General features: G+C 39.9%; 1 protein-coding gene across 1 annotated transcript; it reads right to left on the minus strand.

The window, feature by feature from the left end:
- Positions 1-2,302: 2,302 nt before the first annotated feature.
- Positions 2,303-116,210, minus strand: SCN11A (sodium voltage-gated channel alpha subunit 11). The gene is made up of 27 exons (XM_036737969.1): positions 116,004-116,210; positions 113,904-114,022; positions 106,298-106,387; positions 86,874-87,002; positions 85,812-85,906; positions 79,821-79,982; positions 78,945-78,998; positions 78,197-78,266; positions 73,907-74,048; positions 69,820-70,017; positions 67,712-67,885; positions 66,200-66,326; positions 65,736-65,974; positions 63,137-63,316; positions 59,354-59,710; positions 55,920-56,393; positions 51,190-51,285; positions 48,304-48,418; positions 44,203-44,357; positions 39,400-39,573; positions 38,184-38,300; positions 35,872-36,147; positions 20,615-20,672; positions 15,341-15,478; positions 12,909-13,009; positions 6,653-6,932; positions 2,303-3,399 (listed from the first exon to the last, which is right to left on the minus strand). The coding sequence occupies exons 1-27, from the start codon at positions 116,193-116,195 to the stop codon at positions 2,303-2,305; spliced, it is 5,409 nt and encodes a 1,802-aa protein (XP_036593864.1). The 5' UTR covers positions 116,196-116,210.
- Between the last annotated feature and the right edge of the window lie 27,969 nt (positions 116,211-144,179).

Consider the following 144,179-nt stretch of genomic DNA (forward strand, 5'->3'; position numbering starts at 1 on the left):
GCTTGATAAATGATTATGTCTTTCCTTCCTTTCCTCATATCTATGTTTTAAATAAATATAACTAATGGAAATACCACTAGATTAAGCCTTTTAGAGACAATGTTCCACTTTTGTTGACTAAGAGTGGCAACCTCCAGCTAGAAGACTGATGGCTTCCTGGTGACTCAGTTTTGTGTTGCTTAGTCATAGGTTTCCACTAAAAATGTCAAAATGTTACAGTTTATTTTGGGGCTTCAGCGATCTGACAAAGTCATTTCTGGTGTCATGGTTTCTCTAGTCATTTAATCAACAGGGCATTTTGTTTGTTGCATGACCTTAGGCTACTCTTGAATGGTTTGGGGATCATTTGCTTTTCTCCCTAGCTCTGGAGCTCCTGCAGTGTGGAGCCATCTCTTGCATTCTTGCCGGTTGTTGGATATAGCTATTCACTTCATTTTGTTGGCAAGGAAGTTTGAAGAAGAGCTCCCACTTTTGGGGACACATCCTCATACTAGTTATAGAAACCAGGGATTTTCCCTCCCATGGCAGTAACTCTATTCCCCTTATTTTATGCACGTAGGTCTTTTACCTTTCCTATACGAGACTTTGGGGACAAGTGTAACAGAGGGTGGTGAACGATAGGAATGATGGAGGAAGTCAAAAGTAAGGGGCAGATTTGAAAGGTGTGAGTTGGAATATGGGTAGTGAGACTGGGAAATCACAGCTTGATTACAGGAGCTACATTGATGGGACTATGAGAGCAAAGCAGAAACTTCCTTGGATTTGCCCAGGACTCAGACCTGAGGCATAAAATGAATGTGTACCTCATTTCGGGCTGGGAATCTGGAAGCAAAAGTGTGCCCATCTGAAAGCGAAGACACCCTGGATATGGACCTGCTTCCCCATCACATCTGCAGGAGGAAAAGAAAGTACCCCAAAATCCTGCATCACATCAACAAATGCTGATCTCTCTCCAGAAGTTGTGCCTTTAATGAAAGATCTCACCTTTACTTTGCTAGGAATAGCAAAGGAAAGAGAACTTCCTGGCTTTGGGACTGTCTGCCACAGGGAAGCCAATGTCGGGATGGATAAAAAAATGGCAGCCTGGGGAAGTGAGTGCTGGGTTCCTGGGTATTGACCAGCTTTAGTTCATTTCCACTATTAAAACCTCTATGCAAGTGTGTCTTTGTAAGTACCTTGAAAAAAACACAGAGCATAAAAGGACAATGTGAAGGTCTAGTAGGATGGAGGCCTAATGATCTAGGGCCACAACCAGGAGAGGTAAGAGCCATTGATTGACAACTGTGGCCCAGGGTCTTGAGTACTAATTAGGACTGGGCACTGATCATGGCACATAATTAGACTGGTTACCTTCATTCTTTAAGACTATGGTTTCTTGGGTATAGTGCATATATCAACCACCTCTGTGTTTTGCTGGTCCTCATATGTTGATGTATCCAAAAACATGCCCCCATTGATCAACTTGTCTCAATTTTGCTAGGCTCTCTACAGATCATGGACAGCCTGTTCACCAGCTCTGTAGGATCTACCAAAGACTGAGCTCTATCAATATAGCCTTAAGAACCAAAAGACACCTCCACATCATGATGAAGAATGGACCTTTGGGCTAAGGAAAGCACTAGATTCCAAGCTGCCATGTATTATTCCTAATCAAATGAGAAGACAAGAAAGTAAGCTCAAAGAGTGCCATCAAAAATTAATGACATCCACATGTAACAAGAATTAACAGTTAATTTTTCAAGTATTCATGACAAAGTCAATAAATGCTTTTGTAGGTAACATACACATTGGTAATTAATACGTTTTTATTGTTTTAAACAAGCTAAATCTCTTTTATGACAACACAAAGCATCTGTAGTGGCTAATTCACCAGCATTTCCTGGTTAGCATGCAAGGTCATTGTATATGATTATTCTTATAAGCAAAGTGTTATATCAGGGTACCATATCACATCTGTGGATGGAGAAATGGCACTTAAATATAATCCAGACATTAGTGGGCCTTCTCCAGCCCTTTATGAATTTCCTTTTGTGCATTAATACAGTATCTGATTTTTAAAGAAATTGAAACTTTGATGCATATCATTGTAATATAAGATTGCTTAAGTCATATTTTAAAGTCTTCCTTGTATATTTAAATAAACAATTATTTGTGTCTAACAATTTTTTAAAAACCAGAAAATTCAGCTACCAATTGGATATTCATCAAGCCACTGACTCCACCCTATGCTTCCATCGTAGTAAAAAGACAAAGTTGCAAGGATATAGCCTCTGATCAGTCTGTCGATTGACCTCAAGCAGTGTCAGTCAAAGTGTACTTTGCCATCAGGTACTTCTAAGTTACCAATGGCTCCATTGCAAACCGTCTGATGTGGTAAGGAAGTTGTTTTCTTGGCATTACTCTTCCGCAAGTACAGTCGATAGGCCTTCTGGATGATAGCAGCACACCTCTCTTCTTCCATGCGCTTTGTGGTGGTCACAATCGGTTCATATAATTTCTTGTTAGGATTGGCCTCCATGAATTTCTCTTCCATCTGGCTTTTGAGGCAATCCATGCCTTCTGAGTCCCCCAGCACTCTTGTGGTAAAAGCAAACAGTATATCCATGCAGTGGAGTCTATTGCCACTGACCATGGGCAGGTCCATCACTAGAAGCTGATTTCTGTTTGGCTTGGCCACACGTAAGGGATCTGGCAAGGCATCAGCAAAGTCTGAGAGTGCTGAGTATTCAATGAATTGTGTTGCTTCGGGATCAAATTTTTCCCAAGTTTCATAGAATATGTCAAAGTCATCCTCGCTTAAGGGATCCTCACTCTCTTCAGTGGCTGTGTTGAAGTTTTCCAAAATCACAGCAATGTACATGTTTACAACAATTAGGAAGGAGATAATGATGTAACTGACAAAGAATGTAATTGCCATGACAGAGTTGACACAATCACTACCTGGTTTGATGTCATTTCTGGGACAAGATGAACTTTCTGAGTTGCAAGATGAACTTTCAGAATTACAAGAATTCTCTGGGTTACAAGTTGAATGTCTTGGACTCAACATAGGACTTAAGAGGGCGTCCCAGCCCGCCGATGTAGTGATTTGGAAGAGACACAGCATGCTGCTGCCGAAGGTTCGAAAGTTGAACATGTCGTCAATCCCTGCCTCATATTTCACGTGGGAAAAATTAGTCATGCCAATAATGGCATAGATAAACATGACCAGAAAGAGCAGAAGTCCAATGTTGAATAGTGAAGGAAGTGACATCATTAGTGCGAAAAGAAGGGTCCTGATTCCTTTAGCTGCTCGAACAAGCCTGAGTATTCGGCCGATCCGAGCCAAGCGGATGACTCTGAAGAGCACAGGAGGGAATGGAATTGACTTACTTGATTCCAGTATAGAAACCAAAAGGCCTTTAGGAAAAAAAAAACTAATTAGTTTTCTAGAAAACATTCTGAATTCATGTGGCTATATAACTTTTTCTAGCTACAAATAGTGTTGATTACTTTCATGTTATCAGGGGAGTGGTGGGCCCTTTACCTAAAAGGCATTTTGAAGAAGTGAAATTATCAACAATTTGAAAGATAGCATTTGAAGTGAAAGTGTTTTTTCCCAATGTCCTTAAAAGTTAACAATTTTGGTTTGTGTTTGTGTGTCCCTAAGAAATGGGCCCTTTCTCAAAGTGTTGGATACAATTTGAAAGCTAGGAAGCAGGCGATTATTTATTAGCTCAGCTTTAAGTGGCCCTTCAAGGGTAGGTTGTAATCTAATTGCCTTCTCAAGGATCCCTTGGTTCCATGACGAACCCTTAGGGGTGAGAGCAAATACAAAGATTGGACTCCATTAGGGAAGAAAAGTTCCTTGCATCTTTTGGTGACACAAGCTAGGGATCATAGATTCTCTTCTGATTTGGATTCTTATTCTGGCTTTTTCAGTCAGCCAAGAGACATTTACTCAATGTCTACATGCACCAGGCATTGTGCTAAGCCCTGGAGATAGAAAGAAGGGCAAAGGACAGCCCTGGCCCTTGAGAAGCTCAGTTCAGTGTAATGGTGGAAACAACAGATGAATAATTATGGACAAACACTTCGTATTCAACATAAATTAGAAATAACCAATAGAGAGAAGGCACTAGGACTAAGAAAAATTGGAAAAGGCTTCCAATAGTCGATGGGATATGAGTGGGGACCCGAAGCAAGCTTAGTAAGGCAGGAGGCAGAGATGGGGAAGGAGAGGGTTCCATGTCCATGAGGCCAATGTCACTGAATCAAAGAGTTGGTTAGTAAGGCAAAAGAAGCCTAGAAAGTTATGAGGGGACTAGGTTGGGTAGGACTTTGAATGCTAAATAGCATTTTATATTTGATCCTGGAGGCAAAAGGAAGTAATTGGAGTTTAGTGAGTAGGGTGGGGTGACATGATTGGACCTGCACTTTAGGGAAATCACTTTGGTGGCTGAATAGAGGATGGATTGGAGTGGGGAGATCCTGAAGATAGGCAAACCCACAAAGAGCCTATTGCAATAATCCAGGCATGAGTGGGGTGGCAGCATCAGAGGGGAAAAGGAGAGTATTTGAGAGGTGCTCCAGAGGTGAAATCGACAGGAACTGATATTTGATTGGATGTGGAGGGGAGGGAGTGAAGTTTCAAGGATGACACCTTCTCCAAAAATATGTAGGAATAGTAAAAAAAACAGGGTTCGAACCCCAGATTTCTACTAGATTTGTGACTGAGGCACACTGTCATGATCAAACAACTAGATGATGGCTGAACCACTATGAGCTGTGTGATTATGGCATTTATCCTTTCAGCCTCGATGTCCTCGTTTTTGGAATTGGGATAAAAGGGGTACTATGGGAACAATGTTTGTAAGTACTAAGGCCAATATTAACGCGAGTTCTTATTCATATTAATAATAAATTATAATAATAATGATAATAACTTAGGGTATTTTATGGATCTTTTATAAATTCCCCATTACCCAACACAAGTATGATGGGGACAAACAGGGAAGCTCCTACAATCTGCAGACTTGGGGTCATTTCTGGTGTCCCACTTCAGTGCTGAAGGCCTTGGCCCTTTGGGGTGACACAGCAAACCCTAAGTGGCCCCTTGGTCCTCTCTCAGTCTAAAAGAAAAGACATCTGTTTTTTCTCTTTTCCTCCCTCTCTCTGGTACTTTCCATCCATGGGGGAATGGGAAGTCCAAGGGATCATCCAGGATTCGCTACCTTATCCCATAGCATCAAACCCTGGAATCTGAGCCAGAACACACAGGACCCATCAGAAGCGTGCAAGGCTCTCACAGATAGAGGGAAGGAAGGATTTCTCTCCCCTCCAAGAAAGAAAATAAAGATTTGTGTGATTAAAGCAATATTAGCAATGTGAAGTTACCAACTTAGACTTGTGAGAAACAGAATGAGCAAAACAATGAAGTCCCTTGAGTGTAAGACATTCATAATGGCCAAGAATTTGACTTTAATGAGCAGATAGAACTTAGGAGAAAGCTCATAGGAAGTCTGGGTTGGCTTATCCTGCTCTTGTCATGTCAGGGGCACTTATCCTAAAGGATACTAGATGTTTCTATTACATTTTGGAAGGCAGGAAGAGCCCACAGATGGATTGTTTCTTGCCCCTTGGCCAGCTCGGCTTCCTCATTTGGATGGTAACTGTGACTTTGAAGCCCAACACTCCACAACATGTGTTTATCCCTCTGCTTGCCCAGAACGTTTTTCTTTGTTTCATTTGATTTGAGGATCAGTTGTTGCTATGTCTTTATCATGTGACTATAGTGTCTCAGATCAAAAGCTCCCAGATGGTGGGGAGACCCATGTCTGTTGACCTTGACCTGGATTTTTTAATGCTATGTCTTCTCCCCTGCCCCAGCCCCACCCAAGTGTAAAGGAATTTTCTCATCTCAGTCTCACATAGTACTTTGGATCTTTCTGATGCATTCATCAACACTGGTTATTCAAAACCTTCTCCCACAGGTTGGACCGGATGTCAGAGGTGCTATTTCACTGATTCTGAAATTCCTAAAGCCCCCAATACCACTCCATATCCCCTTAGTTTTAACATATAATCTTGTCTCCTACTTTACTTGGAAGATTAGGGTTATCTAATTTGAGAAGTCTCAGCTTCACTGAAATCCTGGATCTTGTAGGATTGTTTGACCTTCAGCAAGTCACTTCATTTCTCCAGGCCTCGGTTTTCTCAAATGTAAAATGAGGAAGATGGAATGAGGAATGTAAAATTAGGAAGGTGCAGTGGAGTTCCTGCTCATAACCCAGACTTAATAACTACTTGTTGAATTGAGCTGTTTTGTATTATAGTTATTTCTGTATGTATCACCTCTCCCTATTGGACTTGAATTGTAAGGTCCATGAGGGTAAAGATTGGACCCTAGCTAAATTTTGATCTCACCCAGGACCTAGCCATCGTAGTGTTTTGTACACAGTAGGCACTTAATAAATGCTCACTGAATTGAAGTTTTTCACTTCATTTTGCCACCATGGACAAAACCAAATAGATGGAAATTAGGCCATAACCTCTCCCAACTTTATAGCATCAAGTGACATTAAAAAAGCTATCCAAGTTTTCAAACCATGTAGACTGACACCACATTTCTCAAATCATCTAGGTATAAACCCTGACCACCATCTTTACTTACTAACAACGGAGAGCACTACGACCACACAATCAAATAAGTTCCAACCATTAGCAAAATAGAATTGCCTCAGAGCAAAGATTTTCAGGAGACATTCAACTGTGAAGATGACAACAAAGACATAGTTGAGGGCTTCTAGAAGGAATTTCTTTTGTTCGTTGGGTCCTTCAGGAGGGTCTGTTTCTGCCATCATGGTGATCATATTAAGGCAAATGAGAGTTATGATGAAAATATCAAAGGCCTGGCTGGTGACTACATCAAACACAAAAGCTTGGCATTTGTTCTGAGGAAAGAAGACAAAGGAGAGAACCATATAAGTTATAGGAATCTTATCACACAGATAAAATAAATGAAACACCCAGTCTTTCCTCCAAACTACAGGGACGGAATTCAAAGGATAAAATGGTTTTGTCTTCCCAAAGGACACTTTGGAAATATTTAGGTGGATTTATAATCTGGATATTATGGAAAATCTAGTAACTGGTGTATGGTGATCCTTGAAACTTGAGGAATGAAATCTGGTCATTTTTTGAGGTTCAACCGTGATTGTCCAAATGTCATTCTGAGATCTCATTTTACAATACACAGTAGATCCAACAGGTTCAATGGTAGAGTTATCGCCATTCAGTCGCATCTTTTTCAGTAGTGTTAATAGGCCTTACCCCCAACAGTTATTGTGAAACAACCAGTTCCCTCTCATTGGGGTAAAGGTAAGTAATCCCAAAAACCAAGCATGCATTCCCTATTCCTCTATTATTGTTTTTTTGTTTTGTTTTGTTTTTACCAGAAACCTAGTCAGGCCATATGCCTTTAAATGCCTCTCCTTTCTGTCAGACTCCTTTTTATTATACCAAATGACTGAACTAGATGTTCTACAGACATTTCAAATCCAACATGCCCACAAGATGACCCATCTTTCCTTCCAGACTCCTCCATCTACCAATCTTCACTTTTTATGTCAAAGGCACCACCAATCCCTCCCATCTCTCAAGTTTGTAACCTTGGCATTGGCCTTGTCTCCTCACTTTCCCTTGCCCCACATAACCAGTCACCTGTAAACATTGCCATTTCTGCCTCCACACCATGTCCACCATCTCTCCCCTTCTTTCCATCATAGTTCAGGCCCTCATCAACTCTTTCCTGGACTATTGCAATTACCTCTTAATTGGTCTCTCTTCCCCAAGTCTATCTCCATTCCAGTCCTTCCTCCATGCAAATGCTCAAATAGTTTTCCTGAAGCACAAGTCTGACCAGGTCATTCCTCAACTCAGTCAGCTCCAATGGACTTCTACTGCCTCTAAGAATGTCAGCTTCTCTGTTTGGCTTTTAAAGCCTTTGACAGCCTGGCCCCCAACCTCCCTTCCAGTCTCACTGCATTACCCCCTCTCCTATTTTTTATTGCCTAGCCAAACTGGCTTTGTTGGTATTGCTCACACACCTCCAATTTCAGCATATTGGCACTCATCACCTCCTATGCCTGGAACATGCTCTCTCCTGGCTCAATTAGAGGCCTTTGCTGAGGATCAGCCTCCTTCTTCTACAGTGGAGGGGTAAACAGCTTTGCTTCCCCTATCATCATAAAGCAAACCACCTTTAAATAGCCACTCCTTCTTGGACGAGCTCTCCCAGAGAAATCACTCCTATCTTTGCCAAGAAAACCCCACATAGGATCAAGAAGAGTTGGGCCTGCCTGAACGACTGCAAAACAACAAGGATTTAAAAGTATCACTAACCACTGAATTGCTGCTAGGGATTATACTTCACCTGCTTGACTGCTGCTTTGGCTGCTTTAGCCTCTTCTGCTGCCCAGTACTTCTGGGGTCCACACTGATGTGCACAACTTTATCTGCCTTGCTTTCCTTCGGGCTAAACTTCCCCAAGTCCTTTATCCAATCCTTGTTTGACATAGGCTTAAGGTCCCTTGCCATCCTGGTTGCTTTCCTCTGGATGGTCTCCAGTTTATCAATGTCCCTCCAAAATCTGGAAGCCCCCCAGACCCCCAATTTTAACCCTACCATACTTCTAACTTATCAACCACTAATTCTAGCCCTACCATATGACTAGCCCATTGGCTGACTAACTCTAATCCTAATTTCTGTATCTAACCTCTTATTGCACCCCCACTGGACCTCAAACCCCTAAACCTAACTGTTGGATCTATAACACACTGGTCTGACCAGATCAAAGATACTACAGAAGATTGCGGCTTAAACTAAGAAGTTGGATAAAAATTTTGAACCACTCACTTAACTGAGAAGGGAAAGACATAGGTCGAAAGAGAGGGAAAGTAGATAAATGAATATATAAGAAGAAAGATAAAATATCAATTTAACTAAATTTGAGAAATTTACATATCTAACAATCAAAATTTTAAATGTTAATAGATTAAACAATCTAATTAATGAAAGAGAGTGGCATAATGGGTAAGGAAAAAACTCAACAATTTGTCATACAAAGAATCTAAAAATAAAAATATAAGTTGAAAACAAGAGGATTAAACAAAATCAATTTTTACAAAATGTGATTTGAAAAAAGGAGTTGCAACCATGATAACAGGCAAAGCAAACATAAATACTGACAATTTCAAGAGAGTTAACAAAGACACCACTTCATGCTCAAATGTGTTTTAGACACTGAAATACTATTAATACTAAAGATGTAAATGCACCATGGCATAAAATCCAAATTTATAAAGGTAAAATTAACTGAATTGAAAAAAGATATAGAAAGTAACACAATAGTTATAAAAGACTTTAATGTTCTTCTCTCAGAGCTGGATAAATTCAAAAGGAAGATTTTTTTTAAAAAAGGAAAATATAGAAATGAACAAAGTTTATAGAAGTTAGATCTGAAATAATTTTGTTCTTCTCAAATGGAGTATTAAAAAATTTTGTATATCTGAGCTCAATACCTTTACAAAAATTGACTGATGGAAGAAAAGTTTAAAAAGACAGCATTTTTGAGGAGAACTAAGGTGTGTAATGTCACAAAAACCCAGCTGGAAAAGAGTGTTTAGGAGGATAGGGTAGACAATAGTGTCAAATGCTGAAGGGTAACCAAGAAATGAAGAATGAGATCATTCAAATAGACTTGGCAATTAAGATATCATTGTTTACTTGAGATGTGAATCACCCTAGCCATGAGCATTTTGTGTGTGTATTACCTTTCTGGGTGTGTCCTCTGGCCATGCACATTCATGACATTTATGTCTGCTCTCCCAGGGCCAGTGTGGCAACAGAGGGGGAAACATACATTTATATGTACAGGTGAGATCTTTCTTGACTTTTATTTCATTGTACTGTTTGAATATATAGCTCTTCTTTGAACTAATGCACCCTCTGACCGATTTAATAAAAGAACTGCATTGTTGGATACTTCATGCATACTGTCCCCTAAAATGACTTAAACCTGAAGTCACTTTATGGAATCCCAAATGTGATCAAGTCTCCCTGGTGTTACATTAATAATAAAATTAATACTCTACCTGGAATTTGTTCAACAAATGTATGAATGGGTGATTAAAGAAATGAAGGTATTAAATAGTAAAAGTGAAGGCAAATAAGTTATAATTTAGAGCAACTTATATGAAAAGATCATAAATTTAATCCATCACTATTTCCTGAGCACCAATCAATCAAGTGACAAACATTTATTAAGTAACTATTATGTTCCACACACTGTGCTAAGCACTGGGGATACAAAAAGAGGCAAAAGACAGTATCTATAACTACCTGCTAGACCATCTTTGGAAAATAAATTGCTGTCTAGAAACTATTTAAGCTCAACTTTAATATTCAAAAGCTTTTATTTTAAAGATTATAGACAGATAATTATGAGAGCATAACACTTAGGAATTTTTCTCTGCCTGCAATCTCAAATAGATTATTTTACATTGCTGCTCCTTCTCTACCCCCACCAATTAGGCCTTGAGGTAAGATAACTATGGAGAGATAAATCAGAGAAAGAAAACTGTAGATCAATATCTCTAATGAATATAATACAAAAATATTGAATAAAATGTTAGCATAACCTGAAGGAATACCCAGCAAAAAAAAAAACTGAGGAGCAGTCCAACAAGACAGGAAGAGTACCAGAAGACATTAATGTCTTGAAAACCTAGAGAGGAGAGAGTATATAGGAGGAGAGAATGATCAACAGTGTCAAAGACTGTAGAGAGGTCAAGAAGAATATGAATTGAATAAAGACCCTCAAAGTTGGTAATTAAGAGATTACAAGTAACTTTAGAAAGAGGAGTTTTGCTTAAATGATGAGACCAGAAGCCAGACCGCAGAATGGTTAGAACTGAGTGAGAGGAGAGGACATGGAGTACAGATGGTACTAAGTGAGGCACTGGAGATACAAATAAAAAGAATGAAACAATTCCTTTTCCCCAGGAACTTATGTTCCATTAGAGTTGGCATGCATAAGTATATACAACATCAATATAAGGAGAACAAATACAAATACAAAGTAGGGAAATATAAGATAATTTGGGAGGGAATATACTGGAACCTGGGGTGATATGAAAAGGCTTCATGTAGAAGGAAATGCTTGAGCTGTTTCTTAAAAGAAGAGAGTGATTCTATGAGGCAGAGGTGAGGAGGGAGTACATTCCACGAATGAAGGAAGGCCCGATATAAAGGGAAATATCTAAAATATATGAGAACAAGAGTCAACAGATGAATGGTGAATGGATTCTCTATAAGAGAACATCAAGGGATCAACAACCACATGAAAGATGATTCAAATCACTCACAATAAGAGAAATGTTAGTTAACCAACCCAGATTCCATGTCATACATATAAGTTTGGCAAATATGACCAAAATGGAAAATAGTCATTAGCGAAGGGGAATGTACAAGGACAGGCACACTGATACACTGTTAATTGGGCTATAAATTGGTCCAAACACACAAATTGTGTTATAGGAAAATAACGAAGAACAATTTGGTGCTGTACCTCAAAAGTCACTAAATTGCTTCCTCCCGTTGACCCAGTGATAACATTTAACCCCAAAGAAATCAGGGAAAGAATCGATATACACAAAAGTGTTGATAGCAGCTCTCTTCGTTGTAGCAAAGAACTGGGAACAAAGTCCATCAATTGGGGAATGACTATGAATGTAAGAAAATTTTATCGATCTGTGATAAATAATGAAAGGAGATGGCTTTAGAGAAAGCAGGTTGGACTTATACACATTGATACAGACACATTGATATAGGCAGAATCAATGGAACAATTCATACAATAATGATGACATTATCAAGGAAAACAACTGTGAAAGACTTAAGAATGATGATGATGCGATGACCAATCACAACTCCAGAAGACTGATGATCAAGTGAGCTTTCTACCTCTTGGTAGGGGAGTGATGAACTAGAGGTGCATCACGACACACACGCACATTCTCAGGCATAGCTAACATGGAGATTTGGTTTGCTTGCATATATGTGTGTGTGTGTGTGTGTGTGTATATAAATTTTTGCTTGCACATATATACATATATAAAATATGATATATACATGTGTTTATATATTATATATTATAATAGTCTTGGGGAGAAGGAGCAATTTTAGGGGTATAAGAAGTTAGTAATAACAATATAAAAAAGAAGAAAAGAAAGTAAAGAGTATTAATGGAACATTTTTTAAAAAAATACAGAGAAGAAAGCAGAAGGAAGTTCCTAAGGGGATATAAAGAAGAAAGGCAGTGTTGGAACTCTCATTTTAAATTTAATGTATACTTAAAAAAGAAAAGCAAGCTGTATGTAAGAGAGATTTGTGGTTTCACATTTTTGTGTTTTGCTTTGTATTCAGGAAAAGTTCATGTTTGTTAAGTTCATAATAATAAAAAATAATTTTTAAAACGACATTCCTTCACCCTTGGCTAAAGTCCTCCTGTGATGCTTCACAGTGTGATGGAGGTGCCTTTGGCTTCTCCCAGGCGAGGTCAGCAGAATGATAGCTCAACCAGGCTCTAACAGGTATAGGCCCAGAACCAGACTGCACAACTGGCAGAAGTTAATACATATTGGCTTTAGATGATGAACTTTTCAGCCACAACAATTCTCAAAAACCACCCACCAAGTTGCATCAGGGTCATTATAATCTATGTCAGGGGAGGGAGGTTTCTTGTCTACCAACTTATGGATATTGAAGAAATGAAGGAGGTGTCTTACAAAGAAACCACAGCATTTCATAAACTTCATTTTGTCCTCTATCTATGGCCTGGATATTTACAACAACTCAGTTGATCTCACCAAAGGCCTTGGAATAGGTTTTTGGGGCTTCTTTGATCCCAGTTTTTTCATCGCATTGTAATATTTTTTCTGTTCCTCTGTCATGAAGATATCTTGGCCACCTAAGTACATCGGAAAGACATTGTTATTCCATTCTGTGTCCATTATGGGGACCATCAGAAATTTCAGAAATGAAACTTTGCACTTCTATAATTTTCTATCAACATCCCCAGAAAGCCATGTGGGAGAGACTAGAAGACTGTCCTGCAAACCTATGGAAGGTTATTCATTAATAGCTGATTTTCATCTTAAGTGAGGATAGAACGATAAAAATTACATCTATAATACTTAATAGATGTGATGATGACATTTCTGGTAGTCAGGCCTATCTTATGGGAAGAAAGCAATCTTTTTCAAATTCTTTACCATGCCTTTATTAAAATCTAAAGTAGATTATAATCTATTTTAATGGTTAAAAACCCTCATGAAAACAGGGAGATGGACTAGATGACTTTGTACGTGTTTACAAATAACTTGTTCCTTGACAATTAAGATAAATAAACATTCCAAGAGGCAAGTAAGGGAACCTTGGACTCTCCTACAACGACCATCTTTAGTAAGAGGAGAGTTCTGAGTCTCAAAAAATAGTCTTGGGACAGCTACATCAAGAGGCAGCTAGGTGGTGCAGTGGATAGAGTACCGGCCCTGGCATTCAGGAGGACCTGAGCTCAAATCCAGCCCCACACACTTACTAGGTGTGTGATCCTAGGAAAGTCACTTAGCCCCAATTGCCTAAAAAAACAAAAGAGGCTGTGGGAAGGTCTTGAAGTCATTCTTACTCTTGCATCCTGCTCTTTCTTAAGGCCCCTTCCATGATGGTATTGACAAAGGATGGAGAAGATTGGTGGGGAAGGTGTTGTGGTTCCACATTAGAGAAAGGATTTTGTATTCCAGGGAGTCCCTAGCAGAGGAAATGTGGAAGTAGTCTATCTGGAAGAGAACTCTCAGACACTCTCAGAGAGAAACATGAGTGGTGGGGAAAAATTCAAGCACTACGCTGTTTGCCTTGATGCTCCAAATGATTTCATTCAAGAGGCTCTTCTAGTCTGGCCTTAGGAACCTCAATTTTTTTAAATTTATTTTTTATTTTTAGTTTAAAACACTCAGTTCCACAAGTTTTTGAGTTCCAAATTTTCTCCCCCTCCCTCTCCTCCCTCCTCACCCCCAAGACAGCATGTAATCTGATATGTGTTCGACATATACCTTCTCATTAAACTTATTTACACAATGGTTAAGTTGTAAAGAAGAATTATAACCAGTGGAATGAACCATGAGAAAGAAGAAACAAAACCAAAAAAGAAGAAAAAAAAGAGAGAGCAAATAGTTTGCCTCGATCTGCATTCAGACTCCAGAATTCTGGAGAGGGGGAAATGGAGAGCATTTATAACAGCCCCAAGTCAAGTCTCTGAAGCTTGTTTGCATGGAAGGTCAGTTCGATTTCATTGCCTCATTTGCTCCTAAGTAACTAGGGAAACCTGAAAAACTATGAAAATGCAAACAAATAACATGAGTATACACCACGGGGAGGAAATCTTCAGTTACGAATTCTGCAATAAAGTGCTTTGGGACAAAAGGAAAGGAGGGGAAAGGAAGGGGATGAGAGGAGGGGAAAGGAGGGATAAAGGGACTGATATCACTCCCAAGAGGCATAAATTCCAAAGTCTCTTTCAGCATGTCGCCTCCTAATTAGTGGAAGGGAACAATGTGGAGCCTTTTCTAGGAGAGAAATGGTATGCTATAGGCTTAGCTCTCATTCTGATGGTGAATCCTTAATGCCCTCCACTTAAGGCAATCCATAGCAAGTGCCTAGGATGGTGCCACCGACATGATTGGTGATCTTTGGACGTGGTGATGAGCAGACTAGGAGAAGGTAAGGCAGGCAGCCACCTAGGGCACAACACTTAAGGGGATGCAACAAGGGGCACTTTCCAACATTATCAATGTAAATATTTTTAAGTCCATAAATTCTCTTCTCCACAGCATGGAAATATGGGTTCTATGACATCAAATCCCATGTGTTACAATGACAAGACTAACAGGCCCAGGAACTTGAACTTTGCTTACATTGTTACAGGGGACCTGTGCTATGAGGAAACTCCCTCTACCAAAGCAGGTCACCACCTTCTTTGTATTTTATAGTCTTAAAAGTTGCCAAGGGCATTGAGATACTAAGTGACTCACTCAGAGCCGTATAGCCAGTGTGTGTTAGAGGAGGGCCCTGAATCCCAGGCCTTTCTAGCTCAAAAGTTGGCTCTTGGTATGCCAAGCTCACAGTAACACAGTAGCACAATTTTCACATCCTAATTAAGGAATGCAAATGCCTTCCCCTGGCTCTAGGGATAAGGATCTTATCTCTGCAAAAGGTACAGAACAAGCCAGAACATTCAGGATACTTATCTTTTTCTGCTGTTGGTTAAAGTTGTCAATGATTACACCGATGAAAAGATTAAGTGTGAAGAATGAGCCAAAAATGATAAAAACAACAAAGAAGAGATAGGCATACATATTTGCCTCGAAGTCAGGCTGCTCCTCTAACTGTGGGAGTGAAAACACAGAAGAGAAAAATAACAAGAGAAAGATAAATTCTCATTCTAATTGTCCTATTCAAGGGCCATGATAATATTTCAGTTAAAACCACTTAGTCACATCATATAATATCAGAAAACATCCTAAACTATGGCTATGTTACATCAAGATTATTATGGTCTATTTAACCCCAGTAGAGAGCACTGGTCTACATTGCTCTCATAGCAATATTATTTTTAATTTTAAAAAATTGATTATTTATTCATTTTTTAACATTCTTTTCCTTTTAAATTTTGAGTTCCACATTCTCTCCTTCCTTCCTTCCTTCCCACTCCCTCCCATCCATTGACAAGACAAGAAGTGTGATAGTGATTACAGCATACTTGTGAAATCATGAAAAACACTTCCATATTAGCCATATCACAAAAAGCAAGAAAAATAAAGCAAGAAAATTATACTTCAATTTGCACCCAGAGTTCATCAGTTCTCTCTCTGAACTTGGATAGCATTTTTCATCATGACTCCTTTGGAATTGTCGTGCATCATTGTATCAATCAGAGTAGCCAAGTCTTTCACAGTTGATCATCATTACAACATTGCTGGTACTGTGCATGATGATCTCTGGGTTCTTGCATCAGTTCATATAAGTCTTATCATGTTTTTTTTTTCCTGAAACTATCCCTCATCGTTTCTTATTGTATAACAGCACTGCATCACAATCATAAGCTACAATTTGTTCAGCCATTCTCCAATTGATGAGTATCCTCTTAATTTCCAATTCTTTACCAACACAAAAAGAGCTGCTATAAGCACTTTTGCACATACAGGTCATTTTCCTTTCTCTTTGATTTCTTTGGGGTACAGACACAGTAGTGGTGTTGCTGGGTCAAAGGATATACACAGTTCTATCACTCTTTGGACATAGTTCCAAATAGTTCTGCAGAATGATTAGATCACTTCACAACTCCACCAAGTTTATTAGTCAACCTATTTTCCCTCACCTCCTCCAACATTTTTCATTTCTGATAGGTGTGAGGTGGTACCTCGGAGTTGTTTTAATTTGCATTTCTTTAATCAATAGCGATTTAGAGCATTTTTCATATGACTATAAACAGTTTTTATTTCTTTTTCTGAAAACTGTTGGTTCATATATTTTGATAATTTATCAATTGGGAATTGTTTCTTATTTTTATAAATTTGACTCAGTTCCCTATATGAGAAATAAAGCCTTTACCAGAGAAATTTGTTCTTGAAATTTTTTATATTATTTCATTGTTTGTGGTACCTTTTAGCAAAATGTAGCCTCCCTGCTTATCTCTTTTAATTAGGTCTATTTTGACTTTTTCTTTGTCTAAGATCATAACTGCTACCTTTGCCTTTTTTACTTCAGATGAAGCAAACTACATTCTCCAGCCCTTTAACTCTCTGTGTGTCTTTCTGTTTCAAGTGTCTCTTGTACACAACATATCGTTGGGTTCAGGTTTCTAATCCATTCTGCTATCTTCTGTTTCATGGGTGAGTTCATCCTATTTATATTCACAGTTATGATTACTGTGTATTTCCCTCATCCTATTTTCTTCTGTTTGTCCTTTCTCTCTCTCTCTCTCTCTCTCTCTCTCTCTCTCTCTCTCTCTCTCTCTCTCTCTCTCTCTTCTCTCTCTCTCTCCCCCCCTTTCTCCCCTCCTCCCCCTCCTCCAAAGTATGTTTTGCTTCCGATCACTGCCTCCTTTAATCTACTCTCCCTTTTATCACGCACACCTCTTCATATCCCTTATTCCCTTCCCCTCCTGTTTCCCTATTGGGTAAGATAGATTTCTATATCCAACTGAGTGTGTATACGTATTCTTTCCTTTTTGAACCAATTCCAATGAGAGTGCTGTTCAATCATTGCCCACTGCATCATTTTCCCCTTTACTATTAAAGTTCTTCCTTGTGTGTTTCTTTTATGTGAGGAAATTTTCCCCATTCTACCTCTCCCTTCCCCCTTCTTCCCATGCATCCCTCTTTCTTACTCCTTCATTTTTTAAAAGAGGTGGACTCACACTCTTGCCCTCTGTCTATATAGACTCCTTCTAACTTCCCAAATAATGATAAAATTCTTGGGAGTTACATGTATCATCTTCCCACATAAGAATGTAAGCAGTTTAACTTTACTGAGTCTCTTATGACTATTCTTTCAAGTTTACCTTCATATGCTTCTCTTGAGTCTTCTCTTTGAATGTCAGTTTTTCTACTCAGCTCTGTTCTTTTCATGAGGAATACTTGAAAGTCCTCTATTTCATTAAATATCCATTTTCCCCTGAAAGATTATATTTCATTTTTCTGGGTAGATTATTTTTGGTTATAATCCTAGCTCCTTTCCCTTTGAGAATATCATATTCCAAGCCCTCCACTCCTTTAACGTGGAAACTGCTAAATCTTGTATGCTCCTGACTATGGTTTGTTTCTGGCTGACTTGTTTCTTTTGGGCTGCTTGAAGTATTTTCTCCTTGACCTGGGAACTCTGGAATTTGACTATAATATTCCTGGGAGTTTTCATTTTGGGATCTCTTTCAGGAGGTGATTGGTGGATTCTTTCCATTTCTATTTTACTCTCTGCATCTAGGATATCAGGGCAGTTTTCCTTGATAATTTCTTGAAATGTGATGTCTAGGGTCTTTTTTAATCATGACTTTCAGTTAGTCCATTAATTCTTAAACTATTTCTCCTTGATCTGTTTTCCAGGTCAGTTGTTTTTCCAATGAGATATTTCACATTTTCTTTTTTTTTAATTCTTTTGGGTTTGTTTTGTTGTTTCTTAATGTCTCATGGACAAGCTTCCACTTGCCAAATTCTAATTTTTAAGGAAATCTTTTCTTGGTGACCTTTCGTATCTCTTTTTCCATTTGTTCTATTCTGCTTTTTAAGGATTTCTTTTCTTCAATGAATTTTTGTGCCTCTTATCATTAGGCCAATTTTGTTTTTTAAGGTCTCTTTTGTTAAGCTGTTAATATTCTTTTCATGATTTTGTTGTATCTCTCTCATTTCTTTTCTCAACTTTTCCTCTACTTCTCATATCGTTCTTTAACTTTTACAAGAATTCTTGTTGGGCTTAGGGCCAATTAGCATTTTTCTTTGAGGCTTTGGCTATAGTTGTTTTATTATTATTGTGTTCTTATGAGTTTATGTTTTGGTCTTCTTTGCCACCATAGTAGATTTTTATTGTCAAGTTTTGTTGTTGTCATTGTTTGCTCATTTTTTTAGCGTATTTCTTAACTCTGAATGTTAGGTTGAAATTGAACTCTGCTCACCTGGAGGTGGGGAGGCACTGTCCCAAGCTTCTGACTTTTTTGTACTGCTGCTTTTAGCAATAGTTCTGAGGATTCATAAGTTTTACTGCTTCCAAGGTGGTTTGATCCAGGGAAAGGTGTAGTCACTGCTCTCCTGGTCTCCACACTGGTCTTTACCTTGCTGTCCTGCAGCCATGAGTACTGGTGCTTCTTTCCACCTTGGAACTAGAACTAGGGCATCTGCTCCCTTGTAATTGACTACCAGTGTTCTTCTCCACCCTGTAACTATGACCCAGAACTGCTTGTGGTCAATAGAATTGCCCATCAGTGCCAGTTGCATCCCTGTAATCTGTTTCTGATTAGTCATCCAACTCCCTTATGGTCTTGAGCTGAGAGCTCCTAAAGATGCTGTTGCTGCTGCTGCTGCTGCTACTGCTGCCTCATCCAAGGCCCACAGCTAGTGTTCCTGTCAGGTTCTGGACTGACACCCACCCCAGTATTACAGACTTCTGCTGACCTTCTACTTTGTCTTAGGCTGTAAAATGTCTCACTCTGATCTTTTGTTGGCTCTGCTGCTCCAAAATTTGATTTAAGGAGTTATTTTAAAGTTGTTTGGAGGGGAATGTTGGGAAAGTTCAGCTGGGTGGCTGCCTCTAATCTACCATCTTGGCTCTGCCCCCACATCCAGCTTTAAGAACCAATATGTGACAGAGTGATGAGCCCTGGAATTGGTATTAGGAGACTTTAGTTTAATTCCTAACTCTGACAATTGTCAGCCATGTGATCATGGATAAGTTGTTTCACCTGAGTCTGAATTTCTTTGTCTATAAAAAAAGGATAACCATCCGTGGACTACTTTTCTCACTGAATAGTTGTTACCAGCACCAGCAAGATGAAGCACACAAAAAAGTGAGATAATAATATTAATAACACTTTAGGCCTAACCGCTGTAGGAAGCTGAGACTGAACACATCTTGGTCAGACCTCACCTTTCTTTCCTCAAACTTCAGACATTGGTGTTAAAGGTCTTTTCTAGAAGGATTCAAAGATCAGAACAACTATACTTGAGTGGTATGAGTTCATTTCCCTAAAACTCTCTTCTTACAAGCCATCCTTAATCAGGCCCTTTGCTAGCAAAGGCAGTGGTGGTTCCGACATTAGATTCACTTGGAGAGTCCATTTTTAGACAACCACAGTGTCTGAAAACTTAGTGTATGTAAACTATGTCAGACTTGTCAGACCTCAAGGAGATTCTAAGGAAAACAAAATAGTCATGTATGTGTGTTTGCATGTGTGCATTTGGTGAGGCAGAGAGGAGGCAGATATAGCTTCTGGTCTCAACTCTGTCTGTGGCTTGCTATGTGGCCTAGGGTAACTCTTAACTTCTCTGGATCTGCATTTACTCTTCTAGAACATGAGGGTTAGACGTGGTCCTTTCCAGCTTTGGGTAAAGCAATAGTGGAATTTTTGTTGTTGCTCACAACTCTGACTTCTATCTGTCTGTCTTCCTGGGGGGTGAGCTCATTTAACTGAGCCCTCAGCATCTATGACTCTGTAGCTAAGCAGGAAGAAGGAGATTAAGGGGGAAATATTCCATCTTTCTGATTCCCAGCAGTGGAAATATTGGAAGCTCTCTTACTGACAGATCAAGTTTCCAAGCATTCTGCACCCAAATCAGATAGCCAAGTAAACACCTATGCTGGTCACTCGCCTCTGTTGGAGTAGATATCCTCCCTTATGGATATTTTTAGGCTGCCAAACAATGACCTTTGTGATCATAGCAATATGTCCCTTCCAATATGATCCAAAACACCCCATTGAGTTTCCGCATTTACTTTCAGATAACCCAGAAAGCTACCCAATGTCTCCAACTTACCCCTCTTGAATCTACAGCTGCATCCATAATATCCATCCAACCTTTAAACGTCGCCTGGAGCAAAAGAACAGAAGCAAACATTGTTATATGATATTTTTCCAGGAATGAAATATAAACAACATCAATAGACATTATTATACACTCATACACAAGGGCAGGCATGGGGAATGCGCTGACCTTAACCCTGCAGCTTCTGCAGGTTCCCCACTCCTGCAAAAGGGACTATGAGAAATTAATAGAGTACAGAAATCGTCTTAAGCCCTAAAGTGTTTACAATTCAAATTAAAGGAAAACTTCACGAATGAAAGCATAGAATTTGACAGTTGGACAAGACCTCAGTGGCCATCTATTTCAACCTACACATGAAAGAAATCATCTAGCCTTTGTTTGAAGATCTCCAAAGAGGGGACCCCATACCCTCCTCAAAGCATGTCAACATTATTTTGGATGGTCTGAAGTGTTAGGCAGCATCTTGCAATATCAAGCCTGTATTGACCTTTTACAGGTACTACTTATTGCTGCTGGTCCTACAGCCTAGAACCAAACAGTCCAAGCCCATTTCGTCTCAACATGGCAGCCCTTCAAATACTCAACCATAGCTGTTTGATCATTAACGATTTCTTTTCTCCCAACTAAACATTCCCTGTTTCTCCAACTGGCCCTCACATGGCATGGACTCAAGCCCTTGTAGGAGGCAAGGAATGAGGCAGGGGAAGAAATTTTAGAAATCAGGAGCAAGTTGGCAAAGGAGGAAGAGATCCTTGAAGAAAACAGACAAGTGGCTAGAAGTCTTCCCAGTTTCAGGGCTCAACATTCTAGAGACTGAGAAGGAAACTGAGAATGGTGAGGAAAAGGCAAATGAAAAACTAAAGCAGGATTATGAGGATGAGAGAAACTTCCAGGAGGCTCTACAGACTGCCTAGGACAAAGATAAAGAAAAAGCCTTTATACTCAGAAAAGAATTTGGTAACAGAGACACTCATTCCTGCTAAGGAAAAAAAAGGAAAGAAAAGAGCCCAGGAAGTGAAGACAAAGGATTAGGGGCAAGTCCAAGTACTGCTGGCCCACATGATGTACATAGGCTGTTGTGTCCTCATTGGTCCAGAACATAGGCTGGGACCTGACACCCCCTCAAAACCCACCCTCCATTAAGACAATTCACACCCAAAAAAATCCCTACCATTTCAATGTGTGAGTATTGCATGACCATCTAGTATGAAGTGCAATGGTATGGAGAGAATAGTTCTCCAAAGGGGGTTGGGATTTGGTATCATCTATTCACAGCATTGATACATTGCATGAAATGAGAACAATGCGCCATAGGGAGATAGACAGTTGAAACTCAAGGAATCCAGGAAGAGATTACACTTGAGATACATGCTCACCATTAGTAGTCACAATGGTGATATGTAATGAGGAAGAAGCATGTCAGTGTCACCCTTACAACATGGTAGTAGGTCCTACTGCCTGGCAGCCCTGGGACTCTGAAATGTCTAATCTGAGAAGGGAAGTATTACCTATCAGGTGAAAACTTCTACAGGAAGTAGAGTGGCGTTTCCATATTGACTGTTCTAGTTGAGGAAGACATTGGATTATTTGTATCTGGGTTATTCGTATCTGGTGCCAAAGGATGCCCAACTTATCTGAAGTGTTGTACTGCTCTAAGCCATATAACATTTTGGTCCTGGATTTTTGGAGATTGGATTGTTGGAATGCACTGAACATTGATCAAAGCATCTTAATTTCATCTGTCTTCGCACCAGACTCAGACTCACTAGGTAGGAGATCCTCAAACAGTAGAAAAGGAAACACTGACAGCCATATTGCCACTAACAATGGAACCCAGAAATAATGGCCAGGCACAACCTATCTATAGTAAGCTTACTTCTCTTTCATTTCTTAACCTTAAACTATATATGCCAACTTATTTTTTGTCCTTTCCTGTTCACACCTTACAGGGTCACCAACTACCACAGTATGTGTTCATGCAGCTTGGAAGTTCTTATCAATTTCTTCCTAGGCCTTCTCCACATTTTCAGCATTCTGCAGCAGGTGCCAACAAAGTAAGTATTCATGGGTGACAGTGGCCAAAGAACTTATCGGATTAGTGTTAAACCTTCTGTTGTTAATTCCCTGTGTATGTAACCAAACTGGTCCTCTGAAAAAAGACTCAATGTGTCTAGATGATGCTCATTTTTCTAGCTAGATTGAAATTGGCTGACCTCATATGTTGCTGGCACAACCTTCAAGAATCTTTCTTGCTATAAATATAGCAGGTACTCAAAAGTATTTTTAAAATAAATTTTATTCAAATGTTATTTTTTACATTGACAGAATTCCCTCCAATAACCTTTTTCTACCTATCTCCCTCTGAGAGAGCCATTCTATATAACAAATATTATTTTAAAAGGAGAAAGAGTAAATAATTTAGCAAAATCAATCTAAACATTGAAAAAGTATGAAAATATATGTAATGTTCCACACCTATGGACCTCCTACCTCAAAAAATAGTGGAGTGGGAGTGTCTTCTCGCATTCTTTGGGGCAATGCCTATTCTTTGTAATTTTTTTTTATCATTTTGCTATTATTTTTCCTATTTACACTGTAGAGTTATTGTATATATTCTTTTCTTCACTCTTCATCTATTCACATAGATTGCATGCTTATTTGTATTCATTATATCAGTCATTTCTTACCAGACAGCTATATTCCATTGCACTCATGTAACACTCCAATTTGTTTAGCAATTTTCCAGTTGATGGACATTTACTTTGTTTCCATTTTACTATCATGAAAAATGCTGCCATAAATATTGTAAATATCTTAGGTGTCAGTATAGATTTTCTTCTTATCAGTTCTCTTCTTGAAATATAAGCACAGTATTTGTTTGCTTAATTATAAATTGTATAAATTGCTTTCCAGAATGGATATACTCACTCACAGCTCCACCAATGTGTTTCCATAATCCTTCCATAATTGACTATTCATATCTTTTACCATCTTTGTCATTTTAAAGATTTGTTAGAATTCTCCTGTAAATCCATCAGGTTCAGGAGTTTCTTTGGTACTTCCTTTACAGCTAGACCTAGTTCCTTTTCTGAGATTTGCTTATTTAAAATCTATGTTTGGTCTTCTTTTAGTTTGGGTATTTTATATTTTAAGGTATTCTTTTTTTATGAACACACTTTATGCATAACTATGCATAGTAGTTCTAATAATTTTATTTTTCTGGTTTTATTGTGATTTTACCTTGATCATTTGAAATTTTGTTGATTGAACTAAAAGAGAATGTGAAATACCTCAATGGAAAAACAACCGACCTTGAAAATAGATCAAGGAGAGATAATATAAGAATTGTTGGACCACCCTAAAGTTGTGATTTAAGAAAAGTGTAGATGTTATATTTCAAAAAAAGAAAATTTTAAGGAAAATTGTCCTGAAGTTTTAGAACTAGAGGGTAAAATAGAATTTCTTTAAAAAAAAATCCACCAATCACACCTGAAAGAGATACCAAAATGAAAACTCACAGGTTTCAAAGCCCCTGAGTCAAAGGAAAAATATTACAAGCTGCTGCAAAGAAACAATTCAAATATTGTGGAGCTACAGTCAGAATAACACAAGATTTATCAACTTCTACATTAAAATACTAAAGGGTAGGGAGTATATTCCAAAGAGCAAAGGAATTGGATTTGCCACCAAGAATAACCAACCCAGCAAAGTTGAGTGTAATCTTACAAAGGAAAAAAATTGTTATCTAATGAAATAAAGGATTTTCAGACATTCTTGAGGGCAAGACCAGAACTAAACAGAAAATCTGACTTTCAAATACAAGATTTGGGAGAAACTGAAGAAGGTAGACATGAAAGACTAATTATAAAGGATTTAATAAGGTCAATCTATTTACTGTCTTATATGGGAAAAGGATATTTGTAATTCTTAAGAACATTATCATTATTAGGGTAGTATATATTGACAGAGGGCTTGAGCTTCAGTTGATTATAATGGGATGACCCTAAAAATAAAATTGGGTAGGGAGAGGTAAAATGGAACAAATTTTCTCATACAAAAGAGATGTGAGTATAAGAACTTTTACACGACAGAGGAATATAGAGTGGAGGGCAGGCAGCATGGGAACTTTATTCTCATCAGACCTGGGTTAAGGGGGAATAATATATACATCTAATTGGGAATAAAAGTCTTCTTAACTTACAGAGCAACAGGAGGGCAAGGGGATAGGATAAGGGAGAGATTCTTAGATGACTATGCTGATTAGAGAGGCAGTGGTCATAAGTAAACTAAACTTCCGAAAAGGGATAGGGTGAAAAAGAGAAAGAATCATGAACAATGGGGGGAAATAGGATGGAGGTAAATACATAGCTAGTAATTATAACTTTGAATGTGAATGGAATGAATTCACTCCACAGATAGCAGAATAGATCAAAAACCAGAAACTGACAATATATTGTTTACAAGAAACACATTCAAAAATGAGTGAAAATAAAGGGCTGGAATAGAATTTATTATGCTTCAACTGATATAAAAAAATCACAGGGGCAACTGTCATGATATCAGACAAAATTAAAGCTAAAATAGATTTAATTAAAAGAGATAAACAGGGAAACTACATTGTGTTAAAAAGTGCCATAGATAATGAAGTAATATGAAAATTTAACATATATGCACCAAATGTTATAGCATCCAAATTTGTAAAGGAAAAGGTAAATGAATTACAGGTGGAAATTGAAAAATCATAATAGTGGTAAATTTCAATTTTTCCTTCTCAGAACTAAATAAATCTAACCCAAAAATAAATAAGAAAGAAGTCAAGAAGATGAATAGAATTGTAGATAAGCCTGATGTGATAGACATATGGAGAGAACTGAATGGGGAATAGAAAGGAATATGCCTTTTCCCCAGTAGTACATGGCACCTTTACAAAAATTTACCATACATTAGGGTATAAAAATCTTATAGTCAAATGAAGAAAAGTAGAAATATTAAATCTATCTTTTTCAGATCATAATACAATAGAAATTGCATTTAGTAAATGGCCATGGAAACACAGATTAAAAATTAATTGCAAACTAATCTAATCTTGAAGAATAAATGGGTCAAAGAACAAATCATAAAAATAATAAATAACATAATTAAAGAGAATTATAATAATGAGATAATATACCAAAATTTATGGGATACAGGAAAAGTGGTAATCAGAGAAAATTTCATATCTTTAAATGCTTACATCAATAAAGAGAAAGATCAGATCAATGAATTGGATATGAAATTTTTTGAAAACTAGGAAAAGAACCAATTTAAAATCCACAATGAAGTATCAAATTAGAAATCCTGTGTATCATTATGTATAACCCTTCCACAATACTCATGTTGTGAAAGACTAACTACATTTTGCTCCTTCCCAACCCATCCCGCTTTATTGAATTTTCTCCCTTGACCCTGTCCCCTTTCCAAAGTGTTTGTTTTGATTACCTCCACCCCCATCTGCCCTCCCCTCCATCATCCCCCCCCTTTTATTTTTTATTTTTTTTATCTTCCTCCCTCTTCTTTCCTGTGGGGTAAGACACCCAACTGAGTATACACATGTGGCCTAGGTTGAATTGCTTGACTTCTTAGGGAGGGTGGGTGAGAAGGGAAGAGGGGAGAGAATTTGGAACCCAAAGTTTTAAAAATAGATGTTCAAAAACAAAAAAAAAAGCTTTTGCATGCAACTAAAAAATAAGATACACAGGCAACGGGGTGTAGAAATTTATCTTGCCCTACAAGACAGGAAGGGAAAAAGGGATGAGAGGGGAGAGGGGTGATAGAGGGGAGGGCTGACTGGGGAACAGGGCAACCAGAATATGTGCCATCTTGGAGTGGGGGGGAGGTTAGAAATGGGGAGAAAATTTGTAATTCAAACTCTTGTGAAAATCAATGCTGAAAACTAAATGTGTTAAATAAATAAATTTAAATAAAAAAATTAGAAATCCTGAAAATTAAAGGTGAGATTAATAAAATTGAATGTAAGAAAACTAGTGAATTAATAAATAAAATAGAAATTGAGTTTTATGAAAAAAACAATAAAATACATAAACCATTGGTTAATATGATTTTTAAAGAGAGAAGAAAACCAAATCACTAGTTTAAAAAATTAAAAGGGTGAATACATCACTAATAAAGATGAAATTAGAGCAATTATTAGGAGTTATTTTGCCCAATTATATGCTAATAAATTTAACAATCTAAGTGAAGTGGAAAAATACAAAAATATAAACTGCCATAAATGAGCTTCCTAAGAAAAAAACATCAGGACTAGATGGATTTACAAGTGAACTACCAAACATTTAAAGATCGACTAATTCCAATATTAAGTAAATTATTTGGAATGATAGGCAAAGATTACAGAACAATTTCACTAAGGAATATTGATTGAAAAATCCTAAATAAAGCATTACTTAGGAGACTACAGCAAATTTATCACAAAGATTATACAAAGAGACCAAGTGGGATTTATACCAGGAATGCAGGCCTGATTCAATATAAGGAAAACTATTAACATAATTGATTCATTTTCAAGGAGGACCAATGACAGACATCATGAGGTGATGGCTTAATGTGTTTGTGAGTTGAATTTAAGTGAGGCAGAGTTGCACAAAGTTGTCAGTCTCACTCTCTCTTCCAGAATCACTGAAGTCCAATGGCAAAACAAAAGTCAAGACAACTGGCTATGGCTCAGGATGTGGTGAATCTTTGGCATCTTTGACGTGTGACTAATCTCTAAGAGCTCCACAGTGCCTTCTTTAGCTATTTTCATGGATGTTTCAACAAATTGTTCTCATCCACCTATTCCACAAGCTTGGGGTAGACAACCCTCTACCTCGCCAATGGCTTTGAAGCCTGTCAATCAACCTGGTTTAGCTCATCTTCTGAGATGAGTTTACCATGGTGTGGCTACTGAACATGCCACAGCTTCTTGGAGCCACAGGTGAGAGTTGGGTGAGAGGTGGACACCAAAAGTGGATGAGCAGCCCCGAAAAGAATTCAGCAAGCCCTCACACCAGAGGTGCTAGTTCTCCCTGAACACCCCATATACTCCTATATCAATAACAAAATCTATGAAAATCACATGATTATATCAATAGATGCAGAAAAAACTTTTGACAAAATATAGCACTCATTCCCATTAGAAACATTAGAAATCTTAGGTGTAAATGGATTTTTCCTTAAAATGATAAGAAACATCTACCTGAAACCATTAATTGTAATGAGGATAAGCTAGAAGCCTTCCCAATAAGATCAGGAGTGAAGCAAGCATGCCCATTATCACCATTATTATTCAATATTGTACTAGAAATGCTAGCAATGGCAATAAAAGAGGAAAAAGAAATTTAAAGAATCAGAATGGTTAATGAGAAAATAAACTTTCATTTTGCAGATGATATGAAGGCATACTTGGAAAATCCTAGAGATTCAACTAAAACTTAGTTGAAACAATAATTTTAGCAAAGTAGCAGAATACAAACTAAACCCATGAAAATCATAAGCATTTCTATATATTACCCACAAAGCTCTCCAAGAAGAGATACAGCATTTAAAATAGCATAGACAATATAAGACACCTGAGAGTATACCTGCAAAGACAAACCCAGGAACTATATAAATATAAGTATAGTATATTATATAAGTATATAATATAAATATAAGTATATAATATAAATATATTATATAATATGTATTTTATATATAATATATTAAATATATTATAAATATAATTTAATAAAATATTTATAATGTATATATAATGTGTATAATTTATATATAACATATACAATTTATAATATAATATAAAATTTAATATAATAAATATATAAAATATATTATATAATATATATTTTATAATGTATATTATATAATATATTATATAAGTATATAATATAAATATAAGTATAATATATTATATGAGTATATAATATATAAGACATTTTATACAAATAAAGTCAGATGTAAATAATTATAGAAATATTTATTTTTAACAGGTAGACTAAGCAAATACAATAAAAATGCCAATTGTACCTAAACTAACCCGCTAATTCAGTGCCATCCCAATTAAGCACCAAAAAAAATTATTTTATTGAACTAGACAAAATAACAACAAATTCATTTGGAAGAACAAAAAGTCAAGAATATTAAAAGAATTAATAAAAATGTAAAGGAAAAAGGTCTAGTAGTACCATATTTTAGACTGTACTGTAATGTGGTAATTATGAAAACTAGCTGGTACTAAGAACTAGAATGGTGGATCAATGGAATAGAGCACGCATGCAATACACAGTAGTAAATTACTATGGTAACCTCATGTTTAATAAACACAAATATCTAACTTTGGGGATAAGAACTCACTATTTGGTAAAAACTTGCTGGAAAAACTGGAAAGCAGTCTGGCAGAACCTAGGTATAGACCAATGTCTTATGCTGTTTACCAAGATAAGGTCAAATAGATACAAAACCTAGACATAATGGGAGATATCATAAGTAAATTTGAAGAACACGGAATGTATTGCTTATCATATTTATGGAATAAGAGAAGAATTTATAAACATTGTGAGATGTAAAATGTACAATTTTGATTACATTAAATTAAAAGGATTTCATACAAATAAAACCAATGTAGCCAAAATTAAAAAGGAAAGCAGAAAATGGAGGGGGGTGTGTTTAGTGGGGATTTTATAGCTAGTTTCTCAGACAAAGGCCTCATATCTCAACTATATAAAGAACTGAGTCGAATTTATAAGAATATGAATCACTCTCCAATTTATAAATGGCCAACAGATATGAATAGGCAGTTTTTGGAAGAAGAAATCAAAAATATATGCATACAGTCATATAAAATGTTCTAAATCCCTGTTGATTAGAGAAATGTACATTAAAGCAACTCTGAGGTGCCATCTTATACTTACTAAATCAGCTGAAATGATAGGAGGGGAAAATGACAAATGCTGGAGGGGATATGAAAAAGATGGGAAACTAAATACACTATTGGTGGAATTGTGAATTGATCCAACCATTTTGGAGAGCAATTTGGAATTATGTCCAAAGAGTTAGAGAACTGTGTATACCCTTTGACTCAGGAAAACCACTATTAGGTTTGTTTCTCAAGGTGATCAGAGAAATAGTAAAAGAACCTATATTTCCTAAAATATTTATATCAGATCTCTTTGTGGAGGCAAAAAAAAGGAAATTAAGGTGATGTCCATTAACTGGTGAATGACTGAGTAAGTAGTGGTATATGACTGTGATAGAATACTACTGTGATTTAAGAAATGATGAGCAGGTTTGGTTTTAGAAAAGCATAGAAAGATTTGCTTGAAATGATGCAGAGTGAAACGAGCAGAACTAAGAGAACATTTTAACAGTAACAGTAATATTGTTCAATAAGTAAATGTGAATGACTAAGCTATTCTGAATAATACAATTATTCAAATCATTTATGAAGAACTTATGAAGGAAAATGTTATCCATCTTTAAAAAAAGAACTGATATATGGAAGTATGTATTGTATGATTCCAAATACATATCTATATCAAATATTGGCCTTCTTTAGTGTGGAATTGGGAAGGTGGGAAAGAGACAACTTGGAACTCAAAGTGTCACAAGTAAATAAATAAGAAAAGAAAAAATGACTGCTTTGTGTAACTAAATACATGTGTCCTACATCTTCTGTAGATTCACTGAAAGCAATCTTGCGAAAAGTCCAGTAGCAGATAGGACAACAGAGATGTATACTTTATTCTGTTCCCAAGTGGTTTTGATTTCTTCTACATCTCTATATTTTGAGATTTTTTTCCACATAGTTTGGAAGTTATAAATATTTGTTATATATAACATCTATTAAGATAATTTCTTATCCTTAAAAAAGATATCATAAGTCATATAGTTGTTTCTCCTTCAATTTGTTCAATTCTGTATTTCCCCTTTTGTTTATCTTTCTGTTACATTTGTCCCAAACTGAGAGGGATATTAAAGTCTCCTGCTGTTATTGAATTAGTATGTCCTCTTGTAGTTCAGTTGATTTTTCCTTTATGAGTTTAGATGCTAAGGCTTTTTAGAACATTTGAGTTTAAACTTAATATTTGTTATCTATGATTCCCTTCAGTGTAATCTAGCTTCCTTGTTGGTCTTTATTTATGTTGTGATTTTTTTTTCTTTGATAGTATGACTGCAAGTCCTAACTTTTTTTTATTTGTTTAATGCATAATAAATTTTGGTCCAGCCCCTCATGTTTATTCTGTGCACTTCTTGGCTTTTTAGTTATGTTTCTTGTGTGCAACGGATTATAGGGTTTTGTTTTCTGAAATGATGTAAGACTCATTTTATTGGTTTAAATTTTCCTCCATTAATCTCTAATACCAGTTTTTTCTGAATTAGGAATTTTCATTGTCATTCTGTGCCTTTTCTTCAATTATTTTTGTTTAAGGAAATCCTCTTTCTATAGGTTCTTTTCCCCTCACCCTGAAGCTTTGACCCCAACTGTTTTTCTCCTTTCCCTAATTATGAAGGGTTTATTTCATTTATTAATTCCATTTTCCTTCTTTTTTGTCTAGTAATCTATTTCTTAGCACATTTTGGTTTTCAACTAAGTAAAATTTCTTTTCCTTTGCCCTTAAACTTTAATTGGGTTAGTTTTTTCATTTTCCAGGCATTTTTCTTTTTAAAAGGGATGTCTTTATCTTTTGGCTTCATCAGTCTCTTCCAATTTTGTCTTTTCTAGACTTTTTTTCATTTATGTCTCTATACTCATGTATACCTTCTTTAGCTTCCATATTCCTAATGGAATTAAAGCTCCTAAAGTTTTTTTTTTATTTTTGAGTTGTTTTTAGTTCCCTTTACACAGTTCTTGAATTATTGCCTCATAGATCTTGTTTCCTAGCCCTTTTCTTTCTGTTGCGCTTCACTCCCAGAGGTATCAATTCCTAGAGAGAGACAATAGAAGTACTGTCCCATGGTAGAAATGTTCCTGCTTATATCATTCATTACTACCCCCTTCCCTCTCCATGATCATTTGTTTGTCCCTGGTTATCATGAAATCTTTCTGATTCATGCCTTCTCGCCCTTTTGGCTGTCAGTTGCCCCTGGAGCACTCTAACTCTCCTTCTGAGGCATGTCTATGAAGGCACAATACTCTTTCAGAGGTAGTGATCTCTCTAAGCAACAGATCCCTGAAGATTCTATGCATTGTCAGCTTTCCATCTCCCATTACAGAATATCTCTCTTCAACCATGGAATTATTGATTCACCTGTAGGAAGAGTGTTTGGAGGTTTATTCCATAGTGTTTCAAGCCTGTTTTCCACCATTATTTCTCTTTAAGTTCATTTTGATCATTATCACTTTGCGTATTTTTAGAAATAATCATCTTAATGCCTTCTGTTGCTTTTTTCTTGTTATTTAACCCCATCATAGTCTATCTAGATTTTCCCCCTTTTTTCTGGTGTAATTTTTTTATTACTTATGTCTTCCCTGATTGTGGTTTTAGTTTAGCTTTCTTGCATTTCTGATGTATGCTAATGCCTAGTTTTCTTAGTTGGAATTATTCAAATGCCTCTTTTAAATGAACATCCATCTTTCTGATTGATAGTTAAGGTCAGATTTGGAGAGTATGTCACCTTTGGTGGCACCTTTGCTCTTCAGAACACATTATTCCATTGCCTTTCTGTGATTTCCGGTGGGTACAGAATAATCTTGAGTTATTTTAATTTCCTTTCCTTTAAATTTGAAATCTTTTCCATGGTCACCTGCAGAATTTGTTTTCTGTCATTAGACTTGTTCAATTTAAATATTGTGTCTAAGAAATTGAAACAAATATTTGCTGTTTGCTGTTGTTTGCCCTGAAGAATGGTCTATGGATTCTTTCAACTGGCACTTGGGCTTCTGTGTTAAGAAGTCCTGAAAAGCATTCTTGCATTATTCCTAACATTATGCTTTCTAGGTTTTTTGAACTGATGCTTTGCTTCCACAGACATCATGTGTTCTTTTAACATTCTTGACGTTTTTCCCTTCTCTTCTTCTAGATTGTACTTTACTTGCATATTTGTATTCCCAATCAGGTGGTTCTCTCATTTCTTTGGAGCAATTTGCTACCACAAATTCAAGTTTTCCTATTCTGTTCATGATTTCTGCTGTGCACACTATAGATTCTCATTTCATGAATCTTATTTCCGTCTCGAACAATTTTAGGAATATTTTCCTGTGGTTCCATGCTCACCTGGAAATACACAGAATTCTTGGCTTCATCAAGCATTATTTACTTTCCCCTGTCTTGCAATAGTAATTTAGAGATTCTTGAACTTATTTAGATGTCCTGGAGGTCACCTTCCTTTTTGTCATTGTCTTCCCTGTCGATTTATCTGCTTGTGCTCTGGTTTTTTTTTTTACTAGACTTTTCTTCCTTCTGAGATCTTTGGTAAGTTCAGTCTTTTTCCTTATATTCCCTTTTGCTCATTTTCTTACTTCATCATTTGAAAGCAGTTGCCCCTGGGGGCTAGATCTCAAAGTTTTCTCAGTCTCCTCTCACACTAGGGAAATTCACTTTTCACTGGCCTCAGTCCCTGCCTTAAGTGACTTTTAAGGGAATAAAACTGACCCAGGTAGATGCCAGTCGCCTTTCCTTCAGGCCTTATGAAATCCCAAATATATGCTCCAGGAAGAGCATTGCTGACTTTTTACTACTCTATATTCTCCACATGAAGGTAAGGGAGCAGGTGGTAGAATTAAGTTCAGTTACTTGATGCCATAAAATAGTGGGGTGAGAGCAAGAGCAGGGTGTGCTGAGAGAGACTGCATCAGCTGCAAGGGAATTGCTGAGAGGATCTTGGAGCTTGGGTTCACTTGTGCCACCCTATCAGAAGATGGAGTCTGGGGTTGCTGAGTGAGTATACTGGGAATTAGGATTTAGATTTCTCGTTTTTTAATTCATCAGATTGTTACCCCATTAGGGACCTTAGGGTCTTAGCCTACAGAGGGAATTCTTTCCTAGGTTGGATCATAATCATTTCAAATCCTCCTTCTTCTGTGTGTATGAAGAATCTGCTGGTGTGTTTTTAGCTATAAAGGGGAGACTGCTTGTCCTGTCAGTTTGGCAAGTATATCCCTAGAGTAGAGCACATATCTCCCCAGGATATCCCTTAAGACCATCTGATTAATCCTTTTCATTAGATACTAGACTTACCAATCAATTTTTTCCTTGTGATTAATGTCTACTACTGTAAATAGAAATCATAAGCATTTGTCAAATTGATTTTATTGGTTCTCTCAGCAGGGGTGTGCTGGCAAATGTTTAACAATCCCCTCTCTAGAAAAAAAAATTACAAACAATACTTCCTTAAGACTACACAGTCATCAAAACAATGAATCAAGCCCTGATTTGTAGCATTTGCCAGTTTCCAAGGTATAAATGCTCATAATGAAAATGTGGCCCATAGGATCAGGTTCCAGCATACTGCTGCTTCTCAGATAGCTTGATATAGGGAAGGGGGGTATAGGGCAGCGCTGTGATTGGCAGACAAGAATATCCAGGTAACTTGGCAAATCTAACATAAAATTTAATAAATTAATACCCTGGTCAATTGCTAATGATAGTGCATAGTTGTGTATCTCTGGCCCCCAGAGAAGTAAGAGAGTTGGCCCTCTTACTGGATGGAGCACTTAGTTAGACTTTTGTTATTGTTCAGTCATTTCAGTCGTGTCTAACTCTTCATGACCCCATTTGGCATTTTCTTGGCAGAGATACTGGAGGGGTTTGCCAGCTCATTTTACAGATGAGGAAACTGAGGTAAACAGGGTTAAATGATTTGCCCACACTCACACAGCTACTTAAGTGTGTGAAGCTGGATTAGATCTGCTTCTTTTTAAGTGTTTGTAGAGTCCGTTCTAACAACCATAAAGAGTACAAAAGTATGAGAGATGGTCCCTAGGTGTAAAAGCCTCAGACTTATTAAGGAAAACCGTAAATGAGACACAAGCACTTTGTGAATGAAGATGAGGACATTGTTCCAGCACACAAACGTTTGACAGAAAGGAAACAGCTCCACAGTCCTTGCCATAAACTATGCCAACTTGTAAAACCTACTAGGGCTGAGCTAGCTCAAAGGCATGGGCATGCTCAGGAAGAAAACATCTTGTTACCCCCATACAGAAGCCTAACCCACAAAAACCAAGGCCAAGTGCATCTCTCCTGCTGGTAATCTGGTTCTAGCCACTTGTTTCACTTGGGCTGAGACAATTCATTGAAGTGTGAAGCCACGTGGCCTTCCTTCCCAGGAGGAAATTTCAAATGGTGCACTGGGACCAGGCAGCTAGCTGGCACTGAGCACTGAGGCTGGGGTCACAAACACCTGAGTTCAAATCCAGCCTCAGACCCTTAATGACTGCGTGATCCTGGGCAACCCATTTTTCCTCCACCTGCCCCATTTTCCTCAACTATTAAATGGGGGTCATCATAGCACCTAACTTGAAGGGTCATTGAAAAGATTAAATGAGATATTTGTAATGTGCTTTGCAAACCTTAAAGCTCTATATAAATGCTAGGAATTATTCTTATTCCAGGAACTTTCTGTCCATGATGCTTTGGAATCCCAACCCTTTCCAACTTAAGGCATGCATTTATGTCTCCTCCTCAAGATCTCTCCATTTGGGATTAGCCTGGGAATGTGTGTCCTATCTCTTACTCCCAGGCCAGTAGATCCACCTTCAGTGTGTGTTTATCCACAAGTAAGGGGAAGGCATTCTGATGCCGGCTTGAACTGACCAGATTGTTAGGGGCAGTAGCTTTCTGATAAGAGCTGTCCACTGGCTGGGCAAATTCAGCTCTCATCTAAGAAAGTGGCTAATGGCATTATCCTCACAAATAAGAAAATACATAAGTAAGTACAAAATACATGAAGTCAATGTTTTAAGTAGTCAGAGTAAGGAGGTACAGAAAGGAGGGACAGTTCTCTTAGAAGAAGATCTTTGAGCTGGCCTTCAAAACTGGATAAGATTTGGATAATTATAAGGTAGGAAAAAGGCATCTTAAGCAAAGGTTACAAGGAGAACCAAGAATAGCTTGTCTAGAGGACAGAGAGAACAAGCTTGATGGGAAAGAAGAGTCAGGGGAAAGTTTAGAGAAGTAGCTAGGATGCAGAAGGTTGGCATGATGATTTCACCCTTTTCCCTCTGTGCTCTGAGTGGTAGGGGATGGGAAGCAGTGGTTATGCCACTTACCACCTGTAGAAGAGCCAAGTAACCAATTCCAACATTATCAAAGTTGACTTTAGCATTACTCCAGCATGCATTAGGGTGGATCCCCATTTCGCACAATGTCCTGTTGTTAACGATGGTGTAGTTTATAGCTTCTTTTTCAACTTGAGTGATGCACTTTCCAAATCTCCCAGAAAAGAGGTTCACCCCTAACATACAGAAGATGAGCCAAAAAATGAGGCAGACGAACAGAACATTTAAGATGGCTGGGATGGCCCCAACAAGGGCATTGACAACAACCTGCAGAAAACAGGATCAGAGAAAGGCAGATCATTACTCTAAGTGTGTATTCTCTTCATCCTGTGGTCTCATTCCTTGTTGCACAAACTATGCTTCATTTCTCTTGGATGTACATTTACTCTTTGTAAAGATGATCCCCTCATAGCCAACAGAGATGGCCTTAGGGAAGAGGAGGCCCTCTCTGATGTCTTCCCCAATGTTGGGAGTCTCAGATTCTTCTGAGACTGTATGGTATAGTATAAAGAGGGATACATCTGAAGTCAAAGTTGTTTCTGTTCAGTCACTTCAGTTACCTCTGACTCTTCATGACCCCATTTGGGGTTTTCTTGGCAAAGATACTGGAGTGGTTTGCTATTTCCTTCTCTAGTTCCTTTTATAGATGAAACTGGGACAAATTGAGGAAACTGAGGCAAACAGGGTTAAGTGACTTGCCCCAGGTCAAATAGCTAGTAAGTATCTGAGGCCAGATTTGAACTCCAGAAGAGGAGTCTTCCAGACTCCAGGCCTGGTGCTCTATCTACTACCCCATCTAGCTGCCCTTCAAAGTCAAAGACATGCATTTCAATCCCAACTGCCATTTACAACCTGTGTGAAATTGGATCAGTCACTTAAGCTCTCTAGATCTGTAAAGGATGGGGTTAGATTAGATGACCTCTAGAGATACCTTCCACATCTAAACTATGACCCTACCCCCAAGTCACCCAATCCCCATGCCACATGCTGCAGTGGGAAGAGTGTTAGAGTTAGGGTTAGAAGACCAGGTTTGAACCCACCTCTGTCACATGACCTTGGGCAATTCACTTCATATCTAAGGCTCAGGTTCCTAATAATAAGTCATCTAGTGTGAGTATTTACATGTCAAAAGACCCCCAAAGAGAAATTCTTCAAGAAAGGGAAGCATTATTGGGCTCAATCTTGTCATGTCTAACTCCCAACATTTTTAGAATCCAACTATTATGTCTCTATTCACCCAGCTCCCACCCTTGTTCAGGCTTTCATCACTTCTGGCTCCAGTTATTACAAAAGTCTCCTGATTGGTCTCTCTCTCCCTCAAGTCTCCCACCACTCCAGGACAAGCCTCCATATTCTTGCCATCATTTTCTTTATGCACAGATATGACCATGTAATTCCCCTATTCAAACAACTCTCATGGCTTCCTATTTCCTCCAGGATAACATTTAAGCACTTCTGGTTATCTTCTCAATTCCCTCACAACCTAGCCTCAATTTGTCTTTTCAGCCTCATGAGACATCATTCTCCCCACCCCCAACACTCTATGATCCGGCCAAACTGGGCTTCTCTCTACTCTTTACCCATTACACCCCATCGGCCATCCCCTTGCCATCACACTGGCCATCCCCCATGCCTAGAAGACTCTCTCTCCTCACTTCAGCCTCAAGGTCCCTCTTCATCTCAAGAACCATCTTTGGTGTGAAGCTTTTCCTACCCACCATCACCACCACCCAATTGCTAATGCTCTCTTCTTTGTATTTAACTGCATTATGTATATTTGCATGTACTCTTTTTATATTCCGTGTGTATTTACTGTCTTCCCGTTTAGAATGTAAGTCCTTGGGAGAAGGGATTGCTTCTTTCTTTTACTTTTACCACCATCGTCCAGCATAATTCCCAGTACATAATAGTCACTTAAGAACTGATTATTGGTTAATCGATTAGGATGATGACTTTAGGGCATGATTTCATTTTACAAATGAGGAAACTGAGACTTAGAATTCAAAGGACTTGACCACATTACTCATGTGTAACACATTACTCCATGGTAACCCTAGGATTCAACCTAGGTCTTCTGGCTCCCAACTCAAAGCCCTCAGCACCACAACATACTTTCATATATTCTCACGTAGCATAAAAGCACAAGAGGGGCACAATCATGTGTATGGAGGGCTGAAGACATAATCATGGATCAAACAGACACAAGGAACAGAGTTTCTTTCTGCCTTTGCTGAAAAAAATATAAGCCAGTACTCCACTTATCTCCCTACTGGCTGACCTTCCCTGGGCTCCCCATGGCTTACCCTCATTCCCTCAAACTGGGACAGTGCTCGCAAGGGCCTCAGGGCTCTCAGTGTCCGAAGGGATTTAAAAGACAAGGATGATTTTGAATTATTAGCAATAAGGCTTACGATAGAGACCTAGGAGGAAAAACAAAGACCAATTAACAGCGTACATTTGCTCTTTAAGGAAATAGCATACATAGTCCTGTATTTGACAAATATGGATTTAGTACTTACTGCATTCATAGTATTGTGTTAGTACTAGGACAGACACAAAGTTTATCTATGATCAGGTCCCTGTTTCCATGCTTGGCATTTGGATCAGTGTCTTTATTTAATATAGAGATCAACCTAGCACAGATGCTCAATGAAAAACCTGCTTAGTCAAATGGTGTCTGAAGAGAGATCAATCTTCTTTAAGCCTCACCCTCTCACACTCTCAGACACATAATCTGACTAGGGGTCCTGACTTGCATAAAGAGCAGGGTCCACTGGATGCATCACCCCCAATAGATGTCCTATTGTTTGGCTTGGAGACAGTCTGAGTCTGAATTCTTTCAAGATGACACCATGGTGTACACACCCATTCCTCATCATTTCGTAATGATAATGACCAAACTTATCCAGAAAGAAGAGATAATAAATGCATTTCCTCCCTTCTTTGAAGAGATGGGAGGCTAGAAGTATAGAATACACCAGACTTGGTTGAAGCATTCATTAATTTTGCTGAATTGCTTCTTTCCTTTTTTGTTTTTATTCTTTGTCATAAGAATGGCTCTGTAGGTGGGAGAGGGGAAAATAATTGGAAATGAAGGTAATGTAAAACAAAAGATGTCACTGAATAGGATGAGATTGGACCTAATTTCACTGGTGTAGGGAATTCCTGATGATAAATTCCTGAACCTACCAATACAAATTGGCCCCTTCTCTGCAACATGTGGTCATAGTCACCTAGTTAAGTGACCCTTGCATAGGGTCATGGAGCCAGTGCATGCACAGGCAAGACTTGAAATCAGGTCTTTCCAATTTCAAGGCTGACTTCCTTTCCAAACACTATGTAGAAACAAAGGAAGCGGAACTGTTGTTTAGATTTTTTCAAAACAGATTCCTATATTCACCCTCTATATTAAGAGACAGCCTCCTTACACATTAGCCACTCTTACTCGAGCTCCTTACCACACCCATGCCCCAGCAACGTCTCCCACCTCAAATGAGAAAATATAGATGTTAAACTCACATTTACAATGACGAAGTCGAGAAAGCACCATGCATTCGTGAAATACTTCCTAAATCCATATGCTACCCACTTTAAAAACATCTCCAGGATGAAAATGTAGGTAAAAACCTTATCAGTAAAATTCAGCAATTCCTTAATGGCGGGTTTTGTTGGAAGGTAGCAATCTTCAAATACCTGAAATGACAAAGTATAACATTTAATATAACCATGGATTTTTACTCCTGCTAATTACATACAGAAGCTAATGGATAATGACATTATGGAAAAAGCAGGGGATTTGAAATCCAAGGACCTGGGCTCAAATCAAGATTCAGTCACTTACTACTGTGAGAGTTTCGGCCAGTCAGTTAACTTCTCTGGCATTCAGTTTCCTTGCCCAAAACCCAAGTCAGTAGCACTAGATGACAGCTGAAGAATCTTCCAACTTTCAATTTATTTCTCATGATCCTATACTAACTTGCTTATGAAAACAGATGACTTTTGTGGACAATATTTCGCACAAAAGACATAGTCACATTATCCCACAAAGCTCTCAAAAGTTGCCTATTTCTGGCTAAGTAGGTTACATTATTAGATAGAAATGAAGTGTGAAATATGCACCCCTTCTTTAATGACCCCCACAGTAAAGTCTCATTATCTATGTGAATAGTTTCCCTGACCCAGTCTTTACCAACCTCAGTATCTGTAGATGCAACTCACCTTGCCTGGAGTGGGCTCCCCCCTTTTCTGTCCTACTTGACTTTTAAGTTAAAATCTTGTCTTCTCTAATGGAATCCTCCTTTGTAATCCCAGCCAACAATAATCTCCTATTTATCCAAAATCCTGTATTGATCAAATTGTATAGCCATGCCATTTAGCATTTGAGACCTACTTTTTATCATTCTGTTTCATGAGAGTTAATTTTCTTAAACTCAAGCATTTCTGGAGCACTTTAAGGCTCGCAACATTATTTTGGCCTCCCAACCACCTGGGGGCAGGAGAGCACAGGGCAAGTGCTATTGTTACCCCATTTTTCATGTAGGGACTGAGACTCAGACAAATTAAGTGACTTGCCCAAGGTCACACAGCTAAAAAGTGTCTGAGGTTGGATTTGAACTCAGATCTTCATGGCTCTAGCCCCAGTGCTTTACACTGTGGTGCCACCTAACAGAAGAAAGGGTCCATGTTTCCCTCTTGTCTTACTCTACAACCTCCCATAGTTAGTAACTGTGGGTAAATTATGTCAGTATGTCAAGGATATGTGAACCTGTGAAATCTTTCCAACAATGAACACACAGTTTGTCTATGACATAGGTAGTGAAGCTTTAGACAATTGTCTGAGGCACAGAGAGTAGATGTGACCTATCCATGGTCACATAACTTGTGGCAATGCTTCCTGTCACCAAGTCCAATACTTTATGAATATATCAAATTGCCTCTGTGGTTGATTTTTTAAAAAAATATTTACTTCTTCTATACTGTTTTCTCATTTTAATTCCATTCAGTTCAGAGAATAAGGGTCCTAGCCCACAGCACTTTAGCAACGATAGGAGATTTTTGGTTCCTGATTGGGTATTTCTGTGCACATTTCTGGGACAGTGGTCTTTCACCACAATATATGGCTTATATTCTTGCTACTTTCTTCAAGATATGGAACGTTAATGCAGACAAACTCCAAAGGTTTGCCGATACTTACATTCTCCAAAAATGCAGAATGAGTTTGTAGTAGTTTTCTTGGTGTATAATAGACACACATCTCACACTTCTTGGGTATGTGTGCAACCACCTGGAGCCATCAGAATCTATTTCTTATGATTGCCAGGGTCTTTTCTTCTTTAGTGTTAAGTCGAAGTTGTCCACTTGTACCATCTGTCCCAGATGTACATACTGATAGACAAGCTGTCCTTCCATCTGTACATCATAATCTGAACAACAGCCAATCTTTATCTCCTTAGAGGGTAGGCCAAACTCTTTTCAGGGGTGACAATGGCTCTACAATGCTCTCTAAGGCTCTACAGTGTTCTAGGGCTTGATATAATTAGCACAAGGTTGTTCAGAAGATCATCTAGAAGACCCAGGATAGTGGCAATACCTTTATATCACAATATTTTGTATCTTATCTAATGTTTATGATCAAATATCTATTGAACAAGGTTATCTCTGTTGTCTTTCAAGATAGAATGGATGATTTTTATATTCAAGGGAAACAGATGGGGAAGGGGGGAATGGAAGATCTGCTGAAAGAGAGCAATAGCTTGCTCTACAGCACCAAATGCTTCAACATCAACAAACAAACCACACAATGACATCTTATATCCTTCAGTCAATTCTATACAAGTAAAACTGTCATTTGTTGTTGAATATCTCTCGTGAAAGCCTCGCTATACCTTACTAATACCATGCTCATTGAGAATACCCTTAATACATAAGTAGATGAATTTGAGAACAATTTTTTGGATGGGAAAGTAGGCATATAGGTCAATAATGACTGATGTTCTCTTTTTTCCAGGATTAATAAGGTCTGAGAATTTTTCAGTGCCTTTGAGTTCCTCCCCTCCTTTGGATCCTTTGTGATTTGATCCCCTACTGTCTGTATAACCATGTTGTCTTGAGTGGATCTCTGCTATGTACACTGGGTCCAATGTTGTCTTTGTTCCTTTTCATGATGTTCCTATAAGCTCATGCAGGACTATGATATTAGAGTCCAAGGCTGGTAATTCCACCATCCTTGATAGTGAAAATAATTTGATACAAAAATCCTGCAGCTTTTGCTTTTTTCATTCTTCTTCTATTTGTTTTCCTCTTTTTAAGCTCATCCTTGAGCATCTCCAGAGTTACTTTGCTCAGTTATGTTTCTTGATAAGCTCTATTTAAACTGCTCACTCTCCTGCACTTCTCTTTGCCTATGAGGTGATATTGTACATAATTACTCTTCACCCTTCTCTAGCATTTTACAGATAAGTTAATATTTTAAAACCCACATCTGTTCATTACCTCAACTCGGCAAATAGCCAGTTGTTTTCTGACTAAGACAATTTTTCGATTCTTTTGGTCTTTTTGTTTTGGCAATTGCTTTAGATTGGTTATATTTTCCTAAGAAATTGTCATAATTGATATTGACATCATTTCTGCCATTTCTTCTGTCCATTACCCACTTTAAATATCAATTACTTGCAATATAGTATCAATAATAATGACTTATATTTAAATACCACTTTAGCTTTTAGAAAGCACTTTATACACATGCCTCCGTTTGAGTGCATACAGTTCATGGTTTGCCAAAACCAAAGAAGACATCCTTCAATGGCCAGCCAATCAGTGATCAATGTCTCTGTGGTTAACTGGGTAGGCATTTGGGCAGGCAACTCAGTATGTCCTGGGACCACTATTAAAGCCTTTCCAGGGTGATACAAACTTCAAAAACCAAGGTTAACTCCAGCCATAATGAAGGACTGGAGTAAAATTGTCACACAGATCCCAGAGCTGGGGTGAGCAAGTGCTAAATGATAAGGACTAGGCTTACTTAAAAGATTTACAAAGTTCACATATGGTTCATGGATGAGTTCTTGGTCCATGCATGAACAATAACTCCGATACAGGATACGGACAAGACTCCCTATGTCCTCTCCCCCATTCACTATCTATGACATAGGCAATGTTGTACAATGGAGTCTTTACCCAAAGACCAGGATCACATAAGTGCCATCCGCATCACTCCATCCCCAAGTGACTTTGGGTAAGTCATAGATGCCCCTGAGCATTAGTATCATTATCTGTAAAATACAGATCACTAAATAGTCACCATATCATCCACAGTGCAAATATTCAATTCTTCTATTGAAAAGGAGTTCATCCACCATGCTTCATTGTCAGAAAACGTGTTTTTACAACCCTATAATTTCAAGTAGAACTAAAAAACTTCACATCCAAATGTATTTATAACTATACTGTTCGGAGCCAGATTGGACTTGTCATAGTCTGCAACAGGACAGGCACCATCGTTGAGGTTAACGTCTTCCCAGTTTATGGGAATAGAGCTTTGCAAATGATAGTACCTTTGATCAGATCACATATCCCAGTTTGCAGGCCCAAAATATGGTAGCCATACTACAGGAGTTCCCTTCCACTCCACAATTGAAGTAATTGCTCTTTGCTTCTCAATTTAGAATATTAGGAGAATAATCAACTAGAAAGCTTAGTTTCTATGTGCAAATATAGTGTTAGCATATTACTGGTGTCTAGAAGAATCTCATTTATTCCTCCTTCATCCCTCTACTAAAGACATTGAGAAGGTTAGGAGAATCCATGCTCCTGGCTCCAATTTGAGAACTTAGAATGCATTCTTTGATAGAATCAATGCTATAAAATGTCATTCTTTTTCACTCATTCCAACAATTAACCACAGAGCACATTTTAGGTAGTGGAAAGATGTTGCTGCCCTTGACTCATGAAACTTATAACATAACAGAGACTTTATGACATAAAAATAACTCTAACATCAAAGCCTGGGCAGGCATGGATATGTTGTGACCTGCATTGATGAAAAGAATGTCCACATTGATAAGATCACAGATATATTTGAATATTTTAGCATTTCAAAAATAGCTGACATTTCAAGAGTCCCCACCCCTGGGGATTGGCCACCCTTTTATCTTGCCAAGCACCAAGCTGCCCACCCCTGCTTGCCTCTTGCTTCCCAACTCAAGTTCACCCATATGTGTTATCTTTATAAATTCCCAATTGCATGCTATTGTCTCCAGCACCAGTGTTCTAGCCACTGCACCACTGAGCTGAATTGCTAGGTCAATTCAAACAGCCATTTACCAGAGCTCCACTGCTCAGGAGAATCATGAAGATAATGAAGCTCTCAAACCAGTCGTGCTTGACAATTCTGTAGCAGGTTACCCTCAGGTTCAGCCAAAGGATTCCAGGAGACTTTCTTACATTCAGTGCAAAGCAGGGGAAGCATTTGATGCAGACTAAAAGGAAAAGGAAGTAGGACTCTCAGTACCAGATGGTGGTGCCCGCGGCCCTAGTGAGCCTAAGGGGAAGAAGTCAAGTTGTCCAATTGTGCCAATCATCCAGGCTAAAGATCAAAACATTCAGTCAATCACCTCCACATTTCTGTACATCTCAGTGTTTGACATCACTTCCCATAACCTCCCTTAGTTTCAATGATTATCTCTATGCAGATGATCTGCCCAACTTCCCCAGATCTGGAGAAAGGACACGGAGGTAGAATCACATAATAAGTTACAGCTGGAAGGGGCCCAGGTCACACAGGTATGATGTGGCAAATTTGAAATGATATTGCTGATTCCAAAACCAGTGATCTTTCTACTATGCCACTTTGTGGGATGGAGGAGGTGTGGCTCTCTTTGCTCTGGGACATCTCACCATCCCTGCTCACCCTGGAATATTTCTCCTTATCTTAGAGCCTCCATTTTGTAAAAGGGCTCTTGTCATCCTGCCTTCATTCCTTTCCTGGACTCATTTCTGAGTTTTTGGACTTCAAATTTTTTTGTATGCATGACTTCAGAGTGGTGGAGAGAATCCTGAGGGTAACATGACATTAAAGGAATAGCTTTGGTTGAGGAGCCAGATTCCCATACATGTTTGCCACTTCCGTAGTCTTTTTCTCTCTCCACATGACTCTCCCTGAAGAGAGCCTATAATCATGTGTGTCTCTCTGATAGAAGAAATAAAAAAGAATGTCTCTTCTCTCCCAAAGTTTCTGTGCCAACTCCACCCCTTATGCATCATATCACACTCAGCAATCATGATCTCAGACAAAGCAATGAAAAGATAATTAAAGAGATAAAAAGAGATATTACATATGCTAAACTATTCCACTAACAATGAATCAATACCACCGATTAATATATGCGCATTAAATATCATAGCATCTAAATGCTTTAAAGAAAGAGATAGTTTACAGGGAGAAATTGACAGTAAAACTGCAATTAGGGAAGACTCAATGTTCCCCCTTTATTTCTACACAATTCTGACTCCCCCTCCAAAAAAGGTAGTGATGAAAGTAGAAGGACTACAATTTTAGAAAAGTTAGATATAATAGACCTCTGGCAATTATTGAGTGAGAATGGAAGGGAATATGGGGTATTTGGGGAGGACTAGCAGCTCTGGTGTGAAAGCTTGCTGAGCCCTATTCAGGGTTGCTCATCCATCTTTCGTGTCTACCTGTCACCCAGCTCTCACCTGTGGCTTGAAGAAGTTGTACTTTGGCACCTTTACAAAAACTGACCATGTATTAGGACATAAAACTCTGGCAAAGAAATGCAAAGAAACTGAAATATTAAACATATCTTTTATTGATTGCAATGCAAAAAAATTATATTCAATAAAGAGACACTGGAGAAATGATTGAAAATTAATTGGAGGCAAAATAACAACGCTTGAGAATGGGTGAGTAAAAGAAAAACAAATCATAAAAACAATAGATGATTTTAGTAAAGATAATGACAATAAGACACCATCCTAAAATAACGGGGATGCAATCAAAGCCATAGTTAAAGGGAAATTTACATCTCTAAACATTTTAATTAACAAATGGACCTTTCCTTTAAAAGAACTACTATCTAAATTAATTAATTATATTAGCAAAGAATTACTTTATAGAGTTAGAAAATAATAATAACAAAATACATCTGGAAGAACCAAAGGCGAATCATCTCAAAGGAAATTTCTCAGTATCTCAAATATCTCGAGGGGAAAAGAATGAGAAAGAAGAGGGCCTGGAAGTACCAAATTGCAAATTGTACTACAAAGCAGTAATCATCAGAATGAGTAAGTACTGGTTAAAAAACAGAGAGGTTTATCAGTGAAACATATTAGATAAACAACAGATAGGAATAAACAAACATAGTAGTTTAGTGTTTGATAAACTCAAAGACTCTAGAAATAAAAGCTAAGAGACCAGAGGGGGCAAAGCCAAGATGGTCAAGAAAATGCTGGACTCACCTGAGCTCTTCCAAATTCACCTCCAAACAACTTTAAATAATGCATCAAAATAAATTCTGGGGCAGCAGAACTGCAAAAGGACAGAGTGAATCAATTTTCCAGCCCACAACAGTGTAGAAGGTTGGCAGGAAAGGTCTCGCACACCAGGGAGAGAGTAGAGTGCACTTCAGTGTAGGCTATGCCAGTACAGGCCACTACCCAGAAAACAAAGCAGGCCTCAGGAGCAACTGAATTAGTGGTGACAGTAGCTGCTTCTGGAGCTTTCGGCCCACAGACAAAAACCTGAAGCTGAGGACAGTGCCCACTCCACCCCAAGAGCACAGCCCAACTTTAACATGAAGTTATAAGTCAAGAAATAGCCTGGGAAAATGGGCAAACAACAACAATAAAAAGAACCTGACCATCTAAAGTTATTACAGTGACATGAAAGATCCAAACACAAGCTCAGAAGAAGACAGGAAAATTGAAATATCCGTAGCCAAAGCCTCAAAGAAATGTGTGAATTGGTTTCAAGCCCAAAAAGAATTCCTGAAAGAGCTCAAAAAGGATTTTTAAAAATAAAATAAGAGAGGTAGAGGGAAAAAATGGGAAAGGAAATGACAGTGGTCATGAAATCATGAAAAAATAGTCAATAGCATGGTAAAGGAGGCACAACAATATACTGAAGAAAATGACAGCTTAAAAAACAGAATAGGCCAAATGGTAAAGTGAGACAAAAATCCAGTGAAGAGAAGAACACCTTAAAGAGCAGAATTTACCAAATGGAAAAGTTCACTGAAGAAAAGCACTCTTTTAAAAGTAGAATTGGTCAAATGAAAAAGGAGGTACAAATGCTCACTGAAGAAAATAATTCTTTAAAAATTAGATTTGGACAAGTGGAAGCTAATGACTCTATGAGACATCAAGAAGCAATAAAACAAAATCAAAAAAATGAAAAAAGAAAAATGGATAGTTTCGGAGACACCAAGGAAGAAGTGTATGAATTGGTGCAAAAGGAATGAACAGAACTAAGAAAATAGTTTATACAATAACAACTCTGTAAAGGCAAACACTTTTGAAAGACATAAGAACTTTGATCAATGTAATGATGAACCAAGATTCCAGAGGACCAATGAAGCATTCTACCCAATTCCTGACAGACAGGTGATGAACTCAATATTAAGAATGAGACATAAAGTTTTTGAACTTGAGCAATGTAGGAATTTGTTTTGTAAGATCAGGTATATTTGTTCTAAAATTTTTGTTTTTTCTTCCAATGAAGGAAGCAGGAAGTAGAACAGAGAGAAAATATATTTTTGTTAATTGAAAAAATAAAATTAAAGTCTAAAAAACATCTAGGTTAAAGGTGATGAAGGTTTGAACTAAGATGATAGTTGTGTGAGTAGAAAAAAAATAGGTCAGATGTGGGAGGTGTTGTGAAGGCCATAGAGATAGAAGCACTAAGCTTTGACAACTGACTAGACATGTTAGGTGAGAGAAGGTGATGAGGTGAGGATAACATCAAAGTTGAAAACCTTGGAGACTAGAAGGATGGTGGGACCTTCAACAGAAATAAGCAAGTTTGGAAGAGGGGAGGGTTTGGGGGAAAGATACTAAGTTTTGTTTTGAACTTGAGTTTACAATGTGTCTTGGACATCCAATTTGAAATGCCCAGTAGGCATGAGGCCACAGCTCAGAGGAGTGACAGGAGGTATATATAGAAATCTGGGAGTCATCTGCGCAGAGATGATAGTTAAACCCATGGGAGCTGATGAGATTACAGAGACAGACAGACAGAGACAGAAAGAGAAAGAGGGAAAGAGAGAGTGAGAAAGAGAGGAGGAGAAAAAGGAGAAGGAGGAGGAGGAGGAGAAAGAGGAAGAGAGTCAGGACAAAACCTTGAGGAAGTCCCTCACTTAGGGGCTCACATACAGACTTCAGAGGGAACTCCATAAAGCAACCCCTTACCTTTGGGCAAACATCTCTCGGGCCTCTTTTCAAGAATCAGTTCAGGAATCAACACATTGAGATCCTTCAGATCAATGGTGCTGCAATTAGATACATAGCTGATTGCGTCAAACTTCTATAAAGGAGAAGCACAAAAAAGGGGGAAAAACCATTAAGTAACAGCCTCATCCCAGCTTCAGCTGATTAGATAACCAGCTGGCTCCAGTGGTCAGGTACGAGGCAAGATAAGTGTTCAGTTTCCTGGAAGGCTTTCTGAGGGCCTAGAAGTATCAGGTGAGAACCAAGAACTCTCTAATTTTTTCCCAGGGCAAAGAACAGCCCAAACTCCCAGAAAGAACTCATGAGCTTCTCTCTGGGAATAAAAGATACAAATCTTTTAAAAGTATAATTCTCCCACCCTGGTACCCCCACCACCATGAGCTGTATAGCCTAAAAGGACTTGATGAGAAACAGTGTGATCAGTGAATAGAATGCTAGACTGGAAGCCAGGATGACCTGAGTTCAAATTCTATTTTTCTTACTAGCTATGAGACCATGGACAAGTCTTTCAGCCTTTCTGAGCCCAGCTTCCTCATCTGTGAACAGAAATAAATAATATTTGTTGGTTGGCTGTTATCCTTCATGCTCAAAGAGGACCAAAATGAGATCACTGTGTTGGAGTGAATGTACAGTATGTCTGACTGTAGCTCATCAGACCAATACAAGCTTGGAAGGCTCTACCACAGGTTGGGCACAAATAGTCCATGTGAACATTTGGAGCGGAGATGGCTCTAAATTTATGCATCTATGTTTCTTTTGAGCTACTGTAATTCCTCTTTGCTCATAGAGCACAGTGCCTTCTTTGATGCGGGCATGCCATGCTAGGTTGTTCTTTGTCAGGGTCTCCCACGTCTCAGATTGATTCTAAAGTTCTTCAGAGAGATCTCAAGAGTGCCCTTGCACCATTTCTTCTGACTACCATGTGAACGTTTGCCTTGTGTAAGTTCTCTATAAGATAGCCTTTTAGGCAAGTGTACATTTGGCATTCAAATAAGGCCAGCCCATTGGAGTTGAGCTCTCTACAGAAGAGTTTGAATTCTTTACAATTCAGCTTGAGAAAAGACCTCAGTGTCTGGTATTTTATCTTGCCAAGTGATGTTCTGAATCTTCCTAAGACAATTCAAATGGAAGTGGTTCCATTTCCTGGCATGGCGCTGGTAGACTGTCCAGGGTTCACAGGCATACAGTAATGAGGTCAGCACCATGGCTCTGCAGACCTTCAATTTGGTGGGCAGCCTCTTTTCTCACACTCTCCTTCAGAGCCTCCCAAACACTGAGCTAGTTTGGCAATGTGTGCATCAACTTCAGCATCAGTGTGTACACCCCTGGAAAGTACACTGCCAAGGTAAATGAACATGTCCACAGCATTCAAAACGTCTCCATTTGCTATGGTGCAGAGCTGGCTGGGGGAGAGCATCCATTTTTTTCTTGGTGTCAATTGTCAGACCAAAATAAACACAAGCAGCAGAGAATTGATCCGTGCTCTGTTGCATTTCAGCTTCAAAGGCTGCATCGAGTGCACAATCATCTGCAAACAAACAGCTGTGCACCAACTCTCTCTCCACTCTAAGGCCCAGTGGTTTATCCACCGAGCCACTGCTGTCCAAATAATTGTGCAGAAACAAGCTATATACAGGCTAAAGTGGAAATCATCCAAAGAGGGAAGACGCTAGAATTAAGAAGCATTAGCAAAGGCTTCCTCTGGAAGGTTGGATTTTAGCTGCGATGAAGGAAGCCAGGATAGCCAGGATATGGGGATAAAAAGAAACAGCACTGCAGGCATGGAGGACAGCCAGGGCAAATGCCCAGAGTCTAGAGATGGATGATCTTGTTCAAGGAACACAAGGAGGCCAGTGCCACTGGATCATAGAGTGTGTGGTGGGGTGTAAGGTGTAAAAAGACTGGAAAGGTGGGGGAGGAGGCAGGTTATGAAAGAATTCAAGTTGGTACTTGGTGAGTTTAAGGTATCTACAGAACGTCCAGCCTGAGATGTCTAATAGGCAGCTGGCGATGTGAGTCTGGAGGTTAAGAGAGAGTTAGGGCCAGATAAGTAGATCTGGGAAACCTCAGAATAAAGATGATGCTGAATCCATGGGCACTAACGGCATCATCAAGGGTTTTTGTAAGACCCAAAGGAGATAATGAATGAAAAGCACTTTGGCCAATGTCACAATATAAATGTCCTTTATTATTGCTACATACTGTGGAAGGGGAAACCTCACCTTCTCATCCCAACAAAGAGCCCAGATCACTATAAACCATACAAGCTTTAACACTGTGCCTCCTTTTGCCCGTTCTCCTCACCTCCCTCTGTTCTAGGTCGGGCATTAAAGGGAGAGATGTCCTTCCCATAAACTCATGGACTGTTAGGGCTGGAAGGAATCTTAGAGATGATTTAATCCATCCCCTCATTTGACAGATAAAGAAATTGAAGCCCTGAGAAGGCGACAGACTTACCCAAGGCCATATAGCTGATAAATTGCAGGATTTGAACTCAGGTGTTCAGAATCCAAACCCACTACTCTTTTCATTATGTCATGCTACCCTTAAGTAACAGAGCTACCTGTTAGGGGGTACTGCTCCTGCCCCTTGAGAACACAGAAAGAAAAGCTACTCTGATGGCCTAGGCAGGGAAAGGTCAGCCACAAAAGTCTGGTGCTTCAGTCATGAAAGAAACATAAATTTAGATTCTTCAAAATGTTTTCCTCTTCCTGTCATCCCTGCTGGCCTGAATTATAGAACACTCTATAGTGTTCCCATTCTGGCTTCAGGGGGTGATCTAAGCAAAGTCAGTACATGGGGCTGTCCACAGACTTTACCTCTGGGTTGCTCAGCTGATAGAATTACCTCTTTCAATTTCTGTGCTACCCATTCAGTGTCTTCTTCAGAAAATACATCAAGCTCTCCACTCCTGGCTCCCGGGCTCATACGGTCTTTTTCCTCCTGCCACAAAAATTCCCCAAAAAGTCAAAATTATTTTGGATATCTTATTTATCATGAAGTAAGTTAAGAGGCAATGTGAAACAGAAGAGAGATGAGATGAAGAGGAAATCCAGGGTTTGTTGCTCTGTGTGGGGTGTGTGTATGTGTGTGTGTGTGTGTGTGTGTCTGTGTGTGTCTGTGTGTGTCTGTGCGTACTCTTGGGCAGGTGCCTTTTCCTTTCCTGAGTGTCAGTTTCCTCATCTGTAGAACGCAAGGCTTAGACCAGCCTGTTTCTAAAGCCCCTCCCAGAACTGAATCTCTGAACACAGAGATAATCCTGGAAGACGTGTTTATTCTGTCTGAAATTGGATTCTGTAACTTCAGAAACCTTTCTATGTGTAATCTAAATCAGTAACTGAAAAAAAAAGTGATCTAACTAAAAGAGTGGGCTTCTGGGTCGTATGACCAACAAGATGGAAAACAAGATATTTTCTCTGATCCTCATGACCCTTTGAACCACTCCATAGTGGAATTTATATGCCAAAGACGAAGCAACTCCAGCTTTCTCCATGGGCCATGACACCCCGAATCCAAAAAAAAAAGGGTAAAAAAAAACCCAACGAATTGATGCCTATTCTGAGCTCACTCCGTATTCCTCCCCCACAGCCCACTGCACCATGGGCAGCAAGGCTGTACAAAGGACCTGACACATGAGCTTGCCACAAAACCAAACCCATGCCCCACCCCTTTCTAGTTCCTTGGAGATCCCAGCCCCAGGATATCAACTCCCTGCCAACCATTTTTCTTTGCCTCTGCCTCCCTTTCCCCCTCTGTAACAGCAGCTTCCAACCAGAACTCCAAAGACCACACTCCCCTCCCAAAGGGAAGTGATTTACTCAGCTTTGAAACTCCAACCCTAGATCTGAGCTGTCCTGATTGATGAATGCAAACTCAGCTGATTCACTACATGGAGCTGGCCCCGGCCATGCTTCACATTCATCCACTATGGACAACTGGCCATCAGCCCTGCCACCAACTGCATAACCCCCTCCTCTCCAGTCCTACTTTCACCTCCTGCTCTGGAATCAGTAATCAACTCCATGCTGGCCATTGCTATGACTCCTCCAGCCCAAATTCCCTTCCCAGGTCACTGCTCGTGTGTTGTCTCTCCCTACTCGTTGAGGGCTCATTGAAGGCAGGGCTGATCTTGTGTTTGAATTTGGATCTGCACCACCTAGCCCAATGCCTGGCACATAATAGGCATTTCAATGCTTTTTCATTCATTAATTTTGTTCTGTCATTTCCAGTGCAAAGCTCAAAGAATGCAAAGAGAAGCAAATTCCCAGGAGGCTCTCCCTCCTCCCCTTAGACTCTCCAAATCCCTGGCTACCTCTAAGCCCTAGCTCCAACCACACCTTCTACAGACCTTTCCTGGTGCCCCCAGTGGCTAGAGCAGAGCTTCTTAACCTTTTGAGGGTCATAGACACTTTTGGTATCTGGTAAAGATAGGAAACCAACTGTATTGACATATAAAAATATTAACAAGCATACGATCCCAGCATCCTGGACCCTTGGCCCAGGTTCATGGATGCCAGGTTAAGAACCCCTGTGCTGGAGTCCTGCTAAGGCCTTTTGGGATCTTTATTTTGTCATCTTGTGTGTTAGCCATCCCTCCCAGCTCTGTGTCATGTGCAAATTTAACAAGCATTTTCTCTATGCTTTTATTCAAACCACTGATTTCTTAAAAACTATTAAAGAGACCAGAGCCAAGCATGGATAATCTCTGAAACACTTCCTGCCAAGCTGACACTGAAGCATTAGTGCCCACTCTTTGGGTGTAGACATCCAACCAGTTCTGAATTTGTCTATGTGATAACAGACATTTGACTGTCAGAAAAACAAACATTGCGTATAATATTGTACTCAATGCAAGCCGTAACAGATTTCCTCGTGTTCTTTATCCTGGTTGAAATTTTCAATCTTGTTTTTGTTTGACTACTTTTGGGTATTTATACCTCATCTCTGAGCTCCTCTGTTAAACCCTTTATAATCAATTCTCACTTTTTAATAACTTGATATCTCTCTACTTCCTTTCCTTGGTCTCAAAACTCCACAGCACATTCCCTTCACATCACTAATAAAAGAAGAAACCTAAATTTAAAACACTCTGAGGTTGAATCTCATACCCTGTAAATTGGCAAAGATGACAAAAATGGGAGCCCTCAGTGTTAAAGAGGCTGCGGGAAGGCAGGTGCCTTACTGGACTTTTGACAGAGCAGGACATTTTGGACGTCAGTTTGGAATTACACAAGAAAAATGACTAAGCTGCTAGTCACTCACCCTTTCCCCAATGATCCCACTATTTGGCGTTTAAACATAGGAACAAAGGTCCAAGAGATGCCAGAATATTTACAGAAACCATCTTCATGGAGTAAAAAACTAAAAATGGGGGGGTGCAGTGTTCATCAATAGAGGAAAAGCTGAAAAGACTCTGATATGAGAATATGATGGAATGTTATTGTTTAGTAAGAAATTATTAACATGAGAAATCTGGAAAGAGTTATATCAACCAACAGCAAAATAATCAAAATTAAGAGAATAATATACACAAAGAATGCAAATGTGACTAAGATGAAATCAAGCTCTGAATATGTGGCAAACCAGTGAAGATTCCAGAGAATGTGAAATGAGACCAAACTGCCCCCCTCAGGGTGGGAGCCATGGGGGAGGGAGCAATGAGGAGTGGAGAGTAGGTGCTAGGGTAGATTATTATGTACATTTTCAAATGCAATCTTAATAGGGGATGTTTTTGCTAAATTATTCCCCTCTTTCACAACGGAAGATTCAATTTGGAGGGACAGGGGAGGGTGAAATGATTATAATGTGAAAATATAAAAGATACAAATTTTTAAAATTCTTAAAAAGTAAAGAAGATGATGGCCCCACAGTGGCTAGGAGGAACTAACAGCAGCATAATATCAAAAAGACCCGAGTGGCATCCAGAGCAGTTTGTCTATAGAAAAGAACCCAATGCAAAGGTGATTCTGCACAAGTTAAATCAGGACATCACTCCCAGATGAGCTCATCTACACTCTGTATGCCCAGGCACAGAAATGAATGCATGTGTATGCTGGATCCACACAAATGTTAGATCAACAAAACTTTTTAACTACAAACTCTTGGAATGTGATTGGTGCCTGGATCTATGAACTCTACCAGGATAGATCAGTGCCTGCTCTAGGATTTCAGATCTGAGAGAGAGGCCTGAGACACAAGGGAGATGAGAAGATGGGCCCATGGTCACACATGGAGTTTGTGTCTAAAGTGGGAAATGTCTAATAAATCTTAGGAAATCTGATCTCCACATTTGTTGTTTAAGCTCTGAAATAGTTCCTTTCACAAAATAGATATTTATTAAATGAAATAACTTTTAGTATTTTGAATAAGAAGCTTCTAGGGTCAAATATTTGGTTGTGTTTTCAATGGGACTGTTTGGCAGTGATCATGGTCACCACCACAAGAGAAAGAAAGAAAGAAAGAAAGAAAGAAAGAAAGAAAGAAAGAAAGAAAGAAAGAAAGAAAGAAAGAAAGAAAGAAAGAAAGAAAGAAAGAAAGGAAGGGAAGGAAGAAGGAAGGGAAGGAAGGAAGGAAGGAAGGAAGAAAGAAAGAAAGAAAGAAAGAAAGAAAGAAAGAAAGAAAGAAAGAGAGAAAAGAAAGAGAGAGAGAATGACAAGGAAGGAAGGAAGGAAAGAAGGAAGGAAGGAAGGAAGGAAGAAAGAAAGAAAGAAAGAAAGAAAGAAAGAAAGAAAGAAAGAAAGAAAGGAAGGAAGGAAGAAAGGAAGAAACAAAGAAAGAAACAAAGAAAGAAAGAATTACAAGGAAGGAAGGAAGGAAAGAAGGAAGGAAGGAAGGAAGGAAGGAAGGAAGGAAAGAAGGAAAGAAAGAAAGAAAGAAAGAAAGAAAGAAAGAAAGAAAGGAGAAAGGAAAGAAGGAAGGAAGGAAAGAAGGGAGGAAGGAAGAAAGAAAGAAGAAAAAGAGGCCTTGGGGCAGCTGGCAGCCTTGGAGTCAGGAGGACCTAAGCTGAAATCTGACCCCAAACACTTACTAGCTATGTGACTCTGACCAAGTCGCTTAACCTCAATAGCTTCAAAAAAAAAAGAGGCCTCATCATTTATCACATGACCTGAAGTCCCTTCAGATTCTGAGATTCTAGGATCCCCTAATCTTGTATGTTTGGAAGCATTCCCAAAATTTCAGACTCCACAGGTATCTTGTGTATTGTTAACTGAGTCATGAGCTCTTTGAAGGGGAAGGATCATGTAATATACGATCGAGCACAGAGCTGGACACACGGTTAATAATTGACTCTTTTACTTAAGGTATTTGATTACTGGGATGACCAGTCATGATTCCAAAGGACTGGTGATAATCTATATTACCTAAACCATGACAGAGAAGTGACAGATCCAAGGTACAGAATTTTATTTTTAACCATACATAAAAATCTGTTAAGAGAATTTTGCTTTTGTTTTTTTATTGGGGTGTGGGAAGAAAAGAAAAATGATTACTAATTGAAAAAAATAGTTAAAATGATTAAATCAACAACAGAAAAGACAACTTTTAATTGTCACTATGCCAAATTCAAGCTTTCATACCTGTTTACAAAATTCTGTTTCCATGAAATCCTGGGGCTCATCTTCATCCAGAGATCCAATATCTTCATCTTCTTCTTCTTCTTCAGCAAGTGGGGCTTTAATAAATGAAGGATGCCTGGTATTCAAATTCTCCTGCACACAGCCCAGGCCTGTGAACTCAGGGGGACTGGTCTCGTCCTGAGAGCAAAGTTTTTCCTGGTTTGCTTGCTCTAGGTTTATTCCTGACTCCAGTGGAATAATGTCTTTATTCTGAGCCTTATGCTTTTTGGACACATCTTTTGGCTTTCTAAGCCTTTGCTTCCTGAAAGGACTGCTACAAAATTGCCAAATGGCTTGTTTCACAAAATGAAACGCCCAGCGGAACCGATCGAAAGCAAGCTGCAGCTTGGTCTTCCTCACCTCTCCAGCCCCATTCCCTTCTCTTTCCTCTCTGCTGAAGGAGTTGAGCAGCAGGGCGATGAAAAGATTGAGTACCTGAGGAATAATGAGAGAAAGGTCACCTGGCTGGAGCTCCAGGTGGCTGAGGAACAACCCGGAGGGCTCTTCAGGGCTATCTTCCCCAAGTGTCACAAAGGCAGCAAACAGATGGCTCTCTATCCCTTCCTAAGCACTCTTTTCTCTAAAAATACTTCCCTTTATATGCCATGGGGAAAATAAGCAGGGTCACAACAAAAATCAGGCAAACTGGGTCTATTTGTCCCCATATCAAAGAAGTGAGAAAACAGAGGCCTAGAAAGGTCACACAGTAAACGCTAGAGAGAAACACTGAAGCCAGGCCTCCTAACTCTTGGTACCATGCTCTTTCCACAAGTCCATGAATAATGTTTCTGGCATCACATCCAAAGAAAAGCAGGAGGTGTCATCAACTTCGTTCCTGGCCAAGATGTCGATCTGCCCCTCTGTAGTTACAGGCAAATTCTCAGCTCAGGGGAAAACCCACTGCATTTACTGTACCCCACCGCCTATTAAACAGAAATATAGTAACCCCTTAATCATCTGTTCTCTTATACCTTGGCCAGGGTATATTTGCTGGAAAATGCTATCAAATTTTAAAGAAGATTACCAATACTATTATACAAATTCTCAGAAAATGAAAAAGAAAGCATTCTATTGGAACTCCTTCTTTGGGAAAAAAAATATCATTTTAATACTCAAAGCTGGAAAAATAAAACAAATAAAAAGAACTATAGACCAGCATCATTACTGAATAGCAATTCTAATTATGAAAATGCTAGCGAGAGCAATAAAAGCTGAGAAAAAAGTTAAAGGTATAAAGATTGGCAAACTGTTCTCCAATGAAATCAAAGAGGAAAAGGGTCCCTTTGTTCAAAAATGTTCATAGTAGGTCATTTTGTGATGGGAAAGAACTGGACTTCCAGAGGATATTCATCATTTGGGAAATGACTAAACAAACTATGGCATAGTCATGGGATTTCCTATTATAGTGCCATCATAAATGATGACATTGACAGTTCCAAGAAAATGGGCATAGCATCCATGAACTAACACAGAATGAAGTAGGCTGAACCAGATGAACAAAAACATTAGAAAAAATGACTGAAATATTGACCACTCAGATCAATGCAATGATAGATCCCAGTCCCAGAGGCCTAATGATGAGTCATGCTGCTCACCTCCTTACGGAGAGGTAAGGGACTCAGGGCACAGAATAAGACATACATTTTTTGGACCTGACCCATGGGAGAATCATTTTGCTTGACTATGAATATCTGTTGCAAAGGCTTTCTTCCTTTTACAGTGGGACTAAAGGGAGATGAAGCAGAGAGAAAATGCTTGTAAACTGAAAAAAGTAATAAAAATGAATGTATGAAAATGCAGATAGACAAAGAAGAGACAAAACTATCCCATGTGCTGACTGCATGATGGTTTACTAGAAAATCTTATAGAATTAGAAAAGAAACTGGGACAATGGCTTCAGCAAAGTAGCAGCGTACAAACTAAGCCCACAAAACCCTACATTTCTGCGTGGCAGTCATAAAATGCAGGTAGAAACAATCAAAGGGGGATTTTTATTCAAAATAACCACAAAATGCATTAAAAATCTTGACATCAAGCTACCAGGCTCCACTCATCATCAATATGGACACCATTAGAAAACGCTCCTACAAAAGAACTGAAATCTCTAGAGGGATATCAAATGACCAGGGCTAGCCTGTGCCAATAAATAAAAATAATACTTCCTAAATAATTTACAGATTCAATGCTATGCCAGTCTAACAAGGGCATATTTTATATTTTTTCAGTCATTTTCAATCGTGTCTGACTCTTCATGGCCCCTTTAGAAGTTTTCTTGGCAAAGATGTTGGAGTGATTTCCTTCTCCAGGTCATTTTACAGACGAAGAAAGTGAGGCAAATAGGGTTAAGTGATTTGCCCAGGGCCACACAGCTAGTAGGTGTCAGAGGTTAAATTTGAACTCATGAAGATGAGTGGGGTTGGGAGAGAGCCGGAGATGATGATCAAGGCCTGAAATTTAGTGCCTCCCTACCCCCACCCCCAATCAACTCCCTCGGGGCGGGGCGGGGGAGTGGGTAGCTAGAATTCTTTCTCTTCACCACTTGCTAGAATCTGTCCTGAATTCTCCCTCATTTTATGTAAGTCCTACAGGACATTACCAAGTTTCCTCAGTCAATCTAAGCACTCTTCCCAGGTAACTTGATTCTCAATCACTCGAGACCTTCATACTTAGTCTAAACTGCACCATCAATTGCTTCTAAGTTGGTTAAGAAAGAAAGTTAAAGGGCAGCTCTTTATTGCTCCTTTAAATGGAGTAGGGTGACGATGAATTTACTCAATCAGCCTCAACCCTGTAGAAGCAAAGCACTCAATAACTTTAAAGTAATATATAAAAATGAGTTCTGATCCAAATGGGTTCTATTTTTGACTGTGTTGGGAGGAAAAAATAAATCGTTTATTATTGAAAAAATAAAGTAGGGATTTTTTGAAATAAAAAAATTCCAAGCAAAATGTAGCTGTAGCTTTTGTATTGTTTCTCTTACTATTAGAGAAACAACTTTGATGAGCAGCAGCATGATAGAGCATCATTGATCCCTAGGTCTGGATACCACCTCCCATACCTGTTAGCTCTGTGAACACAGGCAATTCCCTTAACTTCCCAAAGCCTCTGTTTCTTCTTCTGTACTTACCCCATAGTACAAGCACAAAGATCAGATGTGTTTTGCAATCTATAAAGTTCCAAAATATTTCAGTTATCACTTTTCCAATGTTGACACATGATTGGAAAACAAATTCATTAGTAAAATTAATCAGATTTGTAGTATTTGGATTTGACTGGGGAGTTAACATTTTAGAGCTGAAATTAATTCCAACTTCTATATACTTATTCCTTTAACCTAATATTAAAAAAAAACCATTGCCCACTTGATAGTAAGTAGAAAAACTGAACAAACTTACCACCAAGTTTCCTATCACTAAGATCAGCAAGAAGACCAGAATGCACAGCACATGGTGAGACTCACGCATACACTCCCACATGTTGTCAATCCATTCACCACAGAGAATGCGGAATACAACTAGGAAAGAGTGGAAGAAGTCTCCCATATGCCAACGCCGGTCCGAAGTTTTCACGGAGTTAAGACTACGAGTTTTATTGAAGGAAGTCCCAAAAAGCTGCATGCCAACGACTGAGAAGATGAAAACAATGATGGCCAGGACCAGAGTGAGGTTACCCAGAGCACCAACCGAGTGGCCAATAATCTTAATAAGAGTATTCAATGTTGGCCAGGATTTGGCTAGCTTGAAAACTCTCAGCTGAAAATAGAACAGGAAAGCAAAAGAAAAAAAGAAAAGAAAGACCCATAAGTTCTATGATTTGTATCATCATAGCTGGAATTCATCGAGATACATGGCACAAAATGCATCTAAATCCATTTCCTTCCAAACTGCTAGCCAATTTTGCCTGGCACATTTGGTAGATAAATGAAAGGTAACATGATGTGGGGTACAGAGGATCGGACTCAGAATCAGGAAGCCCTGAGTTTGAATCTTTGCTCTACCACTAACTAGCTGTATGACCCTGGGTAAAGTTATTTAACTTCTCTAAGTCCCAGATTCCTCATGTCTCAGATGAGGATAATAGTAACACCTACCTCCCAGGGTTGGTATGAGGGTCAAATGAGACCAGGTATGCAAAGGTCATTAGGAAGTCAATAGGCACTTAAGTGCTTACTAAATGCTAGAGATACAGAGATGGACAAAAACAATCACTGTTGTCCAGAAGGTCACATCCGAGAGGAGGAAATGATATGGAAACAGTTGGGACACACAAAACATGTACAGAGTAGATGAGGCCATCTCAGAGGGCAAAGCCCCGGAGAGCAGGACAGGCCTCCTGCAGAAGGGGACCAGTGAGCTCAGTCTTGAAATAGATGGGGGACACTAGGAGGCAGAAATGAGGGAGAAAGAATGCCAGGCAGAGGGGACAGTCAGGACAAAGGCATGGACACTCTGTTCAAGGATGGGCAAGTGGTCATTGCTGCTGGATTGGAGAGTGGATGGAGGAGACCAGAAAAGTAAGAAGGGGTCAATATCAAGGTCACTAAAAGCCAAACAGAAGACTTTTTGCTTGATCCTATTGGTAATAGGCAGCTACTGAAGGTCATTGAAATCAAAGAGGGGGAGCGTGACATAGTCATACCAATCTTTAGAAACATCACCTTGACCGCTGACTAGAGGAGGGATTAGAGTGGAGAGAGCATAGAGGCAAGGAAGTTAATTAGAAAGCTTCTGTGATCCTCCAGTGAAGAGATATCAAGGGCCTGAATGAGGATGATGGCTCTGTAAGTGGAGCAAAGGTGGGAGGCGGGGCATATGAAGGATGCTGTGAATGTACAAACAATAAGGTTTGGCATTAGACTGGGTATATGGGGTGACTTCCAGGGACGAGTAAAGGAAGACACCCAGCTTGAAGGCCTGGGGCCTGGGAGAATGGTAGTGCCCTTGATGATAATAAGGGAACTCCAAAGACACGAGGATTTGGAAGGAAAGACAGTGAGTTTTGTGTTTAAGAGGCCGATAGAATGTCCAGTGTAAGGTGTCCAAAAGGCAACTGGAATGTACTTTACAAATCATAATGAATTTTTCCCACTTTTATCCACCGCAAATCTGTGAATGTAATCAGATAGATGTCTGTTTTAACCATTCTGTCTTTAGCGAGAATAGTTCTGATGATAACCACTTTGTGATAAAGACTTGGTTGTGTTGTCTGGTAGTATGACCTCAGCTTTTTTCCCCAGCGTGACCCTGGATATTTTCACTCGTTTATTTTTCTGACATATTCTATTGACTTTACATCTTTTTATGAAGTGTTTGGTACTTTGATTGTTGGGATATTAAATGCTTAATTGAGTGGGAGGGGGAGCTGTAACAGTGGAGTTCTGAACACGCTGCCTGAGGAAATAGAAATGGACTAAAGAGAACCAAGAAGAGAAAAGCAGCTGGACCAGAATGAGTCCATGGACCAGAGAGGAGGTCAGATCAGGAGATGACATGGAGGGAGTTAGAAAAGGGGAAGATACAAAATAATGAGGAAATAGGTTGGAAATTATTCATACTTTTTAAAAAAAAGGTGAATGAGAAAATACTAGTAACCCAAATACCAACTTTACTATCTATAAAAAATATTTAGGGGAGTAAGTCTATTCATGCATAAAGGACACAGGGTCACAGATCTAGAACAAAAGGGCATTTCAGTGCCATCTGGTCCAACTACATCATTTTACCAATGAAGAAACCGAGGCCTAGAGAAGTTAATAACAATGGCTGCCATTTGTATAGTGTTTTAAGATTTACAAAGCACTTAACAAATATTATCTCATTTGATCCTCACAACAACACTGTGAGATAAATATTATTATCCCCATTTTTATAGATGGGGAAACTGAGGCAGGCAGATGTTAAATATGTCACGCAGGACTAGTAAATGTTTGAGGTGAGATTGAACTCAGTTCTTCCTTACTCCAAGTGCAACACTCTTCCCACTTTTGACCTAGCTTCATCTTAGCAAATTAAGTGACTTGCCAAGGTTATCACGACATCAGGTGGCAGAGGCAGGATTCAAGCCCAGGTCATCTGACTCCAGAGACAGTACTTGGTCCACTGGACCAGGAGTGGGGAACCTGCTGCCTTGAGGCCACATGTGGCCTTCTAGATCCTTAAGTACAGCCTTTTGAATGAATCCAAATTTTACAGAATGAAGATTTGCCAAAAGGCCACACCTAAGAATCTAGAAGGCTACATGTGGTCTCAAGGCCATGTGTTCCCCACCCTTGCACTGGACCATGACCAGGGCACTGGAAGAATGGGCAGGTGATGTTCTAGAGCAGACCATATCTTTATAATCACACAAGTCATCAGCCCTGAAGGTAAGTGGAAGAGTCGTATGCCTGTTTTCTGATGAAATTGGGCCCCAGATGGACTATATGGCCTATCCCAATCAATGTAGAAACAAGATCAGGCCATGGAGTAGATCCACAGGGAGAGCAATAGAGAAGAAAACTTGAATAACACTAATATTTTGAGCCTGTGTGACTGAGAAGATGGTAGTTCTCTTGGCATCAGGAAGGAAGTTCAGAAGAAGGGATGGTTTAGGGGAAGGGTAATAAGTTCTACTTTGGATATATTGAGTCAGGGGTATCTACTAGACATCTGGTGTGAAATGTCCTACTGGTCATTGGTGATGAGGGACTGGAGCTATGGCATAGCTTAGGGATCAGGAAGGCCTGGGATCAAATCCTCCCACCAGCATAGAGTTGTATCATTATGAGCAAATAATTTAGTATGTCTGAACCACAGCTTCCTTACTTATAAAATAAGGGTCATAATATCTGCTGTTGTGAAAATCAAATGAATTTAGGTGTGCAAAGCACTATGCAAATGCCAGCAATTAGGGTTATTTTTCTCTTTTGTTCGCATGTCATTAATTAACTTCTATGTTTTTTACTCTGACAGTGTAATGCTTTATAATGAGTGTGGGGGTCCATGTGAGGAGGTGGGAGTCAGATTCTAACATTCCCTGGGTAGAATTCTGGGTAGGGACAAAAAGTCATAGAGATTATTATTTGGAGAGAATCCCGCCAGATTGAACCAAGTCCATCTGTCCAAGGAGAGGAGTCTAACTAGTTTAGATTTTCAGACAACAGACAAATTTTAATGCAACAAAACCAAATGGAGCCTTACCAGTCTTAAGGAACGTAATAGTGACAAATTTGAGTTCGCAACATTTGTAATGATTATTTCTACCAGACTCAGAACAACAATGATGCTATCAAAAATGTTCCAGGGACGGAGAAAATAATAGTATGGATCCAGGGCGATGATTTTGAAGAACATTTCTGCGACAAAAATTCCAGTAAAAACCTACAGAAAGAGAGTAGAAGGAAAGGCATGAGGGTGGTCTCTATTTTGAGGATGTAGAATGACCTGGAGAAACTGAAACCAGTGCACAGCTCAACAAAATTCATGCTGAAGTTCATGTGATACCCTCAAGGTCCAAAGACAGGGGCATTCTTCATTAAAGTAGATGGTCTGATGTACAAAATACAATCTAATCCTTGACTCAGTGGATTAAGTGCTGGGCCTGGAGTCAGGAAGACCTGAGTTCAAATGTGGCCTCAGACACTTACTAGCTATGTGATTTTGTCTGTTTATTAACAGCTCTTCTAATTTGCTATAATATTCTTGCTATAAACATGCTTCTTACTACCAATATTTTCCCTGAAGAGTCCTATTTGCTGTATCTCTCCCTTAACACTTGCTGACTATACTCTGTTATCCCAGACCACTGAGGTTGGAACGGGATTCTCCCCACTTTCCAGCAAGACTGTAAAAGAGTTATAGCTTTGAAAAAATTTTCAGTGCTTAAAACTGGAGTATCTTAGAGAAACTGAGAGATTGCCTCACCAAGATGGCTTCAGACTGTGGTAAAGGCAGGGTGATACCAGGGGAAACAGCAGGCTGATGGTCTTTAATTAATTTTTTCCTGCCAATTAATTTGTAGTGGTTTCTTTCCATTCTTCTATCCATCATTGCTGATTTTGTTGCATTTGGGGGCTTTTAATTTATTACTTTCTGTAGTATGGAGAAGAGCTGTGCCCCAGGGAGTCTGCCACCTTCCTCCAGCTCTGAAGTTTCTTTCTTGAACTGGTGTCCAATTTTGCATTTATACTCACTACATCTCATTTTACTAGCGGTGACCCATCATTCTGGCCTAGTGTGCTCTTTTCAGATCCTGAGTATCATCCAGGATCATTCCCAATCCCTCCCAAATTCACATCATCTGCAGATCTGACAAATTCTATGCTATCATTCAAGTCATTAATAAGACATTTAAACAGCGCAGAAACAAAAATAGAACTGGACAGGGAAGGGGAGGCAAAGTGGTTAACGAAACACCGCTCTCCAAATAGTATGGACCCATTAATTACTACTATAGTCTAGTGACTCTGAGTTTTCAAAGGGTATGCCAGCAGAGTTAAGCTGGAATCCTTTGAGCACAGGCCCAGTTATGGGCTAGATGTCAATTTTGTGAAGACAAGCCTCGCCAAGCGCAGAGAAGCTTATCACCAGAGCTAGTTATCAAATGACGTTTTTATTTGTGGTTTCAGATCAATTCACAAACACTGCTATGGCATAGAGAGATTGCAAGGCTGTACAACGGAGAGAATTCTGGAGTCTGGAAGACCAAAGTCAAATCCTGCTCCAGACACTTACTAGCTGTGTGACCCTGGACCAGTCACTTAGCATCTCTGGGGCTCAGTTTCCTCATGGAAATAATGATAGCACCCACTTCACAGGGTTGTCATGAAGGTCAAATGAGATTACATGTGTCAAGAGTTTTGCAAACCTTCCAGCACCACAGAATGCTTGCTATCATTAATGCTACTATGGAATTATCATTGCTATCTTTATTACTATCAGTGGAAGGATAAAATCATGGGACCTGAGACAACACACCATAAAATGTTTGCAATTTTTATAATTATTGTAATTATCATTATTATATTTATTACTACTAGTGGAAGGAATGATAAAATCATGGGACCTGAGACTATCGAAGTATATAAGGCTAATAAAATTGGGTCTCTTCTACCTTATCAGCTGTAACTTAGTACAAATGGATCTAGCTTATCTTGAGGCACACTGGGACTCCTTCGCCTTCCAGTATTAAGTCTCCTTTTCTATTTCTATTTCTTCTGGGGCCCTGACACCTAACTCTTCCCAGTGATTGCAAACCTGTCTTTAGCTATCTCTTTTTTATGGTTTACCCATAAAAGGGATACCATTCTAGGTTTCAGATGATAGCTCCCAGTACTTCTAAGGTAATGAAGAATAGTGGAACGACCAGAGAATTTTGATGTCACTTCTGCCACTTCCTAGTTGAGAAAAACTAAAATTATGCTGTATCACTTAAAAAAAAAACAGCCCTACTTTGCAACTGATCCTATTCCTCATTTTGTCAAACCCCTTTTCTCACTTTAGCTCAAAATGTAGCCTCTCCCTGGGTCCCTGGCTTTGTTGAGGTGGCCAGTGACCCACTTTATTAACAGTTATACGAATCACTGTTGATAAATAGTTAAGTTGTCTGGAAAGAAAACATTCCTCAGTTTGCCTCAGTTTCATTTTACTCACCACACTTCTGATTCTCAGTTTCCCCACCTATAAAATGAAGATCATACACCTTATACTACCTGTGTCTCAGGGTGGTTGTTACCAAAGTACTCGAGAAACCTCAGTGCCAGATAAATAGAAGCCATAAAAAGACCATGTCCACACTCACATAATTTCCTACGTTGAGCATATGATCAAAGGCTTGCTCCTTTTTATAGTGCTCCATTGCCATGAATACAGTGTTGACAATGATGCAAATGGTGATAACCAGGTCAGCAAAGGGATCCATGATAATTAGCTCCACAATCCTTTTAATGCGCAGCCACAGGGGACAACACTCCCAAATGCAGTATTTGGAGACAAAGTTATTCTGACAGGGAAGGCATTTCTTCTGTGACTTTTCATACTCTAAAAAGATGGGGAAAATATCAGTTAAGTAACTGACAACAAAACTAAACAGAAGGTCAGGCTGGGGCATATTTGGAACATGGTTCCAGACTTTGAAGACAATATGAGAGATGGGGGGAGGAGGCAGACCTGGCAGAAATGGAGGGAAGACAAGTCAAAAGCATGTAGCATCTCCACTGTTGCTTGATATGGAAGGGGACAGAAACACGTGGAAAAACCACTCACCTTGCATGGTGATGGTGACGATGCTGACGGCGCTCAGGGCGCGTTGCCTCTGAAAGATATCGCCGTGGTCATCCCAATAATCCACCGATAGGTTCTGGGATAGGCGCTTGGTTTGGTTCAGTAGCTGCTGCTGTATCACAATGACACAAAACTATGAGCTTGCTGAGAACAAAGGTCACGTCTAGTCAATATGTCCACCTGATCTACAGGAGCCTCCTGAGACAGGTGCTCAGTATGTTCTGCAAGCCAGCCATGGTGTCATGTCATTTGTGACAGTTTTGCCTTCATACATTTAATAAATTAGATGAAGGATTGGGTTTAAGCAGCTTGGCTTCTTACATACTTATTTCACTAGAGGGAGAGGACAGAGATATAAGACATCCAGATGTCTAAGCCCAATTATATATATATATATATATATATATATATACACACACACATACACACACATATATGATGTGTTTATTATACACATATGGGTGTATATATATATACATATATATATATATATATACATATATACATGGGGAAGCTAGATAGCTGAATGGATAGAGCACTGGGCCTAAAGTCAGGAAGACCTGAGTTCAAATCCAGCCTCAGACACTCACTAGCTGCATGATGCTGAGCAAAGCAGTTAACCTCTGTTGTCCTTAATCCACTGGAGAAGGAAATGGCAAACCAGTATCTTTGCCAAGAAAACCCCATGGACAGTATGGTCCATGGGGTAACAAAGACTTGGACTTGACAATGACCGAACAACAATATATATGTATTTGTAATATATGTGTATGTGTATGCATATGCATGTAGGCAAGTATATATACATACACCTACATATGTATATATCTCCATCTATCTATCTGCTGCACCACCTAACTGACTCCTGTCCCATCAACTCAATAAACTCCAAGGGCTCCCTAGTACCTCCAGGATCAAATCTAAAATCCTTTGGCTTTTAGAACCCTTCACAACCTGGCCTCTTCCTACCTTTCCATTCTTCTTATACTTGGCTCCCTATACATATTCTCTGATGAAGCTACACTGGCATTTTTACTAGTCCTCACATGCTGCTTTCTATCTAGCAACTCCATGTCTTTGCCTTGGATGTCCTTCATGCCTCCATGGTTCTTCCTCCTCACTTCTGCCTCTTGGCTCCTTTAGACTCCTTCAAGGTGCTGCTCAGATCTCACCATGTACACAAGACCATTCTCTGTTCACCTTTCTCTCCATTCACTCTGCCCTGCTGCTAGTGCCAGGCCTCTCTGGTTCCCTTCCATTTACACTATTCAATAAATCGTCACTTGTATGTTGTCTCCTCCCATTAGAATGGGAGTTCCTTGAGGGCAGGGACCATGTTTTTGCTTACTCTGTATCCCCAGTGCTTAACAAAGTGCCTGTCATATACCGCTTAATAATTGCTTTGGGACTGACTAAATTCCTCCTCCTCTGACTGGGGCATCTCCTGGTTCGCAGCTGATCCAGTGTCCTCAGTTTCGTGGACTGTGGCCTTACCTTTGTTTGGATACCTTCATCAGGATCAGAGACTGGAGCTTGATCTTGCCCAGAATTTCCCACAAGGAAGGATTTCCTTCTCTTGTTGCTAAACAGGCTTCTCTTTTGACAAGAAATGGATGATGTTTCAAGGGAATTGAGTGAACTCCTATCAATTCCCATAGCAACTAGAGTCTGAAACCATAAAAAAATCCAATGATCAGTCATGGCCCATTCCTCCCACCAACGTCCCCAACCCAGCTGACTCCCAATGGCCTCACCTCCCTCTGAATTCTCAGAGGAGCATGTACCTACCTGATATCCTTGATGTCAACATCTGCCCTCTGACATTATGATTTATCTTCTTTTATCATAATCAAATGCGTCTGTGGTCTCAATGAATTAGATGTTCTCTTCAATAATGCAGATCACAACCTAGCCATGCTTTGTCCATTTTCTACACCTAGTCTTATGTTCACTAAGGACATAATTTTCTATTTATTTTTATGTAAAATGTACCTCATTGTAGTGTATAAAGGTGACTCTGCATGTTCAAAGGCTATGCTGAGTGAGAATGAGCTCTTAAAGGTCCTCCAAAAACTGGAAATGTTTCAAGGACTGGCCCCATAAAAGCTGATGTGTTAGGTCCAGCCTTGGTTAGTGAGGAGAGACTCATTCCCAGAGGGCTGGCCAATACATGAGAAACTTTTTAGGCCACAATGATTCCAGGAAACATCTACTAGAATGTGGATACATTTGGATTTGCCTTAGCAGAAGAGGCATTTACACAAAAGAAACAAAAGACCCTTCAAATATCAGAGAGAGAGGTCCTGCAGCTCTTCCAGGCCCTGTCTCCAGCTAGGTAGAGTTTATGCCCCCATTAGTTAGCACAGTAATTGCACACAGCAAGCCCTGATGATTACAGAGAACCAAAATGGTGCGGGGAGCTTTAGGGAATACACCAAAGGACAAGATATGTTTCCATCCCTAAAGGAGCACAAAATCATTGCAGAGAGAAGTCCTAGCAACATGAAACATTTTTTTTTTCCAAAAAGGAATTGGTTGCTGAAGCACTGTATGTACTGCCCATATGGACAAAAGGGTATATCCTCCCTCTATCAATACAACAGCAGTCCAAGAAGGGATAGAGAGAGTTGGCACCACTGGTTTTCTCTACCAAGTCCAATTACACAAGTCCCTTGAATACCAATGAATCATGGCTGCTGATCTGAACCTGGATTTTATAGCCACTGATCACAGAAAAACTACTGAGCCCATTCTTCACCTTACAGGAGAGAAGATAAGACCAAGCCACATGACTAGCACTGAGAGATAAAATTCCTCAGGACTTTGTTTCTTCCTTGGAGAAGGCAGAAATGTGCTCAGATGTCACCTCCCTGGTGGACCCCCAATTGCACACGGGTCCTACCCTGCTCCCCGGCCACCTTCGTCCACAGTGGTGTAAGAATAAGGAGAGCTCCACTTTGCAGTGACTTGCAGGGACTATTTCCACACAGGGTTTTTCAACTGCAATTTACTAAATCTCATTTTCCACTGAGGTAAGTAGCAAAGCTCTGGTTCTCTTTATTTTCAGAAAAGAAATCCCAGCAAACTTCTTCCTCACATCTTCCATTAGAATCGCAGAGCTTCCTTCAAAGCTTGGCTCTGACACTATGTCCTACTGGAAACTTCTCTCAGCTCTCTCAGCGAGTGTCACCCCCCCCATCCCCATTACTGTGGATTTTGTCTACATTTTGTATTTCTTTATATGTGGACCTCTTATTGCCTTTAAAGGATGTAAACTCCATCAGGATGAGGACAGTTCTTTCTGTTTTGTTCTTGGACCCCCCCCCAATGCCCAGCACAGTGTCTGACCCACTTTCAGCACTAAATTCTTACTTATTGATAACATACATTGAAATGATCTACAGAGTGATGAGAACTAGGTAGGCAGTAATAAAAACAAGAGTGTAAAGCAGCTTACTTCTCCCGGCCCTAAGCTCTACCCACAATGCCCTGACACTGGCCCCTGGAGCCTCCTGGGAGGCACACCTCCAGGATGTGAACAGCATCCCAGGGGCTGCCTCCTCCTTGTTCACCCTCACCTGGGGGGCAGGGGGAGCACCTACCTCCTGTTCCTGCTTCAGCAGCTCCACAGCCTCTCTGAACATTTTCTCTTTGGCTTCTGTCTCAGCTGCCACATTTTTGTTCTGCTCCTCATACGACATGGTGACGACAGCCAAGGTCAGGTTGATCAGGTAAAAAGAGCCCAGGAAGATGACGACCACAAAAAACACTACAGCAAGTGGCCCAGCAGCTCGGAGGGTCTGCACGGAGCACAGAAGGCAAGGTCTTTGAACTGATCCTTAAAGGCATTCAAGTCAATACAAGTCTATGCAGAGTGCTGTTCTTGGTGCTGACTGGATCTTGTCTTCAGTGAGCATATTGTCTATTGTCTAGTGCTTGCACCTACACAGAACAATTACAGTGCCAGCTAAACAACATCTAGATGTGTCAGAAAGATAATAATAAAGACAAAAATAAAAATCAGATGATGATGATAGCCCACATTTATATAGTGCTTACTGTGTACTTATAGAGATATTTTAAAAAACAGAGAAAGGTCATTACTCACTGAAGGAATGAGGAAGTCTTCATGGAAGAGGAAGTTGCTGAATAGGAGTTGAAAGAATAATCTATTTCAAAAACCAATAGGGAAGAAGGGGGCATTCCAAATACAAGTAGATGGATATGAAAAGGCAATAAAACTTGAGGGCTCATAACACATGACATAACAAGCAGTTTGGCCAGTGAGACTAGAAGCACATGGTACATGCAGGGAAATGGTATGAAATCAGACTGGAAAGGTGAAATGATGCCATGGCATGGGGCGTGGGGGGGGCAATTGCATTGCCAAGCAATGCAATTTAGACTTTATAGAGTTGGCAAGATGGAGGCATTTAAAGATTCCAGACAAATAAGTGACTTGATCAAATGTGTGAAGAAGAAAAACTCAAATAACAGAAATGTGATGAGACAAACAAAAAGAAATGTGATGGAGACTATTTAGGCAGGTAGCAATGGGGGGTGGGGGCAGGGATACTACTAGGTAATGGGAATAAAGAGAAGTGGATGGATAAAAGCCATTATGAAGGTAGAGTCAGGGGGCTTATTAAGTGGATGTAGTGAAGGGAATGAAGGAGAGTAGAGTCAAAGTTGACACCAAAGTTTGAAACACAGGAAGTGGCTGAATGATGGGTGCTCATGACAGAAACAGTGAAGTGAGAAGGAAGAAAAGCAGATTTAAGAGAGAAAAAAATAAGTTCATTGTGAAACAGATTAGATTGAATGATCTAACAAAGGCATATAGTAATCACTGTAATTCTGACTTCCAAAAGGGCAGATGGAGGAGAAAGAGGAGGAGAAAGAGGAGGAGAAGGAGGAGGAGGAGGAGAAAGAGGAAGAGAAGAAGAAGGAGGAGGAGGAGGAGGAGAAGGAGAAGGAGGAGGAGGAGGAGGAGAAGGAGGAGGAGGAGGAGAAGGAAAAGGAGGAGGAGGAGGAGGACGAGAACAAGGACGAGGAGGAGGAGAAGGAAAAGGAGGAGGAGGAGGAGAAGGAGGAGGTGGAGGAGGAGGTAGAGGAGGAGGATGAGAACAAGGACGAGGAGGAGGAGGAGGAGGAGGAGAAGGAGGAGGTGGAGGAGGAGGTAGAGGAGGAGGATGAGAACAAGGACGAGGAGGAGGAGGAGGAGGAGGAGGAGGAAGAGGAGGAGGAAGAGGAGGAGGAGGAGAAGGAGGAGGAGGAGAAGGAGGAGAAGAAGGAGGAGGAGTGGGGAGGGGAAGGGGGAGGAGTGGGGAGGAGGGGGCAGGAGGAGGAGGAAGAGGAATTGTGTAGGTCTAATTAGGAAGCTTGGGAGTTCGTCAGACCAGTCACTGAGAGTGCTCCACTGAAAGGAGGGCTAGACAAGAGGAAGAGTACTCCAGCAGAAAGATCTGAGGGTGTTGCCTAGAAGGGGAAAGAAAGGAGGAGGATAAATAGAAATATCAACTAGGTTAGGAGAAGAAAATTGAGGAAGACAATGGGAAGGGGTAGAAAAGACTAGATAATTAAGTAAAAGAAGATGAAAAGGAGAAAAAAGATAAGAAAAAGAAGACAAACTTCAAGGAAGAGGAGAAGAAATCCTAATAAAAGGAGGGCCAGAATACCAAACCATGTGTTGGCACTGTGGATGTCCTGCCCATTCAGAAGCCCTTTTCCATCAATGGCACTCCAAAAGAACCTTCCCATCTGTCCCTAATGAAGGCTGGAGGTAAGCAAGGACTTGAAGCAGGACATTAAAGTCAGTCAATCAACCTTAGCTCAAGAAGGGACATTAGAGGCAGTTTTACAGAAAGCTAAAGGTTGTGAAGGCTGAGTACCCTGCTCAAGGTCCCCAAAGTCGTTAAGCACAGAGGCAGAAGCTGAACCTGGGTCTTCAAGGACAAGTGGATATCCAGCCTCTGAAGGAATTTAATTCAATTAAGCACCTAAACACCTAAGACATGCAGGGCACTAGGTGAATGATGTTTTTCATATTGTGATATTTTAACAGGTATCATTAAACCAGAATGCAAGAATTGTTTCTCTTCTAAAAAAAATTTATATTGACATTCATTTTTAAATTTTATTTTTAATTTTGAACTTAAACACCAAAAAAGTAATTATCAAGTAATTATCTGCAGATACATGACAGAACACAAAAAGTGAGTTACATATGAAATCATTTCGTACAACCTTATTCTACACATTATTTCCTTTAAAAGAAATTTTTCAATTCACAAAAAATTCATTTTCTTTCCCTCTAACTCACCCTTTGAAAAATCATTTTCAAGAGCTTCTTATAGTAAACCTCAAATTTATCTTCTGGAAATTTATAAGGAGCAAGATTAAAAAAGAAATCTCTCCTTTGCGTCCCAAAAGCTGAGCTAAGTCTTCAGATGAGATCATGGCAGCTGATCTAGCTACCTTCTTGTTGCTTGGGAAAAGAGAAGTTTAAAACCAGCCTAGTCAATCAACAAGTGTTTTTATTAAGTGTTTACTATATACCAGGCACTGTGCTAAGCAATCCAAGCAAAAAAGAATCCTGTCCTCAAGGTGCTTACTTTCTAACAGAGCACATAAAAGAGGAGCTGAAAAAAGGCCAAGGACCAATCTGGGAACATGGTGAAGTCTAGAAAATGAGAGATGGCTGTTCTGGGTCCTTACTCAAAGTGGATCTGTGGGAAGAACTCACCAATGGGAGAAGGGCCCCACAGGAATCTAGTGAGGCAAAAGCTAAGGTATAGTGATGCAGTCTAAGGCATCATTAAATCCTGGTCCAAGCTTCTTGACTTGGAGTAAAAGCTAAAAATAGGCCAGAAACTCTACAACTAGAAGGGCTCTAGTTAGGACACCAAGAGATAAAAACAAAATTCTTCTGAAAGAATTTTGAAATCTTTAGAAAATATGGATGGATCATTTTAGGAGAGGCCATAGGTGAGGTGACCAATGAAAAGGAAGTAAATTGAGAGTCAGTTTAAAAGAGGGATTCTTAATCTCCAAGCTCCCTTATCCACAAGGTGCCCTCCTTAATGCTTTCAAATGTAGTCCAGTCTTCCCAGCCTTTAAAAAGCAGCCTTTACTAGAGAATACCTTCAAAGCACCTCAGTGCACACAGTAGGTATTTAATAAATACTTATTGATTGATTGACTAAATGTGGTGTCTGTAGGTAAGAAAGTAGAAAGTATCCAGAAGTAAGAGATTCTCAGTGTTGTGAAATGCCTTAGAGATAAATTCTGACTGGTTAACAACAGTTTACTAGTTCTTCCCAAGGGTAATTTGGATTTTAGAAGAACAATGGAAATTCCCCAATCTTTAGCCTGAAAGACTGAATAAAGTAGGTGTCGCCTAACCTCCAGGTATGGTGGCTTTTTTTGTTTTGGGGAGGAGTTTGGAGAGGTTTGGGGGGGGGGCATAGTAGAGACAGACATGTTTGAGGCCAAGGGCAACTTTGACACCCTCCAAGAAAGCCACTCATTCTAAGTAGCCTCCCCTTGCCTGCCTAGCTCTAGGGGGCAATCCTAAATAACAAATTTAAAGTCAATTAAGGTAGATAAAAATGTCATTTTAAGCTTGGCATGAAGAAACTAGGTTAAGCCCAGAGATTTCTGACCCAAGGTCAACAGGACACCTGATACCTGCTGATAAAGGCGTTCCCAGGAATCCTGAGTCATCACACGGAACATGCTGAGAAAGGCCCAACCAAAATGGTCAAAGTTCGTAAAATTAGAATCAGGACTGATCTTAGTTTTACAGCAAACATACTCAGGGCAACATGATCTACAGAGGAGACAAAAGGGAAGAGAGAAACATCATGCACAGTTTTCCTGGCAACAGTTTTTTTTTTCATCATCACACTGGCTGCATGGGCAGTGAATAAACGAGTTCGTGAAAATACCAGAGTGATGGCTCCTTCTAGCCCTCTTTGTTCCAGTGGGCCCGATCCCCTGAGGGGTCTGGGAGTAGGCAGGCCCTGCTCATCCTTCATGCCTGGACTTCTCCTTCTGTTTCTCATCTCCTCACCAACAGGGTCTCCGCCATTCAGACCAACCTGCACACCAATGCAATCAATGAAGCAGACGAATTTCCCTAAAATCCTCTTGGTTTTGTCAGCCCTTCCACAGAAGAATCTCTGATGGGATACAGCTGAAGGCCTTCCTTCCCTCTCCTTGGAATCTACATGAGGGCTTTCTGGAGCCAATGATCCACCTTTGCCATCAAAACCAGGGGAGTAACTCTAAAGTTGGGCTTTTCATGATAGGCCACACAGGACAACAGCACCTTGACAGAAGGGCGCAGTATTTGGGGGGAAACAGGACGTTAAATTCTAAGCCATAGGCCAACCTTGCCAAGAGTTCAGCGTGGAGGAGAGAGAACACAAGTCTCCCAGGGCTCCTTCCACAGCCCCACACTGTCCTCTTGCAATGCAATCAATGAATGTAAGAACAGTTGGCTGAGACCGTTAGCAGGCCGAATCACTTGGGAGAGCCACAGGTAACTGCAGGCTTCTATTTCAGCAGAGGGAAAGGATGAGGGAACTGTTTTAGTGACTTAAAGAGATCCATCATGTTTATGTCTCTAACAGACGAATAATAGTCCAGTGTGCATCAATCTGCAAGTACTTCTCCCTGCTAGAAGAGAAGGTGGTTGGGTAGCAGTGCAGCCCACCTCCTTTCTCTCTAGTTTAAGAGCTAGAATTCCTCAGCAGGATGAGTGGTAAGGGCCGTTTGAGCAAACAAGAGAAAATTACTCCAGGGAGATAGAAGAGATGGCAACTCTGAGGCAGGAGGGTCTCTGAGCAACTCTAGACAACAAACAGGTCTTTCTAACAGTCTGCACCTTCTGAGGAAGAAGCAGTCAGCCTCTTACGCTCCATGGGAGAATGAGAATAATGATAACCAGCATTTATATGACTTTAAGTTTTGCAAAGTACTTTACATAGGTTATTTCATTTAATCATCATAACAGCCCTGAGAGCCAGGTGTGGTTAGCATCCCTAGTTTACAGCTGAAGAAACCAAGGCCCAGGACGTGAAGGGACATGCCCAGAACTTATACAGCTGTTGAGTGTCTGAGGATTCACACTCAGGTTGCCTGACTCCAAGTCTGATGCATGCCTATGCTGCCTGACTGCCTAAATAAAGGGGAATCCATGGATGATACCAACTCCAAGAACATTTTGCCAGGGAAAAAGACACGTCAAGGTATCCAATGGAATGCACATTCCCTAAGGGGGAAGGGAGGTATCCTGCCTTTGGCACCATCTCCCAGCACCAAGCCTAGAGGCCAGAGAGGTGACAAGCAGGGTCTGGGCCCAGTGAGGGAGACCCACTGACCACTGCCTTGATCTGCATGCTAGCATATCATGCGCCACCCTCACCTTCTTCTCAGAGGCAGGGAGGAGGCAAGCCAAGCCTAGCACCCTCACTTTATGCCTTGCCCACACTCTTACCCCATTGTCGGCTCCTGGAGATCAAGGATTGTCTTTTGCCTCTTTTTGTATCTCCAGAACTCAGGACAGTGCCCGGCACATAGTAGGTGCTTAATAAATGTTGACTGACTGAATGTTCTAATCTATTTACCTCCTTCTGCTACCCCTACTTGTTATTCTCACCATCCCTGTTACTTAACTCCAAGCTGCCTAAATGACCCACCCAATCCCAACTCTAACCTGAGAGAACACCTGTCCTTTCCTAACGTTTCCCCTCTGGCCCCATGTCTCGCTCTGAGTCTACTCACCCTGGGGGAATCTATAGTGAAATTTTAAAAAGGTGTCAATACAAAAAAATAAAGAGAAAGAAGGCAAAATAATGAAATAGCAAATCGTTTTTACATCTTTGAGTCTGATGAGTTGGTCAGTTGTTCCACAGTCCCTGCCCTCAATGAGCATATATTCTATCAGGAGAAATAACTTGTGCATACATAAGTGCACACTTCTACATACATGTACACATACATATGTATATATATATGTGTGTGTGTGTATGTGAATATGTGTCTAAATGTATGTGTCCACATACACAGAGTGCCCTCAGCCCCCAGCCATCATCCCGGGGGGGCAAACTCAATGGAAATGCAGCCTGAACTTGCTTCTACAGGGTCTGCAGCCACAGCTACTGAAGACTCAGAAAAGAGATAATATCTCCAAGTCCTTGGCCATGTCAAATGGTGTGACATCAGGAACTGCTATCCATTTACCAGTGGAGATGGCAATAAAGAAGGGTCATTAACATATGCTTTTCCCCTTCACCCTAAAGACCTTGAGACCTTTCCATCTGACCTCAGTTGAACCCTTCCCTGTATGTTGCCTCCTCCAATCCTTGATTCATTCATTCATGTGCATATTATAAGTGTCTGTATACATACATACACATACAATGCATGCATATATATACATATATACTTACATACATACATACATATAAAAATGTAAAAGGTAACTTGGGAGTGAAGCCCCCAGCAGCTGCAGAAGACAGAAAAGGCCTCCTGTAGGAAGCAACCTAAGCAGAGCCCTGCAGAAAACCAGGGATTCTAGTTCAACAGGTCTAGGAGGCAGTGGATGATGGTGCCCTAGAACTCAAGAAAGGCCAGAGATGGATAGGTAGGTGTGAAATCCAACAACACGGAGATAATGAAACCCAAGGGAGTTAATGAAGTCACTGAGACAGCAGAGAACTAAAACACCAGAATTATCTAGATGAGCTGAAGAGATTAAATTTAATGGCAAAGGTTATAGATTTGAATTGATCAGAGTTCCTCTGCTATTATGTACCTAAAGATGTCAGAAAAACAGGCATGACATAACTAATGTATTATTTGTATCTCTAGAACACTTGAATATTCCCTCTATTAATTAAAAATGTAATCAAGTTTTGAGTGTTTCTTTTAAATATGGAAGCCCAGGGTTGACAAAGAATGCTACAACTTGGATCCTCAAAATTATTTTGAACTCAGCAAATAAGCCACATTTAGATTAATAGAGTGGGCCACTAGGTGGCGCTATAGTGGGTAGAGCACCAGACTTGGAACAAAGAAGACTCATCTTTCTGAGTTCAATTCTGGCCTCAGACACTTACTAGCTGTGTGACCCTGGGCAAGTCACTTAAGGCAGTTTGCTTCAGTGGCCTCATCTGTAAAATGAGCTGGAGAAGGAAATAGCAAACCACTCCAGTATCTCTGCCAAGAAAATCCCAAATGGGGTCATGAAGAGTCAGACATGACTGAAATAACTGAGTAACAACAGATTAACAGACTAAGTTAAGATTCATGGAATGTTGTGCTAGAAAGGGTATTAATTCCATTTCATAAACACTTATCAAGCACCAACTAGATGTGAGGTGATGGGACTACAAGGACAAAAACAGAACAGACCCCACTCCTAAGTATTTTACATTCTAATGTGAGACACAACATGCTTAGAGAGAAGTATGACACATGGCAATTTAACAGGGAGATGGGGATGGGGTGGAGTGGAGTGGGGAGACAGACAGACAGAGAGAGAGAAGAGAGAGAGAGATAGAGAGAGGGTAGGAGAGAGAGGAGGAGGAAGAAAGGGAGAGAGAGGAGAGAGAGGGAAAGGGGGAGGAGAGGGAGAGAGAAAGAGAAAAGGAGAGGGAAAGGGAAAGGGGAGGAGGAGAGAAAGGAGAAAGGAGGAGAAGGGAGTGAGGGAGAGAGAGAGAAAAGAGGGGAGGGAGAGAGAGAGAGCTAACAACTCTGGAGAAAAGAAGGCTTCATTATGAACAATCAAACCCAGGGGGCTCACAGACATAGCCTAATACCTTATAATGTCACTCCTCCTCTCTGCCATACATAGTATTAGGAGCCAAACACCAGGTGATGGCTCCATTTAGATGGGAACAAAAGGGTTTGCTTAGAAAAAGACAAACAACCAAACCCAGAATTCCCACTGACTGCAGAGTGCTGACTTACCTATTACCCATCCAGAGGCCACATAACCTTTTTTCAGATGAGCCTTCAGTTTTATTTTCAGTGCAGTTTTCTGTAAAAAGGAAGGGCATGGAGAAATATAGAAATCAAGAAAATTGTCTGAGGAGAATGTGTGCCCCAAGTAGTTCTGAGGGCAAGGTGTCAAACACAGGGCAAGGAATAAAAGTTATCATAAGGAAGTGGATGAATTGGAAGGACAATGGGAGGGAGTATAGAGAGAGGTACAGAGAAGATGGCATCATTGCCAAACTCATCTGTGTGTTAGGTCAGACCCTATAATGCAGACACAGTCCCAGGCCCTGTGTGGAAAGCTTGGAGCCTTTCCCTTAGAGCAGGCAAGGAGGCAGACATGTACACGGAAGCAGCTAGAATGACTGGGGTGACCATCTCTAATGCCAAAGGCATTCTCTCTCCCCTACATGCCTCCTCATCTAGCCTACTCATGACTGGTTTATTTAAAGGTGGCTAGGGTCTGTTGATTCTACATTAGTGTGTATGGAAAAGATTAAAACTCTCTTCACTAGCCTTAGAATAAAGCCCCGAAGATCCAAACCTTCTGAAACTAGAAGGAGCCTCTAAAGGCACGACTGTTATGTGGACTGCTTCATTGACACCAGGTGGTGAGGGGATGGTTGGCCAGATAAGTGTCCTTTATCCATTCAACTGGCTAGAAAATCCTCAACAAACCCTGCAAGAAAGATCAACTAAACACAAGTCTCTGCTTCTGTACCTAGAAATTCAGCATCGTCCTTGAGAAATGTACAGGTTCCATTTGGTAAAGGCTCTGTAAAAGAAAGAAATACATATAAGAAGATACAAGCAAAACTTGGTCTTGGATTTAACAGTCAACTATTCTAAGGGGCTTGATGTCGGGCATCAGTGGTGTCTGTGGTAGGAGAGGGGAGGTGTGATACAGAGAAAGGCTTTGTTGAAGGGCCAATGATAAAAGCCAGTTTAGACTGGCTCTCATGACCCACCCAGGATGTCCTGAAGGAACTCCAGGGGAGACTCATCAGAGAGGTGAGATAGAAGAGGCAACGAGGGAGAAAAGTCATGAAATAAGTGAAAAAAACACATGATGATGTTCTATGAGCATGGTCTTGAAATTCTATTTTTATATAGTCTTACATTTATTGGTCTGTGAAGCATACATACATATGCACACATAGACATAAAATGCTTCTTTTTGGACATTCACTTATAAACTTTAGTTGCATGAGAACCCTGGACCAACCAAAAAACCTTACCCTTGTGCAATATGTATGTATATGTGTGTATGTATATATACACATATGACCACAATGTACAATATATACATCAGATAATTAAAAGTTTCAGCTAAAATTCTACCTTCTACAGGAAGCCCTTCCCAATCCCAATTTTAGAGCATTCCATCTTTTAATTATTTCTAATTTATCCTGTCTATAGCATGCGTGTGCATGGTTGCTTGCTTATTGTCTTTCCTAAGCTCCTACAGAACAGGAACTTTCTTTTACCTTTTCTATCATTTCAGCACATAGGACAGTGCCTGGCACTGAGTAGGCATTTAATAAATCTTTATTGACCAACAAGAAAAAAATAAAGTATTTAAAAGGAAGACATTTACCATTACTCAAACAGGACTTGTTGATACATCTATACCTCAGACTTCCCATGAAGAACTGCTGAGCCACCAAGGCAAAAATGCTCAAACAAAAGATGGTCAGAATCATCACATCCACCAGTTTCTTGACTGAGCGCAGTAGGGCCCCAACAATGACCTTCAAACCTAGACAAAGAGGAAACAAATAGTGAGGTGGTACTTCATGATTTCCCTAATGCCCCAAGTTCTTGGTATAATACCTGGCACACATGGAGTTTCATAAATCTTAAATAAATTTCCACAAGAAGAGGTATCTCCATGGGACAATTTGTAACCTAGTATAGGCCCACTCAGCATATAGATGGAGATGTAGACAGGATTCACAACCAAAGAACACAGGGCTACCAATGCGCAGAGCCAATGAGACATCAGGGTTCATTGGACCATTAAAAGTTGATGAAAGGAAACTGAAGCAATGTGTCCAGAGACAGTGAAGTTATAGCTGGTTTCCATTTGGAAGAAAGAGGTAAGCAGTATCACCCACAGGATAAACATTTCCAGCTCCTTCTCTTGTCCTCATACAGCATGGCATCTAGTGCCCTGCTGTAAGGTGTGAGTGGGCAATGTTCATACCTACAGTGGCCCATCTAATACACCCAGTAGATGGAGCTGCTAGCTCCCCACTCCTTAGCTAACCAACACTCACCATCTGAGACAATCTCGATGCACCAGTGTTTTTCATATTGCTTCTGATTCTTGTATTGTTTTCTTCTTTGAGGCAGCACAGTATAGTAGAAATAGAGCTAGTTTTGAATCTCAGCATCAACACGAGAAGTATATGACCACAGCCAAGTCACCTCACCTTCTGAGCCTCCAAGGGAGTGATAGTTGCCCACTTCACTCTACCCTAGTCAGGACACATCTGAAATGTTTTTTCAGATACGTTTTAGGAAGGATGCTGGCAAGCTAGAGCATGTGCTGATGAGAACAGTCAGGATGGTGTAGAGACTAAAAAGGCTCAAGAGAAGGACCTAGGGATACTCATTCTGGAGAAGAAATGGTGGAGTGGCAACAAAACACCTCTCTAAAAGTATCTGAAGGGCCAACAGAAGGGTCTGTTTGATCCAAGAAATTCAAAGAAAAACGGCAGCACCAGAGTTCACTGAACAGGGGGTGATGTCGTCAGCCTTGTATTTGAGGAAAAACCACTTTGTCAGCTGTGTGGAGGATGGATTGTATAAGGGAGAGACTTCAAGAAGTGACAACAGGGAGGCTATTGCCACAGTCTGGGTGAGACGTGATGCTGGTCTGAACTGGAGCAGGTAGTGGCTCTGGGAGTACAGAAAAGGGGATGATCATTTTAGAAATGATATGGAGGTCCAGTTAACAAGACTTGGAGATTGATCAGATCTGAGGTGTTACAATAGAAGAAGTCAGTTTCTGTCTTAAACTATAGTCAATTTCATAGGCTGCGATGATCACCATGTTTAGGGCTTCTGAGGTCTTTGATCTCAAGCGAGCCTGCATAATTTACAGGTATAAGGCACCTGTACAGGTGCCAAGCCTCTGGCTGCTTCCATTTCCTTCTCCTGAACCAAATTTACCCTTATATTTTTCTTATGTGCTCACCTATGCTCACCTTTACGCCAAAGTCATTGAGCAGAAAATTAGACATTGATGTAATCTAGAGGGTTTTATCAATTTCTCTCTAATGTTGCCTGACCTCCTCTGCACAGATAATGGTGTATCGGGGCTGCTAGGTGGATAGAGCACTGGGCCTGGGTTGGGAAGACCTGAGTTCAAATCCCACCCCACATATTTACTAGCTGTGTGACCCTGGACAAGTTATTTAACTTCTGTTTGTCTTAGTTTCCCCATCTGTAAAATGAGAGACATAATAGCACCTATCTCCCAGGGTTGGCATGAGGATCAAATGAGCTAATATTTGTAAAGCACTTAGCATGGTGCCAGGAGCATAGTAGGCACTTAATAATGTTTGTTTTCTTCCGCCTTCGTCAGTTGACAGAGCCAAAGAATTCTTCCCAACGAGGCCCCCTGCTGTGATGAGACTGCAGACTGAGCAAGGCTGAGTGTTCAGATCCAGATATAGCTTATTGATAAGACCATGCCCAAAGCCCTTCCAGCATGATAGAACCTACCAAGTACAACCCTGAATCACCCAGGATCAACTCCATACCCTAAGGAGGGATTCGAGTGGTATGCTGTGGAGTTACACAAAATGACAGAAAGCATTTTGATAAAAATCAGGATAAGGGTTTTCGAAGATATTTCATTTACATGGTTCTATTCACCCTACACGTGCTTTGATGGTAAAGCATCAATAGTAACGAGGGTGTTTTGTAAAATAAATTAAAGTTATCCCAACCCTTTGTGGTCCAATCAATCAATCAACATTTCTATTCAAAGCAAGCTATATAGAGGACGAATAGGGAATAATTAACAGACGGAAGGCACTAGGATTAAGAGTTAGGAAAGGATTTCTATAAAAGCCATCAATAAATATGTCATTTTAGTTGGGACCCAGAGGAAGCCACAGATGTCAGGAGGCAGAGTTGAAGAGAGAGAACATTCCAGGTATTGGGGACATCCAGAGAAACTGCCTAGAGCCCAAAGATGGAGTCTTGTTCCTGGAACAACCAAGAGGCCAATGTCACTGGATCAGAGTTTGTGGAAGAAGGTTTAAGAAGACTGGAGAGGTAGAGGGGGACACATTACAAAGCACTTTGAATGCCTAATAAAGCATTTGTATTTAATCCTGGAGGTAATATGGAGCCACTGGAGTGTGTTGAGTGAGGAGATGACATGATTAGACCTGTTTTAGGAAAAATCACATTACTGGTTGAATGGTGGGTGAACTGGAGTGGGGAGAAACTTGAGCAGGCAGATTCCTCCAATATCTATCGCCATAGTCCAGGTGTGAGGTGATGAAGGTCTGCATTAAAGTAGTGGCAGTGGTAGGGGAGAGGTGCAGCTTCCAATTCCATGATTCAACTGAAATTTCTTGGTGATCTCTGAATTGCTAAATCCAATGACCTTTTCTCATTCTTCCTGACCATTTGGGAGCATTTAATGCTATTGACCAGTCTATCCTGCCTGGGTTTTCATGGTATTTCTACTTGTGACTCTTCCTTCTTAGTCTTCTCAGATCATTATCCAAGTTCTTCTGCCATTTGTTCTTCTGCCCAGTTCTTCTGCCATTCTGCCACATGCATGAAGGTTCCATCCTTGGCGCTCTTGTCTCTCTACTCTCCCTCTTCACAATCTCATCAGGTACCATGGGGTCAGTTATTATCTACTCAGGGCTGTCCAATCTTAGGTTTTTATTGAAACAATAGACAATATATTTTGATTTGCCATTTTAGTGAGAGCTCTGTGGTAGCTCGACTTTACTAAAGCATTTATGTAAATTCCTATGCTTGTAGGCAGGCGGCATAACTGTGGGGCAGTGAGCCCATTTTGGACAGCCCTGATCTACATAGATTACTCCCCAATCTGCCTTTGTGTATAGCCCTCCACTCCTGAGCTCCAGTCTCACCTTATTGACTTGCCTACTGTCTGTCTCCACTTGAATGGCTCAGAGGGATCTCCAACTCAACATGTCTAAAACAAGATTCATGTTTCCCCCCTAAATCCACCCCAATTCCTCACTTCCCTATTTCTGTCAAGGACACCATCTAGTCACCAGATTCTCAACCTCAGAGTCACTCTTGACTATTCATTTACTTTTCCAGATTCCCCATTTCCAAACAGTTTCCAAGTTTTGTCAATTCTATCTCCATAATATCATTTAGCTCTGGAACTACCTCCCTGGGGCCCATAGTCCCTGCATAGCGAATGCCTCATATAGCCCAAGCCATGCTTCACTTTACACTCCAGCCATCTTCTTGACTGCTACTAGGCATGGATCCTCCCTCCTCCTGCCCACCCTGCATTTTTCCAGCTTTGTAACCATGATCAAATGAATACCACCATTGCTGCTGGAAAGAGTGTCAGTCTTGTTCTACTCACTATCCCAGGCCACCACTGCCCCATATTTGGATGTAAGCTCCTTCAGAGCAGGGACTGTCTTGCTTTAGTACTTACAGCCCTAGCGTTTACACACAGCAAGTCCTTAGGCACTTTTTCATTCATTCATTTCTCGTATCTATCCCTTTCCTCTACTCACCCAGCTCCTTATCCCTAGTTTAGGTCCTTCTCACCTCTCCTGTAAATCTGCAAAAGTCTTCTATTGTTTGCATGTTGCACCACCCCCCCCATTAGGTTGTAAGTTCCTTGTGGCAGGCACTATCTTTTGCCTCTTTTGTATGCCCAGGACTTAGCACAGTGCTTGGCATACAGTAGGTGGTTAATAAATGTTTACTGATTGAACAGTAATAGTATTACAATATATTATATATATCATGTATTATATGATACATAATTATCATACATAACAATAATAACTAGCATTTATATAGCACTTCAAGGTTTGCAATGTGCTTTACAAACATTATTTCATATCCTCACAACCCTGGCAGGCAGTTATCATTATTAGCCCCATTTTTAGGTGAGGAAACTGAGGGAGATAGAAGTGAAGTTACTTGCCCAGAGTCACACAGCTAGTAAGCATGTGAGGTAAGAGTTGAGCATAGATCTTCCTAATTCCTAATTTCCTAACTAGACCTAACAGGTCAGTGGTTTATCCACTGGGCCACTTACCTGCATCGTGGTCCCTAATAGAAGTGAGGAGGCCTGGATTTGAGTCCCCAGTTTGTTACTGAGGGCAGAGTTTACCCAACTTTAAATAGAGGAGGAGGAGGATAAGAAGAAGGAGAAGGAGGAGGAGAGGAAGAGGAGGAGGAGGAGAAGAAGGAGGAGGAGGAAGAGGAGGAGAAGGAGGAGAAAAAGAAGAAGGAGGAAGAGGAAGAGGAGGAGGAAGAGGAAGAGGAGGAGGAGGAAGAAGAGGAGGAGGAGGAAGAGGAGGAGGAGGAAGAGGAGGAGGAGGAGGAGGAGGAGGAAGAAGAGGAGGAGGAGGAAGAAGAGGAGAAACTAGCATTTATATTAAGTTTAAGAAGATCAATATAATGTGATAGGATATAATATGATATGATGATATGATAACTCATTTGATCCTAGAAAATTGCTAAGGTCCTTCCCAGGTATGAAAATGTTCACTTTATTCACACGCAAACAGCCATGGAGTTAAGTGGGTTGTCTTTACTCTTTGTTGTGGACTGAATGTTATTATTTGTTCTTTGTTTTCAGAGAGGACCAATGACATCATACGGTGATATCTTGACTCTTACTTGAATTGGATTTGAGTGAAACAGAGTTGCACAAAGTCATCAGCCTCATTCTCTCTTCCAGAGTCATCGAAATCCAGCAGCAGGACGAAAGTCAAGATGACTGCTGGTGGTCCAGGTTGCAATAGATGACCTTGGCATTTTTGATGGCTGCCACCTTCATGGCCATTGGAACAAACTGTTCTCATCTGCCCATTCTACCAGAGGAAGTCTTCACATGCTTGGGGTAGACATGATCCCAACTCCTGATGGGTTTGAGGCATGTTGGTTACCTTCAACTTGGTTTAGCCCATCGGCCAAGAAGGTTTACCAAGGTGTGGTTACTGCACATGCTACAGCTTCTTCAAGCCATAGGTGAGAGTTGAATGCTAGGTGGACACCAAAGGAGCATGGGCAGCCCTAGAAAGGGCTGAGCAAGCCCTCACACCAAACATGCTAGTCCTTCTTTCATACCCATGGACTCCTATGGATTGGATAAGAGGTTAATGAAAGAAATGCTAACAACAGTGACCTCTTTAGCAAATATCATGACACCTAACAGAATGTCAGTTTAATCATTAAGAAAGTAAATCAGTAAGAAAGTAGTGATAAGACATATTTTGGTAGACTGCTAGAGATCTCTGTATCTATCACATAACATATAAGCATTAAGGGAAAAAGCAGCCAATTCTATACATCCAAGAGCAAATCAAGGAAAGCTGAGGTTACTGACCTGAAATGACTGAGATGGCTTTTAAAGCTCTGAGGACTCGAAACGTTCTTAGAGCTGACACACTGTCTAATGTTTTTATCATATACGATAGAAATCTGCCAAGTCAAGAACAGGAATAATATGCTTTAGCAGAACCATCCCTGCAGGCCACATCCCAAAGCTTCCCAAAGCCAAACACAAGAGACAGAATTTCCTGAGGGCTTATTATTATAATCCTTAAATAATTCCCTATCAGCTTTGATCTGCCACTAACTTGCTGGAATAAACCATTTACATTCTCTAGATCCCAGATTCCTCATCTATAAAGTGAGGGAATTAAAGTCCGTTCATTTCTAGGGTCCTTCTAGCCTTTAAATCTTATAACCTATTTCTGTGATTTACACAGTAACTGGGGAAAAGTCCTGGATTTGGATTCAGTAAACATAGGTTTGAATGCCTACTCTGCTATTTATGACCTGAATAACTTGTGTGCACCAATCACACCTGCTAGCACCCTTTTCCTTATCTGTAAAGTAAAAGGATTAGGTGAAATGATCAGTAAGATATCACCCCCACCACCACCACCCAGATCATGAGATTCTCATCTACAATCTCATTTAAGTCTTGGGTTTTTTCCTTTTGTCTCAGTGTTCAAGGGCTAACTTGAACCCATAACATTCATGCTACCTATAACATTGGGAATTCTCCACTTCAATTCAAACACCATTAGGCCTTTGGGAAACATTCAAATTTGTATCAATATATTTAAGAACTCTACTGCTTAAAAAGTAATCTGAAGATACTTTCTGGCATGAAGCCAATTATATTACCATCTGGATTTCCATAAACTGCATCTTCTGGCCAGTGTAGTTGTACAAATGGATATACTCCGAGATTGTGGCTCTGGCCCCAGCCCAAGCTCAACAGAGCTGCATAACATTTTGAGAAGAGTCAACCAATTTTCTCCGATCCATACCCAACTCTAGGCCCACTGTGACTAGCCTAATTCCCTTCAGTTTGTACTGCACTCTGTGGAGGTGTCCTACCCCCTCCTGGGCTGTATGATGTGAGAGGCATGCTTACGCCAGCAGGATGACAACAAAATCCAACCAGTTCCATGGATCTCGAAGGTAAGTGAATTCATCCAGAAAAAGTCCTCTTGCTAATATTTTAATCAATGCTTCAAAAATGTAGATTGCAGTAAAAACATGCCTATAGAATTGAGAATTTAGAAGAGAAATGAGCATTTTCAATGAGACAAAAATAGAAGAAAGTTCATCACTTAACTCTGCTTTTGTCAAACCCTGATAAGTAAACACATGTAAATGTATAATAGTATTCTATTTGTAGGCAAGCTAGATGGCAAATATTGTCTGATAGACTAGACTAGACTAGATTTGCAGTTTGAAATTCCTGGAGAATGGGCCAATACATGAAGATATCAAATACCCTCAAATGACTGACTGCATGGCAAAGTTATTGACGTTATTTTACATCAAAAAGAAAACCAAATTTTATTAATTCTACCCACACAAAAAAATCTGACCACCTCAGGCCAGTTTCCTATATCTCTCTTGTGCACTCACAGGTACAAATAGACTCCTTCTCTACAGAACTGAAGAATTTCAGAGTGCAAAAGATCTTCAGCAGCCCTCTACTTTAAGCCTTACCCAAAAGAGAAATCTCTTCTCTACACGCAAGTACTTAACTAGTCTTTTCTTGAAGACCTCCTGAAAGGTGAAACTCATCACCTCCAGAGTCAAACCATTTCATTTTTTTTAAAATTTCCAGTGAAATTGGGCCTCTGGACAGAATTCAGAAAATAACAGTAAGGAGAACCTGAGGCCTGGGACGTGACTACACATGACTCAGTATTAAAACCTGATTATATTAATAAGCTGCTAAAAATAAAATAAAACAAAATAAAAATGAGCAAGCAAAGGAGAAAGAACCTGACAATAGATAGCTACTATGCTGTAAAGGAAGATCTGGGGTCATATTCAGAAGAAGATAGTGATAGTGAAAAAAAAAAAAGCTGCTACTTCTCCAAAGAGTAATGTCAAATGGTCACAATTGCAAAAAGAGGTCTTGGAAGATCTTAAAAAGGAATTAAAAAATCAAATAAGAGAGATTGAAGAAAAATTAAGGAAAAAATTAAAGTGATCCAAGAAAATTATTTGTTTGGTTTTTTTTTATTTTTTTAAATTTTCTATTTTTTTAAATTTCTTTAACATATTTAGTTTTCAGCATTGATTTTCACAATAGTATGAATTACAAATTTTCTCCCCATTTCTACCCTCCCACCCACTCCAAGATGGCATATATTGTGGTTGCCCTGTTTCCCAGTCAGCGCTCCCCTCTGTAACCCCACTCCCCTCCCATCCCCATTTCCCTTCCTTTCTTGTAGGGCAAGATAAATTTCTATGCCCCATTGTCTGTGTGTCTTATTTTCTAGTTGCATGCAAAAACATTTTTGTTGTTTTTGAACATCTGTTTTTAAAACTTTGAGTTCCAAATTCTCTCCTCTCTTCCCTTCCCACCCACCCTCCCTAAGAAGTCAAGCAATTCAACATAGGCCACATGTGTATCATTATGTATAACCCTTCCACAATACTCATGTTGTGAAAGACTAACTATATTTTGCTCCTTCCCAATCCATCACCCATTACTGAATTTTCTCCCTTGACCCTGCCCCCTTTCCAAAGTGTTTGTTTTTGACTACCTCCACCCCCATCAGCCCTCCCCTCCATCATCCCCCCCATTTATTTTTATCTTCTTCCCTCTTCTTTCCTGTGGGGTAAGATTCCCAATTGGGTATGTATGGTATTCCCTCCTTAGGCCAAATCTGATGAGAGCAATGTTCACTCATTTCCCCCCTCATCTGCCCTCTCCCCTCCTCCCACAGAACTGCTTGCTCTTGCCTCCTTTATGCGAGATAATCCACCCCATTCTATCTCTCCTTATCTCCCTCTCTCAGTATGTTCCTCTCTCATCCCTTAATTTGATCTTATTTCTTTTCGATATCTTCCCTTCATCTTCAACTCACCCTGTGTCCTCTCTCTCTCTCTCTCTTTCTCTCTCTCTCTCTCTCTCTCTCTCTCTCTCTCTCTCTCTCCATAGAGATATATATATATATATTATATATACACACACATATATATATACACGCACACATAGATATATACATACATACACATTCACCCATATATATACATAAACATATATGTATGCATATTCCCTTCAGCTACCCTAATATTGAGGTCTCATGAATCATACCCATCATCTTTCCATGTACAAATGTCAACAAAACAGTTCAATTTTAGTAAGTCCCTTGGGATTTCTCTTTCTTGTTTACCTTTTCATGCTTCTCTTGATTCTTGTGTTTGAAAGTCAAATTTTCTATTCAGTTCTGGTCTTTTCACTGAGAAAGCTTGAAGTCCTCTATTTTATTGAAAATCCATATTTTGCCTTGGAGCATGATACTCAGTTTTGCTGGGTAGGTGATTCTTGGTTTTAATCCTAGCTCCATTGACCTCCGGAATATTGTATTCCATGCCCTTCGATCTCTTAATGTAGAGGCTGCCAGATCTTGGGTTATTCTGATTGGGTTTCCACAATACTCAAATTGTTTCTTTCTGGCTGCTTGCAGTATTTTCTCCTTCATCTGGGAGCTCTGGAATTTGGCAACAATGTTCCTGGGAGATTTCTTTTTTGGGATCTATTTGAGGAGGCGATTGATGGATTTTTCAATTTCTATTTTGCCCTGTGGCTCTAGAATATCAGGGCAGTTATCCTTGATAATTTCTTGAAAGATGATATCTAGGCTCTTTTTTTGATCATGGCTTTCAGGTAGTCCAATAATTTTTAAATTATCTCTCCTGGATCTATTTTCCAGGTCAGTGGTTTTTCCAATGAGATATTTACATTGTCTTCCATTTTTTCATTCCTTTGGTTCTGTTTTATAATATCTTGATTTCTCATAAAGTCACTAGCTTCCATTTGCTCCAATCTAATTTTTAAAGTAGTATTTTCTTCAGTGGTCTTTTGGACCTCCTTTTCCATTTGGCTAATTCTGCCTTTCAAGGCATTCTTATCCTCATTGGCTTTTTGGAGCTCTTTTGCCATTTGAGTTAGTCTGTTTTTTAAGGTGTTGTTTTCTTCAGTGTATTTTTCAGTATTTTTTTGGGTCTCCTTTAGCAAGTCATTGACTTGTTTTTCATGGTTTTCTCGCATCCTTCTCATTTCTCTTCCCAATTTTTCCTCTACTTCTCTAACTTGCTTTTCCAACTCCTTTTTGAGCTCTTCCATGGCCTGGGACCAGTTCATGTTTTTCTTGGAGGTTTCTGCTATAGGCTCTTTGACTTTATTAATTTCTTCTGTCTGTATGTTTTGGTCTTCTTTGTCAGCAAAGAGAGAATGCAAAGTCTGAGACTGAATCTCGGTGCGTTTTCGCTGCCTGGCCATATTCCCAGCCAACTAACTTGACCTTTGAGTTTTTCAGTGGGGTATGACTGCTTGTAGACTACAGAGTTCTATGTTCCACGTTTGGGGGGGGAGGTGCCAGCTCTGCCACACCACCACTGCTCCTTCCCCAAGAACCCCCAACCCGAACTGGGCTTAGATCTTCAGCAGGCTGTGCACCCCTGCTCTGATCCGTCACTTAATTCCTCCCACCAGGTGGGCCTGGAGCTGGAAGCAGCAACAGCCGTAGCTGCCCCACCTCCGCTGCCCCCAGGGCTGGAAGCCGAACCGCAAACTCCTTCCACTCCCGCAGCTTTTCCCACTAACCTTCTCTGCAGTCTTTGGTGTTTGTGGGTTGAGAAGTCTCGTAACTGCCGCAGCTCACTGATTCAGGGTGCTAGGGCATGCTCTGTCCGGTTGCTGGTCTCGTTGGTCCACACCGCTCAGGCTGGGTTCTGCTCCACTCTGTTCCCAGCTCCCAGCTCCCAGCTCCCAGCTCCGTGTGGGTAGACCTCACCCAGAGACCATCCAGGCTGTCCTGGGCTGGAGCCCTGCTTCTCTCTGCTGTTTTGTGAGTTCTGCAGTTCTAGAATTGATTCAGAGCCATTTTTTATAGGTTTTTGGAGGGACTCGGTACAGAGCTCATGCTATTCCCTGCTTACCAGCTGCCATCTTGGCTCCACCCCTATTGCCCCAAGAAAATTATAAAAATTATAAAAAATTATATTATAAATTATTATTGGAAAAAGAGATTCAAAATCTTAAGAAAAAAAAACTCCTTAAAAACTAGAATTGGGCATGAGGAAGCAAATGATGTTATAATGTACAAAGAAATAATAAAACTAGGAAAAATAGAGGAGCGTCTGAAATAATCTCATTAAAAAAAGATCTGGAGAACAGATCAAGGAAAGAAAATATAAGAATTGTTGGACTACCAGAAAGTTACGATCAAAAAAAGAATCTGGATACAATATTACAAGAAATTATTTAGGAAAATTGCCCTGAAGTTCCAGAACAAGAGGGTAAAGTAGAAATAGAAAAAAAAATCTACCATTCACCACCTGAAAGAGGTCCCAGGGGGAAAACTTACAGGAATGTCATAGCCAAGTTTCAAAACTCTCAAATTAAAGATAAAATGTTGCAAGCAACAAGAAAGAAAACAATTTAAATACTGTGTAGATACAATCAGGATTTCACAAGACCTAGAAGCTTCTACATGAAAAGACCATAAGTATTTAAAATTATATATCAAAGAGCAAAAGAGCTGGGGTTACAACCAAAAATAATTTACTCAGCAAAGTTGAGTATAATCCCAAAATTATATTATATTATACTATATTATATTGAATACATAATATATATATACAATCCCAAGTAAAAAAAAACTGAACATTTGACAAACTGAAAGACTTTCAGGTATTTGTGACAAAGAGACCAGAACTCAATAGAAAAAAATCATTTTAAGAGATCCAGAAGAAATATAAAGAAAACATTAAAGACTAATTATGAGACTCATTAAGGTCAAATTGTTTTCTTCTTATATGTGAAAATTTTATCAGTATTTTTAAAACTATCTTCATTACTAGGGTAATTTGAAAGAAAGGTTGGGGTTGATTCCAAAAAAAAACCAAAATTAGGTAGAAAAAGGTAAAAAGGAGCAATTATCTCATAAAATGGGGCATGAGAGGAAGAACTGAAACACAGGAAATATGTGGGGGTGGAGGGTTGGTAACATTGGAACCTTACTCTCATCAGATCTGAGTTGAAGAGGAAACAACATATACACCTGAAAGGGTGCTGGGTAAAAAGAGAGGCTGAGGACAACAATTAATAAAATTAAGATAGAGGAAAATTCAAAAATACTAATTATAACTTTGAACAAGAATGAGATGAACTCACCCATAAAATGGAAGTGGATAGGAGAATGGATTAAAAATCAAAATCCAGGGGTGGAGCCAAGATGGCAGCTGGAAAACAGGGACTCACTTAAGCTCTCCCCCACCAAACACCTGTAAAAATGGCTCTGAACTAATTCTAAAGCTACAGAACCCACAAAATAACAAAGGGAAACAAATCTCCAGCCCAAGATGGCCTGGATGGTCACTGGGAAGGGTCTGTCACACCTTGCTGAGAGTAGAGTGCAGCCCAGCCATGCCAGGACAGACCAGACCAGGAGTCAGGCAAAGCAGGCCTTAGGGCCCTAAATCACTGAGCTGTAGCAGTGACCATACTTCTGAACTCACAAATGCCAAAGACAATGAAGCAGGTTAGTGGGAAAACTGCTGGATATGGGTGAGAGAAGTGTGCAATCCGGCCCCAGCCCCAGTGGTGGTGAAAGTGGTGTGGTGGTGGCAACAGCAGGAAGCTCCTGCAGCTGCTTCCAGAGCTCCAGCATCAGCTGCTTCTGGAGTCCCTGGCCCACATGGTGGGAGGAATCAAGCAGCAGATCAGAGCCGGAGTGCAGAGATTGCTTTGCTGCACAGTGACAGGGTTCTCTTGCTTTGCCCTGCTTGGATCTGGGTCGCAGTCCTGGTTGGTGGTTCTTGGGGGACGAGGAGTGCTGATGTGGCAGAGCTTGCAGTGACTGGGGAGTAGAAGTAGCTCTGAAAACAGTAGTGCAAGGCCCCTAAAGCTTGGGACAAAGTACTCTCTGCTCTACAAGCAGTCATACTCCAACGAAAAGCTCAAGGGTCAAGTAGTTGGCTGGGAACATGAGCAGGCAGTGTAAAAGGACTCGGACTATAGAATCAGTTTTGGTGGCAAAGAAGATCAAAACATACAGCCAGAAGAAGTCAACAAATTTAAAGAGCCTACATCAAAAGCCTCCAAGAAAAAATATGAATTGGTCTCAGGCCATGGAAGAGCTCAAAAAAGATTTGGAAAATTGAGTAAAAGAAGTAGAGGGAAAATTGGGGAGAGAAATGAAAGTGATGCAAGAAAATCATGAAAAAAGGTCAATGACTTGCTAAAGGAGACCCAAAAATTGCTGAAGAAAATAACACCTTAAAAAATAGACTAACTCAAATGACAAAAAGCTCCAAAAAGCCAATGAGGAGACAAATGCCTTGAAAGGCAGAATTAGCCAAATGGAAAAGGAGGTCCAAAAGACCACTGAAGAAAATTAGATTGGAGCAAGTGGAAGCTAGTGACTTTACGAGAAATCAAGAAATTATAAAACAGAACCAAAAGAATGAAAAAATGGAAGACAATGTGAATTATCTCATTGGAAAAACCACTGACCTGGAGAATAGATCCAGGAGAGACAATTTAAAAATTACTGAACTACCTGAAAGCCATGATCAAAAAAGAAGCCTAGATATCATATTTCAAGAAATTATCATGGAAAACTGCCCTGATATTCTACAACCAGAGGGTAAAATAGAAATGGAAAGAATCCACCAATCACCTCTTGAAAAAGATCCCAAAAGGAAAACTCCTAGGAATATTGTGGCCAAATTCCAGAGTTCCCAGTTCAAGGAGAAAATATCAAGCAGTCAGAAAGAAACAATTTGAATATTGGGGAAACACAATCAGGATAACACAAGATCTAACAGCTTCTACATTAAGGGATTGTAGGACTTGGAATGTGATATTCCAGAGGTCAAAGGAGCTAGGATTAAAAACAAGAATCACCTACCCAGCAAAACTGAGTATAATACTCCAGGATAAAATAGAGGACTTTCAAGCTTTCTCAATGAAAAGACAAGAGCTGAATAGAAAATAACTTTCAAATACAAGAATCAAGAGAAGCATGAAAAGGTAAACAGGAAAGAGAAATCATAAGAGACTTACTAAAGTTGAATGGTTTTGTTTACATTCTGACATGGAAAGATGATATTTGTAATTCATGACACCTTCCTCAATATTAGGGTAGTTGAAGGGAATATATACATATACATATGTGTATATATAATATATATATAGACAGAGGGCACAGCATGAGTTAAATATGAAGGCATGATATCTAAAAAAAATAAAATTAAGGGGTGAGAAAAGAAGAAAGGGAGAGATAGAATGGGGTAAATTATCTCACATAAAAGTGGCAAGAAAAAGCCGTTCTATTGGAAGGGAAGAGGGGGCAGGTGAAAGGGAATGAGTGAATCTTTCTCTCATCAGATTTGACTTAAGGAGAGTATAACACACACACTCAATTGGGTATCTTACCCCACAGGAAAGTAGGGGGAAGGGGATAAGAGAGGGGGGATGATAGAAGGGAGGGCAGATCAGAAGAGGAGGTACTCAAAAGCAAATACTTTTGAAAAGGGACAAGGCCAAGGGAGAAAAGTGAATAATGGGGGATAAGATAGGATGGAGGGAAATATAGTTAGTCTTTCACAACATGAGTATTGTGGAAGTATTTTGCATAATGATATATGTGTGACCTATGTTGAACTGCTTGACTTCTCAAGGAGGGTGGGTAGGGATGGAAGAAGGGAGAGAATTTGGGACTCAAAGTTCTAAAAACAAGTGCTCAAAAAAAGAGTTGTTTTTACATGCAACTGGGAAATAATATATACAGGCAACAGGGTATAGAAATCTATCTTGTCCTACAAGAAAGTAAGGGGAAAAGGGATGGAGAGGAGTGGGGTGACAGAAGGGAGGACAGCCTGGGGAACGGGGCAATCAGAATATACACCATCTTGGAGTGGGGGGGAGGGTAGAAATAGGGAGAAAATTTGTAACTCAAAATCTTATGGAAATCTTTCATTGAAAACTAAAAACATGAAATAATAAATATATGAAAAAATAATAATAGCAGCAGCAAAAATAGCAACAGCAACAATTGCTATTTATTCAACAATTATTATTTATTAAACATCTACCATTCAATTGTTTTAAAAAACAAAAAATCAAAATCCAACAATATGTTGTTTACAAGAAACACATTTAAGAATGAGAGATACATAGAGAGTTAAAAAGGAGGATTGGAGTAGAATTTATTATGCTTCAGCTGATTCAAAAAAGGCAAGGGTACCAATTAGGATCTCAGAAAAAGTTATGGGTAAAATAGATTTAATTAAAAGAGATAGACAGGATAACTACATTTTGATTAAAGGTACCAGAGACAATGAAGCAATATCAATACTAAACCTATATGCATCAAGTACTATAGCATCTAAATTTTTAAAAGAAAAGTTAAATGAGTTACAGGTGAAGATAGATAGTAGTACTCTAATAGTGGGGAACTTTAGTCTTTCCCTTTCAGAACTAGATAAATCTAATTTAAAAATAAATAAAAAAGAAGTCAAGGAAATGACTAGAATTTTAGGTAAGCTAGATATGATAAATATCTGGAGAGAACTGAATGGAAGTAGAAAGGAATACACCTTTTTCTCAGAAGTTCATGTTGCCTTTACAAAGATTGACCATATATTAGTACATAAAAATTTTATAGTTAAAAGCAGAAATAATAAAAATAGTTAAAATTTTATAGTTAAAAGCAGAAATATTTGCAGCTAAAAGTAGAAATATTAAAAGTATCCATTTCAGATCACAATGCAATAAAAATTATATTTAATAAGGTACCAAGGAAACATAGATTAAAAACTAATTAGAGATTAAACAACCTAATCTTAAAGAATCAGTGGGTTAAAGAACAAATCATAGAAACAATCAATAATTTCATTAAAGAGAATGACAATAAAGAAACAACATACTAAAACCTATGTCATACAGCAAAAGCAGTGATCAGAGGAAAATTTATATCTCTAAATGCTCACATCAATAAAATTGAGAAAGAGGAGACCAATGAATAGGGTATGCAATTTTAAAAGCTAGAAAAAGAACAAACTAAAAATCCCCAGTTAAACACTAAATTGGAAATACTAAAAATTAAAGGTGAGATTAATAAAAATTGAGTCTAAAGAACCATTGAATTAATAAATAAAAATAGGAGTTAGTATTATGAAAAAACAATAAAATAGATAAACCATTGGTTAATTTGTTTTTTTAAATGAGAACACCAAATCACTAGTATTAAAAATGAAAACAGTGAATATACCACTAATGAAGATGAAATTAAAGCAATTGTAAGGAGGTATTTTGCCCAATTATATGCTAATAAATTTAACAATTTAAATGAAATGAAAGACTACTTACCAAAAATATAAATTGCCTGAATTAGTAAAAGAGGATATAAAATATCTAAATAGATCTATTTTAGAAAAAGAAATTGAACAGGCCATAAATGAGCTTTCTAAGAAAATAGCATTGGGACCAGATGGATTTACAAGTGGATTTCATCAAACATCTAAAGATCAACTAATTTGAATATTAAATAAATTATTTGGAATAATAGGCAAAGAAGAGATCCTACCAAACTCCTTTTATGAAACTGATACCTAAACCAGGAAGAGTAAAATCAGAGAAACAAAATTATAGGCCAATTTCATTAATGCATATGAATGTAAAATACTAGCTAAAAGATTAACACAATATATTACAAAGATTATACATTACAACCAAGTGGGACTTATACAAGGAATGTAGGGATGGTTTAAAATAAGGAAAACTATTAACATAATTGATTACATCAATAATAAAAATTTTAAACTCATATGCTTATATCAATAGATGCAAAAAAAAGATTTTGATAAAATACAACACTCATTTCTATTAAAAACACTTGAAAGTATAAGTAGGAATGGATTTTTCCTTAAATTGATAAAAAGCATTTACCATGAGCAAGTATTATTTGTAATGGGGTTAAGCTAGTAGACTCCCCGGTAAGCTTGGGTATGAAACAAAGATACCCGCTGTCACCAGTATTATTCAAAATTGTATTGGAAATCCTAGTAATAGTAATGAGAAGAAAAAGAAATAGAAGGAATCAGAATAGGGAATTAGGCAATAAAACTATCTCTTTTTGCAGATGATATAATGATATACTTGGAAAATCCCAAAGATTCAATTAAAAAGTTAGTTGAAACAATAATTTTAGCAAAGTATAAGGATATAAAGTAAATCCACATAAATCATCAGCATTCCTATATATCACAAACCACATCCTGCAAGAAGAGGTAGTAAGATACTCCATTTAAAATAACTCTAGGCAGTATGAAATGCCTGGGAGTATACTTGCCAACACAAACCCAGGAACTAAATCACAAAAAAAAAGTTTAATACAAATAAAACCAATTTTAAATAATTGGAGAAATATAATTGCTCATAGGTAGGCAGGTCCAACTTAATAAAAATGAAAATTTTACCTAAACTAAATTATGTATTCAATGCCATCCCAATTAAGTCACCAAAAAATTATTTTACTGAATTAGAAAAAATAATAAATTCATTTGGAAGAACAAAAAGTCAAGAATATCAAAGGAACTAATGAGGAAAAGTGTAAAGGAAGGAGATTTAGCAGAACCAGATTAAACTATATTAGAAAGAACTAATTATCAAACTATGAAGTACTGGTGAAGAAATAGAAAGATAGATCAATGGAACAGAATAGATATATAATTTACAGCAGCAAATAAACATAGTGACCTTGTATTTGACAAATGTAAAGACTTAAGATTTTGGGATAAGCATTCATTGTTTGATAAAAATTGTTGGCAAAACTGGAAAGCAATTTGGCAGAAATTGGGCACAGATCAATACCTTACACCATTTACCAAGATAAGGTCAAAATGGATACATGACCTAGATATAAAGAAAGATATCAGAAGAAAATTGGAAGAACATGGAACAAATCACTTATCAGACTTGTGGATGAGTAAACAATTTATGAATAAACAAGCAATAGAGAGCAGAGTGAGGTATAAAATGGATAAATTTGATTACACTAAAGTAAAAAGATTTTGTACAAGTGAAGCAAATGTAGCCAAGATCAGAAGGAAAGCAAAAAACTGGGGGAAAAATTTATAGATGGTTTCTTAGATAAAAGTCTCAAATCTCAGGCATATAAAGAACTTTGTCAAATCTATAAGAATATGAGTCATTCTCCAGTTGACAAATGGTCAAAGGATATGAACAGGCAATTTTTAGATAAAGAAATCAAAACAATTTAGTCATATGAAAATGCTCTAAATCATTATTGCTTAGAGAAATGCAAATTAAAACAACCTTGAAATAGCTTTTTCAACTATCAGATTGGCTAGAATGATGGAAGGAGAAAGCAACAGATGTTGGAAGGAATCTGGAAAAATTGGGACACTAATTCATTGTTGGTGGAATTATGAACTGATCCAACCATTTTGGAGAGCAATCTGGAATTATGCCCAAAGAATTATTAAACTGCCCATGCCTTTTGGCCCAGCAATACCACTACTAGGTCTATTTCTATAGATGATGGAGGAAAAGGAAAAGAACCTAGATATTCTAAAACATTTAGAGCAGCTCTCTTTGTGTATCAAAGAACTGGAAATGGCAGGGATGCCCATCAACTGGGGAATGGCTGAACAAGTTGTGGTATATAATTGTGATGGAATAGTACTGTGCAATAAGAAATGATGAGTTCAATGATCTTAGAAAAGCATGGATAAACTTGCATGAAATAATCAAGAGTGAAATTAGCAGAACCAGAAGGACATTGCATGTAGTAACAGCAATATTGTTTTAACTGATATAAATACCCAAATTAACTACAAAGGACATATGAAGGAAGATGCTATGTGCACCCAAAGAACTGATAAATGGAATTATGTATAGAATATATATGTATGTATATGTATGTGTATATATACATATACACACACATACACATATATACATATTTGTGTCTAATGGTAGCCATCTGGGAGAGGAGAAGAAAAAAAGGGGAAAAAAGAAATTTATATGATAGCTTTATTATGTATTTAAAAGGAATAGCAAGTTGTACATAATAGATTTGTGGTTTCATGTACAATCATCTTTTTTTATTATATTATGTTATGGTGGGAAAAGCTAACAAACAAACAAAAAAAGCTCTTAGTGTTAGGAAAGTTATCCCGGCACAAAGCCTACAATTATTTGTTTGCAATTTCCATCCATTGCTCCTAGTTTTACCCACAGAGATCAAAAGGAATCTTCCCACTTCTACTTGAGTGCCTCTCTCAAATACTTGTTCTTCATTCCCCTAGGAAGACAAAAACAAGGCAGAGCTCTCTTGCTCAACCCAAATGAGCAGAATCAAGGGAGACACACCAATTCATACAAACAGAAAAAAGGGAGCAGTATTTCAACACTAATGATGAGATAGCCCCAGGTCACATGGTCTTAGGAAACTTCTGAGTAGAAAAGCCAATTCCTAATCATCCACCCTGCTAAAACAATGGCAAGCAGTCAGATGAGTGCCAGATGGAGCCTGTCAATGTTTGAGGAAACATTTCATTTGACCAGATCTATTTGGCTGGTCTGCCATAGGTCTATGTTCTTGTTTGAAGCATGTGGACTTGGCTGAGTGCTCATTGACAGGTTTCCTTTCAGTCAAATGCCAGGCTAGCTACTCAATGGAAAGAATAATGGCAAGGAATGAGAGTTGAAGGGTAGCTCCTTGAGGGCAGGGACTGCCTTTGCCTCTTTTTGTATCCTCAGCACTTAGCACAGTGCCTGGCAGATAGTGTTAATTTAATAAGTGTTTGATTGATTTTCCTTACTGCCTCAATGACTTTGGACAAATCACTTTAACTCCTGGTACCTTTGTTTCCTCATCTGTAAAAATGAGAGATTTGACTAGGTGGTTTCTAATGTTGATGTCAACTAGGTCTAGTTCTATGGCCACTTCAAGGCCTTCTCCTGTCCTTTCTCCATTTGTTAGGAGGAGGCAGGCACTTTTGGAGAGCTATGGAGGCAGATAGAAATCTCAATGAAAAGGACTAGCCCAAATATCAGTTCCACCATGACCATACATGACAAATAGCAGAGGAACCCATTTATCCCAATTGATAGCAAAATGGAAATCAGACTATTTGGTGGGAAACAAGTCAAGTCTTTGATATCAAGTTTGGGCTCCTCCTTTCCTCATTAAGAAATAGTAATCAACTTCTGGGTCACATGATGAACAAGATTTTGATTAGGTATTTTCTCTGATCACCTTGACCTCTCAAACCTCTACAAACAGAAACTACATGCCAAAGATAAAGAAACTTCAGTTGTTTCCATGATTTAGGATACCTAGAATCCAAAAGAAGGTAAAAAAAGCCATGCACTGACATCTATATGCTAAGCTCACTCAGCAACTCCACTGCATCCCACACTACTGGCAGCAAGGCTGCACCGGGTGACTCACACTAGCTTGTAACAAAAGATGCCCATGCTTTGGTCTCCTCTCCCTCTTTCTGGTGCCCTGGAGAGTGAAGATCCTGTTCCACGCTGTGGAAGTCTACTCAGAGCAGGAACAGAGAGCCAGCAGCCTTTAGAGTGCTCCAGACTATGGAAGCTCCCTGGGACCACATGGCTAGTGCCCCAGCCAGCAGCATTCAATGTTGGAAAAGTTCTCTGATCTGCCAGTGCCAAGCCAGAGAACTAAGGAACAGAAAGAGTGGGACAGAACAGCAGGACAGGAGTCAGTGGAGGGGGCAGGGGATGCTGTGCAGTGCTCCACTAAGCCTGAGGGAAAGCACTCAATACCCAGCTGGGGCCAATTCTGACCACCCAAAAGACACTTGGGTCAGAGACCCAGGCTGATGTATTGTGAATTGCCTAGCATGGAAGGAGGCTGAGATGCTTTGAGATTCAGCTCCCAAGGAAACCACCATCAGAAAGGAGAGAGTCAGCCAGAAACTCAGAGAGTGAGTACTAAGGGAAAATAAGAGTAACCCCAGTCTGTAGGCATGGAGCTCCCTCATTGGTGGATATCGGTGCTGGTGCCTGTGTGAAGAGCAAGGAAGAGTTGTTAAGGATGGAAGAGACTTCAATCTTCTTTGAATTCTCTCCAAGTTTCTCAGTCTTCAGGACCCGCTTTGAGTCTCATAGAGCTTTAAGCTCTTCTGACTTCTAGCTTCAAGACAGAAGATGGAAGATGCCAACTCTGCTTTGGCTTGCTAAAGGAAAATATTCTAGGAAGAAGGAAATATGGGAAGATCTGGCACTGTCCATTAGCTTACTGCACTAGAGACTTTAGGGAACTTCCCCTTGGGTGAAAAATTTAGCTCTCTCTCTCTCTCTCTCTCTCTCTCTCTCTCTCTCTCTCTCTCTCTCTCTCTCTCTTTCTCTCTTGGATGAGCTGAGTTACCTCACTCCCAATGAGAGAACTCCTTCACTCTGTATTATCTGGTATATATTCTCCTATATATACTTTCTCTGTCTTCTATTTTGCCACCGATTTGGGTAAACAGGAGTGGGAAAAGGGGTCAAGCCTTGGATATAACATTTGTGGTCCTGCTTACCCCATTAATGAAATAGTGACTAAAAGTTATGTTGAACCTGAAAACTATATTCCCTAGATGAATAATATTTAAGGAAGCAGATGATATAATTCTTGCCCAGTACTCCCTCGTTCGAAGGAAAGTAGAGTGACAGCCTCTAGCCTCAACCTCTTACTTCCCCTCATGGCAGGAATTAAAGGCAACCATGGAGAAGAGTGAGAGGAGAAGAGACTAGAAGTATACCCACCTTTCTTCAAGCCACACAAGGACACCACCCCACCCCTGCTACATGTGAGGGACAGCCCTCAGAACATAAGGGGGGAAAGACCAAGGTTACTAAAGATTACAAGAAGAAAACTCGAAGATCTTGAACATAAGCAGCTAAGTCAACAAGGGATTCATTAATATCAGAAGAAATATGGCCTCCAGGTCTAGTAAATGAGTTCAGGAATCTGTGAACAAATACTGTGAAACAAAGGAACGTGATTCAACACTTGAAAAGACAGAAGATTTTGTGAAATGTGAGGAGCATGGGAATCACAACCTGCAGCTCCTGAATAGTTCAAAAGAGAAATGAGGAGCAGAATTTACAACCTACACAGCAAAAATATTGGGCTGAATAGAAAAATCAGAATTTTGTGATGGCAAGTCTCATGAAAGAACAAAATAGAGAACAATAGATCGGGAATGCAAACATTCATAAGTACAGGACAATCTAGAAGAAGAGAAGCCAAAAAAAGAAAAGAAAGAAAATATGCTGATTATACAAGCAAAACATAGTGATCTAGAAGACAGACTACATAGACACAAACTAAGGATCATAAAAACATGCAACAGGCCAAAAAGTCTTAATACCATAATGAAGGAAATTCTAAAAAGAGAACTGCCCAAATCTATGGACATACAAAACATTAAACTAGTGTAAAGAATTAATAAATCACTTCCGGGGGGGAAATCAAGGCTACAAACTCCAAGACCCATAGTGGTAAAATTTAATAATTCAATCCAGAAACAAATTCTTCAAGCCATCAAGAAGAAAGCCCTTCAAATACAAAGGAAAAGAAATTCAAATAACGCAAGACTATTCTGCACCTACAAGAAAACATCGGAGGAAATGGAATAATGTGTTTCAAAGAGAAACAGAGCTCAGGATAGAGTCCAGGGTGACCTATCCTGCAAAGCTAAACTTAACAGTAAATGGGGGTGGGGTGGGAATGGACATTCAATAATACTCCTTTGAAACATTTTTAGAAAGAAAACCAGACATTAAGAGATTATTTGCCCCTCAAGCACCCCAAATAACATAAATGTAAGGGGAATAAAGGCAGCAGTCAAGAATAATAATATCAACAGAGACAGCAGAGAGACCAGAAAGAGATCTTTTGGTAAATGTACACAAGGAGACAAGGGAAGTCAGGTGGAGATAACTGTAAAAAGGTGGGCCTGGGACCATATGGACAGAATCTGGCAACACCCTGCCTAGAGGTGAATCGATGTTTTTTGTGGGTCTACATCACAACATGGGAGTATACATGAAAAAGGGAAGGGGAGTAGGAGGATAGAGAGGAATGACTGATGTGCCTGGATATATCTGAAGGCTAGCTATGAGGAGAAAGTGACCCTTGTGGTCTCAGTCAGAGAAGAGCCTATAGGGGGAATAGGGAGAATTGAAAAGAGAGGGAAAGGAAGGTAGTCTTGCTTTAGTGGTGGTATGGGGTTCCCAGCAATAAGTGCTCCTATTGTGAAGAGAAATGGCCTGTGAAGGAAGATGGGGACCTAGCCCTGACTGTGCTCTAGGTGATTCAGAGCTTGCAAAGCTCATGCCTGTGCAAAATGGAAAGGGAGTTGGAACCCCTGGGAGTAACTGACACCTTGGGGAATGGAAGGGCATGAACTCAGGAGGGAGATTTTGAGGCAAATGGGGGAAAGGCAATGGGAGAAAGTAGAGGTCAGTGATGGGCTGCATCATCAGGGACGTGGTTGGAGAGGAGTCCTATCATGGGACAGTATCCTCTCTGACATCTGCAATAATTGGCATTGTGCTGAGAGGGAGGCACAATAGAAAAGGGAAATCTATGGGGCAAGTTCTGCAAGGCAGTGGCAGAAATTGCATAGGGGGAGATGCAAAAATGAATCCCTTGGAAGTTTAGGTGGTATGAGGAATCCAAAGAAGTGAAAGAGACTAGATAAATACAGGGATCGTGAACCAAAGAAAGAGAATCGAGAGAAAACAGAAAGAGAAGATGGATAATGAAGAGTGAGAGAAAAATAGGAGAGAAGGGAGAAATTAAATTTATAAAACTAATGAATAGTACTAGTTGAAGAGGAGAAGAGGAAAAAGGAATCCACCTGACTACCTGAGAGGACAAAAAGAAGATGAGAGAACAAAAAGTAAAGGAATAACAAAAGATAAGGAGGAGAGAAAAGTTTCCCTATTTGCTGACAAGAGGGTGACCATGCTTGGAAAATCCTAGAGAATTAGTAAAGATGCTAATTGAGACAATTAACAGCTTTAGCAAAGTTGTAGACTACAAAATGAATCCTCAAAACCCAACAACTTATTCATAGAACAACAAAACACAGGATGCAATAATAAAAAGAGGAATCCTTTTCCAAATAACTATGAAATGCATAAAGTATCTGGGGATCAGATCCCACTGGAGATGGAAATGGCAAACCACTCCAGTATCTTTGCCAAGAAAACCCCATGGACAGCCCTAGTGTGCAGTGCTCCACGGGGTCAGAAAGTGTCAGATACAACTGAACAACTGAACAACAATAATCTGGGGATCAACCTACTAAAGCACACAAGATTTGTATAGACTCAATTACCAAGTGCTCCTTAAAGGAATAGAGAACAAACTAAACGCCTGGAGGAGTATCTAGTGTTCATGGCTAGGCCTTGGCAATGACAAAAATCACAATACCACCAAAATTAACTTACACTTTTCATGCTGTGCCAATCAAATTGATAAAATAATAATTTCATTTGGAAAAACCAAAAGCTCTCAAATATCAAGGAAATTATTAAAAGAAGCAAAGGCAAAGGGGGAATAGCACTTACAGACCTCACGCTTTATTATAAAGCATTAGTCGTCAAAACCATCTAGAATTGGTTAAAAAAGCAGAGAGGTAGATCAATGGAAGAGACTGAACAAAGGAGAATCAGAAAAAATAGAACTTCAGTGTTGATAAAGTGGAAAACATAAATACCCAGAAAAAACTCCTGCTCTGATAAAAAATTTCTGGGAAAATTGGAATGTAACCTGGCAGAAATTAGGCACAGATCAACACCTTACACCATATTCCACAATACATTGTAAATGGATGTGACCTTAATATAAAACATCGTACTATATAACATCGGAAGAGAAACAGATGATATACTTCCCATAGCTATATATAGGAGATGTGTGCTTAACCAAACAAGAGAAAGAAGCAATTACAAAAAACAAATAACTTTTATCACAAGAAACTGAAAAGTTTCTGCACTGGGAACATCAATGCATCTAGAATAAGAAGGAAGTAAATGAATGGGGAAAAAATCTTTGGATTCAATTTCTCTGATAAAGGTTTGGCATCCAAGACCTGTAAATAATATATGTATTGAGATATGTATGTGTGTGTATATATATGTGTGTGTATATACACATATATGCACACATGAATGTATTATGCCTTTATATTTATATATGCACACATACATATATAGTTACAGATAAAGTTATATATAGTCATATATATTAATCATATATAATTATTAATCATATATGTAACTAATAGCCATTCCCTAATAAATAAGTGGTCAAAGGATATGAACCAAGAATTCTCCAAAGAAGAACTGCTAGGTATTCACAACCACATTTGGTGTCAGATGACTTAGGTTTGAATCCTAACTCTGCTACTTACCACCTGTGTGACCTTGAACAAGTCACATAACCCTGGTTCCCAGTTTTCATATCAATCGAGTCACCCACAGGCATTTATTAAGCACTTATTATGTGCCCAGAAACATGCTAGGTGTTTGGGACTACAAAGACAAAAGGGAAATTCTTTTTGTTCAATGGGGAAGACATAATGTCCATATACATGTATATCCATAATAATCCAACATGGACACAAGGCTGCTTGAGGAAGAAATGAACTAGCAGGTGGGTGGATCAGGAAACGCTTCATGTAGAAAGTGTATTTGAACAAAGTCATCAAGGAAAATGAGATTCTGAGAGGTGAAGATGAAAAACAAGTATATTTCAGAGATAAGGGATAGCAAAGCCAAATAGTTGATTTTGACTGGGTGCTTGATTCTGGGTGGACTCAGACAACTCTGGGCCAGAGGGGAAGGAGAGAGGGGTAAAAAGGGTATCTACAGAACTCTAAGGTACAGAACACTGCTCCGTATTTTATCTGAACTTTATCTTTTCACTCTATCTACAATGAACTGCATACACTTAATATAATAATAAATGGTTAAAACCATAGTTTTCCTCAAAGTTCAAAATTTTTTAAAGAAACAATTCAGCAATGTCTTGGCCATTTCCTGAAAACTGTTCATTTCATTTAAGTTGCTTTAGGAGATTTAAATTCATCTGTGGTCACATTCACTACCAGTCCCTGTTAGATAAAAAGTCTTCCAGAAATCATGTCCAAATTTGTTTCCAATTTCTCATCTCTTGGCCTTTTCTCAGTAGATTATGGAAACAAAAACAGAAGAAAGCAATGATAAGTATCTGAAGGAGCAGAATCAAGGGAGACACTTACTCAGCATATTTATTTTCATCCATTTCTTTTGCTGCAGCCATGAAGACACAATTGACAACAACAGTGCATATGATGAACATGCTGAATAATGTAAATCATACAGTTAAGGAATATGCAAGAAAACGTGTAAAGAACAAAGAAACAGGAACATAGCCAGCATAACTCTCTTTGGTTATCACCTGTCTAGACCCATCCAAGGTCTTCCTGGAGGCTCCTTGTAGCTGTAAGGCACAGTTTATGCCAGGGAGGGTGTCGACTCAGCTTGCTTGGGTTCATATTGCTCCTGTAAACACTGTCCCCAGTGCTTTTTGTTCTTGGGAAGAGGGTCCAAACCAGGAGTGGGGAAACTGCAGCCTTGTGACCACATGTGCCCCTCTGGGTCCTGGAGTATGGCCCTTTGACTGAATCCAAACATCACAGAACAAATCCCCTTAATAAAAGGATTTGTTCTGTCATACTTGGACTCAGTCAAAAGGCTGTACCCAAGGATCTAGAGGGCCACATGTGGCCTCAAGGCTGCACGTTTCCCACCCTTGGTCCAAACTCTCTCACTCTTTGTGTGGGGGTCAGATCTCACCTGCAATCAGCATAAAAAGAGAGAGTTGGGTACCAAAGCTCATACATATACATAGATATGTTGTACAAGGGGAAGGAAGGAAGGAAAGGAAAAGAAGGAAGGTAAGAAGCAAGGAAGGAGAAAAGAGGGGAAGAAAGGAAAGAAGGAAGGAAGAAAGAAGGAAGGAAGGAAGGAAGGAAGGAAGGAAGGAAGGAAGGAAGGAAGGAAGGAAGGAAGAAGAGAGGCAGGAAGAAAGGAAAGGAGGAAGGGAAGGAGGAAGGGAGGAAAGGAAGAAGGAAGGAAAAGGGGAGGAAAGAAGGAAGGAAATAAAGAAGGAAAAGGGAGGTAAACAAGCATTTATTAAGCACCTACTTTGTACTAGACATTGTAATAAGCACTTTACAAATATCATCTCATTCATTCCTCACAATAACCCTGGGAAGAATGTACTATTCTCATCCACATCTTATAATTGGGGAAACTAAGGCAAGCAGAGGTTAAATGTCTTGCCCACTGTCACACAGCTAGTAAGTTAAGTGTCTGAGGCTGGATTTGAAGTTGGTCTTCCTTACTCTAGGCCCAACATTCTATCCACTGCAACCCCTAGGTAGAGCAGTGTACTGCAAGGTCTGGCAAGCCTTGTTAACCTCCATATACCATTAGTCAGTCAGTCAATGAGCATTTATTAGGTGCCTACTATGCACCAGGCACTGTGCTAAGTTCTGAGGATATGAAAAGAGGCAAAGACTGCCCTTAAGAAGCTTACAATCTAATGAGGGTGCATATTGGTACAAGCCAATATGTACAAACAAGCTATATATAGGATAAAAAGAAAATAATTAAAGAAAAGAAAGAATTCAAATTAAGAAGAGTTGGCCAAGGCTTGAGGAAGATCAAAGCTTAGTCATGATTTGAAAGAAGCCAGGGAAACCAAGAGGCTAAGAAGGGGAAATGGAGCATTCCAGGCATGGGGAAGAGCTAGAGAAAACTCCCAGAGCCCAGAGTCAGAGGGTCTTGCTCATGGAACAGACAATTGTCCATGTCACTGGACTGAGGAGTAGGAGGCAGAAAATAAAGTACAAGAAGGTTGGGGTGGGGGAGAGGTTATAAAGGACTTTGAATGCCAAACAAAGGATTTTGCATTTAATCTTGGAGGTGACAGGAAGCCATTGGAGTTTACTGAGGAGGAGGGCAACATGGTCAAACCTGTGCTTTAGGAAAATCAAGTTGGAAGATGGACTGGAGTGGGGAAAGACTTGAGGCAGGCAGATCCACCAGCAGCTCTTGTGAAAGTCTAGGCATGATGATGGGGGCCTTTACCAGACTGGGGATCATGACAGAGGAGAGAAGGGGACATATTCAAGAGACTGTGCAAGGGTGAAATAAAAAGTTTTAGTAACAGAATACATATGGAGAATGAGAGCTTGTGAAGAGCTGAGGGTGACACCTAAGTTGTGAGTATGGGGGACTGGGAAGATGACAGTTCTCTCAATAATAATGGAGAAGTTGGAGAGGGAAGATTTAGGGGGAGAAAAATGAATTCCATTTTGAGCATGTTAAGTTTAAATGTCTACTGGATATATAATTCAAGGTGTCATATGGAGATGTGAGACTGGAGGTGAGCAGAGAGGTTAGGGCAGGAAAGGTAGATTTGAGAATCATCAGCATAGAGATGGCACTTAAATCCATGGGAGCTGATGAGATCACCAAATGAAGTAGTATATAGGGAGAAGAAAAGAGGGCCCAGACCAGAACCCTGTGGGGCACCTATAGTTAAAGAGCATGATCTAGATGAGGATCCAGCAAAGGAAATAGTGAAGGAGCAGTCAGATAGGAAGGAAAACCAGGAGAAAGTTGGGTCTCACACACACACACACACACACACAACTAGAGAAGAGAATTTACAGGAGGAGAGGGTGCTCAACAGTATCAATGGCTGCAGAGGTTGAGGAGAATAAGGTTTGAGAAAAGCTCATTGGATTTGGCAACTAAGAGATGATTGGTCACTTTGGAGAGAGAAGTTTGGGTGAAATGATAAGGTCAGAAGCCAGATTGTAAGGGATTAAGAAGAGAGTGAGAAGAGAGAAAGTGGAGACACCTAGGGTAGACACCCTTCTTGAGGAATTTAACCATGAAGGGCAGAAGAGATAGAGGATGATAGTTGTTGAAGACGGAAGGAACAAGTGAGGGTTTTTTCAGGATGGAGGAGACAGGTGCCTTTCCAATGGAAGCAGTTGTGAAGGAGTGAGTAGACAGGGAGTGAGGATGATAGAGGGGGCAATCTGCTGGAGAAGAAGGGGGTGGAATGGGATCATTTGCATAGGTGGAGGGGTTTGTTGCCTCTTCATGTGAGATAGTTGCAAAGGAAGAGACAGTGGAAGAAGGCATCTGAGTGAGAGGAGATGAGAAGAGGGGAGAAGAGGGAGGTCAAGGTGAATGGCCTCAATTTTTCTGTAAAATATGAGGCAAGGTTCTCAGCTCAGAGATATGTGGGAAGGGGCCCACGAGAGGTTTGAGGAGGAACAAAAAGGTTTATAGGAGCCACTTTGGAGAGTAGGAAAGTGAGTTGATTAGGCAGGTATAGCAGGATTGCCTAGCAGCAAAGAGTGCCCAACTGAAGTTGTGTAGCATACATTTGTAGTAGGCCTGGTCAAAATGGTCACATGATTTTCTCACCTTTGTTCAGCAGCACATGTGTAGGAGGGAAGGTGGTAGATGGTGGGAGTGATCCAAGGCTGAGATTTGGCAGAGCATAATCAGTGAAATGGTGAGGGGGTGAGGGATTCAATAGAGGAGGATTGTGTAGAGTTTAACTGATCACCAAGGGGTCAAATGAGGAAAAGAGAAGATCCTGGCTAGTGCAGAGGAGACAGCATGAGAGAGGGATTGAGGGGTTGAGGGACTGTGGATCATGGTGCAGATGAAGAGTGGGTTTGGCAAGGAAAGGAACAGGGAATGGAGAAAGGCCAATACATTAGGTTGGATAAGGGGGTTTCAGAATTCTTGAATTTGGAGGTCATGCATTTCTGAGTCACAGCAAGACCAAAAGTATTGATGGGGTGCTTGTGTGCTTGTGCTTGGACCCCAATTCCAAGCTCGTATTTCTCCCTAGCTTCAAAAAAACACTATCCCTGATAGTTTTCTCCCCAGCCCAAGGACACTGTGCCTAGCAATAACTCATGAGTGGGCCCCAGTAAGACAAACTACCTTTCCCCACAATTACTCATGAGTGGGCCCAGTACAACAAATTATCTTTCCCTGTCACAAGAACAAGCTGACCTCTGAAGAAATTCTCTTGTAAAAGCAGGACTATCTTGTAACAACAGAATTATCATGTATTGATTCTCAAATTTAACATATACAATCCAGAGGTCAAGCTATACACGTCAACTCTCAAAGCTATCTTGCTACAGATTTAACAGACCAAAAATACACCCCTGAGAAACCCCATTCCCTGGTTCCAGTAGTGAATGACGCCAGTGACCAAGGTTGCAAATTATCATCTAATTAGCATATCTTTCAGATAATCCACTACTTTTCCTATATAAGCTTTAGCATTATTCCTGTTAGGCTGCAGGTTCCTTAAGAACTCTTGCCCACTGAAAAGAGTAACAATAAATCTTTGCCACCTTGACTTAAAGAATGCTTGAGTCCATGAATTCATTTCAGAATATGCTGTCCAGTGCTCTGGTCCTTGAGGGGTCCAGGAATACCCCCCAACCTCATCAGTATGACCATTTTTTATGTGGCTGAGGTGGAGTGAAGGACATGGGTAGGAAGAAGTGAATAGGCTGAGGAAATGGTTCATAGAGTGTTTCAGAGGGTAGGAGTTTGGGAGGGAAGAAAAATTCTGATCCAAGTACTAGATTCATTGAGACAGGAAGAAGAGCCTGTGTTCCCTAGACAGTTAGATAAGGTACACGGAGCCACCACATTCCTATGGTATTGGCCTAACCCTGGCCCCTTTCCAGTATTGGCTATACTATCATTCATTCTTCTTGGCTTACTGGTCAAAGCCAGGAAGTTGGAATACTTCTTACTCCTCATTGCTACTTTCAGGCTTTCTTTCAATCAGTAACCTTTCCTCCTTTGAGATTCACGAAATCCCTATCTACTGTCCAATGAAAATCCTGTTGGCTGTTGTTTACAGACTCCTCTTCCCAAGGACTCATGTCCTTCACTCCACCTCAGCTCACTCCCTTACCCACTTTACCCACCCCTCACACTCTCTTTCTTGCCCATCAATCTCACAACTGACCTTTCTCCCTGAAACAATGAAAGCCCCATCTGCCTGCACTCTCTTCTCTCATCCTTCCCTCCAACCTTATCCCCCTTCTCCTCATCAAACTCTGTCTCTCCTTGGAATAAAAGAATCAAATTTCTAAAATAATAATAATAATAATCTTCCTCAGTCCCAAAAAGCCGCAATGACCTCCAAACAATCCTCTGGAAAGATACAGAGGGTTCCATGGGCTAAAATTCTATAGGGAAAGTCAGCCTACAAAGAAATTTTTAATACATAAAAAGAAGTAACTCTGATAAAGAAGAGTGAAGATGAGCCCAGAAGGTGGAAACAAGGCAGGTAAGACAGGACAAGTACATGTCATGTATGCATGGCTGGCTTCTTTAAGAAGACTGTTAGAATTGTTAATGTCCAGAATGCTCTAAGGGTGAAAAGCAAAGAGCAGGACAAAAAGAGGAGGTCAATTTTGTATAGCTATATGGGTGAAGAAAAATCAAGGAAGGAATGGGACCTGCTGCTTAGATGGATGGGACAAGGACAGCTGACTGAGAAAAAGCAGAGCTCCTCAATATTATATTGCTTTTATTTTCTAAGCCAAGGAGAATGACTGTTGGAAGGGGGAAAACTGAACAAAAATAGCTATAGGCAACTGATACACTAGATCAGAGGCCACTCAAAATTCCCAGGTACAGCCAGAACCAGATTAAAATGTAATTGGGAAATGTTTAACAAAATAAATAAAAATACAACATAGATAATGTGAATTTGTGGTTTTCGAGGTCAATTTGCTGCTGCAGGGCTCCGTTTCTATTTGAGTTTGGCACCATTGCTCTAGACTACTTTTTCAAAGCTGTCTCCTCCTCACCAACAGCCTTGCCACCACATAGATTCCCTCTGCTCTCTGTTGTCTTTCCCTATGAGAATGTAAGCTCCTTGAGGTTGGAGATTGTCTTGCTTGCTTACGTTGTTAACCCCCCATGCTTAGCCCAGTGTCTGGCACATAGTAAGAGCTTAATAAACGCAATAAATACTCTCTCTCTCCCTCTCCCTCCCCCTCTCTCTGTCCCTCTCTCTCTTCCCCTCTGTAAGAAAGCATCTAGATGAAAGTTATCCTATAGTTACAAAGTTCGATTTTTAACCCAAATGTAAGATGTTATATTTATAGGATATAATATTTTATATGTATTTATTAGGTTTAGTCCAGTGGTGGGAAACCTGCTGCCTCAAGGCTATATGTGGCCCTCTAGGTCCTCAGGTATGGCCCTTTGACTGAATTCAAACTTCACAGAACGAAAACCCTTAATAAATGGATTTTTTCTGTAAAACTTGGACTCAGTCAAAAGGCTGTACCCAAGGACCTAGAAGGTCTGTGGCCTAGAGGCCACAGGTTCCCCACCTCTGTTTTAGTCCAACATTCTGGATTGTCATGATCTTTTTGGACCCTGATTGTTATCCCATGTATTAATGATGCCTCATAATTTTTGCATCACCTGCAAATTTGATAAGCATGCCTTTATCCAAGCTGCTGATTAAATGTTAACTAGCACAGTGCTAAAGCCAGATCTTTGGGATATTCCAGTAGAGACCTCTTTGCAAGCTGACATCAAATCATTAAGGCATACTTTTGGGATCTAGCCATTCAATCAATTTTGATTCCACCAGACCGTAATATCATCTCGTTCACATCTTTCCATCTCTTCCACAAGAAAAGCTAAAGAGGCTTTGCCAAATGCTTCACTAAAATCTAGTTAAACTGTATCTGCAGCATTTCCCTGACTTAAGGCCATCTACTAATATTGTGAAAAAACAAAATGACATTATCTGGTACAACTTGTTTTTGATGAAGTTATATGGAATCTTTCTGCTAAGCACCTTCTTTTCTAGATATTTTGTAATGATCACCTTTAAAACTAAAAATTTGACCATTCTATTGCATTTTGTGAAAATCAGAAACATTTGCCCATTTTCCAACCTATTCCACATCTGCCATTTGGTTCAATTTTTCAAAGATCACTGATGGTAGCTCAGTAAGTTCATCTCAAGTTCTTGCAATGCCCAAGTATTCTCTTGGTCATCAGGCTCTGGTGACTTGGAATTCATCTGGATTAACAATGTGCTTTCTTAATCTCTCCTTTCTTACCCAGGAGTTCAACTCATTCCTCATTTGTGTTCTGTAAACTAAGGATAACAATATCACCAACCTCACAGTTGTTGGGAGAATCAAAATGAGATCACACATATAAGCGCAATATAAGTGCTAGCTATGACGATGGTGACGATGATGTTCTTTCCAGTGCAAATATCATTCTCTTTCACAGGGAGAGAGAAACAAAATAAATCCTGAATGAATCTGCCTTCTCAATGCTAAATGTTATCATTGTCTCGCCCCTGACAGTGCTCCCACTCTCTCTTTAGTTACTCCTATTTTCCCCAATATAGCTTCCAGAAAAAATAAACAGACCCTTTTGTTGTCCTTACACCATGAAGGCAGGTGTGAGAGTCCTGATTAACACTGGTGAAGCTAATGCCCAATATCTTTGAAAATTGTCTTGAGATATCTTTTAAAGCATACCTGGGCATTGATACAAGGCTACCATTACAAAAATTACTGACCTTAGCCTCTATAATGTTATATGCAATTATATCACTTACTTGACTCTGAAAATTCATACTCTGTGCTTTGATTCTCAATTACCCAGTCCTATGGAGTTCCTGATGATGGCACATGACCACCCACTCAGTACATCAGGGATGGTGCCTGACTAGTAATGGAGGCAAGGAGAGAAAGAAGGTTAATGAAAGGATATGAATGGACTGAGATGCGAATGGCCAACCTCCTGATTGGGTTAAAAGGCCCAAGAATGAATAAGGCTGGCTTGGCACTGAAGCGGTGGATTGTCCTCTTTTTGTTCAACACCATGAATGTCTGAAAGACACAAACAACAGGGAACATATGTAATGATGGAGAAATAAAGCAAATTAAAGGAAGCATCAAAAATCTGCTTAGAATTAGATGGTAAGACTACATGATTAATATGGAAATGAAGATTTGGCACAACTTCATTTCTTGACTATACAATCTAAAGGTGTGATTCCAAGGAAGCATCAGCTTTCATGTGAAGGATAATCAGTCTTTGATCAGTCTTTTGAGTCATAGGAGCAGAAAAGCATCTAGAGAGGTCACATGTTCCTGCTCTAAATTCTAAACATAACTATCCTAAAACTGTCCATTTGTCTATTCTGTTCTTGAAATTTTTAAGGGAAGTAACTTCAAGATCTCCCTCAACAACTTGAACCAAATGCTAACTCCTGCTGAGAACATATGCCTTTTCAGGCTAACATAAATACTTTTGGTAACCATCTATTTCCACACTGAGGATGTTATTTTATGGTTATTGTTAATAATACTTCCTTCAATAACTCAATATGTCCAAAAAGAAACTCATTATCTTTCCTCCAAAACCATTCCCTCTGATTACATAAAATTTAAAATTTTTGTACAAATAAAACCAATACAGCCAGAATTAAAATAAAAGGAGGAAACTAGGGGGTAATATCCACAGTTTCTCTGGTAAAGGTCTAATTTCTTAAATATATAGGAACAGCTAAATTTGTAAGACTAAGAGCTAGTCTCCATATGATAAATGGTCAAAATCTGGGAATATTTATATGAATTGATGCAAAGTGAAATGAGCAGAACCAGGAGAACAATTTACACAGTATTAACAATATTTGAAAGCTAATCAATTATGAGACTTAGTAACTCTGGCCAATACAATGATCCCCCATAATTCCAAAGAACTCATGGTACAAAATGCTGCTGCCCACCTCCAGAGAGAGAACTGAGGGACTTGGAGTGAAGCTCTTTTTTCCCTTGGGCTCCTATTTTTTTTAATTATGGCTAATGCAAAAATATGATTTGCATGACTTCATCTCTATAGTTGTTTTTGCTTTTCTTGCCTTCTCAATGAGTGGGGGAGGGGATTGAATGGAGAGAAAGAATTTGGAACTGAAAATAAAAATGAAACTGAATTTTTAAAATCTCAGTGGCTGAAAACAGTTGACATTTCTCCAGCTTTCACCATTTGCAATACACTTTTCGCTTTGTCATACATCACACTCCATGTCTTGGGTGTCTCCAGACCTCTGCATTGGCCGTATCCTGTACATGAAATGCTCTCCCTCCTTATATCTGCCTCTCAAAAGCCACGGCTTCCTCCAAGTCTCAGCTCAAATGCTACTCTCTTCAAGAGATCTCTCCCATCCCCAACCACCCACCCCCATCTGCCAGCGCCACAGCCACTAAAGTTAATCTCCATATGGCCTGCATTTATCTTATATATGTGTGTACATATATACATGTTGACTCGCCCTATTAGAATGTTTTCCATTTTTCTCTGTGTTCCCAGTGTCTGGCACATAGTGAAAACTTAACAAATATTTTCTAATTAGTTGATTGAATGAAACCATGAAAGATACACAACAGGTCTTATTATTGTCATTTTATAGCAAGGAGACCGGCCTTGAGCCATTGCAATCTTTTTTTCTTTTATTTTAACTCACTTAAAGGTTCCACTGTTTTTCTTACTGTGTTTTCTCACCTTTAATTAATTTTTTACCTCCGAAAAGAAAGACATGAAGCCAGAACTAAGCACCTCAGTCTTATGACTCACAATTTAGTTTTCTTTTCACCAAAACTAGTGATATTTTTGCTTCTCTTTCCTCTTTTACTCCTCCATTACTAGGCCAGATTTCCACCCCAAGAAACACCCTGAAAAGAGGGGGCACAGCCTAGAACTAAGAAGATGAGGGTAAGAACCCAAGGCCGCTGATTCCACAACCATAAAAACACAGGTGGGGACTCTTTGCCCCAACCCTTTTACCCCTAGTGCCCTCCCTGGGCATACCTTGTGGTTCACATAGAAAGGGTCAAGGTCTTCCAAAGGCTTCCCCACAACCTCAGGAGGAATGTCCCCATAAATCTTGGGCAACTTCCTGGATACTTTCAAGTCGAGCTGAGGCCGAGGAGAGACTTCAAAAGCTGACGGGTCTTGGGTTTTCTTCTTCAGTTTCTCTGCAGCAATCAGTTTCTCAATCATAACCAGGGAGTCGGGAGTGAAGAGATGAAAGTTGCGAGCGTCTGGGAAAATCACAGGGCAGGCCATCTTTTCTTCTATCTTTATCCTTGTGATAAAGAGAAATGATGCACTGAGGATTCAAAGGCAAAATAAAACATCATCTTCCCTCAGCATGCAATGCCTCCATAGTAAAAAGAAAAGAAACAGATTGGGAAAAGAATTTTGTACATATTGTTTCTGATGAAAGTCTTATATCCAAAATACATACGGCACTGATACTGACTTGTGAAAGTAAGACCCATTACGGTTATTTAATAAACGCTCAAAATATTCAAAAGTTTGAGTTCACTCAATGGTTAATAGACATTTTCAGTTGGGTGTAACTGAGGCACCGATATATCTAAAACGGCATTCATTTTCTTACCCCCAAATCCTCTCCTGTTCAAAACTCTCAAAGGTGCCATAATCCTTCCATTAACCAAGCTTAGACACCTAGAATCATCCTCTACTCCTCACTCTCCCTCACTGACCATGTCTAATCAGTGGCCAAGTCTGGTTGATTCTCTCCCCATAGCATCTGTCCTACCTAGCCCCACTTTTTTCCCCTCACATAGCCCTTAGAGTCACCTGGTCCTTCTCATTCCATTTCTAAGAATCCCAAGTCTTCTTAAAGGCTCAGCTAAATTGCCGTCATCTACATGAATGAAATCTTTCCTGAATCTGCCCTCCCCACTACTCACCCCAGCTATTAGAGCCACCTCATCACAAAGTACCGTGTATTTATTTTCAATACACCTCTCTGTGCCCTAGGAGACTCTTTTCCCTGAAAAGTAAGCTCTCTGTGGGCAGGGATAGTTTTAGTCTTTTCTTCATAAGCCCAGTGCCTCCTACAGTGGTGGACAAGCACTTCATAAATGTTTATTATTGATTCATTGAGTAGCCTCCTAATCCGCCCCCTGTCTCTCCTTTCTCCAATCCATTCTCCACCCAACTGCCAAAGTGATTTGCCTAAAGTTCAGGTCTGACCTTATCACTTCCCTATTGAATAAGCTGTAGCAGTTCATTAGGATGAAATAAAAAGTCCTCTGCCCTCACAATCTGTCTCCAACCTACCTTTCTTGCCTTATTCCGTATTACTCTCCTTCACACTTTCCACAGCTGGGTCAAAGGAGCCCCTGGTGAGAAGTCAGTGCATTCCAGGCACGTTTGCCAGCCTGCACAAAATTCTGCCTCCTCACATCCCTAGACCTTTTCAAAGCCAAGCTCTAATGCCACCTCTTACATAACGCCTTTTCTAACCCCCCAACTGCTTTGCCCCCCTACACACACAATCTTCTATTCATTTTAATGTTTCACATATGCTTACATTCATGTGTGTGGCCTCCCTCTACTGACTATGAACTTCATAAAGTCAGGGTCTCCTTCATTTCTTCTTTGTGTCACCAGCACCTAGCACCGTGCCCATCACATACTGTTGTTGTCCTTGTTGTTCAGTCATTTTTCAGTCATGCCCAACTCTTCATGACCCCATTTTACAGATGAGGAAACTGAGGCAAACACAGTTAAGTGACTTGCCCAGAGTCACATAGCTAGTAAGTGTCTGAGGCCAGATTTTAAATCATGACTCCAAGTCAAGCTGACTCCAAGTCCAGCGCTCTATCTGCTGCATCACCTATATGCCTGTCACATATTAGAGACCTCATAAATGCCACGCCGATCAATCGATGAATAAGCAATTGTCAAAAAAATTATCAAGAACCACCCAGAAAAGTTTTCAAACTGTTTTACAATCGGAAGTTGCAAATTAAAACAATTCTTAGGCATCAGCTAAAGACAATACAATATAATGCTGGTGGGTCTGGAGAATAAGTGTGTTGGTGATTAACCTACAAAATGGGGCAGTATTTTTGAGAATGATGATCAATCAACAAGTGCCAGTTTCTGGGAATACAAAGTCCAAAAGGCAAGGAGTTACATTCCAGTGGAGAAAAGAGCATAAGAATATGAGCATATAGAACAGAATATTATAGATCAGAATAACTTAGGAAGGAAGACATTAGCAGCTGATGATCTCATGATCAGAAATGTCTTGATAGAGAGAAGGTGATGTCTGAGCTGAGCCTTGAAGAGAAGCAGAGGTTCCAAGATGCAGAGGTGAGGAGTTAGTGAATTCCATGCCAGAAGGAGGGTGATCTTGGGCAAATTCATGGAGAGGGAAAATGGATGGCCATGTAGGAGAAAAAGTCAAAAGAACATCTTGGCTGAAGCATAGTGTGCATGAAGGGGAGTGATATGAAATAAGCCTGGAAAGAGAGATTGAGGCCAACTTCCGGACAGAGCTTTAAATGCTAAATAGAGGAGTTTATGTTTTATCCTAAACAAAAGTAAGGGGCCACTGAAGTGTCTTGAGTGAGATCAACACGGCAAACCTGCACTTGAGAAAGCTTTTGTTGCTGTGTGGGAAATGACCTGGAATGATGAGAGACAATGCAAGGACACAAATTATGGGATCGTTCCAATAATCCCAGCAAAGGTAAGAAGGACCTGAATGGTGGCTATTTGAACGAAGAGCAGGGGCCGGGTGTGAAAGATGCTGTAGGGGTAGAAATAAGATATGGCAACCAAATGAAGGGTGAAAAAGAGTAGGAAAACATAGGATCCCAAAGACAGGACATATAGAGAGAACTTAAGGATCATAGGGCTCCCAGAAGAACACATTAAGTCAAAAAACCTGGTCATGGCCATGCAACAAAAAGGCCCAAATCTTCTGTAGACATAAAATTAAATGCCAACAGAAGAATCCACAATTCACCTCCAGAAAGGAAAAAATCAAACAAACCTATGCTGCAAACTCTAAGACACATAACAGTTATATTCAACAATTCCAAAAAGAAACAACAAATTCTGCAATCATCCGGGAGAAAGACTTTAAAATCTAAAAGTAAAATCACTTTGAATAACAGAAAACTTTTGCATCCACCAGAATCTTCAGAAAGAGGAATGGATTAACTAATATTATTGATAATTTTTCATCATTTATTAATTATTAATTTATTAATGATTTCTAATATTATTCATTAATAATTTGAGGTCCAAAGAGTAGAGGAATTCAAGCAACAACCCAAGATGACGTATCCTGAAACTTGAGCTTAAACGTCAGGGAAAAAGATGAATGTTCAATAAAAAAGAAGCAATGAAGTATTCCAACAAGAACAATAATAAAAAACAGACAGGAGCAGATTGTTTGCTTTGTAAACAACCCAGACAAGAGAAAAATAAAACTGGTGTTTAAACTTGTCACAGTAACCAATGAATGCACAAATAAGGAAATATATTCCTCCAGGAAAACGGAGAGGGGGGAAACTAGCTAGAGATAGATACCTATGGGTTAAGGCAAAGCAAGGCAAGGCAAGAAGCATCTATTAAGCACCAACTACATGCCAGCCATAGTGATAAGAATGGTGGGGATTCAAAAGAAGGCAAGAACAATCCTGGCTGTCCAGGAGCTCACAGTCTAAGAGGGCGACAATAGGTAAACAAATATATAGAGACAAGATATAGATGAGATAAACTGGAGATGATTTTAGCCAATCTGGTAAGTGTAAAATGATATTTCAAGACTGTTTTAATCTGTATTTCTCTAATCAATAATGCCTTAGTGCATTTTTCATATGACTACAAATTGTTTTTATTTCATCACTGGAAAATTCTCTGTTCATATCCTTTGACCATTTGTCAATTGGGGAATGACTCATCCTTATAGATTTGACAAAGTTCTTTATATATTTGAGATATGAGAACTCTATCTGATGCACTGTCTATAAATTTTTTTTCCCAATTTTCTGCTTTCCTTCTGATCTTGGCTACATTTGTTTTATTTGTACGAAGTCTTTTGAATTTAATGTAATCGAAATTATCCATTTTACACCTCACTCTGCTCTCTATCTTCTGTTTATTCATAAATTGTTCACCTATCCATAAGTCTGATAAGTAATATGTTCCATGTTCTAATTTTCTTGTAAAATCTCTCTTTATATCTAGATCATGTATCTATTTTGACCTTATCTTGGCAAATGGTTGAGATATTGAGATGCTTAGTTTCTGCCATACTGCTTTCTAGTTTTCCCAATAATTTTTACCAAATAATGAATTCTTATCCCAAAATCTTAAGTCTTTACATTTGTCAAATACAAGGTTATTATGTTTATTTGCTGCTGTAAATCATAGGTCCACTGTATTCCATTGATCTACCTTTTTATTTCTTAGCTAATACCCGCTAGTTTTGATAATTACTGTCTTATAATATAGTTTAAGATCTGGTACTGCTAAACTTCATTCTTTTAGATTTTTTTCAGTAGTTTCTTTGATATTCTTGACTTTTTGTTTTTCCAAATGAATTTTGTTTTTTTTTCTTAATTCGGTAAAATAAATTTTTTGGTAATTTAATTGGGATGGCATTGAATATATATATATATATATATATATATATATATATATATATATATATATATACACATACATTAGTTGGGGCAAAATTATATTACTCCATGGACAAATAATATTTGTCTAATTTAAATCTGATTTTATTTGTATAAGTTTTTTTTATAATTTTGTTTATGTAGTTCCTGGGTTTGTTTTGAAAGTTGTGCAAAGTGGATTTGCAGTTTCACTTGCAATCATCTTTTTTATTGTACTATGTTATGGAAATGTTTGTTTTATTCCATAAATTAAAAATAAATTTTTTTAAAAGAATAAGCAAGTTACTTGATGTTTAGTTTTTTTTTCAAAAGGCTACATGTAAAAATATGTAACAAGTATTATGTCTACCAGCTATCTATCTCTGCAAATGTAGCATACTTTGCAATATATTTTAACTTTACATCAATGTGTTTATTGGTTGTCTAAGCTGTAATGTCAACATCAATAAAAATATTTTTAAAAGAACAAAAGAGAGAATTTCCAAGAGAAGGCACTATGGTTAAGAAGGACCGGAGAAGGCTTCTTGAAGAAAGTGAGACAAGAAAGCTGAGACTTGAAGGGTATCAGGGAAGTCAGGAGGAGGAGATGAGGAGGGAGAGAATTCCAGGCATAAGGGGCAGGAAGTGAAAGTATCCAGAGTCAGAAGATGGCGAATCATGGGCAAGGAACAGCAATGAGGCCAGTGACACTGGACCTCAGATTACATGATGGGAGAAAGAAAGGTGTAAGAAGACTGGCAAGGTAAGAGGAGACGGGTTGTGAGGGGCTTCTTTCTGTTTGATCCTGGAGGCAATAGGAAACCCCTGGAATTTACTGAGTAGGGGGATGACCTGATCAGACTTATTTTGGGGGAAATTCTCTTCTGTGACTGAATGGAAGATGGATTGGAGTGGGGAGAGGCTGGAGATGGGCAGACTCATCTGCAGACTATTGCAATGATCCAGATATGAGGGCCTGTGCTAGATTGATGGCAGCATCAGAAGAGAGAAGGATTCAATAGGTGTTGTAAAAATGAAATAATAAACCTTGGTAACAGACCGGAGGTGGGAACTGAGAGACAGTAAAGAAGCCAGGATGACCGCAGGTCAGGAGTCTGAGCGACTGGAGGATGCTGCTGCACTGCACGGTAATAGCAAAGATGGTGGGGAGGGTTTAGGGGAAAGATAACGAGGTGTCTTTGGAATATGCTTAATAGAAGATAGGTATCCCTCAGGGTTTTGTCCTGTCCCTTCATCTCTCTTCCCTCTATACAAGCTCACTTGGCAATCCCATCAATTTCCATGGATTTACTATCTCTGTAACGATGACTGTCAGAACTGCCTTTCCTGCCCATCCTCTCTGCTGACCTCTAATCACATCTCCAACTGCCTTTCAGATGTCTCAAACTGAATGTCCAGTAGATGTCTTCAGTTCAACATGTCTAAAACAAAACTCATTACTCTTTCCTCCTAAACCCCACCCCTAGCTTCCATATTACTATAGAGGGCGACATCATCCTCCCAATCCTTCAGGCTCCCAACCTAGGAGTCATCCTGCACTCCACACTCTCTCTCACCCCTGCCCAGATCCAAGCTAGTGCCAAGGCCTGTCAGTCTCACCTCTGCAACATCTACATAATGTGACCCCTCCTCTCCTCCAACACTGTCCCCACTTTGGTGTGGGCCCTTATATCACCTCATAACTTGATTACTGCAATAGTCTGCTGGTAAGTGTAACTGACTCCAGTCTCTCCCCACTCCAGTCCATCTTCCACTCAGCCAACAAAGTGATTCTCCAAAACAAAAGTTCAACTAAGTCACCCTCCACTTAATAAACTCCAGTGTCTCCTATTGCCTCCTAGATCAAATACAAAAAGTTCTGTTTGGCATATAAAGCCTTCATAACCTAGCCTGCTCCTACCTTTCCAGTCTTCTTGCACCATATGCTCTTTGATCCAATAACACTGGCCTCCTGGCTGTTCCATGAACAAGACCCTCCATCTCTCAGTTCCAGGAATTCTCTCAGGCTGTCTCCCATGCCTAGAACACTCTCCTTCCTCCACTTTGGCTACTGATCTCCCTGTTTTCCTTTAAATCCCAACTAAAATCCCACCTTCTACAGGAAGTCTTCCCAACCCCTCTTAATTGCAATGCCTTTCCTTCTTTTAATTATCTTCTCTTCATCTTTTATACAGCTTGTTTTATATGTTTGTTTGCAAGTTGTCTCCCCCATTGAAGAAAGGACTTATCATTTGCCTTTTTTTGGTATCTCCAGCACATAGAAGGCACCTAATAAATGTTTGTTGATGGATTGATTGATGTCTAGTGGACATCCAGTTTGAGATGTCTGAAAAGTAATTGGAGATGCAAGATTGGAGGTCACCATAGAGGTTAGGGCAGGATAGGTAGATTTGAAAATCATCAATATAAAGATGGCAATTAAATCCATGGGAGCTGATGAGATCAGAAGCTGAAATAACATAGAGGGAGAAGAGAAGAGGGCCTGGTTCAAAATCCCAAATTGAATCATAGGAGTAACAGGACCACCAGAGAAGCCAGAGTTGGTCAATTTTTTTTCCTTTGGACTAGAAATGATGAAATTTTAAACATGATTATTTTGAGTTGAATCTCAATATATATTAAGATAGTTTTATTTTTTAATCCTTTAGATGCCTTTCACGAATTCAAGTCACCAAGCGCTAAGAAACTACATTCTCAAGTACTGAAGAAAATGGCAGATTATCCACTCATTAATCTTGGAAATATCATGGTAAATGGAAGTGGTTCCACGAGAATGAAGAACTGCAAATGGCCTGACTTTTAAAAATGTGTGAGGAGGGGAGAATGGAGTCTTCGCATTATAGACCAGTCAGCTTGATTTCAGTTCCTGGAAGGTTTTTGAAGGGAGAATATTTTAATGGCTGTCTAGGAAAGAGATGATAATCACAAAGAGGCAGGATGGCATTATCAAGAACACATTATGCCTAACAACCCTAATTCAGAATGGAAGCTCCTTAAGAGTACTACTTCATTTTGGTCAATGCATATGCCCCCAGCCCTTGGAACAATAAGTGATAACAATCGAGGCATCCATAAAAGCTTACTGAATATTGTTTATCAAGAGATTCTTCTGGTAGATCAGGAAGTGCTGTAAAGATAGTTTACCTAGCTAGACTTTAGCAAAGAATTTTCAAAAATCTCTCATACTCTTACTACGCTTATGGAAAAGATATAGTCTAAACATATTCAGAATTGTTTGGTTGAATCCAAAGGGCAGTCATTAATGACTTAATGCCAACTTTGAAGCAGGTCTCCATGAATCTTTGAATCCAGGAGGAATATATCAACAAAAATCCATATAATATTATGAAAGCAGGGGGCCCCTCACCACAAGGCGGCAATAGAAAGATCAGCACTTTCTTCCCATAGAAGAAGTACTGATAGTTCTGAGCTAAACTAGTGTAACACACCAACCCACCAGGTTCATGGACCAGAAGCCACTTGTGCACAGAGGCAGACTTGATTCCTAATTGTCAGAGACATCTGGACTCACAATGCCACCTAAGTGTGAAGAGACCTCAGAGGAAAGAGAAACTGATTGCTGGGGAGATAGCCAAGAGAGAAGGCAGAAGTGCCAACTTCTGAATGGCTAATGGCAGCCCCTGAGAAGATATGTGGGGGGCAGGAAGCCAGCCATGCAATATGCTCCTTGATTCTCAGCATCTTTAGCACGGAAGACTGCTAAAAACAGACTTTCCCAGCACAATCATTCTCTTTTACTATTGTGTATTCTATAATCTGCTGTAATCTACATCACTTTCCCTGTATTGGCTTTATATTGGCCACTGTCTTTAGGGTAACTGCTATTTAGTTGGAGTGAGCTAAACTTTCCAAAAGTAAACAATTATCCTCCCCCTGAGGGTAAGCAGGAAAAGTGGCCTTTGTTCTGAATCCCTAAAAAAACCACATACCCCTAGAGTACAAATATTTGTTGGGAGGTAGATATAATTCTAGTCCAATACTCCCCCAAAACAAGAGAGCAAAGAAGTCATGGATCCTGCCTGGCCCTCCTCAAGGAAACTAATGCCCCCCATTACCCTCCACAAAGGTGGAAATCAAAGTTTCCCTCAGAGATAGAGTGGACCAGATCCCAAATCATAAATACCTAAGTACAGCCCTGTAACATGGACTGTTCTGTGATCTTTGTGACTTGGATTGAAATGTTAGCTATTCACTTTACACAGGTTAAAAACCTTACAGAAAGAAGAGGAGGAAGCATTTATATGGTACTTCAAGGTGTGCAAAGTGCTTTAAAATATCGCATTTGATCCTCAGAGGGAAATGCTATTATCGTCTCCATTTCACATTTGAAGAAACTAAGGCAGACAATGGTTAAGTGACTGGCCCAGGATCACACAGTTAGTAAGTGTCTGAGGCTGGATTTGAACTCAGGTCTTTCTAACACCAAGTCTAGCACTCTATCCGCTAAGCCACCTGGCTAAAATGTAACAAACACATACCAATCTCAGAGCAGTAGTAAAGGCTGACAATAGGTACCCACCGCTGGATATACTGAATGTTCTTAAGACTTGTTTACCCCTGAACCAAGCCCACGAGACTGCTAAGATCTAAGGGTGGAACCCAAAGGCCCTCCATGGGCAATGCAAAATGAAGGCAACAAACAAAACGTTAAAAGGGTCAGATAAATGGCTGTCTCCACTTGTCTATAGACACGGAGAGGCTAATGAAAATAATCCAAGGGCGGATCATTGTTACCTGAGATGACGAAAAGGTCCTTCTTAAGGAGCCCAAAGTTATTGATCAAGGACGATTTTTCAAGGAAACTGAACTCCTAGCCAATGGTCCCCTTTTTATCGCTAGGAAAACTGAGGCTGGGAAAGGTTAAATGACTTACCCAAGACCTCACGGTTAGTAAACATCCAAGATGGGATTCAAACTCCAGGCCCCCATATTCCAAGTGCTACTGCGTCTATCCACGATGTCACTTAGTTGTCTACAGGCGCAGGAGGCGTATGTATAAAATTTGATGGTGACGTGAAGCTGAGGAGGAAGCTGGCACACCGGATGGAAGGATTCTGCTCTAAACTCTCTGCTGACCTCCAGTCTCCCATCTCCAATTACCTTTCAGACATCTCCAACTGGATATCCAGTAGACATCTTGAACTCAATATTTCTCAAACCAAACTCGCTATCACTATCACTCACTTCGCCCTCCTCACTTCTTCTCTCCCTACTGCTATAGAGGGCAACACTACCCTCCTAGTCCCTCAGGCTTCCAACCTAGGCATCCTTCTCTCCTCACTCTCTCTCACTCCCTATCCAAGATGTCACCAAGGCCTGCTGATTTTTCACCTTTGCAACATCTCTCAAATACTGACTCTCTCCTCTGACACTGACCCACATTCTGGTGCAGGCCCTCATCACTTCATACCTCAAGTGTTTCCCCATTTCAATCCACCTTCCATTCATCCACCAAAGCTAAGGTGATTTTCCAAATGAGTGGGTCTCACTATATCTCCTTCTGTCTATCTGTCTGTCTCACTCTCTCTTTCTCTGTCTCTTTTTTCTCTGTCTCTTTTCTGTCTGTCTCCCTCTTTTTCTGTCTCTGTCTCTCTGTCCCCTCTCTATCTCTCTCTCTCTCCCATTTCTCTCCCCTGACACAACCACCATGCTGGGGCAGTCTCTTATCACTTCACACCTCTACTATATTTTTCATCTGTTTTTCCTAATTACATGTAAAAACAATTTTTAACATTCTTTTTTAAAAATTTTGAGTTGCAAATTCTCTCCCTTCTTCTCTCCCCTCCTCCCTCATTGAGAAGGCAAGCAATTTCATATAGACAATAAATGTGTAGTCATGCAAAACATATTTCCATGTTGTAAAAAAAAATATATAGACACCTGCGCCCAATAAAAACACCAAGAAAGATAAAGTTTAAAAAAATATGCTTCAATCTGCACTCAACTCCATCAGTTCTCTCTGGAGATGGATAGCATTTTTCATCCTGAGTCTTTCAGAACTGTCTTAGATCATTGTATTGCTGAGAATAGCTAAGTCATTCACAGTTATTCATTGTACAATATTGCTGTTACTGTGTACACTTTCTTCTGGTTCTGCTCACTTCACTTTGCATCAGTTCATGTAAGTCTTTCCAGGTTTTTCTGAAATTCATCTGCTCCACATTTCTTATAGCACAATATTATTCCATTATTACAATCATTTACCACAACTTGTTCCACCATTCCCCAATTGATGGACATACTCTCAATTTCCAATTCTTTGTCACCACAAAAAAGAGCTGCTGTAAATATTTTTGTACAAATAGATACTTTTCCTTTTTTAAAAAATCTCTTTGGAATATAGACCAAGTAGTGGGTCAAAGTGTATGCACAGATTTACAGCCCTTTGAGCAGAGTTCCAAACTGCTCTCCAGAATGGTTGGATCAGTTTACAACTCCACCAAAAGTGTATTAGGGTCCAAATTTTGCCACATCCCCTTCAACATTTATCATTTTCCTTTTCTGTCATATTAGCCACCCTGGTAGGAAGTAGTACCTCAAAGTTGTTTTAATTTGCATTTCTCTAATCAATAGTGATTTAGAGCATTTTTATGTGACTATAGTTTTAATTTCTTCATTTGAAAATTGCATGTTCATATGCTTTGACCATTTATCACCTGGGAAATGACTTGTATTCTTTTAAGTTTCACTCAGTTCTCTCTAAGAGAATCTCAATTCTCCCAGGTAGACGTCCAAGTATTTTACAATGTCTACAGTTATAAATGGAATTTCTGTTTCTATCTCTTGCTGCTATGCTTTGTTGGTAATATATGGACATACCGATGATTGATAAGGGTTTATTTTATATCCTGCAAATTTGCTAAGGTTGTTCATTATTTCAACTAGTTTTTAGTAGATTCTCTAGGATTCTCTAAGTATACCATCATATCATTTGCAAAGATAGTTTTGTTTCCTCGTTGCCTATTCTAATTCCTTCCATTTTGTTTCTTCTTCTATTGCTATAGCTAGCATTTCTAAGACAATATTGAATATTAGTGGTGATAATGGGCATTTGTGCTTCACCCTTGATGTTAATGGGAAGGCTTCTAGCTTATCTCCATTACAGATAATGTTTGTTGATGGTTTTAGATAGATGCTATTTATCATTTTAAGGAAAGCTTCATTTAGTCCTACGCTTTCTAGTGCTTTTAATAGGAATTAGTGTTGTATAGTTAAAAGTTTTTTCTGCACCTTTTGAGATAATTATATTATTTTGGTTATTTTTGTTATTCATGCAGTCAATTATGCTGATAGTTTTCCTAATATTGAACCAGCCCTGTATTCCCAATTGTATTGGCAACCAAAAATGGGCTCCTTAGCACTTAGTCAACAAGTGCCCTTGACTAGTTTGGCTTTTTCCCCTGAACTGAATGCTGTTTGTATGTTGGACTGAAGTAAGCTTGTCGGCCCCTTCACCTTGCTTCCCTTGCTTAAGCTGATGGAAAGAACCTGTGCTTTCCCGGTCAACCCCTTCACCTTGCTTAAGCAGATTGAAAGAACCTGTGCTTTCCCCGGCGTACCTTACACCCCCGCAGAAGCTGGATGGTTAAAAGCAGCTCCCGTTGGAGCCAGAGGCTGCTACAGCTACAGCTACAGCTGAAGCAGGAGCTGCCAGTAGCAGAGCTGACCTACGGGAGGAAGCTGAACAAAGACTTCAGGCCAGTGGGTAATCTTTTTACCATAGAGGGGGAAGCATGATTTTGCTTTACGCAATCATGCTTTTCTGTAGCCTCCTGGTTACTCTTTCAAGGCGTACTTATTGGGCCTGGAAGCTTTTGATCAATATATCAAAATGGGGTTGCTGGTTCATGGGTTGGTTACTGTGGAGCCTAAATATATGTTTTGATTCTTCTGCCTTCTACTTTGAGAGTTTCTTATATCCGGCGGTTCCGAACCTTTCAGACATGTTTATGATCCTCTTTGAGATTATAAACTCTGCCCTCCTACTACATTTGGCGACGAGGATGGGATCGCTAGGTATAAGATCTCTATTTAGAAGCAGAACAATTCCAGAGGAAGAGATGAATATCCCAGGATGGGAGGATCCATTTTATTCCTCCCTAGCAAAAGAATTGGCTAAAAAAGCTGGACCCTGTGAAAACTGGGAACCAAGGCTACGGAGAGGAGATCCTAGGGATTTGGAAAAATGTTTACGAGAAGTTGGGATTCAGTCAGGGGCATCACTATCTAGGCAAAGCTGGATAGTGTTATCAGCCTACCTGCCGGAGACTGGAAAATCGCCTTACCCCTCCCCTCTGCCTGACCCGCGCCCCCTCCCTTCGCTAGCTTTCATTTCTCGCTTAGCTCTCATTTCCTGGCTAACTCTCGTTTCTGGGATATGACGCAGGCCTGCGTCCTATGCATAGCCACCCCTCTGGGGACGTGGCATTCTGATAACATGCTCATAAAAACCCTTACCAGGAACAATAAAGAGAGACATTTTTCACCAGCAGCGCGTCTAGTCTCCTTCCTCTCCGTGATCCCATTCCCGAGCCTCTTGGCCCTTAGAGCCATTAGGTTCCCCTTGAGCCTAGCTCCCCCGGACCTCTCCAGCTTCGCTAACCCACGATTGTGTGACCTGCGGGCCAGGTCACCTACCGGCTAGTATACGAAAGATTGAGATTAAGTGAAAGACATGGGGGCACTCCTACCCCACAGCAAGAAGGGGAATCTCAGATAGCAGGAGACCAAACTGACTCAAATGAGAACTTTCCTATTAATGTGGCTAAGAGCAACAGGAGACCAAAAAAGCCCAGAGTGCATTTCAACCCAGCCCAGAAAGAGCCTGACTGCCTGCTTCGTCCTAGCCATGGTGGCAGAGGAAGTGAGTGGGGGGAAAATGAGACAATGTTAGGGGCTGAGGCACAAAACACTACTGGGGTTCAGGATGTCCCTCACACAGAGAATAGGAGATGGTTAAATGATCAGACAAGGGCTCGACCCATACAAAGGAGGAAGACAGAAACCCGAGGTGAAGATTCAGTCACAAGGGAAATTCAGGAAGATTTCTCACCGCAAGAGGTCACAGATATTTTGAGTAGATTCAGCCAAAGAATAGGAGAACCATTGATATCTTGGATGGTAAGACTCAGTGATCAAGGGGCCAGTGGAATATCAGTAGATAGGACAGACTGCATGAGATTCATAGGTATCAGCCATGATCCTCTAGTTCAACAAGCTTTTAGGGAACATCATCAGCAAGGAGATGATGATAGCAGGACTACTCTGTTGGCATTAGCCACTGTGGGATGCAATAAGAGATATGCTACTGATTCTATGTGGCCCACTGAGCACAGACCCTGGTATTCACTTAGAGATTGTATCATGAGACTAAAGGAGGAGGTAATGAAGACTGCCATTATGATAGGAACTGCAGACAAATATTACAATGATCCAATGGGACTGCCTCATAGGAATTTAATAATTAGGACAGCTCCCCCTGCTTATAAACAACTAATTTTGAATTTATTACTTGGAGAAGTAGGGAGCCGTCTTACAACAGTGATAAATAAGATTTTACAGTTACATGACTTAGGTGACTGGGGAAGGGATAGATCTCCTCGAGAGAGAAGGGTGAATAACCAGCAAACTTGGCGCCAAAGGAGAGTAACAAGGAAAGAAATGTTTACTGCTTTATTGAGAGCAGGGGTAGGTTTTGAAATGATAGATGGAATTCCAACCAATGAATTATATAGAATGTATAGAGATAAAGGCCTTGATAACAGGAGAGATAGGGAAATAAGAACTGCTCCTGCAAATACTACAGATGTTGAACCCTCAAACCCAAGTGAATCACATGAAAGGGAATACTAGGGAACAGGCCGAGCCCCAGTCCAAATTAAGGAAATACACAGGCTGGATTGCAGACCTCACATTAACTTGACCATATATTGGAAAAATGGGTCAAGTACGGTAACTGAGGCATTAATAGATACTGGGGCCGAGGCCACCCTTATTTATGGAAATCCAGACAAGTTCAGCCATGGAACTCCTATTACCATTACAGGACTAGGAGGGACTGAAATATCAGCCAGGCAAGTTAAATTAATGATGAAAATTGGACAGTTGCCCAAGAAAGAATATAGTGTGGTTATTGTGCCTATTCCCGAATACATCATTGGAATAGACATATTGAAGGGTATGACCTTAAATTTACCCGAAGGGAAATACCAATTTGCTGTGAGGAAAATGGGCATTAATGCAGTCTTAGTGGGGAAAATCAAGATGGATCCAATCACTTTGCCCGAACCTTCTAAAATAATTACTTTGAGGCAATATCGTGTGCCAGGTGGGCAAGATGAAATTGCCAACACTATAAGAGAATGTGTTGAGGCAGGAGTGTTAGTCCCTACAACTACTCAATGGAACAACCCTGTCTGGCCAGTCCGAAAGTCAGATGGGACATGGAGGATGACAGTAGATTATAGACAGCTGAACAAAGTGACTCCTCCCTTGTATGCTGCTGTCCCAGACACGGTTACTTTAATAGAGAGAATACAAAAACGTGAAGGGACTTGGTATGCAGTTATTGATTTGGCCAATGCCTTCTTTACAATCCCAATAGACCCCAAGCAATGGAATCAGTTTGCTTTTACTTGGCAAGGCCGACAGTATACATTTACACGCCTGCCGCAAGGATATATTCATAGCCCAACTATTTGCCACAGGATTGTAGCTGAACATTTGGATGAATTAAAGTTACCTGGTGTACAGCTTACACATTACATAGATGACATCATGATACAGGGAAAGAATATAAAGGAGGTGGAGGAGAGTTTAGCATTATTAATTGACCATATGAAAAGCAAAGGATGGGAAATCAACCCCGCAAAGGTTCAAGGGCCAGCTCAAACTGTAAAATTCTTGGGGATACAGTGGAATAGAGGACTGCGAGAAATTCTCCCACAAGCTCGACAAAAAATCCAGGATTTTCCCACCCCTACCAATAAGAAAGAGGCCCAAAAGTTCATAGGGCTGTTTGGTTATTGGAGACACCACATCCCACATTTGGGACAGATTTTAAAACCCTTGTATAAAGTCACCAGAAAGAAATATGAATTTGACTGGGGACTTGAACAAAGTAGAGCTTTTGAGGAAGCAAAGGCTGCTATCCAATTAGCTCTAGACTTATGGCCTATGCAAAATGGGCCAGTGGAGTTACAAGTGACTGTACAAGATGACTATGCAAATTGGAGTCTGTGGCAAAAACAACAAAGCCGAAGTGTACCTTTAGGCTTTTGGTCAAGGAAACTGCCCTCATCTGGAGTGCAATATACACCTTTTGAGAAGCAGCTGTTAGCTGCATATTGGGCTTTAGTAGAAACTGAGCAACTAACTCTGGGTCATGAAGTGGTATTAAGGCCTGGAATTCCAATTATGACTTGGGTAATGAGTACCCCAGCTTCTCACAGAATTGGACATGCACAAGAGGCAAGCATAATCAAATGGAAGTGGTATATTCAGAATAGGTCCAGAGCAGGCAAAAATGGAGTTTCTGCTCTACATGAATCTGTGGCGAACATTGATACTGAGAGCAATGAAAAGCCCCTTGAATCTAAGCAACAGATGGTACCATCCTTAGTGAAATGGAATAATGGATATGACGGACTAAATGAAGAACAGAAGAAACATGCTTGGTTTACTGATGGGACAGCAAAATATTTAGGACAGAAGAGACATTGGAAAGCAGTAGCCTATAACCCCTGTACAAGGAGAACTCTGGAAAGTTCTGGGATAGGTGGAAGTAGCCAATATGCTGAACTGATGGCAGTGCATCAGGCCATCAGAGCAGAGAAAGGAGGACAGTGTCATATATTTACTGACTCGTGGGCGGTAGCTAATGGATTAGCTACGTGGATGCCTATATGGAGGAATCAGAATTGGGAGATTCATGGCAAACAAGTTTGGGGTAAAGAGTTATGGGAAAATATATGGGACATGTCTTTGGTTACAGATCTGTCAGTTTTTCATGTTGATGCTCATGCAACCCTGACCACACCAGAACGTGAGTACAATGCACATGCGGATCGACTAGCAAAGATTGCTACTGAATGTATTGTCCCTACTCCGACTCCAACTGATGACCCAGCCTTGGCAAGATGGGTCCACCAGACTGCTGGCCATTTAGGGGTCCAGGCCACCCATCGATGGGCACAGGATCGAGGTATCAGTATTTCTCATGCGTTGTTAAAACAAATAACAGAGGAGTGTTGTATATGCCAATTAGAAAAAGAACGAACTCTTCCTAGGATAGTTACTGGAGAAATAGCAAGGGGAAAAGTTCCAGCCCAAATTTGGCAGATAGATTATATTGGCCCACTACCCCAGGATAAAGGATGTAAATATGTATGTACGTGTGTTGACACCTATTCAGGTGTACTAGTGGCTTGTCCTTATAAAGATGCAACTCAGAAAAACACCTGTAAAACTCTAGATATTGTAAGTTTATATTATGGAACCCCAATGCAGATTCAAAGTGACAATGGGTCACATTTCAAGGGCAAAGAAGTGAAAAGATATTGTGTGTTGAATAATATAGAATGGATATATCATATTCCATATTACCCACAAGCATCTGGGCTAATTGAAAGAATGAATGGATTGTTGAAAGAACAGCTGAGAAAATTAAGCTCAAATAATTCATATCGACATTGGAAGGATAATTTGTCTATTGCCTTACGTAATTTGAATAATAGGCCCTTAGAGGGGAGTACACCTCTAGCCAGAATGATGACCCCAAATCTGCAGATCAGAGAACAGCAAACATGTGAGATCCAAAACATTGAATTTTGGACTGTGAGGGAAGATGTCCCACTACCAAGTCCAGGAACACCTGGTTCAGCAGGATATGATTTACATTGTATAGAGAATTTTAGGTTAAATAGGAAAGAGATAAGAAAAACCCCTACTGGAGTATGTATGAGAATCCCCAAGAATCATTTTGGACGGATATTACCTAAACCAGGATTAGCGGCTCAAGGAATACATGTATTGGCTGGAGTGATAGATTCTAATTATCAAAAAGAAATTGTTGTGACACTCCAGAATATGGGTAAAAAACCTGTACAATTTTGTAGAAATGATAGGATGGTTCAAGTGATTATTATCCCCTGTGAAAAAATACCCTTTGTGAAAACTGACCCTCCTCCCAAAATAACTACTAGAGGGGCAAAAGGGTCTTGCTCCACTGATAGAATAAAGTCAGGAGCTAAGGTATGGGTAAAACGGAAGCCAGATGATATTCCAAAGGCTGCAGAAGTTATAGCCCATGGGAAGGACAACACTGTAACAGTTGTCTATTCAGGGGAAAATAATTACCAAATCGTACCCCTGAACCATATATTTTACCGTGAATAGGTTATAATAACAGATTCACAGACTCCACAGGTATGGCTGATGCTGGTAAATGCCATAAGCCACTCAGAGGAAAGGTAACCTTGTGTGATTAACGGATGAAAACTTGTACATTTGGGGAAAGGCTGGGAGGACAATCCTAGTCTCTATCTAGGATGGGATCCTCTTAGTTTAATTTTCCCATTGTGTTTCCTTGTACATCTGGGGAAAGGCTGAGAGGACAATCTTAGTCTCTATCTAGGGTGGGATCCTCTTGGCTTCCTCATTATATTCCTTTTGAAAAGAAACATTTCCCACCTGAGTTTGGCTCTGATGTTGGATCTTTGCATAACTGAAATCTCAACCAAACTTGAGATGATTTTATTTGAAGAATAATAGTCCATACTTGTCTACTCTTTTTGTCCTTTGTTTTGGCTAACGTTGTTGCTAGTTTTGTTTCCTTTAGGCTTAAGCACCCTGCACTTTCTGGTGACTGCCTAAGCACATAGAATTCTTGGAATTCCTGCCAGCTCTTTCAAGAACTGACCTCTGGACTGGGACTTTTTGGGGGCAGGGCCATCTCTACATCCAATTTCAGCAAGAAGAAGCTATGGAAAATGAGACCTTCACCCCTTACCCCAAGATTTTGAGCCCCAATCGTTCAAGGGGGGTGGGAATGATGAGAGTGTTCTGTTTACTTATTTTGTGTTATCCTTGCTGTGTTGTTTTATTGTTATGATATTATTGATCCTATGTAATGGATACAAGGATCTAGGGGTGGACATTTGAATTATTGATTATTTTTGGGATGATTGATTGAAGAGATTATCTTGCTGGGACCTAGGGGTGGATCACATTTGAATCATAAACCAATATTTAGGAATGTCACCAAATGATATGTTTTGCTTTATTATGAATGATATGTTTTAGTTTCCTTTGTAATTGGATCACAATGTATGTTCTAGGATACATGGCTGATTAGATTATGTATCCTATAACAAGGGGTGGAGAAGTGTATTGGCAACCAAAAATGGGCTCCTTAGCACTTAGTCAACAAGTGCCCTTGACTAGTTTGGCTTTTTCCCCTGAACTGAATGCTGTTTGTATGTTGGACTGAAGTAAGCTTGTCGGCCCCTTCACCTTGCTTCCCTTGCTTAAGCTGATGGAAAGAACCTGTGCTTTCCCGGTCAACCCCTTCACCTTGCTTAAGCAGATTGAAAGAACCTGTGCTTTCCCCGGCGTACCTTACACCCCCGCAGAAGCTGGATGGTTAAAAGCAGCTCCCGTTGGAGCCAGAGGCTGCTACAGCTACAGCTACAGCTGAAGCAGGAGCTGCCAGTAGCAGAGCTGACCTACGGGAGGAAGCTGAACAAAGACTTCAGGCCAGTGGGTAATCTTTTTACCATAGAGGGGGAAGCATGATTTTGCTTTACGCAATCATGCTTTTCTGTAGCCTCCTGGTTACTCTTTCAAGGCGTACTTATTGGGCCTGGAAGCTTTTGATCAATATATCAAAATGGGGTTGCTGGTTCATGGGTTGGTTACTGTGGAGCCTAAATATATGTTTTGATTCTTCTGCCTTCTACTTTGAGAGTTTCTTATATCCGGCGGTTCCGAACCTTTCAGACATGTTTATGATCCTCTTTGAGATTATAAACTCTGCCCTCCTACTACACCAATATAAATCCTACCTGGTCATAATGTATAATCTTTGTGATATATTACTCCAATCTCGCTGGTACACACCTGGACTATTAGTGCAACAGCTACTGGTTGGTCTCTGTGCCTAAAGTCTCTCCCTACTCCAATCCATCCTTCACTTGGCTGTTAGTGCGATCTTCCCAAAGTGTGTTCTGATTCTGTTTCTCTCTCTCTCTCTCTCTCTCTCTCTCTCTCTCTGTCACACACACACACACACACACACACACACACACACACACACCCTCCAGTTAGGAAGATATGATCGTGGCAGCTTTTTTTCTTGGAAGTCACGAGATTGCACGAACATAACGACTCCTCGGTAAATGTAATTTAAAAACCTAGAAACCAGAGATTTTAGGGGAAATACTGTCTCTGAAAATTGTATTTCTAAACAATAATCAAAATGTGGAAAGAATACATCCAATGGCAGGTAAGAGGGAGCAATATGTTCATGTAACTTTAAAAAGTAAGTCCATGACATCTGGATAAAAATGACAAGGAAGAAATAGTGTCTCACCCTAAGAACTTTCTCAATAACAATTAGGGCTTCCTAGCCATGAAAGGGGCAATGATACCATGGAGAAACAATTCATATCATCCACATTGGCCATCTGTTAAAACCAGAATAATGGTATTTCTGTTCTGTGGGAAAACTCGTGTGCCGGTGGTTTACCATACCACAAAGTCGTCCCTAAGTGAGCAGAATGCAAAACTTGACAGGTCCTACAAGAAACACGAATAGCTTTACCAACCAAGCTAAGTATGGAGAGGGCCATCGACAGAAGACCGGACACCAGTTAATGATTGAATTGTTTTAAGAACCCAGTTTGTTGTTTTTAAGAAATTTCAGCAGACTGTCTACTGATCAACCAATCAGTAAGTATTAATTAATGTGCCAGGCCCTGTTCTAGGCACTGGGGGTATAAGTACAAAAAATAAAATAGTTCCTATTCACAAGGGGTTCTCATTGATGGGTAAGGTAAGATGTATACAGGAAAAAATGTAGAGTATAATACAAACACATGTATGCACATACAAATACACACAAGTTAAATACAAGTTAATTTAGGAGAAAGGACAATTGGAGAGAATCAGGAAAAGTTTCCATCAAGAAGATGGTCCTTAAGATCAGTCTGAAAGGAGACTATATGAGGTGGCAGGGAGGAAGGAGGGCATTCCAAGCATATGAGGTGGAGGATGCAAAGCTATTGATCCAGGAGATGGAGTGGCATGTGTGAGGAATAGAAAGACGCCAATTTGTCTGGATCACAGAGTGTGAGAGGGGCAGGAATGGACAATAAGACTGGAGGGAGAGAGGCTGGAGCCAGGCTGTGAAGGGCCTTAAAAGAGTTTAAAGAGATGCTAGGATCTGGCAAAGATATTTTTGTTTTTTTGTTTATTTGGTTTTATTTGTTTATTTGTTACTGGTTTATTTATTGGGGATGAGAGAGACTTGGACATGTTTGAAAGCAGTAGAGAAGGGACCAGTTGATAAGGAGAGATTAAAGATGCCAAACAGAGAGAAGATGATCAAAGGAGTGGTCTGCTAAAGAGGATGAAAAAGCATGGAATCACGAGCACATGTAGAAGGGGTTCCCTTGTCAAGCAGAAGGGCTGCCTCTTTGTCAGAGAATAACAGAAAGGGTGAGAGAATGGTACATGATGTCAAGGGATTTTGAGATGCAAAGGAAGGGAGAAGTAGGGAGCTCATTTCAAATGGCCTTCATCTTCTCAATAAAGTACAAGACAAGGTCCTGAGTAGGAAAGGGTAGGAAAGGTTTGGGGAAGAAGAGAAGGTTTGGAATAGCTTGTGAGAGAAGAGAAGGAACTGGACAGGAAGGAACAGAAAGACTTCTTTGCTGTAGCGAGGGCCCTGTAGTCAGCACCATTATAAGACCATCTCAAACTGAATTCAGGGGCTTGTGAGGAAGGAACAGTCTAAGGCTGAGATTAGGAAACAGGAGAGTAGCAACAGGACAAGATGACAATTAATTCAAGTAGAGTTGGACCAGCTAACTCTTGGGTTGATGTTGGAGAGGTAGGAAGTGAGGTCAGAGCAGGGGCAGTCTAAGAAAGCACCAAGAGGTGGGGGGAGGGGGGGGAGATGGATATCTTATGGAGGAAGGGCAGGTTTAGGAGGAATGGGACACAGGAAGAGGTAGAATGATAAGAAGTCAGATTTCAGAGGAGTGCCAGAGTTTCTGATTTGCAGAGTGGAATATTGATGGGTAATAGTAAGATCCCATTGTGTGGCCATCCCTATGTGTGGCTGAGGTGGAGTGAAGAAATAGGTCATGGAATTCAAAGAAGCTGAAGGATTGGGAGATTAGGAGGTTTCAAGGTATGTGAATATTAAGCTCCCCTAATGGAAGTTGGGGAAGGGAAAATGGCAAGTCAGGGACTGAACTCCTTGAGAAGGGAGAGAGTGACCTGGTACATTGGCTTACTACATCTATTATAATCTGGATTAGGTGAAAAAAAATTTAATTGCACGGATTTGTAATGCACAAATCAATTACAATATATATTGGAGGAGAGTATATTCATATCAGTCTTTTTGTAAACCATTACATTCCATATGAATGTAAATTATTACAATTCTGGGGTGTGCTTTAGTCCTTAACGATTGTTAAATTTTCATTGTGAGCTCTTACTTGGGAAATCAACATACTACAAAGCAGGGCTTCATTTGTTGTTTTAATGATTGTCTAGACTTAAGAAATTAATAGAGAAAATGTCCATGATGCATATGAATCTCATAAGTGTGCAGTGAGGGCATTTTTTTCAGAGAGCTGGCTGCTGAACATTTAGCAAAACACCAACTACAGCTGGAGGCAGGAGAATAGGCTGGACACCTTCTCCCTTCACCATAATCCAGTTTTTCTCTTCTGCCATACAAAACATAACTTTTACTCTGAATGTTGTCATTTTCTTCAACTTTTCTCTGTCAAGTGTTTATATGTATATGTGTGTGTACATATATACACTAAAAAAAGTATAGCATTTTATTTTTATAGGTCACATAAATATTATTCTGTACATTAGCCCAAAAGCTACAAACACCCTCAGTCAATTTTCTCTATATATAGTCCATAGTCTGAAAGCAAATTCATTAGAACTTTTAGAAAAATACTGTCAGTGATTAAAGAGTGATGATTTTGGTTTTTTTTTAATTAGTTATGCATCATTATCTCTACTACATATAGAAAAATATTGCTTTAATCTGCAAAATAGAACTTTTCAATCCAAATACCTACTTCCCATGTCCCTAGGAAAGGGGGGAATCAAAAAGACTGCTAGCTCGGTGAGAAATGTCAGCTCTCCCTAGCCGGATAATTTTGCATCCAAGTGGGAAGCTCAGGCATCTTTGCTCAGACATATATTTAGGGGCTCTCTGCCCTGGGAATTCTGCCAGAGTGGTCAAATAGCTACAGAGAAGGGAATCCTAATACTAGTTTATCCTGACCCCAACCACCAAAAGAAAGCAACAATAAGCAATAAATTTTTAACACTCTACTGAATCCATAGGAATCTTAACTTCCCAAATCTCAAAATTCCACCCTGGGTTCAGTGCTTGAACATTCACAACAGGGTGGAGGAAGACAAGAATGCATGAGCAGAACAATGGGATATAGATACTATCCAGCTCCTCTTTCTCCTGAATCAGGTGGGCAAGGACTCCCAAGGATAGCAGACTCCCCCATTCACAGATCAGTCAAACGTATTTCAGTGGCTACCATGGACCTCTCCAACTAGAACAATCAGGTCAGAGGTGACAGGCCACAGTTTCTTCCATCTGTCCTTACACACACTCAATTCGTTTTCATGTACAGACATAACAGTGACAAAATCGTCACCGACATAAACAAATCTTAATACAAAACATTTGAAACAGAAATTCGGGAGCAGCAATCATTGTTTATTAGATCCTCAAACAGCAAAAAAAAAAAGAATTTTTTTTCTGCTGAAGTCATTTAGACATAATGAATCAATACAAAGTTTGGAAGATTTGCATAATATTCCCCTTAGGTGGGGACAGGAGAGCCTGGATCAGTGGGGACAGAAACCCATCTCTCACTCCTAGAAGTTGGCCAGGTGACTCTAACAAGCTGGGCCACATCCTTATCACTGCCACCAGGGATGGAGACATAGCTAAGGCCACTTCTGGATTTGGGAAAGGGAAGTAGTAAAAGTGAATTTTCCTCTTTTTCCTGACTGTATTATTCACCCAAGGAGAAGTCCCAGCCCTGGGCTTCAATAAAAAAAGAGAAAGAAAGAAAAGCTATACAATGGGATTGGGCTTCTTCCTACCTTGCAAGCAGAGAGTCTCCAGGGTCCTTCCCTGTGTCCTCAGGAGCCCAAGGATGCCTCAAAGACGCTTCCCAGGAGCTGAGCTGAGATGCTCCTCAGAGCTGAGCTAGCTGCCTCTCTGAAGGAGCCTGGAGTCCTCTCTTGGGTGGGGTGGAGAGAGCCGTGTGAGGCATATGGGAAAAGAGCCAAAGTGATTTTAAAGAATCTCAGAGTAAAGTCTGTAATGTGAGAAGGCACTTACATTTATACTGTGGAATCATTCACCTTTAATCAGCGCTTAATCTAGCTCTGCAAAAAAGAGAGTGGCATTAATAAAGAAACAGGTTGTTTGTATTCACTCTGATCCAAGTGAGTAAGAGACAAAAGAGTCTCTCTGGCAGCCTGTCCTTCACTCCCAGAATCCCCCAGGGGAGCGCACAAAGCTCTTTGGACAGTTCGAGGTCAGGGTTCTGCTCTTCACTCCTTTCCTTGGAGAACTTGGCAAAGTCAAGAATCATTCAGGGGGCTTTTTGTGGTCTCCTTGCTTCTGCACCATCTCCTATATGGGGCCAACCCCAGACATGGGGAAAGGATGCCTGGGAAGGTCTCCTTATGCAAACATGTCACCCCCACCGGCATAGTGCCTAAAATCCCTTCATTTAGAGCTAATTTCCATGAATATAATGAAAGAAACACAAATCCCTTGGAAAGACTCACAGTTTGAGCTTCAGCCATGGACCCCTTACAAAAGGCTACTGACAGTAAAGAGAATGAACAGGTCTCCATGAGGTTAGAGGAGCAGGATAAAATAAGTGCTGAAAGGAAAGCTGGAAGGACACAAAGAACCAATTCTCCCTGATTGCCATCTTGCCAAGGTCTGGCCCTGTGATCGGTATAGAATTTCATTATAATAGACAAAAGGCATGATTAATCAATAAGGCAAGCATTTATTAAGTGCCTGTTATGCATCGGACACTAGGAGATACAAAGATGGAAACGAAACAAAATGGCTGCCGCACTCAAGGACTTTACATTCCGTTGAGGAAACTGTGTACACGTAAGTCAATACAGAGTAATTCTGAAGCATGGCCGCTAGCAGCTGGAGATCAGGCCTGTTGTAGGCAACGGTACTTAAGTTAAGCTTTGTAGAGAGTGAGGGACTCTAAGAGGCAGAAGTGAGGAGGAAGGGCATTCTAGGCATGGGGAACGGCCATTGGAAAGGCCCAGAGGCTTGGAAGGAACCATAAGGTGGCCAGTTTGGCTGTGACAAAAAGTGCATGAAAGGGAGAGATGGGTAATGAGGCGGCCAAGATAGCACGAAGCAGATTGAGAAAAGCTTTGAATGTCAGAGGGGGATGGGTTTTCATCTAGGGCCCATAAGAAACAGCTGGAGCTTCTTAAGCAGGGAATGACAAGGTCATTTCTGTGTCTTAGGAGCATCACTTTGACAACCTCATGGAGGAAAATTGAGAGAAGGGAGAGATGGTAAACAGAGAGATCAATGAGGAGATGACTGAAATAGTCCAGGCAAGAGGTGACAGAGACCTGTGCTGGGCAGAGTGGTAGCCGCATGAGTAGAAAGGGGAGGTGAGAAGTTATAATCAACAAAACTCAGCAATTAATTGGACACGGGAGGTGCAGAAGGTCAAGAGCCAAGGAGGATATTATATTCTATATAATATATATTATATATAGAATTATATATAATAGAATCATATAGTGAGATAATGAGTTGTGTTTTGGATGGGTTGAACTTTGGATACCTCTAAGACATCCAGTTGGAAATATCCACTAGGCAGTTGGTGATCAAAGAAGAGGAAAGAGACAGAGAGACAGATACAGAGAGAGGATAGAAAGTTTTAGGAGTCATTTACCTAGGGTACCCATAATCCTTCCAGTCACTCAGGTTCACACCCTCGGTGTCATCATAAACTCATATTCTCTCTCAATCACATAGTGATGATCATTTGCCAAGTCTTGTTAATTTTACTTCCACAACCTCTTACATTGACCCTCATCCCTATATTCACATGAACTTCATCATCTAACACAGATTATTTCCATCAACTTCTAACTGGTTACCTTCCCTCAAGTCTCTCTAACTCATCCTCTACATAGCTGCCAACCTGACTTCCATAATGCACAAGTAAGACCATGGCACACCTCTACTCAATAAATTCTAATGGCTCCCTTTTGCCTCCTCTGTTTTGGCATTTAAAATATCTCACAACATGGCTTTAATCTACCTTTCCAACCTCATTTTATATTACTCTCCCTCACACACTCTATGGTCCAAACAAATGAGCTTCCACCTGCTTTTCAAACACATTAAATCACCTATTTCTGTACCTTTGCTTTGGCCCTCCCCACATCCAAGATGGTCTCCTTCTGCCTCTAAGAATCCCTACTTTCTTTCAAAATTCAATTCAAGTGCTACCTTCTACCTGAAGCTTTTCCTCGTCCCATGAATTGTTGTCGTTCAGTCATTTCGGTCATGTCTGACTCTTCGTGAGCCCATCTGGTATTTTCTTGGCAAAGACACAGGAATGGTTTGCCATTTCCTTTTCCCACTCATTTTACAGATGAGGAAACTGAGAGACACAGGGCTAAATGATTTGTCCAGGGTCACACAACTAGCATGTGTCCAAGGCCAGACTTAAACTTATGAATTACTTTAACTTTATTTAATATATATGGGGGGATATTTGGTACCCCCACCAATTCAATCTAGTCAAGGAAGACACAACTTCTAATCAATGATAACGAAGTATTAAAATGTTGACAGAAAGTATCCATTAATGTCCCGTTATCTCTCTTCGAAGTCTGATGCCCTTTTGCTGAGTGGGAAGGTAGCACAGTTATTAGACAAAGAATGATTGGCTACTCACCCTAGGTGACCTCTAAAGACACAGAGGCAGTTTAAGGAGCCAAAGAGATGTCCTATGACTATATAAATTGGGAGGGAGAGAGGAAGAGGGAAATCAAATCCCTCTTGCTTACAGGCAGGTATTTTGTAAATGGTAAGCTACTTGAGGGCAGGTAGGGACTGTTTCATTTGTCTGTGCAGTCCCATGCCTAACAGAATACCTTGCACACAATAAGTATTTAATAAAAATTTGGTTGATTGGTTGGTATCCCAAGGTCCAAATGTTGGAGATGGGAAAATGAAGAGAGGAAGAAAGTATGAAAATATCTAGGAGATCAGAACCAGGTGGCCCATGAGAGCTGTCTGAAGCAATCCAGCTTCCTGAGGCATTGCAGGGTTCAATATAGGACCCACATCAGCCAACCACAGCCCTTTGCTACCGGGTGATGCATTGATATTTACTAAATCTTTTTACAAGAGTAAAAAACATGGAGATTTGCAATGGACCTTCATAAGAAGGTCCATTCTCCTCTAATCTGATCTCTCAAAAGCCATTACTTTAAAAGACTACAGGCTTTTAAACTACAAACTCTCCGTGTTCTCTTGGGTCATTGTCATATTACACAATATCCATGCAAAGAATCTTTTTACCTATGTTTTCAAGGTAAAGGCAAATAATTGAACAAATAATGGAAGCAAGCTACAAGGAATGATCAGGAAGTTGAAATTACTTTCTATTACAATTATATGGGATAGTTCCTATAAAGCTCACACTCATGAATCCTCCATCCCTACTGGGAGTTTGAGGAGAGGAAAGTGCTAGTATCATTACACAAATTAGGAAGCAGAGGCATAAACAGAAAGTTCATTTCCTGTGCTGAATCCACAAAGATCACAGTATCAAAAGGATTCATGAGTGAATTGCCAGGCACTGAAGATATAAAGACACAATGAGTTGAGTGATGAGGTCAGAAGCTGAATTGCAAAAGGTTTAGGAGAGATGGAGACAGCAAGGATAGATAGCTTTTTCTAGGAATTTGGCCAAAAAGGAGAGAACATATGACAGTAGCTTGAGGGAATGGTAGGATATAGGGAATAGTTTTTGAAAGATGGTGGAGATTTGCACATGTTTGAAAGCAGTATGGAAGGAACCAGTAGATATGGAGAGGTAACCGAGAAAGACAATGATTAAGAATACTGGAGAAGATGGTAGATGAGATGGATCCAATGCATGCATAGAAGGATTGGCTTGGAAAGCAAGGAGAAGGACCACATTCA

The sequence above is a fragment of the Trichosurus vulpecula genome, chromosome 9 (genome assembly GCF_011100635.1).
Source record: "Trichosurus vulpecula isolate mTriVul1 chromosome 9, mTriVul1.pri, whole genome shotgun sequence".
Lineage (NCBI taxonomy): Eukaryota > Metazoa > Chordata > Mammalia > Diprotodontia > Phalangeridae > Trichosurus > Trichosurus vulpecula.

Bases quoted from the DNA above. Each gene is read 5' to 3' on its own strand.
- SCN11A (XM_036737969.1), bottom strand. From the start codon at position 116,195: ATGATTGAGAAACTGATTGCTGCAGAGAAACTGAAGAAGAAAACCCAA. The intron at 65,975-66,199 runs GTGAGTGGTTTT...CCATCTTTTTAG, and splicing joins CGTCACCATCACCATGCAAG to AGTATGAAAAGTCACAGAAG. The intron at 44,358-48,303 runs GTAAGGGGTTGC...TTTTCCTTTTAG, and splicing joins CGAGAGATGTTTGCCCAAAG to TCTGCATCAAATGCTTCCCC.